General features: G+C 35.0%; 5 protein-coding genes across 5 annotated transcripts; 4 read left to right on the top strand and 1 right to left on the bottom strand.

Moving 5' to 3' along the window:
• Positions 1-19,872: 19,872 nt before the first annotated feature.
• Positions 19,873-43,419, top strand: LOC100924007 (olfactory receptor 1361-like). Its single transcript, XM_031949242.1, has 2 exons — positions 19,873-20,090; positions 42,480-43,419. The coding sequence occupies exons 1-2, from the start codon at positions 19,873-19,875 to the stop codon at positions 43,417-43,419; spliced, it is 1,158 nt and encodes a 385-aa protein (XP_031805102.1).
• A 22,404-nt stretch (positions 43,420-65,823) lies between these two features.
• LOC100924535 (olfactory receptor 1361-like) lies at positions 65,824-66,744 on the top strand. Its single transcript, XM_012540836.1, has one exon. It carries the CDS (start codon positions 65,824-65,826, stop codon positions 66,742-66,744), a length of 921 nt encoding a protein of 306 aa, XP_012396290.1.
• Positions 66,745-74,051: 7,307 nt separating this feature from the next.
• LOC100924274 (olfactory receptor 1N1-like) lies at positions 74,052-75,092 on the top strand. Its single transcript, XM_003759035.1, has one exon. The coding sequence runs from the start codon at positions 74,052-74,054 to the stop codon at positions 75,090-75,092; it is 1,041 nt and encodes a 346-aa protein (XP_003759083.1).
• An 11,376-nt stretch (positions 75,093-86,468) lies between these two features.
• On the bottom strand, positions 86,469-87,395 carry LOC116420962 (olfactory receptor 1361-like). Its single transcript, XM_031949241.1, has one exon. The coding sequence runs from the start codon at positions 87,393-87,395 to the stop codon at positions 86,469-86,471; it is 927 nt and encodes a 308-aa protein (XP_031805101.1).
• A 19,182-nt stretch (positions 87,396-106,577) lies between these two features.
• LOC100931010 (olfactory receptor 1N1-like) lies at positions 106,578-107,525 on the top strand. The gene has a single exon (XM_003758930.1). The coding sequence runs from the start codon at positions 106,578-106,580 to the stop codon at positions 107,523-107,525; it is 948 nt and encodes a 315-aa protein (XP_003758978.1).
• Positions 107,526-110,832: the final 3,307 nt, after the last annotated feature.

Below are 110,832 nucleotides of genomic sequence, written 5' to 3'. Positions count from 1 at the left end.
GCTAGTAAATAATAAATGTCTGAGACTAGATTTGAACTCAAGTCCTCCTGACTTCAGGGCTGGTTCTCTATCCACTGGGCAACCTCGCTGTCCCACTGGAGTGATTTTTTACAGAACTCTATTCACATGATCTGGGGTGATGAAGTAAACTTCCCCCATCAAGAAACAAATCAGATTTAATGGAAATTATTATGTTATGTATAAAGGCTCTAATTTCATTTTTCCAACCTCACCTCCAATGACACTTTGGGTGCCCAGAGCAACACCATCACTTCTCTCCATATTCTAAGCACATCTCCAGGGAGTAAAGATATTTTTCCTTATATCATCACTTTTGCCTCAATCCAGCATGTACCCCCCAATATCACCAATTCTAATTAGTATCTCAACCAGTATTATTTGACCAGTTTATATTTCTTCAATATTATTGATACTCAGTCAACATCAACTTTTGTAAAATGATATTTTGGAGATAGGTGGGTGGTTCATTGGTTAGAATTGAGCTCAGAGTCAGGAATACATGAATTAATATCCAGCCACAACAAGAAAAAAATAAACTGAAAAGAAGCATTTGTAGAATAGTTAAATGTACTCTGAAGTGGAGGCCAAAACTCTCCATTACACATTTCCAGAAGTAGGATCACTAAAATCCATGTGGTTTAATATTGGGCAAAGTGTACTGTACATGCTCCAGGAACTAATTCCTCATTGGTTTGTCATCTGTTATAATTATTTGCAAATATAATGCATAAGATAATAAAATGCAGAGAAATAAATAAACATAGTTATGAATATGAATGGGATTAACTCATAAATTTCAAGAGGTGCTTGAATTGATTAGAAAGCAAAATTCAACAAAAATTGATTACAAGAAAGCCATTTAAACATAAAACCCAACATAGAATTAAAATAAGGGATTGGAACAAAATCTAGTATGTCAGAGTTGAACACAGGATTCTGTTTTACCTCATCACTATTCTATGCCCTTCTGATCAATAAGTGAAGTCATGAATTCCAAGGCCTGTGTTTAAGGAAGGAGTTCCACTCAATACTTCATTCTTCACTTGGCTGTACTACTGAGGAATATCATTGACTTTCTCTACAATGCCCAGGTGCTGGACACTCCTATCACACATTTTCAAGTTTCCTTGTGTGTGTGGTCTTCCCTCATTAGATTATAAAGTTCTTGAGGACAGGAATGTCTTCTTCATATTTGTATCCCCAATGTTTAACAAAGTACCTGGCACATGCTTTAATAAATGCTTGATAATTGTTAGTGACTATTCCAGTATTGAAGAATGAGATGAACTGAATTAGAACACGTTCTACAAAAAAAAATATGAAGAAAATTTTAAAAGTTGTAAGAACTATGATCAATGTAGTGATCATCTGTGATTCCAGAGGAATAATGATAAAACATTATTACAGAAAGATGAGGTATTACTGTGAACAAACCATATTTATGGCCCTAAGATATTGGTATCTGCCCGTTTTCCTACATCACACCATGGTAAATCATAAGTTTATTTTTTCTTTTAGCTTTTTAAACAGACCCAGACTAATTTATATTGTGAGTTTCTTATGGAATGTAGGTCCATATGATAAACTTAAGTAATCAACTCTAAGTGCATAGCCATTTTGGGAGAACTTTACACATGTATGAAACTTATCTGATCCTGTTTTATTTCTTTTTATACTTTGCCCAACTGTCTTATTATGAGTTTGAAATTTCATTAAGATTGCCTTGACTGTTAATTAACAAAAGGAACACAATGAATGTGTTTCACCACATTCAGCAATCCTAAAAATGTTACCCTACAACTTTAGCCCCAGAATACTGAGAGGAGCTGACTTTTGATAACCCAATCTACCTATGGAAGTACCTATTGGATGAGTGAGCCCAAAAAGGATGATATTTTTACTAAAATATGAAATTCCCTGATTAAAAGAACTCCAAATAAAGACAAGAAAAAGAAATTGAACTGGTTTGAAATGAACCATAAAAGATAATAAAACTCATCCATATGCATTCATAAGACAATGATAAGACAAGAAAACTTTTAAATAACAAGTGATACCTATGTTTAAATTATTCTAAAAAATTTCAGAAAGCAAACATTGATATAATTTTAAAAAGACAACTATAGTTCTAATATCTAAACAAAAAAGGAAGAAACAACAAAAAAAGTGAGAGAACTAGAAGTCAATACAATCAATGAACATGAATTCATTTTTAAAAGAAAAATTCTGGCAAAAATACTAATACAATCAATGAACATGAATTCATTTTTAAAAGAAAAATTCTGGCAAAAATACTATAGTAATTTGTCCAAAAATTCAAATTAGATTTATATCAAAGATGTAAGAATGCTTCCATATGAATACAATTAGCATAATCATACTGAAATCCCAAATAGCCAATATCATATATTATATCAAGAGATGTCGTAAAAGCCTTTGACAAAGTGCATATATTTATGCAAAAAATCATCCAAAGGATATACATAGAAAGAACTTTCTTTAGTGTTATGGGCCAGAACTCCAAACTTGAAACAAGGATTCTTACAAGGTATTAAGTGGAACTGATGAGACAGTAGTTATCTAGTTTAGCATGGTACTTAATAGTTCTCTAAGTTCAGTATGATTGATTTAATCTTACAACAAATAATGGTTTCCTAGTGATATAATGATTGGTTTATACTCAGTGTAGAGCATATAAGCTAAGAGCCTCAGCCAAGTTCATAGAGAGGCAGAGAAGACAAGAGACCTGGAGGCAGGAGCTTAAGCTCTCAGAATCAAGGAGAGAGATTCATTCGATCTTCAGTCAGGCTTCTGGGGGACTGAGAGGCTTGGAGAGAGAGCTAGAGAAGACAAGCAGACTGGAGGCTGAAGCACAAGCCCTTGGACTCAGATTCATTTATCTCATCTCATACTGCCTTGGTGACAGGCTCTTCTGAATTCCTCCACTGAGACCAAGGCTGGTGTGAAAGGCTCTCCAGAAAGCTAACTGGTCCCCAGGAAAGGAGAATAGACTTTGAAAGGGATAATAAAGGGATTTGGACTTTAACACCTGGCTATTTTGTGGTGATTACTGAACTGAAATGAAGGCTGCTTCCAAAGATTTCCAGAGACCCCCAGGAAAACTAAACCAAGAACATTATACTTTAGATATGATAAAAATATCAATCTCAATCCAAAAGTTTGCATTATCTGCAGTGGAGAAATATTAGAAACTTTCTTAACAAAGAAATGAATGAAGGAAGCATTCCCTATTTCTTTCCCTTCTATTATTTATATAGTTCTAAAAATACTAGCACTAACAATAAGATATGGTAAAGAAATATAACCAAAGATGAGACAAAATTATCTGCTAAAAGAATTATGTTCATATTATAAAAATTATTCAAGATTGGCACAGAAACCAATTGAATCAATAGCTTCAGTAAAATTTCAGGATGGAAAATAGAATCAGAAATCAATAGTACTTCTATATAGTATAAACAAAATTCAACAGTGAAGAATAGAATGAAATAAGCATTTATCAAATACTTACTATGTGATAAGCACTATGCAAAGCGCTTTGCAAATATTTCAGTTGATTCTCACCATAACTCTGAGAGGTAGGTAGAATTATTAGCTTCATTCTATAGTTGAGATAATTGAAGCAGGAAGAAGTTAAGTGACTTGCTCAGCCTCGTACAACTAATGTCTGAGAATGGATTTGGACACAGATTTTCTTGATTCTCAGCTCAATGTTTTATTCACTGTCTGCCACTGAATAATAGCAAAAAATAGACCTTGAGAATTTCAAAGGGCCAGGGAGAATCTGGGCTTCCCAATTTGCTATTGGCATCCTGGTAACATCAGATAGATCAGCCACAGCTGGCAGCAGTGTCTGCATTAGGAACTGAGAAGAAATTAGATATAATTTGAAAAAGCAGATTCCTAGCTAGGCAAAGCATCCAATAAGGACACTACATCACAACCAAGGGAACTTATTGAGAATCTCAATAAGGGGGAGAAGAACTTCCAACAACCAAAGATTTTGCCATATGTATTTAAACTTGGGCCAAGATTTCTCTAAGCTTAGTATATGCTTAGTATGCTTAGTATATGTTCCAGACTTTGGGGGAAGTGTTGTAAAACAATTCTTCTTACTGAATCTTAGTAAATAAATGTCTTCCTAAAGCTTCATTAATTCTGGCTTATTAATTTATATCAGCTATTAATAATCAATACCCAGGAATATGGACTCATGCTGAAAACATTAGAAACACACATATAACTCTTCTCAGGTGCATCCATGACTCTGATGGGAAGAAGTAGATTTGCTCTGTAAAGCTTATCTTACTAGTTCAAGAGGAGTAGAGCTTATAGGGGCTGCACACAGAAAATCTCCAAAAAGAATCATAAAGAGGTAGTGTCATTTGAAAAGTTAGTTGTTATTTAACTAGCAAATTGTAAAAAATAAATTTAAGTTTCTCATGCAATCATCTTTTTATTGCTCTATTATAGTATAGAAATATTTGTTTTATTTAATAAATTAAAAATAAAATAAATTATAAAAGCAAATATTACATGTTTGATGTATTTTCTATTTAAAAGCAAAGCAAAACACTTAAGTATCTGCAATTCATGTATAATCTTTTGATATACATATAAATATGCTGAATTATTTTTGTATTTGTTAAATTCAAAATTAAAAAAAAAATTTAAAGAAAAAGCCAAGGTTCAGCGCTAGTCTTTTAAAATTTTATTATCATTTTATAATGGGAATGTTGATACATTGACAAGCATAAATATTTTAATATACATGAAAAATAAAAATGTAACTAAAAGTTTTAATTTCTAATTTATTTCCTTTTATTCTATATTGATTTCAACATTTTAGAAATAATCTGGGCCTTAAATATGGATAGTTTAAAATGACAGAGAAAATTGGGAAAGGATGTCCAGAGAAGAGGAACAGTAGTCTAAGAAAAGATTCAAAGTTGAGAATGACATTGGCATGTAAGAGAGAGTCAATGAAATCCACCTTTCTGGAGCAGATAGACTTTAGAATAGTCATGAGAGATAATAAATCCTGGAGGTCCAAAGACATGAAAAGGGGAAGAGAACAAATATACAGGTGAACAATCAGGGTTTAACCCAAGTATATATTCAATTTCCTTATGGGGAAAGAAATAGTACTGGGAAAACATGAAAGCAGTTAGCCAGGCTTGATATCTGGAGATAAAGATGCACTGTATTCCAAGAGGAAGTGGTATTACATGAGGCTGGTCGGGGGAAAGAGGGAATTGAATGACCCCCAAAATTGTCTAAAGCAGATATCTATGAATGCATCCTCTCAGGAAATCCAATGATATCAGTTATAAAATGCCCAGAAGACTGATCTCCTTAGATACCATTGTTTCCTTAGTTGGGGCAAAGAACTCAGGAGGATAAAGGACAGAGAGAGAGAGAGATAGGAAAATTAATCCTTTTTTTTTTTTTAAACTAATGAGGAGTTATAGGGATCAAATCCCAGGGGTTCCCAAATAGAGTAAATGTTTTTATTCTTCTTTGCAGTTCTGGATTCACTATGTGCATAGTATCTGGCAAATGATCACAAGCTGGAACAATTCTTACAAACAGCTTACCTTACTCTGAATGGTACAGTGAATAAGATGCTGGAATTAGTGTCTGAAGGAATTGGGTTCAAATTTAACCTCCAATTCCTATAAGCTGTGGTCCCTGGACAAATCATGTAGCTTCTCTGAGAGAGTAAAATGAGTAGATTGGACTTAATGATATCAAAGGTCCCTTCCATCTCTAAACTTGTGATCTTATGATGCCCTAATTCTTTTACAAATTATTATCAAACAAGGTGAGAAGATTAATGTTGCTGATACTTTGATCCCTAATTGTGTTGTCAGATATTATAATCTAAATGATCAAATGTCTATCCTGTGCAGCTTCTTGTCCATGGAACCTGTTATGTATATTGTACAAGCCCAAATGCTGAAAGTTTCATTATGGAATTAATGCACAGGTAGGTAAAGGAATGAATCTCCTTCTCTTTGTTTCCACAGCCTTCCAATGGATTAAGTCATTGTTGTCTAAACAAGACCAAAGGTACTAGCAATGTGGATCTTATCTCTCAATCAGATTCATAAATAAGAGGTATGGATAGGCTATCCTTTACCCATGGAACTGAGGGTTTACATGACAATTCAGCATTCTTCTTTAGTGTGGAACCTCACACAAGGTCAAGGTCATTTTTATTGTTGATTTATGAACAGTAACAAGACTAGTGGAATTAGATATGTTTTAAAAGTGTAAATGGCACTTTTATCTTGAAGGAGAATTCCTTTTAAATGTCTGGAAAATTTAGTTTTGAAAGGAATTCTTAAAGCAAATAATTAAATCAATCTTATTCTGATTTGTACTTTTGCATGTATTCATTATATTCAGACAATCTTGAAACTGGAAGGCATGTAATCTATCCAGTCACTCATCTCACTCTGAATTCTCCCCATTGTATCCCTTACAAGTGGTAATAATCAATAATAATAATAATAATAACAACAACAACAACAATATCTGTTTTTGTACAGTTCTTTAAAGTTTATGAAGTGATTGACATTCGGTAATGACAAGTTATTATTTCTTTATTACCATTAGAAAAACTGAAGTTTAGAGTTTATATGACTGGCCTGTGGTCATATAGCTAGTGTCAGAGATAGATTCTAATCCATGTGTTTTCTAAGTCCAATTCCAGTCCTTTCTTTTGTTCTTCCTGATGAGATTATATAGTAAGGAGAACATTGAATCTGTGTTGCATGTCAGTCTTGCCTCAGACAATAAATAACTGGATTACTTTGAGGCAAACATTTGACACTTTTTAGCCTATTCACCTCAGGAAGTTGGTATGAGGATTAAATGAGATAATAAATGAAAAACACTTTGCACACCTTGAAGCACTATAAAATAAGTTAATATTAATATTATTTTGCCACACTGCCTTTTATCTAGTCTCTGTACATTTCTAGGTGTGGGGAACAAAGAATGAGAGGGGGCAATTGATTGGTAATCAATCTAGAAAGATAGATTGTAGTTAAGATTGCAAATAACTTTAAATGTCAAAATTTTAAAAGACTTTAAAAGTCAAATTTTTTCTGGAAACAATGGAAGCAATAAGTCACTGACATTTTGTGAGCAGACTATTAATACAGTCAGATTTGTTCATTAAGAATAAAAATTTGTTAGAGAGAATGTTGACCATATGTTATCCTCTTTTTCTTCTTCATCTTTTAATAATTATTTCTGCCAATTTACAGGTATTTTTAATCTCAGACCATTAGTTATGCTTCAGGCTGACACCCCCAAAGGGCTTTATATGGTCTCAGAATGTAACAATCCATGCTTTTGGCTTCAAATAAGTAGATTACAAAGAAAATTCTTATGTCTTTCTTGAGTACAAAGGAAAAAATATGTCAATATTCTGCTCCAAACAACTTTGCTTACATAACTTTAATCTTAATCACAAAGCACTTGAAACCATCAGTTCATTTGATGCATGTGGTTTTATTATATAGGACAAAATAAGTTCTATCCAGTTCAAATACATTATTCTTTCTTCCCCACTCCCACCCCATGACATGATATATTTGAGCAATGTTGTATTTTGTAGCCATAAATAATCTTGGATTTGGGGGAAAGTCTCTATATAGAATCACTGAGGTTGGAAGAATAGAGTTCAGGTAAGGAAACAAAATTGATGAGCAAAGTTTTAACCTCTCTGTTGATATTTATGGGGAGGAGCAGTCATCTAGAAAGAATCCACTATTTTATATGATTCTAGGACCAACAGTTTAGACTTATTTTAGGTAAAATATGGTGATTCTATTTCCCAGGGAATGATTAAATTTCTATCACAGATACTCCAAAGGATTAATTTGAATTCTGTACAAAGAGATTTTAACTTTATTTACCAGGCAGTAGGGAGCTTTTGAGAGTTTTGAGGATTTATTCATATCTATACTTAAGGAAGATAACTTTGGAAGCAGTATGAAGGGTAGATTTATAGAGAGACTATAAAAAGCAGGAGGATTAGTTAAGGAACTTTTCGAATTTTTAAAATAGTTGTTAAAGTACTAGTTTAGTGAAAATTGGAATTGGAAAGAGGGGAAAATTAGACAAAATGTGGAAGAAGAGCTGATAGTTTATGTTGATTGATTGTGTGACAATTTAAGACAGATGAAAAAGTTAGAGATAGGTTTTAAATCCAAGATAATGAAGTTATATTCTTAATGTAGATATCTGACTATATTTATATTCTGCTCACAAAATGTCTGTGATTCATTGTTTCCATAAATTTGTTAAATATGTGGAGTATGGAAACAGAGGAAGGAAGGAAGAGACAGGGAGAAAGAGGGAAGGGAAGAGAGACAGGAAGAGAGGGGGGAAAGGAAGGGGAGTGAGGGAGGGAGAGAGAAGGAAGGAGAGAGAGAGAGAGAAGGGAGAATGCAGGAGGGAAAGAGAGAGGGAGGAGGAAGAAAGAAAGAGAGACTGGGAGGGAAGGAGGGAAGGAGAGGAGAGGGAGAGAGAAGGAGAGAGAGAGAGAAAGAGGGACTGGGAGAAGGGAGAGAGAAGAAGAGAGACTATATGTAATTACTTCTAAGATTCATTCCAATTATATTCTATGAGTTTCCCTTTGAGTATCACATGAAAATTCACCACTTGTAGCAGTTAAAAGCTCATACATTCCTAACAGAAAGGCTGTCACATAACTGAACATAAACTCAAAGTGAGTGTCAGAGCTGAGATGGCACTTGTATGTTCTAATGAAGTAGGATCCATTTAAAGTGTCCAAAGTCTATTGCTGTGAAAATCTGATTTTTACCTATGAGGGAAGTAACATTAGTCTCTTAAAAAACGGATTATCATATCTAATCTATCATCATTACTAATGACTATATTCTATAAATCCAATACTCCAATTCAATAAATATTTATTTTCTATTATGTCAGTGACACTAAATTGTTGAAATACCCTCCCATGAGTAAATAGCTAAAGATGATACGGTCTTCTGTTTTGTTGAGTTAAATAAATAGAATCTTCTGATCAAAAAAACTAAGTGGAAGTGGGGGAACAGATGAAGTAGTTTAAGGAGACACAAGATTTCAGAAAAAAAAAAGCAGTGACTAAGAGATAAATTTTCATGTGATGGGGAAGGATGTGGCAGGGAACAAGCATTTATATAGTTGCTGCAATATGTTAGACACTGTATAAGTGCTTTATAAGTACCTATGGCATTTGATCTTCACGATAACTCTGTAATGTAGGAGCAATTATTACCCCAATTTTACTGATGAGGAAACTGAGGCAAATAAAGATTACATGCCTTGTCCAGTGTCACTCAACTAGTTAGTGTCTGAAGCTGGATTTTAGTTGAGCTCTTCTTAACTCTAGGTTGAATGCTTTATATAATTCTACATTTAGCTATAGGTAGGATAGTGAGAATGTTTAAAATTAAAAATGTTTTCCTCTCCATAGAAAAAATATTTCATCACATATATATTTTACAAATTCTTTTTTCCATAATCTAGAGATATTTTTACTTGAACAATGGGATTTTCTTTTCTATGTTACTATTTTCCTCTTTCTCCTCCAATAATTTTATCTGCCAAGTTATAGCTGTCTTCAGCTATAGACCATTAAGTTCCATTTCAAGATAACTCCAGAGGGCTGAATATGATCTCAGAATGTAACAATCTGTGCTTTTGACTTCAAACAAGTAGGCTATAAAAGTAATTCTTATGTCTTCCAATTGAATAGAAAAATATGTCATTATTGTGCCCCAAACATGCCTATTGATGTTTTTACTCTTGACTAGAAAGCATTCAGATCTGTAAATCCATTTAATGCATCTGGTTGTGTTAAATAGATCCAAATGAGTCCTATTCAGGTCAAATTGATTGTTCTTTCTTTTCTCTCTCCTCTCCAAAGCCTAATACATTTGAGCAATGTTGTATTTCATAACCATAAATAGTCTTGGATTTGGGGAAAAGGAGAGTCTGTGTACAGAGTCACTGAAGTGGAAAAGAACAAGTCCATGTATATAAACTAAGTTGATGAGCAAAGTCTTACCATCTCAACTGATATGTATGAGAGGACAGTCATCTAAAGAGATTCCTACTCATTTCTTGTTACATCAGTATTCCAGAGCTAAGAAGTCAGACTTATTTTAGGTAAAATGTGACAATTCTACTTCTCAGAGGACTGATTGCATTTATAACATGAGTATTCAAAAGAACAAATTTCAATTCTGTACAAAGAGATATCAACTTTATTCCTTTAGCGGTAGGAAGCTTTTAAGGGCTTTGAAAATTTATTTATATTGGTATATAAGGAAGATAATTTAGGAAGCTGTATGAAGAGTAGAGAAATGAGACTATAAGAGGCAGGAAGATTGTTTAAGGGAATTTTGGAGTTTTAAAAGTAATTGGTAACATACTGGGGTAGTAACATTTGGAACTGGAAGGAAGGGAAGGAAATGAGACAAATTATAGAAGGACTTCTGTTAATTCATGATAACTGATTATACGACAGCTTGAGGCAGATGAAACATTTGAAAATAAGAAATTTAAAATATAGGATAGTGAATTTTGTCACAAATGACAGAAATGAAAAAGTCAAAAGATGGAGAAAGTTTTGAAGAAAAGATTATAACTTTGGTTTTGGACACATTGAACAAGAAGTTCCTGTGGATACACATTAAGAAATCAATGTGTTAAAGGCAATTTGAGTTTTATATCTAAACTCAGGAAGAACATCAGGAGTAGAAGTATTGCTCAGAGAATCATCTTTGTATGAATCTTACTTGAAGGAAGTTTTGAGAATGGAGTAGAGAGAAAGCAGAGAGAGACAAGTTCAGAGAAAGAGACAGAGAAACAGAAAAGGAGACAGAGAGAGACAGAGGATACACACAGGGAGACAGAAACAGAGACAAATAAATAGAGACAGAGAGACACAGGGAGATATGGAAAGAAACAGAGACATAAAGAAATGCACAGAAAAAGAGACAGAGAGGAATAAAAACAAAGAGAGAGAGGAAGACAGACAAATACAGAGAGAAACAGGGAGAGGAAGATGGTGAGCAGGAAATGAGAAACAGGGAGAAAGAGAGGGAGAGGGAGAGAGTGGGGGAGACAGAGAGGGAGAGAGTGTGGGAGAAAGAGAGAGAGAGACAGAGAGACAGAGAGAGACAGACAGACAGAGAGAGACACAGAGAAACAGAGAGACACAGAGACACAGAGACAGAGAGACAGAAAGAGACAGAGAGAGACAGACAGACAGACAGACAGAGAGAGAAACATAGAGTGAGAGAGATGGATGGAGGGAGGGAAAGAAGGAGAGAGAGTGACAGGGAGACAGAGAGATAGAGATAGAGGCAGAGTGACAGAGAGAGTCAGAAAGACAAAGACAGAAATAGAGAAATGAATTTGTATCAAGCCTGTTTGAGTCATTAGTAAGGAATTTTAGAAAGAGATTGTGATACTGAATTTCCTTCCTCTTTTGTTGTCCTCATTGCTACCCCAAATCCCAACTATAAACTCTGATTTCAGTGAAGTAAGGGTTTAGGCCATCTATTATTAATTTTTTTTCTTGGTGATGGATCTTATTTTTTAATTTAAAAATTATTTATTTTTAATACACATTGCTTTATGAATCATGTTGGAAAAGAAAAATCAGAGCAAAAAGGAAAAACCAAAGGAGAGATTACAAAAACCCAGAAAAAAGAAATGCACATAGTATGTGTTGGTTTACTTTCAGTCTATGTAGTTGTTTTTCTGGATGTAGATGGAATTTTCTGTCCAAAGTTTATTGGGATTGCTTTGGATCACTGAACCACTGAGAAAAATCAAATCTTTCACAAGTGATCATCACATATTCTTGCTATTATTGTGTACAATGTATTCCTGATTCTGCTTGTTTGCTCAACATCAGTTTGTGTAAATCTTTCCAGGCCTTTCTAAAATCAGCTTGTTCATTGTTTTTATAGAACAATAATATTCCATTATCTTCATATACCACAACATGTTCAGTCATTCCCCAATTGATGAGCATCTACTCATTTTCCAATTCTTTGCTAACACAAAAAGAGCTTCTACAAACATTTTTGCCCATATGGGTTCTTTTTCTTTTTTTATGAACTCTTTAGGACACAGACCCAGTAGAGATACTGGTGGATCAAAGGATGTGCACAGTTGATAACCCTTTGGGCACAATTCCAAATTGTTCTCCAGAAATGATTGGATCAGTACACAACTCCACCAACAATGTATTGCTGTCTCAGTTTTCCCACATCCCCTCCAACATTTATAATTATCTTTTCTTTTCATCTTAAACACTTTGAGAGTTGTGAGCTGGTACCTCAGAGTTGTTTAAATTTGCATTTCTCAAATCAATAGTGATTTAAAGCATTTTTATATGATTATAGATGGCTTTAATTTCATCATATTAAAATTGTCTGTTCATATTCTTTGCCCATTTATCAATTGGGGAATGAATTAAATTATAAATTTGACTTAGTTCTTTATGTATTTTAGAAATGAGACCTTTATCAGAAATACTGGATGTAAAGATTCTTCCCAACTTTGTACTTCCCTTTTAATCTTCTTTCTGTTGGTCATTTGTGCAATTTTATTTTATCTACAATTATTTTAAATGTAATTTCGCTTTCTATCTCTTGCTGATGGACTTTGTCAATAATATACAGAAATGCTGATGATTTGTGTGGGTTAATTTTATATGCTGCAACTTTGCTAAAGCTGTGAATTGTTTTAAGTAGGTTTTGGATGATTTTCTAGAATTCTCTAAAAAATATCATCATATCATCTGCAAAGAGTGATGCTTTTATTTCCTTATTGCCTATTCTAATTCCTTGAATTTCTTTTTCTTTTCTTATTGTTAAAGCCAACATTTTTAGTACAATGTTGAATAGTAGTGGTGATAATGGGCATCCTTATTTCACTTCTGATTTAATTGGGAATGTGTCCAGCTTCTTTCCATTACAAGTAATCCTTACTATTGGTTTTAGATAGATACTGCTTATTATTTTAGGGAAAGCTCCCTTTATCCCTATTTTTTCTAGTGTTTTTAATAGGAATGGTATTATATTTTGTCAAATGTCTTTTCTGAATCTATTGAGATTATCATATGATTTTTGTTATTGACATGGTCAATTATGATAAGTTTTCCTGATATTGAACCAGCCCTGCATTCGTAGCATAAATTCCATTTGGTTATAGTATATAATCTTGCTAATGAGTTTCTGAAATATCTTTGCTAATATTTATTCAAAATTTTTGGATCAATATTCTTTAGGGAGATTGGTCTGTAATTTTCTTTTTTTCTTATCAATTGTTTTTATTTTATTTTTATTTTTAAAGCTTTTTATTTTCAAAACATAAGAATGGATAATTTTTTAACAATGACCCTTGCATGCCTTGTGTTTCATATTTACCCCTCAATTTATCAATTGGAGAATATCTTAAATTCTTATAAGTTTGAGTCAATTCTCTATGTATTTTAGAAATGAGGCTTTTATCAGAACCCTTAAATGTAAAAATGTTTTTCCAATTTATTGTTTCCCTTCTGATCTTGTCTGCATTAGATTTTTTTGTACAGAAACTTTTAAACTTAATATAATCAAAATTATTTATTTGATGTTCAATTCTTTTTCATCTTTTTGTTAAATAACAAAATTTTTTTTTCAAAACATATTTTTTTTGTTGTTGTTGTTTTCAAAACATATGGCAGCTAGATGGTGCTAAGGAGATTTAAACTCCTAATTTCAGATTCACAATCAAATGTTTTTGTTAAACTACATTTGCAGTATGTAGTACCAAGAATGAATTTGAGGCTGATGGAAATAATTAGTAGGGGTAGGAGGTGTAGTGTTATTAGCATGTGTTCTCGGGTAAATGTTGGTTAAGTGGACAGAGCACCAGCCCTAAAGTCAGGAGGACCTGAGTTCAAATCTGATCTCAGACACTTAATACTTGCTAGCTGTGTGATGCTGGGCAAGTCACTTAACCCTAATTACCTCAGGAAAAAAATAAAAATAAATAAAAATATAAAAACATATACATGGATAATTTGACAATATTGACCCTTGCATAGCCTTATGTTTCAGATTTTCTCCTCCTTTCCTAGATGGCAAGCAATCCAATATATGTTAAACATGTTAAAACATATTTTAAATCCAATATGTACAAACATATTTATACAATTCCTTGCTGCACAAGAAAAATCAGATCAAAAAAAGAAAGTAAATGAGTAAGAAAAAAAAGGCAAGGAACAACAACAAAAAGAGTGAGAATGCTATGTTGTGATTCACATTCAGTTCCCACAGTCTTCTCTCTGGGTAGAGAAGCTTCTCTTCATCACAAGATCTTTGGAATTGGCATCAATCATCTCACTGTTGGGAAGTCACATTCCTCAGAATTGACCATGGTATAATATTGATGTTGCCATATATAATGATCTCCTTGTTCTGCTCATTTCACTTAGTATCAGTTCATGTAAGTTTCTCCAGGCTTCTCTAAAATCATCCCCCTGATCATTTCTCATAGAATGATAATATTACATAACATTCATATACCTTAACTTATTATGTCATTCTCCAACTGATAGGCATCCACTCAGTTTCCAGTTTCTTGATACCATAAAAAAGAGCTGCCACAAACAGTTTTGCACATTTGGGTCCCTTTCCCTTCTTTAAGAAAGCACAGTTTGATAACTTTGTGAGTATAGTTTCAAATTGCTCTTCAGAATGGCTGGATCCGTTCACAATTCCACCAACAATATATTAGTGTCCAATTTATCCCACATCCCCTCCAACATTCATCCATGTCTTTTCTTGTCATCTTAGCCAATCTGACAGCTGTGTATTTCTCAGAACTTAATTTGCATTTCTTTGATCAATAGTGATTTGGAGCACCTTTTCATGTGACTAGAAATAGTTTCAATTTCTTCATCTGAAAATTGTCTGTTCATATCCTTTGACTACTTATCAAGTGGAGAATGGCTTGAATTCTTATAAATTTGAGTCAATTTTCTATATATTTTAGAAATGAGGCTTTTTATCAGAACCTTTGAATATAAAAAAATGTTTTCCCAGTTTATTGCTTCCTTTCTAATCTTATCTGCATTAATTTTGTTTGTATAAAAACTTTTTAACTTAATATAATCAAAATTATCTATTTTATGATCAATAATGATCTCTATTTCTTCTTTGGTCACAAATTTCTTCCTCCTCCACAGATCTGAGAGGTAAACTATCCTATATTCTTCTAATTTGTTAATAATATCATTCTTTATGTCTAGATAATGAATCCATTTTGACTTTATCTTGGTATATGGTGTTAGGTATGGGTCAATGCCTAGTTTCTGTCACACTAGTTTCCAATTTTCCCAGCAGTTTTTGTCAAATAGTGAATTCTTATCCCAAAAGCTGGGGTCTTTGTGTTTGTTAAACACTACATTACTATAGTCATTTGCTTTTTTGTCCTGTGAAACTAATCTATTCCATTGATTAACTACTCTATTTCTTAGCCAGTACCAAATGGTTTTGATGACCGTAGTTTTAATATAATTTTAGATCTGGTGGTCTATAATTTTCTTTCTTTGTTTTGGCTCTTCCTGCTTTAGGTATCAGTACCACATTTGAGTCATAGAAGGAATTTGGAAGGACTCCTCCTTTACCTATTTTTTCCAAATAGTTTACATAGTATTGGAATTGATTGTCCATTAAATATTTGGTAGAATTCCCTTCTGAATCCATCTGGTCCTGGAGATTTTTTCTTAGGGAGTTCATTAATGGCTTGTTCAATTTCTTTTTCTAAAATGGTATTATTTAAATAATTTATTTCTTCTTCTGTTAATATGGGCAATTTATAATTTTGTAAATATTCATCCATTTAATTTAGATAGTCAAACTTGTTGCCATACAGTTGGGCAAAATACCGCCTAATTTTTGCTTTAATTTCTTTTTCATTTTTGATGTTGGTGATTTGATTTTGTTCTTTCCTTTTTCTAATCAAATTAGTCAAACGTTTATCTTCTTTGTTAGTTTTTCATAAAACCAATTCTTAGTTTTATTTATTAGTTCAATAGTTTTCTTAGTTTCAATTTTATTAATTTCTCCTTTAAGTTTCAGAATTTCTAATTTGGTATTTAATTGGGGTTTTTAATTTGTTCTTTTTCTAGGTTTTTTAATTGCACACCCAATTCATTGATCTCCTCTTTCTCTATTTTATTCATGTAGCTATTTAGAGATATGAAATTTCCCCTAAGAACTGCTTTGACTGCATCCCATAGGTTTTGGTATGTTGCCTCATTATTGTCATTCTCTTGGATGAAATTATGGATTGTTTCTGTGATTTGTTGTTTGATCCACTCATTTTTTTAGAATTAGATTATATAATCTATCTTTTTTTAGTCTGTCTTTCCCTGGATCTTTATTGAATATAATTTTTATTGCATTATGGTCTGAAAAGGAAGCATTTATTATTTCTGCCTTTCTGCATTTGATTGTGAGGTTTTTTAATACCTTACTACAACTGTCAGTTTTTGTGTAGGTGTCAGGTACTACTGAGAAAAAGGACTATTCATTTCTGTCCCTATTCAGTTTCTCCAGAGGTGTATCATATCTAGATTTTCTATAATTCTATCAACCTACTTTCTTTCTTGTCATTTTTTTTTTTGTGTGTGTGTGTGTGTGTGTGATTAGATATGTCAGATGCTGAGAGGGGAAGGTTGAGGTCCCCCTTGTTAGAACAGTGTTGCTGTCTATTTCATTCTGTAACTGATTTAAAATTTTCTCATGGAATTTCATCTAGCACTTCATGCCTATACATTTAATATACTTATTACTGCATTATTTACAGTGCTCTGTATCGAGATACTTTCCTTTCTTATCTTTTTTAATAAGATCTATTTTTACTTTTGCTTTACCTGAGATTAGAATTGCTACCCCTGATGTTTTTTTACTTCAGCTGAAGCATACCTAATTATGTTCCAGCCTTTTACCTTTACTCTGTATGTCTCTCTGTGTCAAATGTGTTTCTTATATACAACATAGTGTAGGATTCTAAGTAGAATCCTACACTGCTCTTCTATTCTGCTCTTCACTTTCATTTTATGGGAGAGTTCCTTCCATTCTAAGTTATTATTACCAGCTCTGTATTTCTCTCTATCCTATTTTCTTGCTTGTATATACTTTTGTTTTCTTTTTCTACCCTATTCTTAGAGATGATTTTTTTTAATCCATCCTACTTGCTACGATATCTCCTATTACTCCTCCCCTTTCTTTTATTAGTGTTTTTTTAAAACCCAACCCATTCACTACTTTATCTTCTAACACACCTTGCCCACTTCTCTTACCTTTTGCCCTTCTTTCTATCTTGCCCCTCCTTTTTCTTTTCTAATTCTCCTCCTACTTCTTTATAGGGTTAGATTAATTTCTAAGAGCCAAAACCAATGAAATCAAGTTTCAGATAAAATTCAGACCCCCTCCTCTCTTTCCCTTGATTGTAACTGGTATTTTGCACTTCTCCATGTGATCTAATTATCCCATCATATTTCCTCTTTCCTCTTTTTCCAGTACAGATATTCTTCCCCATTTAATGACTTTTTCTTTGATACCATCATATGATCATCATCTCAGAGTCCATTCATAATAACACCCTCAGTCCATGTGAAGCCCCTTTCTGTCTCCTCCAGTGATAGATACATTTGTCAAAAGTTACAAATATTGTTTTCCCAACTAGTGATGTAAACAACTTAACCTTTAAGTAATACACATTTTCCCCCATTCACCTTTCTATACTTCTCTTGAGTCCTTTGTTTGTAGATTAAATTTTGTTTAATTCTGTTTTTTTTCCAACATAAATGATTGAAAGTCTTTTACTTCATTGAAAATCCATTGCCTTCTCTGAAAGATGGTGCTGTCTTGTTGGGTAGTTAATTCTTGGTTGTAACCCTGGTCTTTTGTCTTCCACAATATTGTTTTCCATGTTCTCTCATCTTTTGTTGTAGAAGCTGCCTGATCCTTGGTAATCCTGACTATCGCTCCTTGATATTGAATGTTTTTTGCCAGGGAGCCAAAGTATTTTTCCTTGATATTGAAGTTTTAAAGTTTTACAACAATATTCCTTGAGGTTTTCCTTGTGGGATCTCTTTCTGAATGTGATTAATAGATTCTTTCAATGAATATTTTCCCTTCTGTTTCTAAAAAATTGGGGGAGTTTTCCTTAATGATTTCTTGAAGAATGTTAGCCAGGCTCATTTTTTTGGTCATGGCCTTCAGGTAGATGAAATAAAATTAAAATAATTTTTAAATGGTCTCTTCTGGATTTATTTTCCAGGTTCAGCTGTTTTTTGAATGAGGTATTTTATAATTTCTTCCATTTTTTCATTCTTTTTAGTTTATTTGACTGATTCTTGCTATTTCACAGAGTCATTAGCTTCCATTTGCCCCATTCTAGTTTTTAATTTTCTTCAGTTAGCTTTTGTATCTCTTTTTCCATTTGGTTCTACTTTTGAAGGTGTAGTTTTTTTCAGTGTTTTTTTGTTTGTTTGTTTTGCATTTGGCCAATTTCATTTTTTAAGGAATTTTTTTTTCCCTTTTCCAAGCTGTTGAATCTCTCAACACCTTTAATTTCCTTTCTCATTTTTCTTCTCCCCCTCTTATTTGCCTTTTAAATTCTTTTATGAGCACTTCTAAGAAGACTCTTTGGGCTTGCAACCGATTCATATCACTCTTTCAGATTTATTCTGTGGACATTTTGTCCTCATTTGAGTTGGAGTTTTGGTCTGTCCCGTCACCATAGGTCAAGGTTCTTTTGATTATTCCTCATTTTCTTTCCTTTTCTTTTGGTATTTCCTCCTTTTTTATGGTTGAGCTCTACTCCTGGGGTAAAGAGGATGCTGTTCTAAGCTTCCTGTGCAGCTTTGAACCTTGGCTTTGAGCACAGTGGATCCTTATATTTGCAGGGAGCACTTTTCCTGTTCTTTTCAGGAAATAGCTTGGTTTTTTGAGAGTTTGCATTCTGACCTGGGACTGGAAGCTGTCCCAGTCATTTGCTTCTCTACTGAGCCAGGACTGAGGGTTTTAGTTGCTGATTTGCTGTGATTAAGATCCTCTTAACAACTTTCCTAGAGTTTGAGCTGGGCTGAATACCCTTTTCACACCAGTGATACTGACCTTTCTTGAAATTTTTCCAGTCTACCTTGAGCTGGAGAGTGGTTTCATTCCATCAGACTCTCCTCCAAGAGTTGGTTACATGTGGTTTTTGAGGGAAACTAGGAGAACTTGAGCAACTTCCTGGCTTTCCTCCACCATCTTGGCTCCATCTCTATAAATGACCATCTATTTTAATTTGGATAAAAAAAATGTAAGTTTAGGTGTCAGGACTTGAAGAAGCAAAAGATGAGATCCAGTACTTATTAGCTTTATTGTTGTCAGTAAATCACTTAAAACTCTCTGAAGGTTAATTTCCTCATCTACAAAAATGTGTTAATTATAATTATCTTGAGTACTTCAAGTGTGATTGAAGTGAGGATCATAATATATGATGAATGTGAAGTTCTTTGTATACATATAGGATCTAATCTTCCTACATTCTCTCTGTAGATCCATAATCAAGATGGAAAACAGCAACCTCACCTCAGTAACTGAGTTCATTCTCCTTGGCCTCTCCAGTAGACCTGAGCTCCAAATGTACCTTTTCCTGCTCTTCTTCATTGTCTATCTGATGATATTAATGGGGAACCTACTCATTGTGTTGTTGATACTGATGGATACATGTCTCCACACGCCCATGTATTTCTTCCTTGCTAATTTATCCATTCTAGAACTCTCTTACACAACCTGTGTGATTCCACAGATGCTGGGACACTTCTTGGCAGAAAGGAAGTCTATCTCCTTCTTCCGTTGTGCTGCACAGTTTTATACATTCCTGTTTTTTGGCATTGCAGAGTGCTACATCCTCTCAGTTATGGCCTATGATCGCTATGTAGCCATCAGGGATCCTTTAAGGTACTCAGTCATAATGAATTGGGGTTTCTGTGGAGGGTTGGCTGCTGGATGCTGGGTGGGTGGCTTTATAGCATCCACAGTAGATACAATGGCAACATTCCAACTTTCATTCTGCCGGGAAAATGTTATCAATCATTTCTTATGTGAAATGCCTGCTTTGCTGCACCTCTCCTGTACAGATACATCCCATGTAGAAATGGTCATGAATGTCCTCTGTATATTTACCCTTGTATGTCCTGTCACATTCATCACCTTCTCATATGCTCACATTATTAATGTTGTCCTACACATTCAATCTGCCCAGGGACGCAGAAAAGCCTTTTCCACTTGTTCTTCCCACCTCATAGTTGTCATGGTATTATATGGTACTGTACTCTCACTCTATATCAGACCTCGATCACTCTCTTCCCCAAAATATGATAAAATAATTTCTGTATTTTATGTGGCCTTTACACCTATCTTTAATCCTCTCATCTATAGTCTGAGGAATAAGGAGGTAAAAATGGCCCTAAAAAAACTCCTGGGGAAAACCAGAGACACATAACATCCTCTGGTATTTCTTTTAACTATCTTCTTTCAGTGGCCCATTCTTGAAGCTCTGACCTAGATCATTCCCCTTCTTGCTATATGTGAAAAAACCTACTACCATTGATGGATGCCTTTCCTCACTGCCTTTTCCTTTTTCTCCCTCCCCCAAGCTAGGGCCATGAGAAGTATTTCAGAATGGCCAGGAGTACCTCCATTACTAGGATACTATTATAGAAATCATAGAAATAATAATTCCATGGAAGAAAATAATAATGATGAAATAAGATCCAAATATTTCTGGGATACAGGTAAAGAAGTCCTAAAGGAAAAATTATATTCTTGCAAACATTTCTTAACAATGTAATAAAAGGGAAGATGCATGAACAGAATATATATTTTAAACAGTTTGAAAGCCAGAAAACAAACAATCCTAACATAAGTATAAAATAGGAGATATTAAAAATCAGTGGAGAAACAAACTAGAAATCCAATAGTATCATCTAGGATTGAAGTCCTATAGGAATGAAAAATTAAACTAAAAGCCAGTTCTAAAAGACCAATAAAAATCATAATCATTTAGTCATTTTGATTCAAAGGATGACATTAAATCAAATTAAAACTGATCAAGACAAAATAACAAAAACAGCAAAAAGAAAAAAAAATAATAATTTATAGTTACAGTCTAAGAAACCCAAGGACACAAAAGAAATAGATTATTTTCAAAAATATGAAATATTCAGACTTACAGAAAACCAAGTAAAGATCTTAACCAAGCCTCAGAAAATGAAAAATGAGCTTATTGGAAAGGAACCACTAAAGGGAGAAAAATTCTTAGTACTAATAAATTCAAAAAAGAATTCTAACAAACTTTTAGAGAACAATAGTAATGCTTCACAAATTATTCTCAAACATTAAGAAAAATCTTGTCAGCTTCTTTTTGTAAAGAAAATATAGTCTTGATACTTAAATCAGGGAAGGATAAAGCACAGAAGACAATTATAAAACAATATCATTAAGTAAAATCAATTAAAAAATTCTGAAGAGAATCTTTTTAAACAGACTACAGAGTTTCACCCAAGACATTATTCATCTTGATCAAATTGGGTCTTTATAAGAAATGCAAGGATGATCTAACACTAGAGAAATAATCAGAATAATCAGAATAGTTAATTATATTAAAAAACAAAATGATACCAAACCACATAATCATTTCAATAGATATGGGGTGAAGCATTTAACAATTTAACAATACAACAACATTTAGGCTAACAAACCCTCAAAACTATAACTGTAGAGAGAGAGACCTCCTTAATATCACTAAAATTTTTATATAAAATGAAAAGCACGCATCATTTGCAGTGAGCAAACTAGAATTTTTCCCAATCACCATGAAAATGAAGCGTGGATGCCCACTCTCCCCACCATTATTTCACATAGTTCTGAAAGTGGAGAAAGAGATTAATTGCACATAGATAGGTAAAAGGGACATACATTTTCTTACTTGGTAATAATATGAAAGTTTATTAAGAAAATCCTGAGGAATCAGCCAAGAAACTAATTGAAACAATAGCTTTCACAAAGTTACAGTCTACAGAATAAATCTTCAAAAATATTTCTGTACAATAACAATAAAGTAAAAGGAACAATAAAAAAGAAAATCCCATTCCAAATAAATACAAAATGCATATGATATTATTCTAAGAAAGCACTTAGGACACTTCTATAGATTCAGTTGCAACATATTAATTGAGAAAATAAAGAATAACTTGATTTGCTGGACAAATATTTGGTGATCCCGGGCAAATTTCACCAGAGTAATGAAAATGACTATACAACCAAAATTAATTTATACTTCTACAGCTAAGTCATTCACAGTTGGTGCTATACCAATGCTATACCAATGAAATCATCAAAACTTTCTTTGGGAAAAAGTTCTAGAACATCAAGGGAAATTATAGAAAGAGATAGAAGGGGTGAGAAGGGAGTAACACAGAACTCTAAAGAATAAAGTAGCAGTCATTAAAACCATCTAGTACTATTTAAAAAATAGGAGATTTAGATCTATGCAACTGACAAGAGAAAGGAGAATCAGAAACAATGGAATTAATTAATACAGTGTTTGATAAAGTGGAAAAGAGAAATTACTTGGGGGAAAAAACTTGCTAGATGATTTAAGATGCTGGAAAAAATAGAAAGTAGCATGACAAAACTTCAAGTGCTTTCTTTTTAAAATTATTTCTTGTTTATCTGATATGCAGCTTGCTTTGTTATATATTTGTTTGCTCTCTCTATATATCTATCCTCTATATATTTATATTTGTTTCTTGATATTTTTCAAATCCACAATTACTTTTTTGATTTAAAAAAGAAAGTGAGTTTTATGATTCAAAACTAAAGTAATGACCATCAACAAAGATCTTCTGTCTCTGATCCCACAAAACTTCAGTTCTAGACATATACAGAGAAAAGATAATGAGTGATACAAAAGCTAAAGATCAGATAAATTGTCCCAATTCTTAAGAAGAGAGATGAGTGGGGAAGACACTGTGGGTATCAGAGTAGTGTTTTTTGATCTGGATTGTGAATGATGTATACATTTGAATAAACAGAAGTGAGAAAAAGTCTCTATGCAAGAGGAACATAAGTGAAATAAAAGCTTCAAAGATGGAAGTAGGCTTGGTATGTGTTCTATATAAAGAGACTAACTAATCTGGAGCAGAGATAAAGTCAGAACTGGCATGAGAGAATAAGTACCATAAGTCTTAAACATAGAGGAAAGAGCAGTTGTTGGTATTTATCCTTTGTTTCTGAAGAGGACTATGACATCAGGGAGGTGATTTAAGTGAGGGTGAGCTGTGCAAAGTTATTAGCCTCACTTTCTCCTCCATGGCCATTTGGATCCAATAGCAAAATATAGATCAGAATTACTGGAAATGGTTTAGATGCAGTAGAAGCCCATGAACTTTTTAAACTAAGGTATTTACAATGTAATTGATTCAGTGATTAAAGAATTGAGCTAAAGAATGGCCTCTTTTACCCAGTCACAAAAAATCCAATCTGAGAGGGGAAGACAATCAGGGTTTCTGGTCAAAACCAGCAACAATTCCTGTTTATATTTACTATGAGCCTATCAGGGCCCAAATAATGACCAACTGGAGTTTGGCTTGGTGCCTATTGTTGGTCAATCAATGAGAGCTAGAGAAATTTAATTTTAAGATATGGTTCGGCTAGAAATACACTTGACACTGAAATTCAGGTTTCAAGAAAAATTTATTTCAAAGAGTCCAGAGAAATTGGACATTTCTGGTCAGAAGTGTGTTTTGCCTTTCTTTAGGAATAAGGAGCAATGAACACCAAATTGAGAAGAGCTTTATACAATTAGTCCAGCTGCAGTTCTTCTGTTCAGAAGACTGGTCAACTCTCTTCTGGGTTACAACCTTCCTCATTCATCCCTTACATATTTCTCCTAGGCATGTTCCCCTTCCCTGATCATACATCCCATATTCAAAGATGGCAACTCTCTCCACCTCTGGGGTGATTTGGATAATATGCAATGAGGCTATTAAGCAAGCACAATGAAGAAAAGTCTTCTCCCAATTATTGACTGTGGTTGGTTTAAATCAAATTCTAGCCTACCTCTGTTTGTCTAGACTTTGTGGTTAGACTAGCTCCTTCTTCTGAAAGCTGATTGATCAGTAGTTCTTATTATCCTACATTACTTTGAAACTTGCAACATCTTGTGGAAGCCTAACTTTTGAGTATTTCTCACAGTCCTTAAGAAAGAAATCCAGTCTAAAAATTCCAAGGTGTCTTGTGAGATTTCAGTGTTTAAAAAACAGATTATTATATTCCTTTCAGCAGAGGAAGCACTCTTAGGTAAGGGTATGATACTCTATGTGTACAGAAGAAAGAAAGAGAGGGAAGAGGAGGGAGGATAAAAGAAAGGAAGGAAGGAAGAAAAGAAAGAAGAAAGGAAGGAAGGAAAGAAAGGAAAAAGGAAGGAAGGAAAGGAAAAAAGAGAGAAGGAGGGAAGAAAGGAAAGGAGAGATGAAGGAAGGGAGGGAGGGAGAAAGGGAGAAGCATTTATAGAATTGTCTCTTACATAGCTTTTGTCCCTTGTCAATTCTTTGCATCAACAAAATCATTGTTTACATAATACATCATGTTTACATTGGATACAGTTTATTGTATTCTATCAGAAAGCTAAATTATAATGTTAACCTCTAAGGTTTTTTATAAGAACTTCCATAAGGTCAATCATAAATTCCAAAAATATAAGAGTTCATTATATATTACTCTTTTTCTAATTGGAACATAGGACCCAGGAGGCTAAGGGTCAGAAAAAGTAATTAAATAATTACTCCTCTTTTCTCCAATGAGGAGTCATGGGGATCAAATCTCAGAGGTCCCCAAACTAAGTAAATATTCTTGCATTGAACTAAACTCTTATTGTTTACCTGTAGAAGCAAAAAAGTAAACAAACAAAACAACAACAACAATAACAACAACAACAAACCCAGGCACTATTCCCCACTTCTATCAGCTCCATTAGGGGGCACTCATACCTCATGACTATCTTATTTTAAAACAGATATCTGTAATCTTGACTTCTGGATTTGAATTTATGCTCAACTGAAGCAGAGAAGTAGACATAACAGATAGTTAATATCTGATATTATCCTTGACTAGCAGTATAAGAATTAGGGGAACACAGATAGGAATATTAGAGAGCATTTGGGGATGTCATTAATGAGTCTCTATTCTTGTCTACTCCCAGAATTGACTTCAAAATTAATACAAAAGCATAATCAATAACAGCCTGAGAATTTGGAGTCTGGTGTAGCATGAAGGCAAAAGAGGCAAAAATAGACAAGGGAACATGGGTGGGAGAGAGATTAGCAGTATTTATTAGAGCATCAAATTAGAGCTCCAACATGAGCATTTGTGAAAAAGGTAGTGTGGTATGGTGATCAGAACCCTCTTTAGGAAATCAGGAGACATGGAAACCACTCTTAGATAATTGTGTAATATGTAGCAAATTACTTCCTTTATTTAGTATTCTTTCATATCCTGCCAACCACACAAAGATGGATCAAAGGAGATGATAATTTAGAGCCTAAACTCTGGGTTGACTCAAGCACCATGCCAGGTGGCATTATACAGTTATACAAATATTCTTTTCGTTAAAGTTCTGGAATATAATCCTGTCTGGACTTGAGTTCCTCTACATTCCCCCTTTCCAATGAGTATATATATAGCTTTCAATTTATCAAGGGGAAGGGAAGGAGGAACAGAAGGAATATGTGTGTGTGTGTGTGTGTGTGTGTGTGTGTGTGTGTGTGTGAAGAATACAATATCATTACTTTTAAAAATTTTAAGACTGAGTAAATTTGGTCTTTGGTGAACCATTGACAACTAGCTTAAAAAGTAGCCAAATCCTACCCTTTTTGGTAGTTCCTTGTTCTCCATAAATTACTATGCCAAGAGAGGAGATCTCAAGGCTAAAGTTACTGAAGTTGTGGTCCCTTAATTGCTTTTCCCAGTGTCTTGCTCTACATGACTTGGGTCTTGTCCCTGAACTAATCATTAATCAATATGCATTCATGAAGCACTACTATGTTAAATGTTAGGGATACAAAAAAAAGGCAAAATATAATCTCTGTCCTCAAAAGGAGCTTATAAACCAATAGAAGATATAACACATAAACAAATATATGCAAAGCAAATTCTATACAGGATAAGTTGGAGACAATTTAACAGAAGGAAGACACTGGCATTACAAGGAGCTGGGGAATCTTTCCTGTAGAAGGTAGGATTTTATTAAGATCATTGTGTGTGTGTGTGTGTGTGTGTGTGTGAGAGAGAGAGAGAGAGAGAGAGAGAGAGAGAGAAAGAGAGAGAGAGAGAAAGAGAGAGAGAGAGAGAATATATATATGCAGAACGTAAAGATTCTTAAATTGCAAATTGGGCATTTTCTTTTCAGGTTGTATGTTATTTTAAATTTCCAAGGAAAAAGGATTTTGTAAAGGAACCTCTTTATGATATTTGGTATAATAGATGGAGAAAATTCAAGTGATTATACCATAATTCATAATTTTGGTATGTATTCATTTAAACCTAAAATTTTCAAATTGGTAGCCACTGAACTTTTCTGAGTAGGGTAATGATGGTCATATCTGCACTATAGGCAACACCTTCAGTTTTAGAATCTCAGTCATTAAAAAAGAGTAATAGCTGTAGAATTTGCCTTGTCATGAGGATCAGATCATGTACATTATATTATATATATACATAATTTACATTATATCATTATATATTACATTAAAGAAAGCTCTCTAAATCTGTAAAGACAAAATAAATATCAGTGATTATAACTATCGCATTGACTCTCAATGAGTTTCTGAGCATTTCCATTAATAGAGAGCTTATTTTTTCAAGTAGTAATTCATACCATTTAAGATTTTTCCTTTTGTTTACCTGAAAATAGATTCATCAAACAAACTCTCAGGAAGACTCCTGACCTCTTGAACCACACAGAATAAGGCTATCAAAAGACAATCTTTCAGGCATTTAAAGAAATTGAGCATTCTCTGTCTTTTCTTCTCTAGCAAAATGTTCTTTTCATCTTTATAGGACATAGTTTTTAGATGCTTCATGATACTGGCTTCTTTTCTCTGAAAACAACTCTAGCTTACTAATTAATTTGTACCTCCTTCCCCACATTTGGTGTCCAAATGGAATGCCAAATTTCAGAACAGATTTGGCCAGAATAGCTAATAGGATAGCTCCATTTTCAAATCCCCTGAAGTACACAAGAGATGGAGTTGGCAAGAGCTAGAGAAGAGAGACCTTGTTTTTCTCACTTTTAGCTTTGAGAGAGATGACACAAAGATAACGTGCAAATAAGTCATGAGTTCAACTACATTGTGTGGAATTCACTTAATTGTATTGAATATCTGTTTCCTCCTTCATAAAAGTAGGATAATACAATATTGAACAATATTGAATCATTTTGATTGCCTATTCCAAGCAACAAATTTTACTTTAAGTTATAGGAAGGTAAGTAAATGGGAAGCAATAATATATTGAAAAAAGGATCATAAATTTTATTTAAATACACAGGAGAAAATAAACTGAATGAAATGGGAAAAACAAGTGCGTTGATTTTGCTATCTTGTTATATGTAAATTAAATTTATCTTTAATGCAAAATAATGCAAAAAGCATTATAGAAGATCATGGATTTATCCACAATCCTCTTCTTTATTCTTTATAAATTCCATCTTTTATGTTTGTGGATAATTAAATTCTTAATGAAAACAGAAAAAAAATAAGAGAAAACCAATATTCTTTGCTTTATCTACATAGTTGTAGTGAGAAACAAAAGACAAATAATGTAAAACACTTTGTAACCATAAAACTCCATATTCCCTCAGTAGATGCATAAACAAGATGGAGAACAGCAACCCCATTTCAGTGACTGAGTTCATCCTCCTTGGCCTCTCCAGCCAACCTGAGCTCCAGGTGTACCTCTTCCTCCTCTTCCTGATGATCTACTTGATTAATTTGCTGGGAAACTTGCTCATTGTGTGGTTGAAATTAATGAGCACATTCCTCCATACCCCCATGTACTTCTTCCTCACTAATCTGTCCATAATTAAAATCTGTTATACATCCTGTGTGTTTCCACAGATGGTTGGGCACTTTTTTGTAAAAAAAAAAGATGTCTATCTCCTATTCCTGCTATATCATACAGGTCTATACATTCTTGTCCTTTGGCATTGTAGAATGTTATATCCTCTCATTGATGGCCTATGACCGTTATGCTGCTATCTGGGTCCCCTTGGTGTACTCCATTACAATGAACCGGAGTGTTTGTGTGGCTCTGGTGATTGTATTTTGGATTGGTGGTTTTGTGGCATCCCTGGTGGCTACAGTAGCTACATTCCAACTTTCATTTTGTCAGGATAATGTCATCAACCATTTCTTTTGTGAAATGCCTGCTCTGTTTCATCATTCCTGTACAGACACATCCCAGGTAGAGATTATCTCACAAATATTTGTGTTTTTATCCTTCTGTGCCCTGTCACATTCATCATTTTCTCCTCTACCTACATCATCAACATTGTCCTTCCAATTCGCTCTGCTCAGGGATGCAGAAAAGCCTTCTCCACTTGTTCTTCTCATCTCCTGGTTGTTATCCTATTCTTCGTGACTGTGATATCTCTTTACATGAGGCCCAAATCCCTGTACTCCCTAGAAAGACAAGATCATCACTGTGATTTATGTTGCCTTCAAACCTACTTTGAATCTACTCATCTATAGCTTGAGGAATAAGGAAGCAAAAATAGCACTGAGGAAACTCTTAAGGAAAAGCTAGAGACACATAAAAACATGCCCCACATTTTTTTCAATCTCTTTTAATGTTAGTACTTCTATTGATTATCTCCAATTTATCTTGTATGTAGTTTGCACATAATTGTTTGCTTATCATCTCTCTCTCTTCAGACTGTGAATTTGAGAAAAGGGAACCTTTTTAATTTTTTCTGTAAACACATGTATGTATCCTCCATCCATTAAAAAAGTCAACTCTCAATTGATTCAACCTTACCTGCTAGCTATCATCTTTTATGTCTCTTCATCCTTGTGGTTAACCTTCTTGAGAAATAATATAATGTGGCTACACTGGCTTTTTTTTTTTTTTTTTTTTTTTTTTTGCTGTTCCTCACATATGACACTACATCTCCATATTCTGCATAGTACTAGCTGTCCCCTGTGCCTAGCATCTTCTTTCTCCCCATTCATAACTCATAGATTACCTGAACCCCTTCGAAATTCAGATCAAATCCTACCTTCTACTATATACTTTTCTAGTTTTCTGCTTCTCTTTTCAGTTGATATTCCATTTATACTATTTTTATCTTGTACATGAACATGTACATGTATATCATCTCTCTCATTAGAATTTGAGTTTAAAATTGCCTTTCTTTGTAGCACAGTTGTGATGCCTAATAAGGACTTCAAAATGTATTGACAGATATTGATTATAGTTCTCAATATTTACATTGTTTATTTTTAGTAAAAATTATTTTGTAGCTATATTTATAGAAGTCATGCATGTGTAGGTTAATTTCTAGCTGTCTAAGATACTTTATTGTTATCATAAATGAGATTTCCCTATCTTTTCCTCTTAGTTTTTGTGAAAAAAAATAAGAGGGATCCCGAATTATACTCATATGTAGACTTCAGAATCTTGTAGAAGTATCACATTGTCTGTGGGTCATCAAGACATAAATAAAGAATAATTTAGAGCTATATCCAAAGAGCTATAAAACTGTGCATAATCTTTGCCCCAGCAATACTACTTTAGATCTGATTCCCAAAAAGATCAGAAAAGGAAAATAAAAGACAAATTACCTATATAAAAATATTTATAACTAATTTGTGGTGTCAAAGCATTGGGCATTGATGGAATGTCCATTAATAAAGAAATGGCTTAACAGGTTGTGACAAATGATAGTGTTAGAATATTACTGTGGTAGAAGAAATGATGAGCAGGATCATTTCAGATAACCCTGGACAGACTTAAATAAAATAATACAAAATAAAGTGAGCAGAAGCAGAAGAATATTGCACACAATAACAGCAATGCTGTATGATGATCAGTTGTGAATGACTTAACTATTCTCAGAATACAAAGGTCCAAGACAATTCTGAAGGACTTAAGAGGAAAAAAAATGCTCTCTACTTCCAAAGAGAGGGTGGAGTCTGAATGCAGATCAAAACATATTTCTTTTTTCTATTCTTAATTTTTTTTTCATTTTTAATGTGCTTTCTTTTACAATATGACTAATATAAAGTTATGATTTGCATGACTATTCATGTGTAGCCTATTAATATATAATTGCTCATTGTTTCAAGAAAGCAAAAGAGGAAAGAAGAGGGAGAATTTGGAACTCAAAATTTTTAAAAATTAAAGTTAAAAATTGTTTTTGCATGTAATTGGGAAAAAGATATCAAGGATGGAGTAAGCTTGGAAAACTCTTAAGATGAGTTATTGTTTATACATATTATATAGAGAATATAAATGGAAGATCAGTAGTAAATGTATTACCTCTTCCTGGAAGAACTCAAAAGGGCCAATAATCAAATTTGAGAAACAGAGGACAAACAGAATTAAGAGAAATACAATAAAATTATGAAAAAGACAACTCAGTAAACAGAGGCACCAAAAATATTTAAGAGAATAACATCTTAAAAATTAAAAGAGTATAAATAGCAAAAGAGGCATAAAAATGCATGGAAGAAAACTTCCCCAAATGGAAAATGAGGTACAAAAGCAGACTAAAAAATAATTTCTTAAAATTTAAAATTGGGCAAGTGAAAGTTAATGACTACATTAGACATTAAGGAACAATAAAATAAAAGAATGGAAAAATAAAAGACGAAGTGAAATATCTCATTGGAAAAACAACTGATCTTGAAAACAGATGCAGGCAAGATCATTTAAGCATTATTGGCCTATCAGGAAGTCATGTTTAATAAAAGAGCCTAGACATCATCTTTCTTTTTTTAAAAAATCATTATAACTTTTTTATTGACAGAACCCATGCCAGGATAATTTTTTACAACATTATCTCTTGCACTCACTTCTGTTCTGATTTTTCCTCTCCCTCCTTCCACCCCCTCCCCAAGATGGCAAGCAGCTAGACACAAGCAGCTAGACATCACCTTTCAAGAAATTATCAAGATTGCTGCCCTGATATTCTAGAATCTGAGATTAAAATAGAAATTGAAAGAATCCACTAATCACCACCTGAAAGAATTTCTCAGATGAAAACTCCAAAGAATATTAAAATCAAATCCCACAGCTCCCAGATTAAGGAGAAAAAATTGCAAGCAGCCAAAAACAATTCAATATCATGGAAAAAGAATCAGCATAACAAAATATTTAATAGCTTCCAATTTAAATCATTAGAGGGCTTGAAATATGAAATTCTGGAGAACAAAGAACCTATCCAGAAAAATTTAGTATAGACTTTATAGGGGGAAAATGGATATTTAGTGAAATAAAGGACTTTCAAGAATTCTTGATGAAAAAACCAGAACTGAATGAAAAATTTGATTGTAATATTAAACTCAAGAAAAGCACAAAAAAGATAAATGGGGTGAGAAATATTTGAGGAATTCAATGTTTAAACTGTTTACATTCTGCCTATATAGAAAAATGATACCTGTAACTCCTAAGAACTTTCTCATCATTAGGGCAGTTAGAAGAAATATACATAGAGAACATAAGTGTCTACAATAAAATGATATCTAAAAAAATAAAATTAAGAGGTAAGAAAGTGGGGTGTTCCAGGAGTAAGAAGAGGTAAAAATGAGGTAAATTATGTCCAACAAAAAAGAATTGTGAAAGAGGTTTAGTGGAGGGGAATATGGAGGAGAGTAGCAAACAATATGTGATCCTCATTGGAATTTGCTTCACAAGAAAATAGCATACATACTAAGTTGGATATAGAAATCTACTTTATCCTATAAGGAAGTAGAAGGGGAAAGGCATGAGAAAAAAAAGATGGCATGTTAATAGAACAAAGGATGAATTGGGAAGGTGATAATTGGAAGCAAAATATTTTCTTTTTTTTAATGGTTTGTTGTAATTACTGGGTAAGAAGAACTGATATCTCAGGGAAGTTCTTCTTTTAAAATTTTATTCATTTTAAAATAAGTATAAAATAGGAAAAATATTAACATATGCACAGTAGAACATAAGAGGATTCAAAATATAAAGCAATGTATTTCCATTTTGTATTCAAAGTTGTCCATCTTTTCTTTGCTTTTTTGTAGGTTTTCTTGTGTTCTATGCAATGCCCTTTTTATTGTATTCTTCTTTTCCCTTTCCCCCAAAGAAAACTATAGCTTAGTGTGGTTATACATATATATACATATACACACAAACACATATCTGTAATGTTCTCCGGTTTGGTTTTCCTGGGAGTCTCTGGGTTCTTGGGAGCAGCCTTCATTTCAGTTTTGTAATCGCCACAAAAATAGCCAGGTGTTAAAGTCCAAGTCCTTTATTATCTCCTTCCTGGGGCTGGGCACCTTTCTGGAAATCCTTTCAGACCAGTCTTGCTCTCAGTGCGGAAAGTACAGGAGGCCAGGCTAGCCACCAGGAGCCTGATTGATGGTGAAATGAATTTCTGTCTCCTTGTCTCTGAGAGATTCCAGTGCACTTGTCCTCTGTGGCTCTCAGTCCCTGCTTAAATGCTCCACACTGAGTATAAACGAATCATTATATCTCTAGGAAACCATTACTTGTATAAGATTAAATCAATCATACTGAACTTAGAGAACTATTAATCACCATGCTAAACTAGATAACCACTGTCTCATCAATTCCACTTAGTACCTTGTAAACATCCTTGTTTCAAGTTCAGAGTTCTGGGCCATAACACATACCTATATGAAAATATAGGTAGTCATACACATGTACATTCATATGGGTCTATGTGATACTATATTATGTTTATTTGTCCTCTGTTTTTCTGAAAGTGAATAACATCTTCCTTATAAGTCCAAGTTTTTCCATATTTTTCTAACTCCACCAAGTCATCATTTCCTACACCACAGCCATATTCCAAATATTTTATTTCAGGTATTTTAAGTAGCCTAAAACAATATTTATTAATATGGCTGAGAGTTATTTGATTGTAATTGCAATATTTTATGATGATCAACTATGAATGATTTATTTATTCTCAGCAATACAATGATACAAGATAATTCCAAAGGACTCACGAGGAATGCTATCTACCTGCAGAGAAAGAACTGGTAGAATACCTATGTAGATTAAAGCATGCTTAAAAAAAAAAACAAAAAAAACAAAAAACTATGTTTTCCTTTATAATTTATAACGACTATTTTACAGATATGTTTTCCATAACTACACATACACATAAAATTAATTAAGGAGGAAATGAGAGGAAAGGTGGGAGATAAAGAATAAAAATACCATTAAAATGGAATTTGTGATGGATACCAAAGGCATATAGAATGGGGGGAATATTTGGACAAGATTGGGTTCAGATTTTTTCAAGCAATATAATCTTTAGGGTCATGGTGATTTTTAAAAATTAATGCTTTTTTTTGAAGTTAAACATAAAATTAACAAATATAATGTTAAAGTTTTATGAATAAAAGTTATCCATAAAATGGAAGGCAATGGCAGAATAAGGTAGAAAACAAAATTATGGATAATGAAAAAAATAAAAAATACTAAATATATATGTTTCAAATGGCACACATATATTTAAGGGAAGAGCCAACAATATTATAAGAAAACTTTGATGCTAAGGAAATACTGTAGGTCACTTTACCATTTTTATTTCAGAATTAGATAAATTTAACTATATAAACCAGGAAAAAATTATGGATCTAAATAGAATTTTGGAAAAACTAAATTGAATAGATCCCTACCAATTGTTAACTTAAAATGTTAAATAATATTTTTATAGTGATATTTTACATTTTGTTGAATTCATCATGTGCCAGGGTACAAAAAAACATAATTATAAAAAGGAAAAATATTGAATATATCTTTAATGGGCATTACCAACAAAAATAATAAACAACAAAGAAGTATATGTCTCTGCAAATGTATATTAACAAAAGGTTAAAATATAATTCTGGTAAATTCTATGTTCCTTAGATAAAAAAGAGCCAAGAATTGACCATATAACTTTTGCTTTCCATCTGCTGCTGGGCACAGTATATCCCCTGAGGGAAGGTGTGTGAAGGAAGGCTCAATAAGGGTCCATGCTGGGTATCTTCCATCTGCCTCAAAGTGAAGACTTCCATCTGTTCCAACACAAGGTAACTTCTTTCTGCCTCATGCTGCCAGCCTAATCTTTCTTAGATCTTTGGTGCAAAGAGAAGTAATCTTTATGGAGAAGGATACTTCTTTTTTTGTGTGGACTTCCACCTTCAGCACTCTTGTTCAATTTTTGAACTTCACAGGGAAGTGATGAATTTAAAATGGATTTCCATTTGACCATCTCATTATATCTTTCCTGTTATGCTGGATTTACTTCCTTATTCCTAACCTTTGGAAGAGGAATGCTTCTACTCAATGATGAGCATTCTCACACTTGATCATACTCTTCACATCTCAGTGATTCAGAACCCATATATGTGATCCAAACTCCATTCCTTATCACCTGATTTCTTATCCCATCTACTTTATTTCTCTCATTCCAAAATTTCAAAAAACAAAACAAAACAAAACATCCAACTCCTTACAATGTGTCCTCAGAAGTACCTCTTCTATAAACAATAAATTTCCTTTCATCCAAAAACTTCTCTTTTCCTTCTCCTTCCATCTGCTAGTTTTATTGGAACCTGGATCCCTGCAGATGGCATAGCTCACTTGGCCACCCTTTCCAGTATTGTCTTTACCTTTACTTATTCTCCTTGGCACACTGATTGAGACAGCAAAGTTGGAAACCTTATATTTCTTGTCTCTTCTGATGCCTCTTCCAGGTTTTTTTCCTACTTCTATCATTCAGTAACCACTCTTCCATTGAGCTTCATGCTTTTAATATCTACCAACTAATCAAAATCCTGGAATAATTGTATACAGAAAGCTCACTTCCCTTCCTTCTTCCTTCTTCCATGCATTTAGTGCATAGCTCATTATTTTTCTTTTTATCAGAACAATTAACTACACTAAGAACAAATCACTAGTCTTCAGGATTGTATCAATAATTGAATAAAAATATTCCAATAAAAATCATAGGAATAGCATAGATTTAGTAGATCATTATTATATTTTTATTTTTTCTCTCAATTACATGTCAAGACAACTTTAGCTTCCCTTTCTTCAAGATTTTGAGTTATAATTTTTTTTCTTTCTCTCCCACTGCTTTCCTAAAAAAAGTATACAACAGAATATAACAAGTAACAAAAAATCATCATCATATGAAAGGGGAAAAAACACTGGAAGCTTTCTTAATGAGATCAGGGTGAAACAAGAATTCCCCAATTCCTACAGTTTTTGACCTTATAGCAGAAATGTTAACTATAATTCATGATACATGTCAAAAGAAAATAAAAGAACAACTATTAGTAAAGAGGAAGCACAACTATATCTACAGGTAGATAATATATTGATTTACTTAGAGATCCTATGAATGCTAAATTAAGTAACTGAAATATCCAAGAATTTATTTACAAGCATACAGAAACTAAAATAAACACAACTATGAAACATTGTTTACCGAAATGTCACCACTGTCCCAAAATCCTTAGGTATGGGACTCTTTCCTCATTGGTATATATGAATCCTTTGTCCTACATGGGGGGTGAAGGAGAGTTATCAAGAACAAGAGAGCTCCAGCTATTGTTCAGTCTTCAAGCTTTGAGTTGTTTCAGTTGGATTAGGCTTCCAGCTTGGAGAAAGAAGATGGAAAAGACCAACCCCATTCTTCAAATTTCTAAAGAAAAGATCTTGAGAAGACCCAAGATGAATTGGCTATGAGTTTTCTACACTAGACATTTCAGACAGTTTTCTTTAGCTGAGATTTAAGATTTCCTCTTGGTTGAGCTGAGTTATCTTGCTCCTGGAGGAAGAATTTATTCACCCTCTATTATCTGATGTATATCATCCTATTTATATCTCCTCTGACTTCTATTTTGCTGTGATTTTGAAAAATGAGTTTCTTTGCTATTCTCTATGTAAGTTCACTGTAGAATTGGTATTTTGTGAGAAGAATCAAGCTTTACTTATAGAGTTTAGAGTCCTACCTCCCCTTAATAATGAAACAGCAATTAAAAGTTAGATTAAACATTATCATTTTTCCTAAACTAACAATATTTAAGGGAGCATAAAGATATGATCCTAATCCAATGCCGCCTCTCTCTGAGAAGGACAGATCATCACTAGCCCCAAACTTCTTCTTTCCATTCTGGCAGAAAAGTCTCCCTTGGGGAAAGATACTGAGGAAAGAGGCTAGAAATGTCCACAATGTCTCTGTTGGAGACATATAATGACACCTCATGATACCTGTGAAGAGAATACCATGCTACATATAGGCTCCTTACAACATATGGGACTTCTCTGAACAGAAATAATGGAAGACCTATGTAATACAAGTACTGCCAAGAATAATCTAAAGACTACTGTTTTGCCAATCAAAATATCAAAGAGAACATTTATAAAATTGGACAAAAGTAATAAAATTCAAAGAGAAGTATAAAAGTTTGACAAAAAAGAAGACAAGTAGAAATTATGGAGTATGGCATAAAATTTCAAATTACATCACAAAGTAGTAATTGTCAAATATGATGAAGTAATGGCTTTAAGAAGGAAAACTTAATTAAATCAGCTGATGCTAATTAGATAAATATCTATATTTGTTAGTTGCTGAAATAAAGAAGACAAAAATGCAGCTTTCCTTTCCATTAAGAGAGTACATGTTATAGGGAAGACAATTTCAATTGTATTTTCCTCTACTTCTTACTGTTTTGTGAAGGGATAATGTTTATAATCTACCCTTTTTCTCCATGAAATTTTACAAATGCAGTTAAATTTCAAAGCAATGTTATTTTAATTTTCATTTTTTCCACTTGGAAAAGAAATTATTTGTTGATTATGGTGGTTTTAGTTCCTTCATTGTAGTAAGTTAATTTACACTGGCAAAACTTCCTTAGGAAATTTTAAAAAATTAACAGAATTAGATGAACCAAGTACTGGAATTTGAAAGAAAGAAGAGGGAACAATAAGGAAGTAAACTATAGTGTGAGAATTATGTTGGGGTAAAAGCATGTATGTTCTGCCATGAAATTCTGGACCCCAATAGAGGTTATCTGGGGGTGTCTGATGTTTTCACATTCTTTATAATGAGACTCTGGGGAGGTTAAAGTATGGTAATAGGAAACTCTGGAGATTAAAGGTGGAAAACACAAACAGAGAGGCCCTTGAGAACAGGAGAAGGAACTACAGAGCCCCTCAATCACCACCTGCTTTTACAGCCAAGTCCTTAGAATCCCTTATATATTTGCATTGTGTCTTTTGGCAAGGCATTGTGACATGAAGGTAAGGGAAGTGTCCTGTGCTTTCTTTCATTCCCACTATCCTTATTCTTTCCACTTTATCTCTAACCTCTAATCATTGAAAAGCTGCAGGTTTGGGAAACAGACTTCCCTAGATGGATTGGATCCAAGGTAGGAGTTTCCCTCTGAAAGTTTATGGAAAGTCAGACAATGCTTTGCTAAGGTGAGTGAAGTTTAGGTGCATGAGGCTGAAGAATTGTGGAAGTAGAGGTCTGAGTATTTAGAAATTCTTTCCAAAATTGTTTTAGTTTGGGTGTATCCTACAAGAGGGAAATGTGAAGGGTAGGGTAAGAATTGTCAACCATCTCTAGCAGTGAGATAAAATGATACTTGCTTTGCTTGAAATGTATGTTGGGTTAGAGCAGATTTGGGAATAGACTGGGAGGCTCAACCATAGGGATGAAGTTTACCAGGAGGACACCAGAGCAGGTGAGAGAGACCTGGTAGTGTAGATAAATGACAGTTTTCCTTCTATTATATTAACTTTTTTTTTCACCCATTCCAAAAACAGATACATAAAGTCTGTCAGGCTATTGAAGATATAATGTATCTTTAGGAAGAAATGAGAAGGTGCTTTTCTGATCTATGCATATTTTCATTTCATATTATTCTTATAAACAAAAAATATTCATTTGGTGGCTTAGTCTTCTCTCTTCTAGTAATTAAATTATATATATTTTTAAAAACTATTGATTCTATTATTCATAAAATACTACAATAAGCACTGAAGAAGATACCAAATACCTTTAATAGAGTCATTTAATATAGTTAGCAACTAAAACTGCATCTATGCTCTTTAATTTTGTCAGTTTCAGTGATACTTATAACAGTTCCAATTATACCTTTGAAAGTTGCTGAAATGAAAAAAAAAATCATCAATCTATGACTGTTCTAGTTCTAAGCACTTTCCACTTTGGTAGGCTGGTCCTCATGTAATCCTGGAGTTACTTCATGAAGCTCAAGTGCATCTTGGAATTATATACGGGAAAAACTTGCTTCCAATGATGAACAACCCACCTATTATAGAAAAAAAATTCTCTAATAGTAGGCTTGTGACTTAAAATGCCAGGTCTGGATTAGGAAAGGCCACTCTAGCTTTTGTGACTACTAGAGTTGTGCCTCACTCTGACATCCCTAAGGAAGTGACACAAAGAAATAAAAAGACAGGGTCAGCCACAAATCTTTATGAGAAATAAAATTAGATTAGTCAAATTCAGCTTTTGGTAGACTAAAAAGACTTGATTAGGAAGGGATGTCAGTTAAGTTCCTATGCATAAGGCAAGCAAAAAGGAGTAAGACTCACTATTTCTTCAGTTCCTCTTTTTTTCCCCCCCACTCAGCTTTCTAGCTGCTAGACTGAGAACCCAAGGTAATAAACACACTCTTATACCTATCTACTGGTCTCTTTCATTGTCACCTATCATGGTCTCTTTTACATAACTGAATTTGAGAAAGGGAACTGTCAGATGCTACTGTCCTACTGCTGCTCTATGTATTAGGGGAGAGTATCACCACCTCTTCTTCCTACTCAGAACTCCTGGAAACCCCAGTGATTTAGTCCTTTTTGTGGTTTAGTTTGTTTTCTTTCCTCACTGGGAAGAGATAGAAATCCCAAGATCTTTAAAAACTAAGTCCTCCCTGCCACAAGGTAGCCCAAGATTGAGTATAAAGATTCTTAACACTTAGAAAAATGAAATAAATCTGGAATCTATTCATGAAACCCTTACCTTGGGATAGCCTGTTAGAGTTTCAATTTTATCAGCATAACATTTGTACAACAATGAGGTAGCACAATAAGGTTTTAAAGTAAGTGAGATATATATATATATATATATATATATATATATATACACACACACAAATAATTGTAATCCCAGATGAGTTCAGAGCAGATAAATTCATTATCAGTCAAGGAATAAGGAAGATTTCTTTGTGAAATTGGCTTTTGACATGGAATTTAAATGATGATTAGGAATTCACTAGTGAATAATGGAATAACATTTTAGGGATAAGAAATTTGTGAGCAGAGATACAGAAGTGGAAAATTCCAAGGAATACACAAGCTCTTGTGAATAATCTAATTTGGAGAGAAAAATAATTTATGTCTAGAAAGGTAAGATGAAATCAGACCACCGAAGGGCTTAAATGCTAGACAAATTGATCATAAATGTTTAGAGGGGGAATCCATGAAAAAATTCAGAGTAAAGGAAAATAGGAGATTCTTGATGCAGAGGGAAATATGGTAGCAATATGAAAGAAGAATTGGAGCTCTTATGGGACTTTCATTGACTCAGGGATGATTTTATTTGAGAACTACAGTAAGTAAGAAAGACAAAAAAGAAGCCTGTGACTTAGGCGTATAAAGATGCACCACCCTTAAAATTCCTTTTAAAATTCCTTAAATGATTTGTATTTAAAATGGTGAGTAGGTGGAAACATTATGTAGCATTAAATTAAAAAAAAAATTATAGCTTAAACTCATATCTTAAGTCATATTGACAGGGGTGAACCCTGAAACTGTGTCCCCTTTAATCTGTAAAAGAAGGGTGATTGGGGTTTCAGGCTCTCCCCTGAGAAAAGCACACAATGCCCAGTTATCTGTCCAGAGATGTGGTCGCACCCTCTCTTGAGTTGAAGATTCCTCTGGGACCACTCCCAGTAACTTGAACTCCCAGTTAAGTGATTTTATTCTGTTAGAGATCTGAGTGGCTAGAAACTCCAAGATAATTAACCTCTTTTTCACCTGGAAATCTAGGCCTGGGGGCATTGACAACATTGAAGGAATCTCATTCAATGTTGAATGCAAGCCCCAAACTTAGACTGCTAATAAAAGACAATTCTGAATTCCAAATCTCTGCAGAAGTGTGAAATAGGATTATGCTTTGCCAAGGTTGGCAAAACTGCTTGTCAGAACTCTTGCCCACTGTGAAGATATTTTCTTCTCAACGTTAACCTTTGTTATTTCCTCTGACAGGACCTTGCCATTAAGAAATCTGTCTTCCTTGCAAAGCTGACTTCTCAGGCCAATAAAAATCTCTTTTCTGCCACTCAGACTTTTTGGGTTTGCAAATTATTTTGCATTGGACTTGCACCAACCAGAAGAGATTCCCCACCTCCAATCTCACACCTCTTCACTATCACTAGCACCACATCAAGGCTGTTAAAGGAAGGTTCACAGTAAAAAAATAAAATTTTAGTTATGACTTAAAGAAAGTCAAGGACATCAGCAGGTAAAATAGAGGAGGAAAGCATTGTAGGAATATATGAAAGCCTAGGAAAATGTCAAAGCTAAGAGATGAAATATCTTGTTCATGGAACAGGGGAGAGTAAGGTGTAAGAATGATGAGGTTCATCGATTCCCAGTCAGGGAACCAAATGATGAGGTTCTAGTGGCTGTTGTGATTAGGAACCAAATTATGCAGTTAATGGCAGTCAAAGAGTTATGGAAACTCCTTTTGGGAGAGACAAAACAAAAAGAAGATGGTCATAGGAGGGTATTTTGGTCTGGGAATTCATAGGAATTCTTGATCTAATTGTCCTAGTCCTAATTGCTTTACTTTGCATTAATTTATGAGTCTCTCTCTCTCTATTCATCATATTTATCATTTCTTATAATATAGTAACATTCCCTTATAATTCTGTCTCACTCAAATCCAATTCATTTGCAAGTCAACACATCATCCTCATGATGCCATTGGTTCTCTTTGAGAACAAAGGAGAACAACAATTCTTTTATGTTCATATAGCATAATTTGTTAGTTATTAGTCAACCAATGGATGCTTCTTTTGTTTCTAGTTTTTTCCTACTTCAAAAAGAACAGATCAACTTATACCCAACATTTTTTTGATCTTTGACCTTGTCTTTGTAGATTTTACATATGATATATGAGCACGTACAAACATACATACATAAAATAAAGGAACTTTATATCTCATTGACACTCAACCAGAATCACAAGGAAAATAATTAAAGTATTAATATGACTTTGCAGTTAAATGATTTCTTCAGGTATACACAGTTATGCCTGGGTGACCTAAGTTTCCCATCCTAGCCTTAAAATTGCAAACCTAATGATTTTTTTCTAAGAAGTCATAATTTGTACAGATACTCAGTGAATTTTTATGTATATTCAAAGTCCCAAGAACATGACAGAAAAATTCCCCTTACTTCAGGTGGGGAATCTTGAGATCCTAGAGATCTAAAAGGTCTCTCATTCAAATGAATCCTGAAACCATAGATAATCTGGAGCTCCTGAATTTAAAAAAAAATCTCCCAGAAAGGACTATGAGTATAACTAATAGTGTTGCCCTCATCTTGATTTTTTTACAGGATAATTATTCTAGCGATAGTTTGGGAGTAAGTGGTCAAAATTAATATGTACCAGAGGAAACTGGGATCTTTGAGTTTAATTAGTCAAACTTCTAGAAACGAGCTGGAGCATTAGTATCCATTACAAATGAAGATATAAGGCATTACATTAGGGCCTTTTGGAAATATGAAAAAGTATAGACTTTTTCCTATTATGATTTTATAACATGCATTTTTTCTGTGACTTGATTACACATCAGTGCTCTTTAGAGCTTCTACACTTATTCCACTGATGCTGACATAGTTGGGAAATCTTTGAAATCTCTTTAGGCTTGGAAACATATTTTTTTAAGATATCTTAATGAGCTTAAATATCCATCATTTGGGTAGATTAGCTGTGGGACTGTCTCTCAATCCATCTCTTTGTCTTCCCACTCTAAGACACAACAACAACATAACTGCAGGAAATCAGACCAGCACCTCTGGCTTCCTACTCCTGGCTTTCTCCAGTCACCAAGAACTCCTGTTTCCTCTGTTCCTGGTCCTATACCTGGCAGCCCTCCTGGGGAATGTGCTGATTCTTGTTGCTGTTGGCTCAGACTCACGCCTCCAAACACCTATGTATGTGCTCCTGGTCAACCTGTCTCTGGCAGATCTGTGCTTCACCTCTGCTACAGTACCTAGGCTCCTCTATGCCCTGTTGACAGGAGACCAGACCATAACCCATTCAGCCTGCCTGTCCCAAGTCTTCTTTTTCTTGATGGCAGGCAATGTGGATAGCTATGTGTTAGCTGCCATGGCATGGGACCGCTATGTAGCTATATGCAAACCACTGCACTATGCTACTGTGGTGACCCTGCCACGATGTATGGTGCTCCTAGGGGCTGTGTGGGTGGGCACAGCCCTGCATTCATTACTCCATACAGTTCTTCTTGCTCGTCTTACTTTCTGTAGCAATCGTGTTCTCCCATACTTTTTCTGTGATCTCCATCCTTTAATACATCTTGCCTGCTCTGACACCTCCCTTAACTACATGATGATTTTAGTTGAGGGTGGCTCTGTAATCATTTTACCTGCTATTTGTATTGTGGTTTCTTATGTCTTCATTGGAGCTGCTGTTTGTCAGATTCGAGCCCCTGGGGGTCTCCGCAAGGCATTTTCCACCTGTGGATCCCATCTAACTGTGGTTATACTTTTCTATGGAACTGTGGTGAGTGTCTACCTACAGCCTCCAGGGCAAATGGAAGGTCAAGAGGAACCCCAAGATCTAGTGGCCATAGTCATGTTCTCTGTAGTGTCTCCAACACTAAACCCTTACATCTATAGTTTGCAGAACCGAGAAATCAAAGCAGCCCTTACAAAGCTGTTTATGGGTAATTAGGGTTAGGGTCTTTGTGAATCAGATGGCCAGAGTAGGATCCCTGCTACTGCCAGCCTTCCCTTTTTTTCACTCCTCTATTCATTTCACCAGTGACCAACTATAGGTAAATATACATACGTGTGTGTACCCAATTCAGACATTTTTTTCCGTGGAAGAAATTTTATTTCAGACTTGGAGACTGAATAAGAAAAAAAAAATCAGTATCTTGGAGTATAATTGCTTCTGCTTGTTTCTCTTAAAGATCCTTAAGTTTTAAGTTTCTCCTTCAAACTTTGAACTGTATGTCCTTCTTGTAAACCCTTCTTGGTTTCCATCCATTCTCTAGCTCTCAAAAAAAGTGTTGTCATCTTCATATTTCCTTCTATCTTGGCCTGAAGTGACTCTACAAAGGAATGAACTATATAATGTTTCTAGGTGCAGAAAGAATCCTAACAAATTTCTACCTGATACAAAATTTTCTAATCAAACTAAAAGTTATTTGTGGCCCATTAAACATCTTCATCCTGAATTGCAATTTGAGCGATTTAGGTTTTGATGATGTTTTCTAGGACATGGTGCCCTCACAAATATTAATCCTATTTTATCTCTCAATAATAAGGCAAAGTCATATACACATAAATTCAGGAATGGCATCTTCCATAATCTACTTATATCAGCCTTGAAGAACTAAATAAAGAGTTCCTAAAAAGTTCCTAAAAAGTCTCAACGTAAAATTAGAGACATTTTCTTTTTCATTACTGCTATCTTCTTCCAAATGTCACTATCCTAACTGATAATTTCCCAGCTATTAAATATCCAACAGAATATGTTGTCTAGAATGATATATTAGGTGTTTAGAAGTCTGGAACATCAGACAATACAATCTGATGTTAAATTGTCTAAACTCAAACTCTGGTTAGGTCAACTATTGCCTCCAAAGCATTTTCATTACAAAAATTCTGCAATAAAAGACATGAACAAGATAAAGTAGCCTGAATTCTTTGAGACTCATCAATAATAAACTTATACAAAACTAAACAGGGACAAGATATGTTTTTTACGATTTAAGGTGAAAGTCATAAAATTTTAGAATTGGAAGGGAGTTTAGAGATTACTTAGTGTGTCACTCTCTCATTTTCCTTTTGAGGAAACTCAATTCTGAGCAGCTCTTGAGACTTGCCCAAGGTGGAACAACTAGTTAAATTCTCACCTATGGCTAAAAATGTTTACTCATTCTCAGTTCAAAATCCTGTCCAGCACAGTGCAACATTGCTAAGTATCAATGGATACCTTCCTTCTTCTAGCAGAAAGAAAAAAAAATCTAAGAAATGAATCAATTTTTTCCTAATGATGAAAGAAATTGATATGACCAAGAAATTTAAGTTAGGAACCAAGAATGATCAGATGAAAAGAGCCAAGTTTTAAATTCTCATAAGTTAATGGACCAAGTTTACCAAAAAGTCTTTTCTCTTCTCTTTGTTGGAAAAGAAATATCTTTCTGTCCACTTTCCTGATCTGGGTAAGGTCAAAAGTAATAACTCAAGAATAATGATTCACATAGTGAAACATTTTACCTTTTCAATTGATCAGAGAAACAGAGACTAAAGGTTTTTCTCTAAGAGTAGGGCTGGACCTTGAGCAGTAGTTTTGAAGCATAAAAAAAATTCTTTTAAGAAGAGAATAATAGAGTCATAGCTTCATATCCATTGTGCTCCTTCTTTTAAAAAATAATAATAGAGATCAGGATTGGACCTACAATTTAGTCAGTGTCAGAAACTGCCTGAATGAGGAAACTCCCCCTATTAATGATCTCCACAGCAGAGTCCTGCAGAAATGAGGGCTTCACTGACTTACTCAAAGTCACACTGCCAGAATGTGAAAGAGGAATGAATTGAACAGAGATCTTCCTGGTTCTTATTTATTTATTATTATGAATAACAATACAAATTTTTATTTAAAACTTTACCATTTTGACCATCTCCCTTCAGTACTTCATGATATCAGAGACTGAAACATTCTTACTGTCATATTTTATACTATTTCCTAATCTGGGTTTGCTGAGTTTTTTTGAAAAACTCAGAAATGCATCAAACTGTCAAGAAATTTCTCACATTCACATTATCCCACCTACTAGTATAAGCTGCTGTCAAAGGCAGGCTCTGTCCACTTATTCTGACCAGTAGTATATGTGATAGTTGCTTAACTTGGGTTGTACCTACAATACACTCTCCTTGCACCCAATATAGAATCAACTTTATGGATCTTTGTAAGGGGAATTCCTCTGTCTCTGAGATATGTCACATACCCTGCATGCCACATCAGCTTAGCAGAGCAGGCCCAGGAGTTAAAAAGGGGCTTGTTTTCTGAGGCAGGAGGTTGTGTCTTGCAAGTGTTATAGGAATAGATTTCTTGAGGTGGCGTGGGGTGTGTGTTCTTGCTAGATCTCCTCTTGGGATGCAAAGTTAACTCCACAGGGCTCCCTTCTGTGGCTCCATCTAGGGCAGGGCTGAGTAGGTGGGCAGAAGTAATCCAGGAAGAGAGGAAGCATAAATAGACAGCTCTGAGCAGAATTAGCTTTCTTACTTCTTGCTACCCCCACTGAGAGGATGATTGAATAAAGACAGACTGCACCTTCCTATCCGGTTGTCTCTGTGTTTATCCGGGTGGGTGCTGAACACTGGCATGTATGGCCCTGGCAGCCCAGAGTAGTGTGCCTGGACAGTCCAGCATAGATCTTCACTTGGAGACTTTTTTGAGCTCAGATTCCAAGAGAGGAAATGAGTTTTGGTGTCTGCAGGCTTGAAGCATTTACCGCTTTTTCATTTATTTAGTCATTAGTACCAACTTCTCATGTAATTATGCTTTCTCATTTGATTGGATTTTCTCCATGAAAAAGATAGTCACAGTCAAACATCACCATTCCACCACTCATCCAACAAGTATATATTAAATACCTACAATATTGTACATAAGTGAAACAGCTCCAGGTCACATGGCGCTTACATTTTGTGATTTAATGGAAATAAAATATACAACACAAATAGGTAGCTTGTGTTTACAGAGTAAATAAAACTAATTTATTGAGAGTTAAGTGTCATTCAGTGAGAGGAATCAGAATAGAATGCTGAAGAGGTTGGCACTTTAGCTGAGCTTTGAAGGAACCTAGAAAATCCACAAGGCACACATGAAGACAGAATGAAATTCTTAGCAGAGGAGGACAGTCAATAAAAAAGCTTGAAGACTTGAAATGGATTTCATGCTTTATTTTGTGTATATACTAGTAATATTATATGTATATTCTGATATGTGTATACCAACCATCCTATTGCACAGTGGAAATTCTCAGATGTGAAAAAGACTAAGATTAGTATAATCCTTTCTGGGCCACAAAAATTGTTGCATTAATTTTCTTTAAGCGATTAACTAGAGACTGTCAATTAAACCAGCATGAAACAGTGACAATCAGTCAAACAACATTTATTAAACATCTACTTTATCCAGGCACTGTGATAGCACTAGGAATTTAAAAAAAGAAAAAGAGGCAAGGCAGACTTTGCCATAAGGGAGCTCCCAATCTAAATGGGGAGTCAATAAGTAGACAAATATATATATAAACAAGCTATACATAGGATAAATATGAGAAAAATAAATACAAAGTGCTGGAATTAAAAGAGGTTTAGAAGGGCTGTTTGTAAAAGATGGGCTTAAGTTGATATTTAAAGGAATTCAAGGAGACAATTTGGCAGAGATGAAGAGGGAAAGCATTCTGGGCAGAGGGGTAGGCAAAGAATAGACTTCTTGGTGATGTTGTTCATAATATTTCAATCATTCTCCTCGATAGATTTTACAAACACAATTAAATTTCAAAACATTGTTACTTTAATTATCCTTTTTTTTTCACTTTGAAAAGAAATAGAATATTTATGGAGTAAGGTGGTTTTAGTTTCCTTGTTGTGGTACTTAACTTTAATCAAACTTCCTTAGAAAATTAAAAAAAAATAGAATTAGATTAATCAACTGCTGGACCTTTAAAAGAGTTATAGGGAACAGCAAGGAAGTAAACCATCTATGAATACTGTCTTGAGATATTGAAGGTGGACATAGTGCCATGAAATCCTGGGTACCAACAAGATTACTAGAGGTGTCTGGTGTTTTCACATTCTTTATAATAAGTCCTCTAGGGAGAAAGAGTCATGGTAATAGGAAACTCTGGAGACTGGAGGGACAAAACATAAAGAGGCCCTTGAGTACAAGAGCTACAGAACCGCTTAATCCCCATCCACTTCCAGAGTCAACTTCTAATGCTCTGCAGGTCCCTTAAATATTCCCCTTTTGCCTTTTGGCAGGGTACTATGGCATGAAGGTAGGCAAAGTACCCTGTGCTTTCTTTTATCCCTTCTATTCTCAGCCTCTCTTGATTTCTAACCTCTAATCTTTGAAAAGCTGCTGGTTTGAAGCATACTTCCATACATGGATTGGAACTAAGTCAGGATTGAAAGTTTATGGAAAGGCTGACAATGCTCTAATAAGGTGAGTGAAGTTGAGGTGGTTAAGCCTGGAGGTCAAGGGGAGAACTCTGATGGTATGAAAGTTCTTTTCAAAAGTAATTTGGATTTGGGTCTATTCTACAGAAGGGAAATGTTCAGATTAGGATGAGAATCACAGGCCCTCTCTCACAGTGAGAGAGGTTTGAGGGACCTTTGCTTTGCTTAAAATGTGTGTGGAGTTTGGGGAGAAAGTGTCTTGGAGGCTTAACAATAGGGCTGAAGTAGAGTATTAGTATTAGGAACACTCCACAGGAGGGGAAAGAGATGTGGAAGTCTAAATAAATGACATCTTTCCAACTAAAATTTTAGCCTTCCTGTCCCTCATTCCAAAGACAGTTACACACTGAAGTCTGTTAGGTTACTGAAGGTATATCTTTAGGGAGAAGTGAGAAAGTTCTTTTCTTAATTTCATGCTGTTCTTATAAATAGATAGCATACTTAGTGACTTAGTCTTCTCTCTCCTCTCAATTTAATTAGAATTTCTACTATTTATAATATATTACAATAAGCATTGAAGAGACAAAGTATAGAAAAGATACATTTTACCTAGTAGAGTAGTTTAATATAAATTTTCTTTGATTTTGTCAATATAAGTGCTACTTATAACAAAAACAGTCCCAACTGTATTTTTTAATAAATAGCCTTTGAGAATTTGTTGAACTGAAATAAATCATCCACTCATGACATGTTCCTGTTCTGAGCCTCTCTCAAATTAATTAAACTGGTCCCCATATAATCCTAGGAGTTACTTCATGAAATCCATGTCTCAAGTCACTTGAATTCTAAACTTAAAATTATACTTGGAGAGCACATACTTCCAGTGATAAAGATAGTCTCTAATAGACTAATAATTTGGAATCCACAGTCTTTATGAGGAAAGGCCTCCCTAGCCTTCATAACTATGGAGTTGTGCCTCATTCACAAGGAAATAAAAACTCTCTTTATGAGAGATAAGATTAGATCAGTCAGATATAGTTTTTAGCAGAATTAAAAGTCATGATTAAAAAATAGGTGTCAGTTAAATTCCTTTGCATAAAATAGCAGTAGAGTAGTAAGACCCACTATTTTTTTTCAGTTACTTTCTTTTTCTCCTCAGCTTTCCAGCTTTTAGACTTAGCATCCATGACAATAAACACAGTCTTGTACCTATATACTTGTTCCTTTCATTGTCATCTCTCCTGGTCTCCCATATCTGAGAAAGGGAACTATAAGATGCTCTGTCCTACTGCTGCTCTATATATTGGAGGAAGGGGAGGAAAGATCACCATCTCTTTCCTCTTCTTGCTTAGATTTCTGGAAACCCCACCTATTCAATCCTGATATTGGCTTAGCTTGCTCTCTTCCCTCACTGTGAGGAGGTACAAATCCCAGGATCTTTAAAGATTTAATCCTCCTAGCCAGAGCCTAGCCCAAGGTTAACCAAAAGGATTCTTATGCTCAGAAAAAAGAAATAAATTTAGGGGGGGATACTTAAAAATCTTTTAACCTGTTATGACCTGGTAGAATTTCATTCTGCCAGCATAACCTTTGCACAACAAATAGGCAGTATAGTAAAGTTTTAAATCAAGTGATGTATGCACAAATAATTGTAATCCCAGATAATTTAGAGTCTAGAGAAGGTAAATTTCCTATAAGAGGATCAAAGAAGACATTTTTGTGAAATTGGCTTTTGATTTTATTTTAAATGATGTTTAGAAATTTAATAGTCTGTAATGGAATGACATTTGGAGGATAAGGAATTTTGTGAGCAGAGGCACAGAAGTTGAAAAGTTCAGGCTATATGCAAACTCCTGTGAATACTCCAATTTGGAGAGAAAAAATGGTTTAAATCCTGACAGGTAGAATGAAATCAGAATATAATGTCTTAAATGCCAGAAAAAAAGACCATAAATGTGTATGTTGGGAGCCATGAAAAGATTTGGACTACATGAAAGAAGAGACTCTTGGAAAATACGTCAAAAGCATGAAGGAATACTCACAGAACTTATATTCACTGGGGAACTGAATCTGTTTGGGGACTACAAACTTTAACTAGTATAAAAAAAAGAAAAAAAGAAAGCCTTCAAGGTAGGCATATAAAAATGCACAATCCTTTTAAAATCCCATATATAAAGTGTATTTAAAAGTAGGGGGGACATTATTTACCATTCATTCAAAAAAAATCACCCAAGACTAAGTTCATATTATGTCATATTATAAAGGAATTTTCCTGTTATTTAGTTGATTATTCATGTCCTACTCTTCATAACTCCATTTTCTGGTTTTCATGGCAAAGAAACTAGAGTAATTTGTCATTTCCCCCTCTAGCTCATTTTACAGATGAGAAACTGAGGCAAATAGGACTATTTGACTTGCAAAAGGTCACACATTAGCACAGCTAGTAAGTGTCTTGACTGGAGTTGAATTCAGGTTCTCCTTACTCCCAGGCTAATACCCCATCCACTAAGTCATTTAGCAGTCCCATCATAAAGGAAAGTGTTATCTGTCTTCTGACCCAAAAAGGAAATGTGAGTGGTTCTTACTAATGCTCATAGCACTTAAATATTAACAATATGAGCAAAGTGAACTTGTAGATAAATCAATCAAAAAATATATTTGAATGCCTGCTATGTGCCAGGTACTATGTCAAGTACTTTGGATAGAAAAAGGAAAAAGTCAATCCCTTCCCTTAAGGACCTAATAGGCCACGTGTAGATAATATGCAAAACTATATATTCAAACAAGATATAAGCAGGATAAATGGAAAATTATTTTTTAAAAAAGTAAGGCATTGGAATTAAGAGGAGCTTAGGAAGGCTTCCAGTAAAAAAAATAAATTTTAGTTATGACTTAAAGGACGTCAGGGAGATCAGTAGGTAAAACAAAGAAGGGAAATCATTCCAGGAATGTGGGATACCCCAGCGGGAAAAACATAGCTAAAATATGGGGTATCTTGTTCATGCAACAGCCAGGAGGCCATTGTCACCATATTGAAAAATATTTGTGGGGGAGAGTAGAGTATAAGGAGACTGGAAATGTAGGGATGAGCTAGGTTATGAAATCCTCTGAAATTACATGGTTTAGCCTGCAGTTTTCCTAAATCATTTTAGTGAGCGATGCAGGATAGATTGGTGTAAGGAGAGACTTAAGGCAAGTAGATTTGCCAGTATGCTATTGCAATATTCAAGACATGAGATAATGAGGAGCTTCACTAGAGCAGTAACAGTGTGAGAGATGATGCAAAAGTGAAATTGCTAGGTCTTATCAATGGACTAGATTTGGCCAGTGAGAGATAGTGAAAAAACTACTAGGTTGAAAACCTGAGGACCTGGGAGGGATATGATGCCCTCTATAGTAATAAGGAAGGTAATAAATTTATATTGTATCTAATTTTACATGATAGTATTAATGATTGTGATAATGTATTGATATTTTTCTAATAATAAATTATGGATTTGTGTAGAGGGCTAAAACTCTAAAAAAGTATGCTTGAATCAGACCAACTGAGCACTTAAGGCTAATTACCTATTGGCTGTGAGACAATGACTCTATTAGCATATATTTGGATAAACAGCTCTTCTCACTGTTGGTGCTTACTGAATGTTTGGTTTTAACATAATGATAGGCAAAGATTGGAGGGTGGAGGGAGAGAGGCCAGAGTCACTTGGCTGCAGGATGAGGAGGAGAAATGTTGGTGATTCTGGACTTCAGAATCCAGGATTTTGCTTGTCTGCCTCCTTTACTTTGCCCCTTAAAGACCAAGGACTTTAATTTATCCTGACTCTGTCTGACCCTGAAGTCCTCCAGTGAGCTAGCCCATACTCTACATGTGGTGCTCAGCTTGCGGACTAAGGACCCTAATTTCACTGAAGAAATCCTTGTGACCAGGAAATAGGGTATTTTAATAGACAAACAGGGAACTTACTTTGTTAAGAGCTGAATTAGTAACTTTTGTTTTTTAACTGAAATGGGGCAGATATTACGAAAAGATTCTCCTCCATCCCTAACCCAAGGGAGCTCTAGAGAAAGCATACTTAGGTTGATAAAGAGGCAAGGTTTTCTTGTAACTTCAGAGCAGATTGGTGGACTCTTGGATACATTAGAATATACGTCCCCTTGGTTCTTCAAGGAAGAAGAAATAGAGGCAGAAAATTGGAAACTAGTAGGAGATCAACTATGTAAATATTATAATGATAATTGTCCCAATTCAATTTCTAAGGAAACAGTCTATATATACAACATAATACAATTGGCCTTAAAGAATCTCGCAAGTTCTAGAAAAAAAGAAAAGTTTTAAGAACAGCCAGATAAGGAAGTGTAAGGAGAAAGAGGAAGAGACAGGAGAGGGTAATGGAACTATCACCAGAGAGCATGAGGAGTTAAGTGAACTTAAAGAATGTGATGATAAGGTAACTTGCTAAAGAAAATACTAATGAGGTTTGTAGAAGAATTATACTAGGACTACACAAGGATGTTCCTTTAGAGGATATCATAAGACACTGTGCCACAGTGGGCACAAATACCTTTTATAGCCAGGCTGTGATGCAGACTTCTCAAGATCCAAACATGAGAAGACAAGTTCTCTTTTGGCAAAGGACTTCCAAAGAGACTCATTAATGCTTTCAATGTAGTAAAATAGAGCTTTTGAAAGCTCAATGTTGGCATAAAGACAGAGTGAGAAAACAGGGTAGGAACAAGACCCAAAATCCCATGTTCAAAATGAACAGAAGCTTCCATTGGGCATCAGAATATAGACTGATTCGGGGAAATGGGATGGGGGGCCCAGCCCCCAGGGCCTAAAACAAAAAATACTTGGGACATGATGGCAGGCTATACTACATCCAGAGAGCCTTTAGAAGTGCAGTACTCAGACATGACCAATCAGTTAAGAAGCAATTTGATGGGAGAAAGGGATTACAATTGGGGAGAATAGAGTTGTATGCAGCTGGGACTACTGAGATACCCTCTGGAGAGGTGAAATCTGTTCCTCTCCAGCATATGGATCCCTTGCCTCCAGGCACAGTAAGCTTGACCATTTCACTTCCTGAGAGGATGTACAAAACAGTGTTCATCCATACACCAATGTGGGAAACTAGGGAATGTGTAGATAATATTCCAGTCACTAATACAGGTAGACAATGTGTGACATCAACCAGGAGAAGTATTAGCATCGGGTTTATTGATACAGAATCCTAATAAGCAATCTGGTGATAGTTGCCCAGATTCTGACTCCAAGCAAAAAAATCCAGGAATACACTGGACAGTAGCTGTGACAGATGACTAACCTATTCTCACTATCTATATAAATGGTATACCATTAGAAGGATTGGTATACACAGGTACAGATCATACAGTCATTAGAGGTGCCAACTGGCCCAGTCACTGGCCAAAGATTAAGGCAGACACCTACATGTCTGGCATAGGAGGATCAGTAGCAGCAGAAGTTAGTGCTACCCCTATGAGATGGACATTTGAAGGCGAAACAGGAGTTTTTTTTTACTACTTTTATACTTGAAAAAATCCCCATCAATCTTGGGGAAGAGACATCTTACAACAGTTAGGATTAAAAATGAGTGCTTCAGATTTTTAGGCAGGACTGCTGTTGAAGGCCTGCCTGCACTCTCACCTGTTCCCATTCAATGGAAAACTGATACACCAGTGTGGGTAGAACAGTGACCCTTAGCTAGTGATAAAATTCAGGCCTTATTAGATATAGTACAGGAGCAATTTGACCAAGGACACTTACAACCTTATCTAAGTCCTTGGAATTCTCCTGTATTTGTTGTAAGAAAGAAATCTGGAAAATGGAGTATGATGACTGATTTAAGAAAAGTAAATGAACAGATGGAACTATAGGAACTCTGCATCCTGGACTCCCATCTCCTACTCAGTTGACTAGAAAATGGCCTCTTTGGGTTATAGAAATTAAGGATTGTTTCTATTCTATTCTCTTCTAGATAAGGAGGATATGAGAAGATTTGCCTTTTCAGTGCCCAGTGTTAACTTAACCGAGCCTTATAAAAGATATGACTGGACAGTCTTGCCACAAGGAATGAAAAACAGCCCTACTATGAGTCAAATGTATATTGCTGCTGCTCTTACTCCAGTAAGAAAAGCATTTCCAAAAGTTATGTTATTACATTACATGGATGATATATTGGGATGTGCACCTGAGGAACAAATGTTAGAAGCATGTCTACAATAGACCATAGAAACACTAAGGAACTACAAATTGCATATAGTTCCAGAAAAAAATCCAAAGACATGCTCCTTTTCAATATTTAGGATGTGAAGTATAACCTAAGGTGCTTACAGTACAAAAACTGTCCTTAAGAACAGAGAAGCTAAACACATTAAATGATGTTCAGAAATTGATAGGAGATATCCAATGGATGCATTCAGTGGTAGGCTTGACTACCTATCAATTGCAACCATCATATGACATTATAAGGGGAGACAGTGCTTTAAACTCACCATGCCAGCTTACAAAAGAAGCTCAAGAGGCTCTGAGAAAAGTTGAACTGTCTTTATCCAATGTGGTTGAAAGAGTCACTCAAAAACCCTTGGAAATATCAGTTTTTGCTACAAAAGAGGCACCCACAGCAGTCCTTCATCAAATAGACAGTGTAATAGAGGGGGTGAACCTCTCAGCACAACCAGAACAAAGCCTTACTCCTTACCCAGTTCTTGTGGCTAGAATTTTATTAAAGGCCATTGAGCGAGCAGTATAATTATCTAGTATAAGATCTGACAAGATAGACACCTTTTATACCAATGCACAAATTAATGTATGCTGTGAAGCATCCTAGAGTGGCAAATTTTACTGGCCACAGCTCCAAATTTTACACACGGGTCTCCATTAAAGATAACCAGACTATTACATAATTGGCAATGGATCCTTGAAGGAAAGGTTTCTAAAATTCCTCTTAAAGGACCAACTATCTTTATAGATGCATCCAAACATAATATTTGCGCTGTTACTATAAAAAGAGAGTAGTTAGAACTCCTTTTCAATCCACTCAGCAGAATGAATTGTATGTAATCATTCTAGCTCTTACTTATTAACCAGGAGATAGAAATATACTATCTGATTCAGCCTATTCAGTAGGTTGGTACAAAGAATTGTCACAGCCCAAATAAAATTTGCAGCTTCCAAAATATATCAGCTCTTTAAGGAACTTCAAGAGCAAGTGAAAAAGCTTCCAGGTAAGATTTATATCTTGCATGTTCATTCTCATACTGGACTTCCAGGTCCTATTTTTGATGGTAATTCAATGGCAGATAGCCTTCTAACCATGTTGACCAATACTTCTTTATTTCAGGAAGCCCAAAATCTCATTCTAAATATCATCAGGCTGCTCAAGGTTTACATTTGCAATGTGGGATCACAAGAGAGGAAGTTAGGAGCATAATAAAAGCCTGTACAGCTTGGCTTCCTTTCCATGCTCCTACACTCCCTCCAGGGAAGAACTCTCGTGGTTTGAGACCCAATGAAATTTGGCAAATGGATGTGACCCATTATAAATCTTTTGGTCATCTGTCTTTTATCCATGTTGTAGTAGATACCTTTTCAGGATTTATTTTTGCAAAAACAGCAGCAAAAGAGACAGCTCGAGTGATCACTGAATTCCTTATACAAGCATTTGCAATTATGGATGTACCACAAGCAATAAAAACAGATAATGAACCTGCATATACTTCCAAACATTTTGCACACTTTTGTGCACAGTTTAAGATTTTACACACCACTGGCATACCCTTTAATCCCGGACAGGCAATAGTTGAGAGGAGAAACAGAGACATCAAAACACTCCTCCAAAAACAAAAGAGAGGGGGAGCCACAGGTAACTCTAGAGAACTTCTAAATCTAGCTCTTTATACAATTAAGTAATTGATTTTTGATGAAGATGAACTGGTTCCCGCAGACAGGTTTTATAACCCATCAGAAAGGCAGAGTCCAGTGCGAGCAGCTCCACTATCTTTAGATAATTTGCCAGGTGATGTGGAGAGATCCAGAACGTGGTGAATGGAAGGGACCAGATAGATTAACTTCTTGGGGGAGAGAGTTTGCTTGTATCTCTACAGGTGGAGAAGGAATCAGATGGGTGCTAATAAGTCATATTCACCTTGTCCATCCCAGAGAGACGGAGCAGACCCTTGAAACAAAAGAGAAGACCCAAAAAACATAGGGTGGTTCCATTGCTGACTGTGCCCACCATGGAAAGAGCATGGCAATTATGGCAATTGACTCATGGACATCAAAAATTAGACTGATTTAGGACTTGAAAACCCTCAGGAATTGTTGGATTCCCTGAGACATGATAAGACTGCTGCAGGACTTAAAAATTCTCAGGGAACATTGGATTCCCTGACATGTGAAGCAATGGACAATAGACTGGTTTTGGACTATCTCTTGGTTGCAGAAGGAGGTGTATGTGTGATTGTTATTCACATACCCTCCTTCTAGGACTTCTGGAAATCTTTTACAACACCATATTGATTCATATTGTTTATTATATCACTACTTGCATGTACAATTCATGTTTGTTACACCACATTGAGCCTGCACCAATTGTGGGGAGAGTAATCACTAATAGCCTCTGCGTTATTGCTATGTGCTTGTGTAATACTCCCCAACCCCCAATGCTGATGGGTTTGTGCATACCTGTTTCTAGTAAGACCCTTCAGCCCAGAAACCCACTAACAGTATCTGGCTTAAATCCCCACTTCCCTTTGGTGTTTTTCATCTCTCTTCCTGAGAAGTCAGGGAGGGCGTGATTATCTCCTTTGTAGTGCTTTCACCTCCCTGCCTGAGAAGTTGGGGTGGGGGTGGGGGGAGATAGGCATGATCACCTCCTTTTTGGTGTTTTCACCTCCTTTTCTGAGAAGTCAGGAAGGGCATGATCACCTTTTTGGAGTTCTCACCTCCCTGTTTGAAAATAAAAGAAAGCCGAAGATGTAGAGGGCTGAAACTCAAAAATGTATCCTTGACTCAGACAACTGAGCACTTATGGCTAATTACTTATTTGATGTGAGACAATGACTCTATTAGCACATATTTGGATAAATGGCTCTTCTCACTGTTGGTACTTGCTGAATGTTAAGATAATCATAGGCAAGGGTTGGAGGGCAGAGGGAGAGAGGCCACAGGACTTGGTGGCAGGACGAGGAGGAGAGAGGCTGGTGACTCTGGACTCCAGAATCCAGGATTTTACTTGTCTGCCTCCTTCACTTCTCTATTTAAAGACCAAGGACTTTAATTTATCCTGACTCTGGCTAACCCTAAATCCCTCCAGGGAGTTAGCCCATACTTTGCAGATGTGTAAAAGTATTTCTTAAGAGTATAGCATTTCCTAAGCTCTGAACTAAAAATACAAGATGGATACAATACCTGACTTTAAGGAGGTGACATCCTAATAAAGGAGAGAGAACATAGGAGAGAATGGTGGCCATGGAAAGGTGTTTTGAAGACTTTAAAATCTCTTCAGGGTGTGAAACATCCTTTTGAAAGAACTTAATGAGCTTAAATATCCAGCCTTTGGGTGGATTAGTTGTGGCTCTGTCTCTCAATCCATCTCTTCATTTCTTTAGTCTCAAACTCAACAGCAACAGAATAGCAAGAAATCAGACCAGCACCTCTTACTTCCTCCTCCTGACTTTCTCCAGTCACCAAGAACTCCTGTTCCTTCTGTTCCTGGTCCTATACCTGGCGGTCCTCCTGGAGAATCTGCTGATCCTTGTTCCTATTGGCTCAGACTCATGCCTCCATACATCTATGTATGTGCTCTTGGTCAACCTGTTCCTGGCAGATCTGTGCTTCACCTCTACTACAGTGCCCAGGCTCCTCTATGCCCTGCTGACAGGGGACCAGGCCTTCACCCATTCAGCCTGCCTTTTTCTTGATGGCAGGCAATGTGGATAGCTATGTTTTAGCTGCCATGGCATAGGGCTGATATGTAGCCATATGCAAACCACTGCACTATGCTACTGTGGTGACCCTACCACGATGTATGGTGCTCCTGGGGGCTGTGTGGGTGGGCACAGCCCTACACTCCTTGCTCCACACAGCCCTCATTGCTCATCTTACCTTCTGTCTACTTGCAGCCCCCAAGCCAAGCTAATGACCAAAAGGAAGACCAAAATCTGTAGTGGCTCCAACACTAAACCGCTAAGTCTATAGTCTACAGAATAGAGAAATCAAAGCATCCCTAGCAAAGCTGTTAATGGGTAGATAGTGTTGGCTTAGTCATCAAATGGCCAGAATAGGATCCTTGCTGGAGGTAGCCTCCCCCCCCCCTTTTTTTTTCATTCGTCTATTTATTTCTTCAGTAGTTAGACAACAAAGACTTATACACACATATGCACATACTTAGGTCAAGCTTTTTTTTTTTCTTTTTGCAATGGAAGCAATTTTATTTCAGACTTGAAGACAAAAGGCTAACCAATATCTAGGAGTATAATTTCAGGTATCATACAATAAGAAAATTCAGCTTCTGCTGGCATCTCTCAAAGATACTTAAGTATTGACCGTCTCTTCCTAATCTTGTATAGTATCTCCTTCTTAGCTTCAATAATTCTCTGCCTGAAGTGGCCATCTATAGGAATAGATTGTATAACCTTTCCGTGATCTGAAAAGACCATGCCAGATTTCTACCTGATACAAAGCTATCTAATCAGAACAATAGTTATTTTTCTAATCAGACTAATAAGTTACTTTTGATCCACTAAATATCATCATCCTGAACTTTAATTTGAGACATTTAGATTTTAAGGATATTTTCTAGGATATGGTACTTTACAATTATCTAATCTACTTTCTATTACAGTAGTTAAGAAACATTTATATACACACAGATTCAGGGTGGGCAGTTTCCTGCAACTTAATTATATCAGTCTTGAAGAACTAAATACAGGTTTCTTTAAAGGAAAATTAAAGACATTATCTTTTTTTCATTAATCCCATCCTCTCTATTCCTAATCCCACTATCCTAATTAAAATAATTTCCCAAACAGTGGATGTGTTAGGCAATTTGTAGTATAGAATGATATATTGGGTGTTTAGAAGGTTGAAGAGACTTCAGATGCTAAATCCTGCTTGGGTCAATTATTGCCTCAAAAACATTCTCAACAAATACTCATATAACCTACATTCCATGATACTCCAGTCAAGAGAAACTCATTAACACTTGAGAGTGCTTCTTCATTCTCTCCTAGCTTTGATCTGCAGTTCATACTTCTGCTAGTTCTTCTGGCTATGTCTTTCTTATGTAAAACTATGCAAAGCTTTCCTATTCATTATTACTGAAATTCAAAATTTTAAGCTTGCTCTTCAAGGCTTCCATAACTAATGCCTCTGCATCTCTACCAGAAGAATCATAAGATCATAAAACTAAAAGCAAATGAGAACCTTTCCTGTACTCACAACCCACTTCCCCACCTCTACACCTTGCATCTATTTTGTGTATATCTTTCTATGTGCTTTTTCACCCCCAATAGAATATAACTTCCTTGTTAGCAGAGTTTTTTCATATCTTTCTTTGAATTCTTAATACCAACACAGTGTCTAGTCCATAGTATTTCTCAATAAGAATTTGTTGAATTATAGAATAAATTTTTAATAATTGGCAATTGATACAAACCTAGGTAGGATTTGTTTCTGAGAATTTTGACTTCTTGAAATTGAAGGGGACTGATTGGATGAAGTATTTCTCAGTATCGAGTCACATGATCCCTATTCTCAGAGCTGGGAGATTGGGTTTTGGACTCTGGGTCCTGGAGGGATCTGTGGAGGCAAACAACATTGGTGACCATTGGATAAGGATAGTTACTTCCTTTTAGTTTATCCAGTGAAAAGGCTTGGGTCTTTTCCTATTTAACCAGTTGTTCTGCTTCCAGCTGATTGGGTTCAGGAGCACAAGACTGGAGTTGGGATAGCTCCTAGCTCTTCCTGCAAGGATTAAATAAAAGCTTTTTATTTGTACCTGAACATGTCTCTGATTAGTTAATATGGGAAGGGGGGGGGGTCTAGCACCTGTCCCACACAAAATCCTCTAAGTTTCTATATATCTATCTTACTGCACTTATGTGCAAGATAGGAGAGAAAGAAACTATAAAACTATATCCTTTTCCACAATAGCCCTAAGAAGATAGAAACCCTGTTGAAATGTGAGAGTTGATAAATGGAATTAAGTGAACTACGTATTGGATCTCTGAAAGAAAAAGGAACAATTAAGGAAACCAACCATAGTGTGAAAACTGTCTTAGTGTCATAGGGGGACAGTACATCTTGTCTTGAATTTCTGGGCCCCAATAGAGGATATCTGGGGGTGTCTAGTATTTTCATTTCTTTTATAATGAGATCTCTGGGGACAGAAAAGTATGGTAATGGGAAATTGATGACTGAGGGGAGAAAACACAAACAGAGAAGCCCTAGAGAATAAGAGTAGCTTATCTACTCACCCCTCAATCACTATCCACTTTCAGAGCCAACTCCAAATACACTGCTGCCCCTTATATATTCTCATTCTGCCTTTTGGCAAGGCACTGTGACAAGAAGATAGGGGAAATGTCCTGTGCTTTCTTTCATCCCACTATCCTCATTCTTTCCACTTCATCTCTAACCTCTAATCTTTGAAAAGCTGCAGGATTGGGAACAATATTTTGAAACAAACTTCTCTTTATGGGTTGAAGTCAAGGGAAGAGTCTCCCTCTGACAGTTTATGGAAAGTCAGAAAATGCTAAATTGAGTGACGTTCAGGTGGCTAAGCCTGGAAGACTGGGGAGGGGAGATCTGAGTGTTTGCAAGTTCTTTTCAAAAGTGATTTTGGTTTGGGTGTATCCTACAACAGGGAAATGTGAAGGGTAGGGTAGGAATTGCTAACACTTTTTAGCAATGAGATCAAATGAAATTCCCTTTGTTTGAAATGTGTTGGGATTGAAGAAGGTTTGGCAATATTCTGGAAGGCTCAACCATAAAGCTGAAGCTTACCAGGAAGAAACCAGAGCAGGTGAGAGAGACCTGGTAGTCTAGATAAATGACAATTTTCCTCTGTTGTATTGGCTTTCCTGTCACTCATTCCAAAAACAGAAATATAAAGTCTGTTACACTTTAAAAGTCCCTACCCTTTTCAGTCCCCCAGTTTTCTTACTTCTAAATATTCAGCAGACTTTTACAATCTTCCAGATGTACACATTGTTTCCTCTTCAACCCAGATGAGAGTAAAGTTCCAACAGTACCAATCTTTTACCCCCATTTACTTCTTCTATATTAATTCTTCCTTTCACACCCCATTTTAAATATATAATTGCTTCCTTTTACTTTTTTTTTTCAATTTTGCTTTTTAGAATCATCCAACAATATACAACTCGGTCTCAATCTTTCAAATTACCTTAGTAATGATGACAGTTTTAATAGTACTGATAATATGTTCATATAAATAAATGTATATATAACATTCATGTATGTACATATGTATATATGTAAACTGTTTGACTTTAATAAGTACCTTATAATTAGTCTTTAATGTTTTCCTTATATTTCTTCTGGAGCTTTTATATAAAATTTTTCCATTAAGTTTTGGCCTTTTTTTTACAAGTTCTTGAAAGTCAAATTCAACAATATTCAACAAATATCCTTTTTATATATTCATATATATCTATATTCAAATATATTATTTCATATGTTAAAATATATTTATATATTTTATATATTCAGGATTATACTAAACTTTTAGGGGCAAGTTATGGTTTTGGATGCAATTTGATCTCTTTTGCTCTTCAAAATTTAATAGTCTAAGACTTATAGTCTTTTAGAGTAGAAGCTGCTAAATCTTGTGAAATCTTGACAGTGTTTCTGGAACATTTAAATTGTTGTTGTTTTTTCTTTGTTATTTGCAATATTTTCTCCTTAACCAGGGAGTTCTGAAACTTGGCTATGACATTCTTATAAGTTTTTCTCCTGGGATGTCTTTAAGATGGTAATTTTTCCCCCTAATTCCATTTGATCTTGTTCTAGAACTTCAGGGGAATTTTTCTTTAAAATTTCTTATAATACTGTATGGAGATTCTTTCTTTGATCATAACTTTTATGTATTCTGAAAAATTATATTGTCTCTCCTTGATCTGTTATCCAGATCAATCATTTTTCTAACTAGATGTTTCAGATTCTTTTCTATTCTTTTCTAGTTATATTATACCTTGGTGTCTTAAAACATCATTTAATTCCACTTGCCTAATTCCAGTTTTCAAGAAGTTGTTTTATTTCTTGAGATTTTAGACCTCTTTTTCTAATTGGTTAACTTTCTTTTCCTAATTTTCTTGGATGTATTTTATTTTTCCCTAATTTTTTCTTAATCTCTTTTATTTGATTTTTTAAATCTCTTTTTAATTTCTTTCAAGAACACTTTTTGGACTTGTGACCATTTGATGCTATAAAGTATTACAATAAGTACTAGTGATGATAAATGTAAAGAAGAAATATTTTACCTTTACATTTTGCCTAGCAGGAGTACATTGCATATTTAGAAACTAGAATGTATCAATTCTCTTTAATTTTGTCAATATGAATATTACTTATAACAAAATAATTAAAACTTTACCATTTGGTAGATAGTCTTTGGGAATTGCTGACTCTATGGCTGTCCTTGTTCTGAGCCTCTCCCAACTTAACTAGGCTGGTCTTCATATAATCCTATGTGTTGCTACATAAGGCCCAAGGCTCAAATTCATAGTAATTTGGCTTTTGAAATTATAGTTACAAAAAATATGACCCCAGTGACAATGGTCCGGGTAAAAGAAAAAAGGCTCTTTAACAATAGGATTGGGATTCCTTTCTCCTTTATGACGATTAATGCTTCCAAGACTCTCATGCTCCTAATGAAAGAACACAAAGAAATAAAAGGACAGGGCCAATCCTAGGTGCTTATAAGAGATGATATCAGATCTATTAGATGCAGTTTTTAACAGAATAAAAAGACTTGATTAGGATTGGATGCTAGGGACCAGGAGATCACTATATACTTCAACAACAATACTATATGATGACCAGTTCTGATGGACTTGGCCATCCTCAGCAAGCAGATCAACCAAATCATTTCCAATGGAGCAGTAAGGAACTGAACCAGCTACGCCCAGAGAAAGAACTCTGGGAGATGACTAAAAACCATTACATTGAATTCCCAATCCCTATATTTATGCCCACCTGCATTTTGGATTTCCTTCACAAGCTAATTGTACAATATTTCAGAGTCTGATTCTTTTTGTACAGCAAAATAACAGTTTGGCCATGTATACTTATTGTGTATCTAATTTATGTATTAATATATTTAACATCTACTGGTCATCCTGCCATCTGGGGGAGGGGTGGGGGGTAAGAGGTGAAAAATTGGAACAAGAGGTTTGGCAATTGTTAATGCTGTAAAGTTACCCATACATATAACCTGTAAATAAAAAGCTATTAAATAAAAAAAAAAAGATTGGATGCTAGTTGACACCCTCTTCATTAAGGCAAGGGGATGGAAATGAAGAATACCAGTTCTTTAGTTCCTGTGTCTTTCCCCCTCTAACTTTCTTATTGCTTGAGCAAGCATCTATATTAATAAAGTCTTATACTTTACTACTTGTTCCTTTCATTGTCACCTTTCATGGTCTACTTTGGAGGACTTAGTGTGAGGAAAGGAAATGCCAGATAATACCATCCTGCTGTTTCTTTATGTATTGAGAAAAAATATCACTGTCTCTCTTCACTCCCCATTTAGAACTCCTTGAAACTCCACCCACACATTCAGTCCTAGTCTTAAATTTCTTCTCTTCCATCACTGGTAGAGATCTAAGTCCCAAAGTTTTTAGAGACTTAGTTCACTTTGCCAGAATTCAGTTTTCACCAGAAAGGCTCTTACACTCAACAAAAGAAGCATATACCTGGGATTCTTACTTGAAATCTTTTGAGCTCAATATAACCTATCAACATCAGTTCTGTTAGCATAACCTTTGCTGAACAAAGAGACAACACAGTAGGATTTTAAATCAAGTAGTGTTACACAAATAACTATAATCCCTGATGATTAAGAGGTTGGAGTTAAATAAATTTATTAATGATGAAGGGATTAGGGAAGGCTTCTTTCTGAAGTTGGCTTTTCACCTGAAATTTCACCTGAAATCCCAAATTTATTGAGTAGGAATTAATGAAATGTGATAATATTTTAAGAATAAGGAATTGAGCAAGCAGAGGTTCAATGGTGGAAAAGTTCAGTGTATATGCAGACCCCTTTGAATATTCTAATTTGGAGAGAATAGTGGTTGAAATTTAGAAAAGTAGAATGGAATCAAAATGTAGGAGACTTTAAATGATAGACAAAGGGATTTTAAATCTTTAAATAGGGAGCTATCAAAAAAACTTGGAGCAGAGGAAAACAGGAGAATCTCAAAAAAGAAAAATGTTAGCCATATGAAAGATGAAGTAGAGTTCTCAAGAAGTTTATATTAACTGAGTGATTGGTTATATTTGAATACCCACCTTACACAGGTTGTTGTCCTTTGTACTCAAAGAGAACAAAAATGACATCATTGTCTCAGGGTCAATGTATAATCATTGATTGTAGCTGAACAGAATAATATGAATATTTGGAATGGAAGTGTCTTTAAATTTTAAAATAGTGAAATAGGAAAATGATATGGATGATGTTTTTTGACTTGAGCATAAATTGTATTTGTGAGACAGAATTGAACAAAGTTGTCAACCTCATTTTCTCTTCCAGAGTCACCAGAAGCAGTGGGGAAAAAAAGAAGCGGAAAAAGTCTATGAGATTGGTACATAAAGATATATTATTTAAATGAAATGTAAAAAAAATGTAGGCATTTATTTAAAAACCACCAATTATAGACTAATTTGTATCTTTTTGTAAATACAAAAGTGTTATCTACATTTTGATCCACATAAGAAATATGAGTGGTTTTTTATTGGTGCTGTTATTAGTTAGAAATATTAACAATTTGAATAGTAGTGAACTTGTTGAGTAATCAAAGAATAAATGCTTATTAAATATTTACTATATACTAGATATATGTGTTATGTGCTAGGGACATAAAATGACAGCAAAAGATAGTCCCTGCCCTCAAGGATCTTATTCTAATGAGGGACACAACATGCAAACAAATATAAACAAATTAAACTGTATAGAAAATAATTAGGAAATAATTAACAGAGGAGAACTACTAGAATCAGAGAATGACTGGGGAAGACTTCTAGTAAAAGATGAGATATGAATTGAGACTTTAAGGAAAGATGGACATTTTTCTTTATTTCAAAGAGGGAATCTGCATGTCAGAAACCTAAAAGATATCCTTTCAAGTGAAAATTGTCTTACCCCAGAAGATCTGGGGTTCAAGAATATGAAGGAATAAAGAGAATCTGAAGGAAATGTCTGTTATAGCTAGCAGTGTCAGCCCATTTTTGCCTGTGGTATTTCTTTATAGGTTGACTATTGGTCAAAATTGGTGAATATATTCCAGGAGCAAATGGAAATTAGAATTTAAGCACACTTCTGGAAATGAGTTGGGGTGTGGGTATCCATTCCAGGGAAATTAGTAGGTAATTGTATTAGGCCTTCTGAGAAAAACAAAGAAGTAAAAACTTTTTTTTCTTTATATGATTTAAAAACATATTTTGCATATGATTTGATGACATATCAGTCTTTAGAGATTGCAAACTTATTCAAATCATGCTGCCATAGCTAAGAAATCCTTAAAAATCTCTTCAGGTAGAATATTTCAGGGCTGTGAAATAAGTTTTAGAAAGGTCTTAATGAGGTTAAATATTTAGCGTTTTGGGGATTAATCATGGGACTCTCAATATATCTCTTCACTTCTCCAATTCAGGTTCACACTCAACTTTAACCTAACTATGGGAAATCAGACCAGCACTTCTGAGTTCCTCCTCCTGGCTTTCTCCAATCACCAAGAATACCTGTTCCCTCTGTTCCTGGTCCTATACCTAGCAGCCCTCCTGGGGAATCTGCTGATCCTTGTTGCTGTTGGCTCAGACTCACGCCTCCATACACCCATGTATGTGCTCCTGGTTAACCTATCCCTAGCAGATCTGTGCTTTACCTCTACTACAGTGCCCAGGCTTCTCTATGCCCTGCTGACAGGGGACCAGACCATCACTCATTCAGCCTGCCTGTCCCAAGTCTTCTTTTTCTTGATGGCAGGCAATGTGGATAGCTACGTGTTAGCTGCCATGGCATGGGACCGATATGTAGCCATATGCAAACCACTGCACTATGCTACTGTGGTGACCCTGCCACGATGTATGGTGCTCCTGGGGGCTGTGTGGGTGGGCACAGCCCTGCACTCCTTGCTCCACACAGTCCTCATTGCTGGTCTTACCTTCTGTACCAATCGTGCTCTTCCATATTTCTACTGTGATGTTCATCCTTTGCTACATCTTGCCTGCTCTGACACTTCCCTCAACTACATGACAGCTATAGTTGAAGGTGGTTCTGTAATCATTTTGCCTGCTATTTGCATTATGGCCTCTTATGCCTTCATTGGAGCTGCTGTTTGTCAGATCCGAGCCCCTGGGGGTTTCCGCAAGGCATTTTCCACCTGTGGATCCCATTTAACTGTAGTAATTCTTTTCTATGGCACTGTAGTGGGGGTCTACTTGCAGCCCCCAAGCCAAGTTAAGGACCAAAAGGAAGCCCGAGATCTTGCAGCCACAATCATGTTCTCTGTGGTGGCTCCAACACTAAACCCCTACATCTATAGTCTGCAGAACAGAGAAATTAAAGCAGCTTTGACAAAGTTGTTTATGGAGAGTTAGGGTCTCAGTAAGCAAAAGACCATTGTAAGATCCTGGCTAGAGCGAGGCTCCCCTTTTTTCACTCTCTCTTCCTGAAAGCAATTTTATTTCAGGCTTGGGCACAAAGGGAAAATCAGTATCTACTGACTATATTGCAGGTACTCAGTATAGTAAGAAAATTCAACTTCTACTGTATCCCTTCAAAAATTCTTCAGTTTTGAGTGCCTCTTCCTGACCTTAAATTGTATCACCTTCTTTGCTTCAGTTCTTCTGTAGGCATCTTCTTCTGAAGTTCCCTTATGTAGGAATGAATTGTAAGACGTTTCTAGAGACAGGAAGGATACAAAGATTCCTAATCAGATTAATAGTTTCCTATGACCCACTAAACATCTTCATCCTGAACTGAAACTTGAGAGATGTTTGATATTAAGATTTTAAGAACTCTTTCTAAAACTTTGTACATTCACAGTTATCTATCCTACTTATTTTCTCAACAGCAATTCAATAAGTATATTTACACAGAGACTCAGATTGGGTATATTCAATGTAAACTATACATTGGCCTTGAAAAACTAAATGAAAGAAATTCCTTAAAAGTCTCAAACAAAGAAAATCAGAGTCGTTTTCTTTCATTAATCTCAACCTCTCTATTCCTAGTTCCAGTATAATAATTGGCATAGTTTCCTAGGCATTGAATGATCAAGACAATGTGTAATCAAATTACACATTGGATGTTTAGAAATTTAGGACTTCATTGGTTGAAGAGTCGTCAGCTATTCACTTGTCGAATCTCAGCCTCTGCTGACACTCTGCTTTATCAACTGATGGAAGAAATAAACTTGATTCTCTTGATAAAACCTTTTTCTCCAAGAGTAGGGCCGGACTAACCAGTAGTCTTAAATTTTTTTGAAAAGGAAGCTTTTCTGAAGGAACAGTTTCCCATTTGTTATATCCCCTCTATTTTTAATCATTAACATATGGATTTGACCTGTAATTTAATTGGCATCAGGAACTCCCTGAAGTTTCCACTACCAATGCATATTGGCACTTTCTCTGCAGCTTAGAGTCTTAGAAAATTACCAAGAATAATGAGAAGTTAAGTAGCTTGCCCAAGCCAAGATCACACAGATAGTCTGTGTTGAAGGCAGTTCTTTCTGGTTCATGTTATGCTGTTATTATGAATAATAATACTTTTAAAAGATATTATAATTATTGTCATTCTACTTTAGTACTTCAAAATATCAGGGTCTAAAATACCCTTACATCGTACATACTTTTCAAATCTAGGTCTTCTGACTAGGTCAGAAAATATACCAATCTGTCATAAAATCTCCTAAGTCTCATCATATTATCCCACCCACTGGTATAATCTTTTCAGATGTGTACACCCCAGACCTCTGTCTTTTCACTTTCTTGACTGTATCTAACACAGAAAATCAACTCTGAAGATCTTTAATTGGAGATCTTTTGGGAGTGACACTCCAGACAAGGAAGAGAAACAGGTAATTTCACTGTCTCATTTCAGCGAACTTCAATGAAAAAGGACAATCATCCATATATCCAAAGCTTGGTGATAATAGAATTGCAACACCTATAAACACAAATATCTGGAGGAGCTTTCTGTCTCTAGAGAGTCCTTCAACTTCATTTCTATGTTGAATCTTTCTATTCCAGTGGTAATCACCTTTCGTGAGCATATATCTCCATGTTTTATAACATGACATTTATGGTCCGAGCATCATTGAAGAGGATTTTTTCTATTGTTATATTTTTCAAGGATTTGGATGATTTTAATGGATGTATTAGAGATATACTGTTGTGAAAAACATGACAGAATTTAGCTTTAGCTAATTAAATGTGTTCATAATCAACAAACAATAAGCACAGAGAGATTGTGTATTCTTTATATCTACACTTAATTTTAAAATTTTATTATTGAGTATCACTTGCAAAGCCTGCTTGTTCTCTGGTTAATGATACCACCATCAGGAATGCCTTAGATTCACCTCTATATTACTCTTATAAAAATTTCATTTTGTGATTAGAAAATAGGCATATGGGTATGTAATTATTAACATTTTCTCTGTCACTTTTTTATTATTAAGTTGTGGTGTTTTTCTTCTTTAAATAATAATGGTTCTCTCTGGGAGCAGGTTTCTTGGGGAGGTTTTCTGGAGGCAGCCTTAGTTTCAGTTAAAAATAAATAATCACCCAAATGCAGCCAGGTAATAAAAGATCAGATCTTTTATTGTCTCCAATATAGCCCGGTTAGTTTTCTTAGAGGCCTCTCTCTCTCCTTGGTTCCAAGAGCTCTTGCAGATTGTCCCTTGCTTCTGCCTCTGCTTTCTTCAGCCTCCAGCCAGCACCTCCTTGCCTGGGGCTGGGCAGCTTTCTGGAGAGCCTTTTAGACCAGCTTTGGTCTCAGTGAGGGAAGTGCAGGGGCCCAGCCACCACAGCTGTGTGAGAGGAAGTGAATCTGGTTGAGCCTCCGAGAGTGGGCTTCTGCTGAACTGACTGATGCTCCTCCACTCTGAATCTTTTCAACTGAACTCTCGACCGAGCCTCTGTCCACTTCTTATATATCATCTCCCAAAGGTTAACTCCTCCTCTGAGAGAATGGGATTATGAGTTTCTCCTAGAGTGCTCTCTGGCCCTGAGAGCTTCAGGGGAGGTGTGAATTCAGATATCTCATACTAAACCCTGAAATCTCCCAAACGTGTGAACTCCAATGAGTACTTAAATACTTCTTGCTTCTATGAGCTCTCTAAAGGTGTGAACACAAACATTGTTTCTATCAGTTGTACTTAGTACCTTGTTTCAAGTTCTGGCTCATATCATCTCATAGGATCAGATCAATCATACTGAACCATGCTAAATTAGATAATTATTGTCTCTATCAACTCTAATGACTTAACACTTTGTAAAGATTCCAACATTAAGTTATGATCTTTTTTCCTCAGCCTGGTATCTTCTGCTGATAAACATATGAACTGAATTCATATATTGACATTATTATTAGAAAAACCTTACAATTGATGCATGATTTAGAGGAAAAACTATACAGGCACAGACTGATGAAATTAAATGTCTGTTATATTCTAGACATTTCTTACTATCTATTGATAATCTTTCAACCTCCCTGCTGGAGTGGAAGTTTTACAAACTATTTCTTACCTAAATTCTATCTTCTACAACATTTACAATATGATTGTACATTTAATAAGCTGGATAAATTAATTAGCTCAAAAGCTGCTGCAAGCAATCCTGTAAATTGACAAGTCAATGTAATTTTCCATTTAACAGGTTTTTATTTTCTTAAGATACATATATGTTCTTTATTCATTCTGAATCTTTTAATTTTTCACACAACAAAACAATTATTAGATACAAATTATCCTTAATATTTTTCTGAAATCTAATGCTTTAAGATTTCTAAGAGGCAAGATAACTCAGGGAGAGCTGGTCAGATTTGGAAAGTGGAGATCAGTGTCAGAGAATGACCCAATGTCATTTTTCTTGGTGAAGAAAGATATAAGGAAAAAAGTCTGAATTTCCTCATTGAGTCCTTTAAACAAACAAATATTAACCACAAGCACTTTGTGTGACTTTGTAGTTCTCTATATACTCTATAGGCAGTAGTATAGTGGATAGTATACAAACAAGTCTTGGAGTCAGGAGGATTCAGATTCTAGAATTAAATGATGGCTTTAGATTCTTACTAGCTGTGTGACCCTGGGCAAATGATAACCCTGTTTGCCTTAGTTTCTGCATATATCTAAATCTATACTTCTTTATATCTATATCTACATATATATATCTTTGCCAGAAAACCCCAAATTGGGTCACAAAGAGTTGGACATAATTGAAGATGAATTGAAGATAATTTTCCCACTGTGCCATTCTCTCAATTTTCATATTTCCTCCTTGAATGCAATCCATTTTATCTATCTTATGAATCTTTGTTCAGCTATGGTCTCTGTATTCTGCTATGCAATATTTTAAATGATACTTTGGATCACTCTTAGGCAATCTCCCTTTCTACATTCTAGTTTTTGTATACTTATGGTACAGGTATCATTTCTGCCCTGACTAATTGTTGTTCCATGTTTGCAGAGATGATATCTAATGTTATTTTTGTCTCAGGATTTAAGAATAAATGTTTAAAAGATAGGATCAGAAATATGTTTAGAAAAAAAGGTGGATATAGCAAGAACAGACAACTACAGAGAAACAATTTAAGTGTTTCACTGGTACCTATAGAATATTGAGAGTCAAAAAGGGATTTGTAAGAGAACTTGGACAAGAAAATTACAGGATAATATTAAAAAGTGTAACTTGAATTTGATTTACATTGTGAGATATATTAATAGTGATAAATTGATTGAAAATAGATTCATTTAACTATATTCCCCTAGACTTAGACCTAGACCTAGACTTAAAATCCTAGACGAGGCCTTTTTAAACTTTTCCACTTGCAACTCCTTTTCACTTGAGAAATTTTTTTACACAACCCTAAGTATATAAATATATAAAATAGTTATAAAAATCAAACATTTATGATAACAAATAATAATTTTGCAACCCCTATATTCAGTTACATAACCTCATATGTGAAATTAAAACCCACAGTTTAAGAAGCTTTGATCTATAGCAATGCTTCACACATGATAGATTTTTAATAAATGGTGTTTGAATGAATGAATGAATGAACAGACATTAGGAGTAATTTATGGGACAAGACTTTTTGATGCATTTTAATTTTCTTCTTGTCTATTTACCTTCAGTTATGAAACAAATGGGGGGGAAAGGAGAAATTATGAAATGTCACTGTGTTTTCCCTGGGCTATGAGAGGAGAGGAAACCCTTGTAGAAGGAAATATGATAGCAATCAGTAGAGAGTGGGTCAGTACTTTGGGTCCTAGTTCCAGAAAAAAAAAATGGAGTAACAATGCAGTCAGGCCAAAACTGAAAATTGACTTGGGAGAGAATGTGTGAATATACTGGCATAAAACTCTGGGTGCCAACAGAGAGTTCCTAGAATATATTTGGTGTTCTTGTCTTCTTAAAATGAGGACACCGAGGAGATAAAGATATCATAATGAGATAACCCTGGAGAACAAAGAGAGAAAACATTACCAGAAGGTCTCTGGAGAGGAAGGGACTAATGAGTCCTTTCATCTTTGATTACTGCTAAAGATACTGTACTGGCCCTTTAAATAACTGCATTCTGCCCTACAGTGGAAGATTGTGATAAGAGTGAGAAATGTATGTTGTGCTTCTCTTTATCTCTTTCCTTATACCCCCTTGCTTGAGCCCAAACCTCTTGTCTTTGAAGAGTTGCAACTTTCAGGGCTTTGGACAGTGAAAGGTTTCCCAAGATGAATCAGAACTGGAGTGAGAATCTCTCACTGGAGGTGAATGGAAGGTTAAGGAGCCTCTTACAAAAGTGAGTGGGGTTTATATGCTTTATACTAGAAGAGTCTTTTTCCGAACCTAGACTTGAGCTGGATCCCTGCCTTCTTTCTCCTTATACCAAATCTAGTAATCTAAGAATAGAAGAATTAAAGGGTAGGTAATCACTGTCTCTACATGCATGGTGGCTACTATATATATATGCATGAATGTATATATTGACTTGATTTGGAGTTCTTATATATATTACAGTTATCTTCACTTTTTTTTAACTTGTACATTTGTACATTGACTGTAATTTTCTTATATCTTCTTTTGTTGATGTGTTTAGGTTTTTTTTTTCATTATTAGATCAATTTATTGGAATGGGTCGTGGAACTATTTATGTCATTATTATTTACATATTAATCAATTAATAACAGTTCCTACACATAAATCAGTATTTACACATTGTCTAAAACCTTTCTGATTCTTAACATCCTCTACCTCATTTCAAGCATTCTGACTTTATATCCATATATTGATATTGCTCATGTAGGATTAGTAAAGACTTACATATTTAAATAGCTGATAAATAGATAAATGGAACACTGAATCCAGAACTGAGTACAAACCTAGCGACCTTTCCACTACAGCATCGCTGACAAAATTAGCCAGAGGATTTCACTTTTTAGACAGCTCTAAACCATTTTTCATGTACACTGGTCATCCTCCCCACCTCCTGACTATAGGAGTCTTCCATTTTCTTCCTGAAATTATTGTTGGGTCTGATGAATGTTCATTTTTATATGGCCTGGAAATAGACCACCCCCTAACTCTGGCCACCAATACCAAATCATGCTGCCATGGGTATACCTTCCCCTTCCTAGGTTCTCTTTTTGTGTTGTTCCCTACTCCTTTTAGTATAAATTCCTTTAAACATAGATTTTTATTTTTTTACTTGTATTTGTAATTGTATATCTAACACTTTAAACAACACCTAGAACATCTGTCTCTATCTCTCTGTTTCTGTTTTTTTGTGTGTGTCTGACTGTGTGTGTGTATATATATATATATATATCATCTATCACCCATCTTTCTTTCTAATTAACCACAAATCATACAAGAAGGATTTTTATTCTTTTCTGGAATAGGAACACTAGGGAAGTTTAGAAGCATTAAAGTCAGAAAAGCACTAAGGGAAACTCAAATAAAAAATATGGTACCCTAAAATTTCTGGAGTTCAAGGCTTTAGAAGTATAAAGAATTCTTCAGAAGAACACTTTGAGGTTTGTTTGAGAATGTTTTTCACTTTCTTCCTGGATCAGTGTCTTTATAATTTTACTATTTTAGAAATTATGGAAACATAAGATCATGAAACTATACAGGTTATGGAAGTCACTTATTAGATAGTGTTTCCTTGGTATATTAGGGTAGAGTGGGAACTAGTAGTACATTTGAGTACCACAGAAGACATTAAAGGAGAAAGAAAGACGTATAAAGTACTGTACTTTTTTCTTCTATACTATTACCTTCAATGAACTTACAATATACATTAATTCAATAAACATTTGTTAAATGTCTGCTGTGTGAAAGCTACTGTCATTCTATTTTATATAAATACCCTGGAGAAATTTCTAAAATGACACCTTAGCTGAAAATTCTCTTGATTTCCTCTTTGGAAATGACACTCAGAGCCTGTGCAACATCCTTATGAATGGTTTCAATGATAACAATGGAACTGACTGTGCAAAACATTTTACAACTATTACCTAATTTTTATCCATACAAAATTGCTGCTAGGACAATTTTTGTTCTCATTTTACAGAAGGGAAACTGAATAAGGTTAAAATTATCACTTGGTGCCAAGCCATACAGGTTGTAAGTGTTTGAGGCTAGATTTGAATACAAGTCTTCTTGATGGCCTATTATCTACCATGCCACCAAAGATTTATAGATGGATTAACATTTTTGGAAATAATTGTAGGAGTTTTTCTTACATTACTTCTTCTCCTCCTCAACCCAGGGTCAGATCCAACCGTAATACAACAGTGGGAAGCCATACTAACACCTCTGAGTTCCTTCTTTTGGCCTTTTCCAGTCACCAAGAAACACTGTTGCCATTGTTTCTGGCCCTGTACGTAGCAGCCCTCCTGGGAAATTTGCTTATTCTTGTTGCCATTGGATCAGACTCACATCTCCACACACCTATGTACATTCTTCTGGTCAACCTGTCCCTGGCAGACTTGTTCTTCACTTCTACCACAATTCCCCGACTTCTCCATGCCCTGCTGACGGGGGACAGGACTATCACCCATTCAGGCTGTCTAGCCCAAGTCTTCTTCTTCCTGTTGGCTGGCAATGTGGACAGCTATGTGTTAGCTGCCATGGCATGGGATCGATATATGGCTATATGCCGACCACTTCACTATGCTGCTGTGGTAACCCTGCCATGCTGTGTGAAGCTCCTAGGGGCTGTGTGGACGGGTACAACCCTGCACTCTCTGCTTCACACATTCCTCACGGCTCGCTTGTCCTTCTGTAACAACCATGCCCTTCCACATTTCTACTGTGATGTCTATCCTTTGCTGCAGCTTGCCTGCTCTGATACCTCTCTCAACTTCCTAGTTGCTCTAATTGAAGGGGGATCTACCATACTATTACCAGCTGTCTGCATTATCACTTCCTATGCCTACATTAGCACTGCTGTATATAGGGCCCGAGCAACAGGAGGTGTGCGCAAAGCACTTGCCACATGTGGTTCCCATCTATGTGTGGTTGGACTTTTCTATGGGACACTGGTGGGTGTTTATTTGCAGCCCCCAGGTCAGCTGAATAATTGGGGAAGAGATCAAGATCTGGTGGCCACAATCATGTTTTCTGTGGTGGCTCCAACACTAAATCCTTATATTTATAGCCTGCAGAATCGTGAAATTAAAGCATCATTGGCAAGGATATTTATGGTAAATAGGAACTAGTGTCAAGATAATCCCAGCACATGACCCCTGTTGAAGGACTTAAAGCTCCTTGCTTGAACTTGTAGCCTTATTTACAGGAACATAGAATAAGAGCATTACAATTTGAGGGTAGTAGTTGTTTAATACGAACCATATTTGAAAAAGCCCCCACTACAACATATCCTATAAGGGGCCATCCTGCCTTTGCTTGAAAACTTATAATGAGGGGAAACCCAATACTACTAAATGCAACACATTCCTCATTTGAAACTGGCAAAAGTGTTAGGAAATTTTTCTTTACATGAAACTTATCATCAATTTTTTGTGTTTTCCATTCATTGCTCCTGGTTTCAGTCTCTGAAGGTAAAAAGTGCAAACCTAATTTCTCTTTTGGGGGCAATTATATAACACAGTAGATGGAGTGCCAGGCTGGAGTTGGGAAGATGAGGCTTTTGGAGTTCAAATCCAGTCTCAGGTATGTACTAACTGTGTGATCCTGAACAAGTCATCTTAATCCTGTTCACTTCAGTTTCATTTTCTTTAAAATGAGCAGGAGAGGGGAATAACAAATCATTCCACTGTTTCTGCCAAAGAAAAACCCAAATGAGATTACAAAGGATCAGACACGAATGAAACTAGTGAACAACAACAACAAAAAAAAAATTGAAGACCTCTAACATATCACTTTGAACACCAAAAAAAAAAAAAAATTTGAAGACCGCTAACATATCACCTTTGAGTCTTCTCTTCTCCAGGAAAAACATTCCCAGCTCCTATTCTCCAATCACATGAAGACAGGATCTTCACCATTTTGGTGGTCCTTTTCTAGATGACCACTAACTTATCAATGTCCTTCCTAAAATGTAATGTCCAGAACTGAAAGTAGTTTTCTGGACATGATCCTTCTCAGTCAGAGATGGATGACTATGACTTCATTGTTCCTAGAATCTATGCTCCTATTAGTGAAGGCAAAGACTGCATTGTTTTTGTCTCCCACATTAGACCAGTGATTCATCTCAATTCTTATTTTGTACATTTGTTCTTCTTCTCAGTAGACAAGCAAAAAAAGGCATAAACTTAAACTATGGTTAGAAACTTTTTTCCAATAAAATTTATTTATTTAAGCTTTTTTATTTATAAATAAAGTATAATATAAATATAAAATAAGCATAAATAAGGGAAATAAGGGACAATTCAGATCTGTAATTTCAAGCACTCAGCATGGAAACATATCAGCTTTATGTCATCTAATTCAAAGACTTTTCATACTGTATAACACTACTTTGTCTTGCTTTTAAGACCTCTTCTTGTCCCATGACTTCTCTCTGGCTTTCAATAGTTTTCCCTTCTTTTTTTTTCATAATTTGAATTAATCATGCATGAGGACAAGCCTTGTTATTTTTTTCTGTGATCAATAAGGGCTATGTTTAGTTTCCCAGTCTGTAAAAAATAAACTGCCTTTACATCTGTATATTAACATTTCAGCTTGTCCAGGATCTACTAGAGATTACTACTGATAATACTGAAAGTATTCATGATATTGTATGAAAATATAAAATCATTCATGAAGATTCATATCATAGTAGCATAGATTTAGAGCTGGAATAGACATTAAAAATAATATAGTATGAGTTCATACTTTATAAATGAAGAAATTATGACTCAGAAAATTTAAGTGATTTTCCCAAAGTCAAGGAGCTCATAAATATAAAAGGTAGAAGTGGAACATAGGTCTTCTGGGCCCAAATTTAATGTCATTTTTTTACTATACTTTATTTCCTATTGAAAATATAGGGGTTCTTGTTAGATATATAGTTTTGATCTTATGTATCTCATCTACTTCCTCCTTAAATTTTCTATTTTTACTTCAGGAATGATGATTTATGTCTTTGTATGGTGAATAAAGAGTTAATTTCATGGATTGTGCTAACCAGAACCCCAGTGTATCAATACCAGGAAAAGAAAAGCATAGCCAAAGACCTTCAAAATAAAATTAGAGACAATATAACTGTTATACCTCTGCCCATTCCATTGGGCTATGCCCTGAAGGACTTCCAGATGGCAATGCTGCCATATGCATATTTAAGAGAATTCAACTCATTATTGATTAAGAGAATATTAAATCTATATTTGACTACTTGCCATCTAGGGGAGGGTATGGGGGAAGGGGAGGGAAATAGGAAGACAAGGTTTTGCAAGAGCTAATGTTGAAGAATTGTCCATGCATATGTTTTGAAAAATAAAAAGCTTTAATATAAAAATAATAATCAAATCAAATATATATATATACATATATATATTTTAAAAAGAGAATGTTAAATCTTTGTACTGTAGACCTATCTGAGTAGAAAAGGGAGCTTTTAAGATAATTGTGGGACTACAAAAAAAAATGTTCAAAGGAGGCAAACACAAACTTTTGAATGTCTTCCTACAGTTCTCTGAGTTGCAAAAACAAAAGCTAACTAAAATTATCCAAAATTCCCATGACTTCCAGCAAGTCTAATACCAGAGAATGTCAAAAGCAGACTCCTTCCCTTTGATGAAAAGATTTGTTAATTGTGATATTTTTGTGTGTGACCAGCAAATGGTAGAAAAAAGTTAAACTAGATGTAGTAAGCTACATATTACCTTTCAAATGAGATTAATATGACATTAACCCTTGGCCTCAAAGTATAGTAACCCTAGATTACCAATACTTTAGTTGTGGTGGCTAAATTTAATTCTAGCCCCATAAGTACCCAATCACACTGGTAGTCTTATTATCCAGAAGGTGAAAATGGCCATCTCCCTTAGGGAAGAGTGGGCCAGATTTCAGATCAGATATCTCTCACAAACCAAGCCATTATTCTATTTAATCAACAACTACATATAAACACAATTACATACACAAACATTTGTATGTATATATATATATATATATATATATATATATATATTTACATGTACATATTTTTGACACCACAAATATGAGTGTCACAAAATTAAGAATTGAAAAAGACTCTATACATCATCTAATGCATTCTGTTTTAAATATATTAAGTTTGAGAAGTCTCTGAGATATCCAGTTCCATAATGTCCAATAAGCAATAGTGAGACTGGAGGTCAAGAGAGAGATTAGAGCTGGATAAACAGATCTGAGAATCATCTACATAAAGGTAGTAATTGACTCCACAAGAGCTAATTAGATCATCAAGTAAAATGGTATGGATTAACAAGATCCAAGATAGAGCCTTAGAGGAACTCTGACTGTTAGGGTTTGACTTAAAAAAGGAAAATTGAGATGAAATAAGCAGAGATATAGAAGGAAAACCAGGAGAGAACAATATCATGGAATCAGAGAAAAAGGAGAATCAGAGGGAAGTTCAAAGGCTGCTGAGAATGATGAAGACTTTTAAAAGGCTATTAGATGTAGCAATTAAGAGATCATTAGCAAACTTGGAGAGAAAAGTTTCACTTGAAAATGAAGTTGAAAACCACATTGTAGGAAGGAAAGGAAAGGCACAAATTGCATATGACTTTTGCAAGGAGTTTATCCATGAAGTGGAAGAGTGATATAGGATGGTAACTAATAGGGATGAGCAGATTAAGTGAAAGTTTTTTTTTTTGTTTGTTTGTTCCTAATTTTTGAGGATGGAGGTGATGCAGACATTTTAGTAGATGGTAAAGAAAAAGCCAGTCTGCAGGGGAAAACTGAAAATTATAAGTGAGTAGAGAAACAGAAAGTTATGACCAAAAAGAGAACCTTAATGCAATAATGCAGGAAATAATCCAAGAAAATTGTACAGGAGTGAAAACCATGATGGGAAAATAGAAATAGAAAATATCCACTGATCACCACCTCAAAGAGATCCTTTTGGAAAACACACAAGAATATTACTGTCAAATTTCAAAACCCTCAGATCAAAGAGAAAATTTTGCAAGAAATTTAAAAAAATATATGCTGGAGCTGCAATGAGAATTTTACAAGAATTATCAGCAGCTACAATAAAAGACCACAGGTTCTGGAAACATATCTATCAGTAATCAAAAGAACTAGGCCTGTAGCTACAAATATCATATCCAGCAAAATTTTCTATAATTTTGAATGAGAAAAAATGGACATTCAATGAACTTGCAGATTTTCAGGGCTTCCTATCAGTCAAACCTGAACTAAGCAGAAAATTTAACTAAGAACCAATATTAAAGATCAATTTTGGTCAAAGGATATGAACAGACAATTCTCAGACAAAGAAATTGAAACCATTTCTAGACATATGAAAAGATGCTCCAAGTCGTTATTAATCAAAGAAATGCAAATTAAGACAACTCTGAGATACCACTACACTCTTGTCAGATTGGCTAGAATGACAGGGAAAAATAATGCGGAATTTCGGAGGGGATGTGGGAAAACAGGGACACTAGTACATTGTTGGTGGAATTGTGAATACACCCAGCCATTCTGGAGAGCAATTTGGAACTATGCTCAAAAAGTTATCAAACTGTGCATATTCTTTGATCCAGCAAGTGTTACTACTGGGCTTATATCCCAAAGAAATCTTAAAGAAAGGAAAGGGACCTGTATGTGCACAAATATTTGTGGCAGGTCTCTTTGTAGTGGCCAGAAACTAGAAACTGAGTGGATACCCATCAATTGGAGAATGGCTGAACAAATTGTGGTATATGAATATCATGGAATATTATTGTTCGGTAAGAAATGACCAACAGGATTATTTCAGAAAGGCCTGGAAAGACTTATATGAACTGATGCTGAGTGAAATGAGCAGGACCGGAGATCATTATATACTTCAACAACAATACTATATGATGATCAATTCTCATGGAAGTGGCCATCTCCAGCAGTGAAATGAACCAAATCAGTTCCAATAGAGCAGTAATGAACTGAACCAGCTATGCCCAGCGAAAGAACTCTGGGAGATGACTATAAACCATTACAGAGAATTCCTAATCCCTATATTTTTGTCTGCCTGCATTTTTGATTTCCTTCACAGGCTAATAGTACACTATTTCAAAGTCCAATTCTTTTTGTACAGCAAAATAATTGTTTGGACATGTATGCATATTGTATTTAATTTATACTTTCACATATTTAATATGTATTGGTCAACCTGCCATCTGGGGGAGGGGGTGGGGGGAAGGAGAGGAAAAATTGGAACAAAAGGTTTGACAATTGTCAGTGCTGTAAAATTACCCATGCATATAACTTGTAAATAAAAAACTGTAATAAAATTTTTTTTAAAAATCAAAAAAGATGAATTTTAAGGAATTCAGCATGGACAAATTGCTTAAACATGGATTGTAGAGGGCTGGAACCCTAGAGAAGTATGCTTGAAACAAGGTGTTAACTCAGTGGAATTGATGAGATGATAGTTCTCTAGTTCACATATATACTTAGTACTTAGTATAGTGATGTAATGATTCTCTAAGTTCACACATAATCAGTATGCTGTAATGATGTAATTACAATAAAATATATAAGGGCTAAGAAGGACTGGAAGATAGACATTCTATCTCTGACCAGCCTCATGGTGACTTTCATGCCTCCTCCACTAAGATCAAGACTGGGCCAGAATAAAGAATCTCGACTCTATTCTTGACCATTCTCATGGTGCCTATCCTGCTGAGACCAAGGCCCTTTCAGAAGACTACCAGAAAGCTAACCCAGACATTACAACGGACAAATTGTTTAATGTTATTTTTATATGGGAAATATATAGCATATATTTAAGATTCATATCAGCAATAGGGTAGCTCAAAAGAAAGCTTGGCAGAGTTAAGGTAAAAATAGTAATCATGTTATACAAATGAGGTGTGGAGGAAGAATAAACAGAGGCATTAGAGAGGAGACAAGGGCTCATAGTTCTGAAAACTTATTCACATAAGGAATGGGTTTAATAGTCAATATTACATATATACCATGAAGGGTATATATGAACCCTTTTTTTCACCAAGAGAACATTTTTTTAAACACAACATTCGATGCAATATATGACATCCACATTATTTAGTGTCTAGCTCTCTGAGCACAAATTCTTCTGCTTTTCTTTTATCTTGCTCATATGTGTATGATGAGGATTGAATCCATCAATCTTCATGCTCAAAACCTTTCTAGTGAGGTTATTAAGCTTATGTGACTGACACAACCATTTAGAAGTTGAATGAATGAATGCCATGATGAGAGTTTTTAGTAGTTTTTCACAAAATAAGTCTTGATTGGAACTATGCTCAAAAAGTTATCAAACTGTGCATACCCTTTGATCCAGCAGTGTTACTACTGGGATTATACCCCAAAGAGATTATAAAGAAGGGAAAGGGACCTGTATGTGCACGAATGTTTGTGGCAGCCCTCTTTGTAGTGGCTAAAAACTGGAAACTGAATGGATGTCCATCAGTTGGAGAATGGCTGAATAAACTGTGGTATATGAATATTTTGGAATATTACTATTCTGTAAGAAATGACCAACAGGATGATTTCAGAAAGGCCTGGAGAGACTTACACGAACTGATGCTGAGTGAAATGAGCAGGACCAGGAGATCATTATATACATCAACAACAATACTATATGATGACCAGTTCTGATGGACCTGGCCATCCTCAGCAAGCAGATCAACCAAATCATTTCCAGTGGAGCAGTAATGAACTGAACCAGCTATGCCCAGAGAAAGAACTATGGGAGATGACTAAAAACCATTACATTGAATTCCCAATCCCTATATTTATGCCCACCTGCATTTTTGATTTCCTTCACAAGCTAATTGTACAATATTTCAGAGTCCGATTCTTTTTGTACAGCAAAATAACCTTTTGGTCATGTATACTTATTGTGTATCTAATTTATATTTTAATGTACTTAACATCTACTGGACATCCTGCCATCTGGGGAGGGGTGGGGGTAAGAGGTGAAAATTGGAACAAGAGGTTTGGCAATTGTTAATGATGTAAAGTTACCCATGCATATATCCTGTAAATAAAAGGCTATTAAAAAAAACAAAACCAAAACAAACCAAAACAAAAAAAAACAAAATAAGTCATGAGGGGGGATTACATACCCAATGGAGATCTATAAATGTGTATATATATATATATGTATATATATATTATATATATATATACATATATATGTATATATATATATATATATACACACACACACACACACACAGTGTGTGTGTGTGTGTGTGTGTGTGTGTGTGTTTTTCACCTTGGTGAAAAATGTTTTCTCTTGAAAGCATTCTGCTCATTGTTTCTTATAGCACAATGATATTCCACCATATTCATACATATCACATCTGTCTCACACTTGGTCTTTTATAATATAGTCTGCTGATGTGTTTCCTTGTCTTGTCTCTTCAATTCAATTCACTTTCCATTGAAATGTTAAAGGGATTTTCTTAAAGTTTAGGTATGCTTATGTTACCACCCCATTATTCTATAAAATTCAGAGGGTCCCTTTTTCCTTCAATATCAAATACAAATTCTTTTCTGGCATTTGAAGTCCTTAATAAACCAGTCCTCTCCCCACTTCTCAAATTTTTTTCAGTATTACATCTTATTCACTAACACATACTTCTGAATCTAGTAATAATGTCCTCTAATTTATCTCCCAGCACTGTACCTATTCTTTGCCTACCCCTCTGCCCAGAATGCTTTCCCTCTTCATCTCTGCCAAATTGTTTCCTTGAATTCCTTTAAATATCAACTTAAGCCCATCTTTTACAGGCAGCCCTTCTAAACCTCTTTTAATTCCAGCACTTTGTATTTATTTTTCTCATATTTATCCTATGTATAGCTTGTTTATATATATTTGTCTACTTATTGTCTCCCCATTTAGATTGGGAGCTCCCTTATGGCAGAGTCTGCCTTTTGCCTCTTTTTTTTTTTTTTTTTTTAATTCCTAGTGCTATCACAGTGCCTGGATAAAGTAGATGTTTAATAAATGTTGTTTGACTGATTGTCTCTGTTTCATGCTGGTTTAATTGACAGTCTCTAGTTAATTGCTTAAAGAAAATTTATGCAACAATTTTTGTGACCCAGAAAGGACTATACTAATCTTAGTCTTTTTCACATCTGAGAATTTCCACTGTGCAATAGGATGGTTGGTATACACATATCAGAATATACATATAATATTACTAGTATATACACAAAATAAATCATGAAATCCATCTCAAGTCTTCAAGCTTTTTTATTGACTGTCCTCTGCTAAGAATTTCATTGTCTTTATGTGTGCCTTGTGGATTTTCTAGGTTCCTTCAAAGCTCAGCTAAAGTGCCAACCTCTTCAGAGTTCTATTCTGATTCCTCTCATTAACTCTCAATAAATTAGTTTTATTAACTCTGTAAACACAAGCTACCTATTTGTGTTGTATATTTTATTTCCATTAAATCACAAAATGTAAGCGCCATGTGACCTGGAGCTGTTTCATTTATGTACAATATTGTAGGTATTTAATATATACTTGTTGGATGAGTGGTGGAATGGTGATGTTTGACTGTGACTATCTTTTTCATGGAGAAAATCCAATCAAATGAGAAAGCATAATTACATGAGAAGTTGGTACTAATGACTAAATAAATGAAAAGGTGGTAAATGCTTCAAGCCTGCAGACACCAAAACCCATTTCCTCTCTTGGAATCTGAGCTCAAAAAGGTCTCCAAGTGAAGATCTATGCTGGACTGTCTGGGTAGACTACTCTGGGCTGCCAGGGCCATACATGCCAGTGTTCAGCACCCACCCGGATAAACACAGAGACAACCGCATAGGAAGGTGCAAACAGTCTGTCTTTATTCAATCATCCTCTCAGTGGGGGTAGCAGGAAGTAAGAAAGCTAATTCTGCTCAGAGCTATCTATTTATGCTTCCTCTCTTCCTGGATTACTTCTGCCCACCTACTCAGCCCTGCCCTAGATGGAGCCACAGAAGGGAACCCTGTGGAGTTAACTTTGCATCCCAAGAGGAGATCTAGGAAGAGCACACACCCCTCGCCACCTCAAGAAATCTATTCCTATAACACTTGCAAGACACAACCTCCTGCCTCAGAAAACAAGCCCCTTTTTAACTCCTGGGCCTGCTCTGCTAAGCTGATGTGGCATGCAGGGTATGTGACATATCTCGGAGACAGAGGAATTCCCCTTACAAAGATCCATAAAGTTGATTCTATATTGGGTGCAAGGAGAGTGTATTGTAGGTACAACCCAAGTTAAGCAACTATCACATGAACTACTGGTCAGAATAAGTGGACAGAGCCTGCCTCTGACAGCAGCTTATACTAGTAGGTGGGATAATGTGAATGTGAGAAATTTCATGACAGTTTGATGCATTTCTGAGTTTTTCAAAAAACTCACCAAACCCAGATTAGGAAATAGTATAAAATATGACAGTAAGAATGTTTCAGTCTCTGATACCATGAAGTATTGAAGGGAGATAGTCAAAATGGTAAAGTTTTAAATAAAAATTTGTATTGTTATTCATAATAATAAATAAATAAAAACCAGGAAGCTCTCTGTTCAACTCATTTCTCTGACACATTCTGGCAGTGTGACTTTGAGTAAGTCAGTGAAGCCCTCATTTCTGCAGGACTCTGCTGTGGAGATCATTAATAGGGGGAGTTTCCTCATTCAGGCAGTTTCTGACACTGATTAAATTGTAGGTCCAATCCTTATCTGTATTATTATTTTTTAAAAGAAGGAGCACAATGGATATGAAGCTATGACTCTATTATTCTCTTCTTAAAAGAATTTTTTTTTATGCTTCAAAACTACTACTCAAGGCCCAGACCTACTCTTAAGAGAAAAGCATTTAGTCAAGTAAAACCATTTCTGTTTCTCTGATCAATTGAAAAGGTAAAATGTTTCACTATGTGAATCATAATTCTTGAGTTATTACTTTTGACCTTACCCAGATCAGGAAAGTGGACAGAAAGGTATTTCATTTGCAACAAAGAGAAGAAAAAAGACTTTTTGGTAAACTTGGTCCATTGACTTATGAGAATTTAAAACTTGGCTCTTTTCATCTGATCATTCTTGGTTCCTAAATTTTATTCTCTTAAACTTCTTGGTCACATCAATTTCCTTTCATCATTAGGAAAAAATTGATTCATTTCTTAGATTTTTTTTTCTTTCTGCTAGAAGAAGGAAGGTATCCATTGATACTTAGCAATCTTGCACTGTACTGGACAGGATCTTGAACTGAGAGTGAGTAAACATTTTTAGCCATAGGTGAGAAATTAACTAATTGTGTGACTTTGGGCAAGTCTCAAGAGCTGCTCAAAATTGAGTTTCCTCAAAAATAAAATGAGAGAGTGACACACTAAGTAATCTCTACACTCCCTTCCAATTCTAAAATTTTATGACTTTCACCTTAAATCGTAAAAAACACATCTTATCCCTGTTTAGTTTTGTATAAGTTTATTATTGATGAGTCTCAAAGAATTCAGGCTACTTTATCCTGTTCATGTCTTTTATTGCAGAATTTTTGTAATGAAAATGTTTTGGTAGCAATAGTTGACCTAACCAGGGTTTGAGTTTAGACAATTTAACATCAGACTATATTGTCTGATGTATTAGACTTCTAAACACCTAATATATCATTCTAGACAACATATTCTGTTGGATATTTAGTACCTGGGAAATTATCAATTAGGATGGTGACATATCAATTAGGATAGTGACATTTGGAAGAAGATGGCAGTAATGAAAAAGAAAATGTCTCTGATTTTACTTTGAGACTTTTTAGGAACTCTTTATTTAGTTCTTCAAGGCTGATATAAGTAGATTGTGGAAGATGCCATTCCTGAATTTATGTGTATATGCCTTTGCCTTATTATTGAGAGACAAATTAGGATTAATATTTATGAGGGCACCATGTTCTAGAAAACATTGTCAAAACCTAACTCTCTCAAATTGCAATTGAGGATGAAGATGTTTAATGGGCCACAAGTAACTTTTAGGCTGATTAGAAAATTTTGTATCAGGTAGAAATTTGTTATGATTCTTCTTGCACCTAGAAACATTATATAATTCATTCCTTTATAGGGTCACTTCAGGCTAAGGTAGAAGGAAATAGGAAGATGACATGACTTTCTTTGAGAGCTAGAGAATGGATGGAAATCAAGAAGGGTTTACAAGAAGGACATACAATTCAAAGTTTGGAGGAGAAACTTAAAATTTAAGGATCTTTGAGAGAAACAAGCAGAAGCAATTATAGTACAAGATACTGATTTTTTTCTTATTCAGTTCTCCAAGTCTGAAATAAAATTTCTTCCATTGAAAAAAATGTCTGAATTGGGTACACACATGTATGTAAATTTACCTATAGTTGGTCACTGGTGAAATGAATAGAGGAGTGAAAAACAGTAGCAGGGATCCTACTCTGGCCATCTGATTCACAAAGACCCTAACCCTAACTACCCATAAACAGCTTTGTAAGGGCTGCTTTGATTTCTCGGTTCTGCAAACTATAGATGTAAGGGTTTAGTGTTGGAGACACTACAGAGAACATGACTATGGCCACTAGATCTTGGGGTTCCTCTTGACCTTCCATTTGCCCTGGAGGCTGTAGGTAGACACTCACTACAGTTCCATAGAAAAGTATAACCACAGTTAGATGGGATCCACAGGTGGAAAATGCCTTGCGGAGACCCCCAGGGGCTCGAATCTGACAAACAGCAGCTCCAATGAAGACATAAGAAACCACAATGCAAATAGCAGGCACAATGACTACAGAGCCACCCTCAACTAAAATCATCATGTAGTTGAGGGAGGTGTCAGAGCAGGCAAGATGTATTAAAGGATGGAGATCACAGAAAAAGTATGGGAGAATACGATTGCTACAGAAAGTAAGACGAGCAAGGAGAACTGTATGGAGTAATGAATGCAGGGCTGTGCCCACCCACACAGCCCCTAGGAGCACCATACATCGTGGCAGGGTCACCACAGTAGCATAGTGCAGTGGTTTGCATATGGCTACATATCGGTCCCATGCCATGGCAGCTAACACATAGCTATCCACATTGCCTGCCATCAAGAAAAAGAAGACTTGGGACAGGCAGGCTGAATGGGTTATGGTCTGGTCTCCTGTCAACAGGGCATAGAGGAGCCTAGGTACTGTAGCAGAGGTGAAGCACAGATCTGCCAGAGACAGGTTGACCAGGAGCACATACATAGGTGTTTGGAGGCGTGAGTCTGAGCCAACAGCAACAAGAATCAGCACATTCCCCAGGAGGGCTGCCAGGTATAGGACCAGGAACAGAGGGAACAGGAGTTCTTGGTGACTGGAGAAAGCCAGGAGTAGGAAGTCAGAGGTGCTGGTCTGATTTCCTGCTGTCATGTTGTTGTTGTGTCTGAGAGTGGGAAGATGAAGAGATGGATTGAGAGACAGTCCCACAGCTAATCTACCCAAATGCTGGATAGTTAAGCTCATTAAGATATTTTTAAAAAGCATGTTTCCAAGCCTGAAGTGATTTCGAAGATTTCCCAACTACGTCAGTATCAGTGGAATAAGTGTAGAAGCTCTAAAGTGCACTGATGTGTAATCAAGTCACAGATAAAATGCATGTTATAAAATCATAATAGGAAAAATTCAATACTTTTTCATATTTCCAAAAGGCCCTAATGTAATGCCTTATACCTTCATTTGTAATGGATACTAATGCTCCAACTCATTTCTAGAAGTTTGACTAATTAAACTCAAACCCACTTTCCTATGGTATATATTAACTTTGACCACTTACTCCCAAACTCTCTCTAGAATAATTATCTTGTAAAAAAAATCAAGATGAGGGCAACACTGTTAGCTATACCTCATACTCCTTTCTGGGAGATTTTTTAAAATTCTGGAGCTCCACAAAAAGTTATCAAATTGTGCATACCCTTTGATCCAGCAGTGTTTCTACTGGGCTTATACCCCAAAGAGATACTAAAGAAGGGAAAGGGACCTGTATGTGCCAAAATGTTTGTGGCAACCCTGTTTGTAGTGGCTAGAAGTTGGAAAATGAATGGATGCCCATCAATTGGAGAATGGTTGAGTAAATTGTGATATATGAATGTTATGGAATATTATTATTCTGTAAGAAATGATCTGCAGGATGAATACAGAGAGGATTGGCAAGACTTACATGAACTGATGCTGAGTGAAATGAGCAGAACCAGGAGATCATTATATACCACAACAATGATACTGTATGAGGATGTATTCTGATGGAAGTGGATTTTTTTGACAAAGAGAAGATCTAACTCAGTTTCAACTGATCAAAGATGGACAGAAGCAGCTACAGCCAAAGAAAGAACACTAGGAAATGAATGTAAACTGCTTGCGTTTTTGTTCTTCTTCCCGGATTATTTATACCTTCTAAATCCAGATCTCCCTGAGCAACAAGAGAACTGTTCAGTTCTACACACATATATTGTATCAAAGATCTACTGTAACCTATTTAACATGTATAGGTTTGCTTGCCATCTGGGGAAGGAGGTAGAGGGAGGAGGAGAAAAATCGTAACAGAAGTGAGTGCAAGGGATAATGTTGTAAAAAATTACCCTGGCATGGGTTCTATCAATAAAAAGTTATTTAAAAAAAATTCTGGAGCTCTAGATCATCTATGGTTTCAGGATTCATTTGAATGAGAGACATTTTAGTTCGCTAGGATCTCAAGATTCCCTACCTGAAGTAAGGACAAAGGTCCATTTTCCTGTCATGTTCTTGGGAGTTTGAATATACATAAAAATTCACTGAGTATCTGTATAAATTGTGACTTCTTACAAAAAATCATTATGTTTGCAATTTTAAGGCTAGGATGAGAAACTTAGGTCACCCAGGCATAACTGTACATACCTAAAGAAATCATTTAACTGCAAAGTCATATTAATACTTTCATTATTTTCCTTGTGATTTTGGTTGAGTGTCAATGAGATATAAAGTTCCTTTATTTTATGTATGTATGTTTATATGTGCTCATATATCATATGTAAAATCTACAAAGACAAGGTCAAAGAAAAAAAATGTCAGGTATAAGTTGATCTGTTCTTTTTAAAGTAGAAAAAAACTAGAAACAAAAGAAACATCCATTGATTGACTAATAACTAACAAATTATACTATATGAACATAAAAGAATTGTTGTTCTCCTTTGTTCTCAAAGAGAACCAATGACATCATGAAGATGATGTGTTGACTTGCAAATGAATTGGATTTGAGTGAGGCAGAATTATAAGGGAATATTACTATATTATAAGAAATGATAAATATGATGAATAGAGAGAGACTCATAAATTAATGCAAAGTAAAGCAATTAGAACTAGGATAATTATATCAAGAATTCCTATGAATTTCCAGACCAAAATATCCTCCTATGGCCATCTTCTCCTTTTTGTTTTGTCTTCCCCAAAAGGGGTTTCCACAACTCCTTGACTGCCACTAACTGCATCATTTCGTTCCTAATCACAACAGCCACTAAAACCTCATCATTTGGTTCCCTGACTGGGAATCAATGAACCTCATCATTCTTATACCTTACTCTCCCCTGTTCCATGAACAAGATATTTCATCTCTTAGCTTTGACATTTTCCTAGGCTTTCATATATTCCTACAATGCTTTCCTCCTCTATTTTACCTGCTGATTTCTCTGACTTTCTTTAAGTCATAACTAAAATTTTATTTTTTACTGGGAACCTTCCTTTAACAGCCTTGATGTGGTGCTAGTGGTAGTGAAGAGTTGTGAGATTCGAGGTGAGGAATCTCTTCTGGTTGGTGCAAGTTCAGTGCAAAATAATTTGCAAACCCGAAAAGTCTGAGTGGGAGAAAAGAGATTTTTATTGGCCTGAGAAGTCAGATTTGCAAGGAAGACAGATTTCTTAATGGCAAGGTCCTGTCAGAGGAAATAACAAAGATTAACGTTGAGAAGAAAATATCTTCACAGTGGGCAAGAGTTCTGACAAGCAGTTTTGCCAACCTTGGCAAAGCATAATCCTGTTTTACACTTCTGCAGAGATTTGGAATTCAGAATTGCCTTTTATTAGCAGTCTAAGTTTGGGGCTTGCATTCAACATTGAATGAGATTCCTTCAATGTTGTCAATGCACCCAGGCCTAGATTTCCAGGTGAAAAAGAGGTTAATTATCTTAGAGTTTCTAGCCACTCAGATCTCTAACAGAATAAAATCACTTAACTGGGAGTTCAAGTTACTGGGAGTGGTCCCAGGTGAATCTTCAACTCAAGAGAGGGTGCGACCACATCTCTGGACAGATAACTGGGCATTGTGTGCTTTTCCCAGGGGAGAGCCTGAGACCCCAATCACCCTTCTTTTACAGATTAAAGGGGACACAGTTTCAGGGTTCACCCCTGTCAATATGACTTAAGATATGAGTTTAAGCTACAATGTTTTTTTTTAATTTAATGCTACATAATGTTTCCACCTACTCACCATTTTAAATACAAATCATTTAAGGAATTTTAAAAGTGACTTTAAGAGTGATGTACCTTTATATGCCTAAGTCACAGGCTTCTTTTTTCTTCTTTCTTACTTAGTATAGTTCTCAAACACAATCATCCCTGAGTCAATGTAAGTATCATAAGAGCTCCAATTCTTCTTTCATATTGCTACCATATTTCCCTTTGCATCAAGAATCTCCTGTTTTCCTTTACTAGAAATTTTTTCATGGATTCCTCCCTAAACATTTATGATCCATTTGTCTAGCATTTAAGCCCTTCAGTAGTCTGATTTCATCTTACCTTTCTAGACATAAATTATTTTTCTCTCCAAATTAGATTATTCACAAGAGCTTGTGTATTCCTTGGAATTTTCCACTTCTGTACCTCTGCTCACAAATTTCTTATCCCTAAAACGTCATTCCATTATTAACTAGTGAATTCCTAATCATCATTTAAATTCCATGTCAAAAGCCAATTTCACAAAGAAATCTTGCTTATTCCTTGACTGATAATTAATTTATCTGCTCTGAACTCTTACTCATCTGGGATTGCAATTATTTGTGTGTGTGTGTGTGTGTGTGTGTGTGTGTGTGTGTATGTGTATATATATATATATATATATATATATATATATATATATAACTTGCTTTAAAATATTATTGTGCCGCTTCATTGTTATACAAATGTTATGCTGATAAAATTGAAACTCTAATAGGCTATACCAAGGTTAAAGGGTTTCACGAACAGATTCCAGATTTATTTCATTTTTCTAAGTGTAAGACTCTTTCTAGTCAATCTTGGGCTACCTTGTGGCAGGGAGGACTTAGCCTTTAAAGATCTTGGAATTTCTATCTCTTCCCAGTGAGGGAAGAGAACGAACTAAATCAGGAAAAGGACTGAATGGCTGAGGTTTCCAGGAGTTCTGAGCAGGAAGAAGTAAGAAGTGGTGATACTCTCCCCTAATACATAGAGCAGCAGTAGGACAGTAGCATCTGACAGTTCACTTTCTCAAATTCAGTCATGTAAAAGAGACCATGATAGGTAACAATGAAAGAGACCAGTAGATAGGTATAAGAGTATGTTTATTATCTTGGGTGCTCAGTCTAGCAGCTGGAAAGCTTAGTGGGGGGAAAAAAGAGGAACTGAAGAAATAGTGAGTCTTACTCCTCTTTCCCTGCCTTATGTAGAGGAACTTAACTGGCATCCCTTCCTAATCAAGTCTTTTTAGTCTACCAAAAGCTGAATTTGACTGATCTAATTTTATTTCTCATAAAGATTTGTGGCTGACCCTGTCTTTTTATTTCTTTGTGTCACTTCCTTTGGGGTATCAGAGTGAGGCACAACTCTAGTAGTCACAAAAGCTAGAGTGGCCTTTCCTAATCCAGACCTGGGATTTTAAGTCACAAACATACTATTAGAGAATTTTTTTTCTATAATAGGTGGGATGTTCATCATTGGAAGCAAGTTTTTCCCGTATATAATTCCAAGATGCATTTGGGGCTCATGAAGTAACTCCAGGATTACATGAGGACCAGGCTACCAAAGTGGAAAGAGCTCAGAACTAGAACAGTCATAGATTGATGATTTTTTTTTCATTTCAGCAACTTTCAAAGGTATAATTGGAACTGTTATAAGTATCACTGAAACTGACAAAATTAAAGAGCATAGATGCAGTTTTAGTTGCTAACTATATTAAATGACTCTATTAAAGGTATTTGGTATCTTCTTCAGTGCTTATTGTAGTATTTTATGAATAATAGAATCAATAGTTTTTAAAAATATATAATTTAATTACTAGAAAAGAGAAGACTAAGCCACCAAATGAATATTTTATGTTTATAAGAACAATGTGAAATGAAAATATGCATAGATCAGAAAAGCACCTTCTCATTTCTTCCTAAAGATACATTATATCTTCAATAGCCTGACAGACTTTATGTATCTGTTTTTGGAATGGGTGAAAAAAAAGTTAATACAATAGAAGGAAAACTGTCATTTATCTACACTACCAGGTCTCTCTCACCTGTTCTGGTGTCCTCCTGGTAAGCTTCATCCCTGTGGTTGAGCCTCCCAGTCTATTCCCAAATCTTCTCCAACCCAACATACATTTCAAGCAAAGTAAGTATCATTTGATCTCATTGCTAGAGATGGTTGGCAATTCTTACCCTATCCTCCACATTTCCCTCTTGTAGGATACATCCAAACTAAAATAACTTTTGAAAATAACTTCTAAATACTCAGACCTCTACCCCCACAATTCTTCAGCCTCATGCACCTAAACTTCACTCACCTTAGCAAAGCACTTTCTGACTTTTCATAAACTTTCAGAGGGAAACTCCTACCTTGGCTCCAATCCATCTAGGGAAGTCCGTTTCCCAAACCTTCAGCTTGTCAATGATTACAGGTTAGAGATAAAGTGGAAAGAATGAGGATAGTGGTAATGAAAGAAAGCACAGGACACTTCCCTTACCTTTGCCTTGCCAAAAGACACAATGCAAATTATATAAGGGATTCTAAGGACTTGGCTGTAAAAGCAGGTGGTGATTGAGGGGCTCTGTGGTATCTTCTCTTGTTCTCAAGGGCCTCTCTGTTTGTGTTTTCCACCTTTAATCTCCAGAGTTTCCCATTACCATACTCTAACCTCCCCAGAGTCTCATTATAAAGAATGTGAAAACATCAGACACCCCTAGATAACCTCTATTGGGGTCCAGAATTTCATGGCAGAACATACTTACTTTTACCCCAACATAATTTTCACACTATAGTTTACTTCCTTATTGTTCCCTCTTCTTTCTTTCAAATTCCAGCACTTGGTTCATCTAATTCTGTTAATTTTTAAAAATTTCCTAAGGAAGTTTTGCTACTGTAAATTAATCTACTACAATGAAGAAATTGAAACCACCATAATCAACAAATAATTTCTTTTCCAAGTGGAAAAAATGAAAATTAAAATAACATTGCTTTGAAATTTAACTGCATTTGACAAGATTAGAAGGGAAGCAATAAACTGGGAAAATATTTTTACAATCAAAGGTTCTGATAAAGGCCTCATTTCCAAAATATATAGAGAATTAACTCTAATTTATAAAAAATCAAGCCATTCTCCAATTGAAAAATGGTCAAAGGATATGAACAGACAATTCTCAGATGAAGAAATTGGAACTATTTCTAGTCATATGAAAAGATGCTCCAAGTCATTATTAATCAGAGAAATGCAAATTAAGACAACTCTAAGATACCACTACACACCTGTCAGATTGGCTAAGATGACAGGAAAAAATAATGATGATTGTTGGAGGGGATGCGGGAAAACTGGGACATTGATGCATTGTTGGTGGAGTTGTGAACGAATCCAACCATTTTGGAGAGTAGTTTGGAACTATGCTCAAAAAGTTATCAAACTGTGCATACCCTTTGATCCAGCAGTGTTACTACTGGGATTATATCCCAAAGAGATTATAAAGAAGGGAAAGGGACCTGTATGTGCACGAATGTTTGTGGCAGCCCTTTTTGTAGTGGCTAGAAACTGGAAACTGAATGGATGTCCATCAGTTGGAGAATGGCTGAATAAATTGTGGTATATGAAAATTATGGAATATTACTGTTCTGTAAGAAATGACCAACAGGATGATTTCAGAAAGGCCTGGAGAGACTTACACGAACTGATGCTGAGTGAAATGAGCAGGACCAGGAGATCATTATATACTTCAACAACAATACTAGATGATGACCAGTTCTGATGGATCAGGCCATCCTCAGCAACGAGATCAACCAAATCATTTCTAATGGAGCAGTAATGAACTGAACTAGCTATACCCAGAAAAAGAACTCTGGGAGATGACTAAAAACCATTACATTGTATTCCCAATCCCTATATTTATGCCCACCTGCATTTTTGATTTCCTTCACAAGCTAATTGTACAATAATTCAGAGTCTGATTCTTTTTGTACAGCAAAATAATGTTTTGGTCATGTATACTTATTGTGTATCTAAGTTATATTTTAATATATTTAACATCTACTGGTCATCCTGCCATTTAGGGGAGGGGGTGGGGGGGTAAGAGGTGAAAAATTGGAACAAGAGGTTTGGCAATTGTTAATGCTGTAAAGTTACCCATGTATATATCCTGTAAATAAAAGGCTATTAAATAAAAAAAAAAAGGAAAAAAAAAAAAAGAAATTTAACTGCATTTGTAAAATCTCATGGAGAAAAAGAGTAGATTATGAACATTATCCCTTCACAAAACAGTAAGAAGTAGAGGAAAATACATTTGAAATTGTCTTCCCTGTAACATGTAATCTCTTAATGGAATGGAAGGCTGCATTTTTGTCTTCTTTATTTCAACAACTAACAAATATAGATGTTTATCTAATTAGCATCAGGTGATTTAATTATGTTTTCCTTTTTAAAGCCATTACTACATCATATTTGACAATTACTACTTTGTGATGTAATTTGAAATTTTATGCCATACTCCATAATTTCTACGTCTTCTTTTTTGACAAACTTTTATACTTCTCTTTGAATTTTATTACTTTTGTCCAATTTTATAAATGTTCTCTTTGATATTTTGATTGGCAAAACAGTAGTCTTTAGATTACTCTTGGCAGTACTTGTATTACATAGGTCTTCCATTATTTCTGTTCAGAGAAGTCCCACATGTTAGGGAGCCTATTTGTAGCATGGTATTCTCTTCACAGGTATCATGAGGTGTCATTGTGTGGCTCCAGCAGAGACATTGTAGACATTTCTAGCCTCTTTCCTCACTATCTTTCCCCCAGGGAGACTTTTCTGCCAGAATGGAAAGAAGGAGTTTGGGGCTAGCGACGATCTGCTCTTCTCAGAGAGAGGAGGCATTGGAATAGGATCATATCCTTATGCTCCCTTAAATATTGTTTGTTTAGGAAATATGATAATGTTTAATATAACTTTTAATTGCTGTTTCATTATTAAGGGGAGAGAGGACCCTAAACTCTATAACTAAAGCTTGATTCTTCTCACAAAATACCAATTCCACAGTGAACTTACGTAGAGAATACAAAAGAAACTCATTTTTCAAAATCATAGCAAAATAGAAATCAAAGGAGATATAAATAGGAGGATATACATCAGATAATAGAGGGTGAATAAATTCTCCCTCCAGAAGCAAGATAACTCAAGTCAACCAAGAGGAAATCTTAAATCTTAGCTAAAGGAAAACTGTCTGAAATATCTAGTGTAGAAAACTGGTAGCCAATTCAACTTGGGTCTTCTCAAGATCTTTTCTTTAGCAACTTGAAGAGTGGGGTTGGTCTTTTCCATCTTCTTTCTCCAAGTTGGCAGCCTAATTCAACTGAAACAATTCAAAGCTTGAAGATTGAACAATAACTGGAGCTCTGTTGTTCTTGGTAACTCTCCTTCACCCCCCATGCAGGACAAAGCATTCATATAAACCAATGAGGAAAGAGTCCCACACCTAAGGATTTTGGGACAGTGGTGACATTTCGGTAAACAATGTTTCATAGTTGTGTTTATTTTAGTTTCTGTATGCTTGTAAATAAATTCTTGGATATTTCAGTTACTTAAGTTAGCATTCATAGGATCTCTAAGTAAATCAATATATTTACCTGTAGATATAGTTCTAGATAAAGATATATATATATATATAGTGTAGATATAGTAGCTTCCTCTTTGCTAATAGTTGTTCTTTTATTTTCTTTTGACATGTGTCATGAATTATAGTTAACATTTCTGCTATAATGTCAAAAACTATACGAATTGGGGAATTCTTGTTTCACCCTGATCTCATTAAGAAAGCTTCCAGTGTTTTTTTTCCTTTTCATATAATGATGATTTTTAGTTAGTTGTTATATTCTGTTGTATACTTTTTTTAGGAAAGCGGTGGGAGAGAGAGGAAAAAAATATAACTCAAAATCTTGAAGAAAGGGAAGCTAAAGTTGTCTTGACATATAATTGAGAGAAAAAAATAAAAAAAAATATAACAATGATCTACTAAATCTATGCTATTCCTATGATTTTTATTGGAATATTTTTATTCAGTTATTGATACAATCCTGTAGATTAGTGATTTGTTCTTAGTATGGTTAATTGTTCTGATAAAAAGAAAAATAATGAGCCATGCACTAAATGCATGGAAGAAGGAAGAAGGAAGGGAAGTGAACTTTCTGTATACAATTATTCCAGGATTTTGATTAGTTAGTAGATATTAAAAGCATGAAGCTCAATGGAAGAGTGGTTACTGAATCATAGAAGTAGGAAAAAAACCTGGAAGAGGCATCAGAAGAGACAAGAGAAATAAGGTTTCCAACTCTGCTGTCTCAATCAGTGTGCCAAGGAGAATAAGTAAAGGTAAAGATAATACTGGAAAGGGTGGCCAAGTGAGCTATGTCATCTGCAGGGAGCCAGGTTCCAATAAAACTAGCAGATGGAAGGAGAAGGAAAAGAGAAGTTTTTGGATGAAAGGAAATTTATTGTTTTTAGAAGAAGTACTTCTGAGGACACATTGTAAGGAGTTGGATGTTTTGTTTTGTTTTGTTTTTTGAAATTTTGGAATGAGAGAAATAAAGTAGATGGGATAAGAAATCAGGTGGTAAGGAATGGAGTTTGGATGACATACATGGGTTCTGAATCACTGAGATGTGAAGAGTATGATCAAGTGTGAGAATGTTCATCATTAAGTAGAAGCACTCCTCTTCCAAAGGTTAGGAATAAGCAAGTAAATCCAGCATAACAGGGAAGACATAATGAGATGGTCAAATGGAAGTCCATTTTAAATTCATCACTTCCCTGTGAAGTTCAGAAATTGAACAAGAGTGCTGAATGTGGAAGTTAAGTCCACACACAAAAAGAAATATCATTCTCCATAAAGATCATTTCTCTTTGCACCAAAGATCTAAGAAAGATTAGGCTGGCAGCATGAGGCAGAAAGAAGTTACCTTGGGTTGGAACAGATGGAAGTCTTCACTTTGAGGCAGATGGAAGATACCCAGCATGGACCCTTATTAAAGCCTTCCTTCACACACCTTCCCTCAGGGGATATACTGTGCCCAGTAGCAGATGGAAAGCAAAAGGTATATGGTCAATTCTTGGCTCTTTTTTTTAAATCTAAGGAACATAGAATTTACTAGAATTATATTTTAACCTTTTGTTAATATACATTTGCAGAGACATATACTTCTTTGTTGTTTACTGTTTTTGTTGATAATGCCCATAAAAGATTTATTCAATATTTTTTCTTTTTTATAATTATGATTTTTTGTACCCTGGCACATGATAAATTCAACAAAATGTAAAATATCATTAAAAAAAGTATATTATTTAATATTTTAAGTTAACAATTGGTAGGGATCTATTCAATTTAGTTTTGCCAAAGTTCTATTTAGATTCATAATTTTTTCCTCGTTTATGTAGTTAAATTTATCTAATTCTGAAATAAAAATGGTAAAGTGACTTAAATTATTTCCTTAGCATCAAAGTTTTCTTGTAATATTGTTGGCTCTTCCCTTAAATATCTGTGTGCCATTTGAAACATATATATTTGGTATTTCTTATTTTTTTCATTATCCATAATTTTGTTTTCTACCTTATTCTGCCGTTGCCTTCCATTTTATGGATAACTTTTATTCATAAAACTTTAACATTATATTTGTTCATAAACTTTTAACATTATATTTGTTAATTTCATGTTTACCTTCAAAAAAAGTATTAATTTTTTTAAAATCACCATGACCCTAAAGATTATATTGCTTGAAATAATCTGAACCCAGTTTTGTCCAAATACTCCCCCCATTTTATATGCCTTTGGTATCCATTACAAATTCAATTTTAATGGTATTTTTATTCTTTATCTCCCACCTTTCCTCTCATTTCCTTTTATATGTATGTGTAGTTATAATAGTCATGTTATAAAGGAAAACATAGTTTTTTGTTTTTGTTTTTGTTTTTTAAGCATGCTTAAATCCACATAGGTATTCTACCAGTTCTTTCTCTGCAGGTGGATAGCATTCCTCAGGAGTCCTTTGGAATTATCTTGCGTCATTGTATTGCTGAGAATAAATAAATTATTCATAGTTGATCATCATAAAATATTGCAATTACAATCAAACAACTCTCAGCCATATTAATAAATATTGTTTTAGGCTACTTAAACTACCCCTAATAAAATAGTTGGAATATGGCTGTGGTGTTGGTGGAGTTAGAAAAACATGGAAATATTTGGACTTTATATATAAGGAAGATGTTATTCACTTTCAGAAAAACAGAGGACAAATAAACATAATATAGTATCACATAGACCCATATGAATGTACATGTGTATGACTACCTATATTTTCATATCGGAATGTGTTGTGGGCTAGAACTCTGAACTTGAAACAAGGATGTTTACAAGGTACTAAGTGGAATTGATGAGACAGTGGTTATCTAGTTTAGCATGGTGATTAATAGTTCTCTAAGTTCATTATGATTGATTTAATCTTACAACAAGTAATGTTTTCATAGAGATATAATGATTCGTTTATACTCAGTGTGGAGTATTTAAGCAGGGACTGAGAGCCACAGAGGACAAGTGCACTGGAAGCTCTCAGAGACAAGGAGACAGAAATTCATTTCACCTTCAATCGGCCTCCTGGTGGCTAGCCTGGCCTCCTGTACTTTCTGCACTGAGAGCAAGACCAGTCTGGAAGGCCCAGAAAAGTGCGCAGCCCTGGAAGGAGATAATAAAGGACTTGGACTTTAATAACTGGCTGTTTTTGTGGAGATTATTGAAATGAAACGAGGTCTGTTCCCAAGAACCCAGAGACCCCCAGGAAAAACAAACTGGAGAACATTACAGATATGTATAAAACAATTTTTAACTTTAATTTTTAAAAATTTTGAGTTCCAAATTCTCCCTCTTCTTTCCTCTTTTGCCTTCTTTAAACAATGAGCAATTATATATTAATAGGCTACACATGAATGGTCATACAAATCATAACTTTATATCAGTCACATTGTAAAAGAAAACACATTAAAAATGAAAAAAAATTAAGAATAGAAAAAAAGAAATACGTTTTGATCTGCATTCAGACTCCACCCTCTCTTTGGAGGTAGAGAGCTTTTTTTTTTTCCTCTTAAGTCCTTCAGAATTGTCTTGGATCTTTGTATTCTGAGAATAGTTAAGTCATTCACAACTGATCATCATACAGCATTGCTGTTATTGTGTGCAATATTCTTCTGCTTCTGCTCACTTTATTTTGTATTATTTCATTTAAGTCTGTCCAGGGTTATCTGAAATGATCCTGCTCATCATTTCTTCTACCACAGTAATATTCTAACAATATAATTTGTCACAACATATTAAGCCATTTCTTTATTAATGGACATTCCATCAATGTCCAATGCTTTGACACCACAAAATTAATTATAAATATTTTTAAATAGGTCATTTGTCTTTTATTTTCTTTTTCTGATCTTTTTGGGAATCAGATCTAGTAGTAGTATTGTTGGGGAAAAATTATGTACAATTTTATAGCCCTTTGGATATAGCTCCAAATTATTCTTTATTTATGTCTTGATGACCCACAGACAAGGTGATACTTCTACAAGATTCTAAAGTCTACATATGAGTATAATTCAGGATCCCTCTTATTTATTTTTTTTAGCAAAAACTAAGAGGAAAAGATAGAGAAATCCCATTTATGATAACAATAAAGTATCTTAGATAGCTAGAAATTAACCTACACATGCATGCCTTCTATAAATAAAGCTACAAAATAATTTTCACTAAAAATAAACAATGTAAATATTGAGAACTATAATCAATATCTGTCAATACATTTTAAAGTCCTTATTAGGCATCACAATTGTGCTACAAAGAAAGGCAAAAACATGGTTCCTGATTTTAAGCTCAAATTCTAATGAGAGAGACAATATACACATTATTGTTCATGTCCAAGATAAAAATAGTATAAATGGAATATCAACTGAAAAGAGAAGCAGAAAACTAGAAAGGGTATATAGTAGAAGGTATTTGATCTGAATTTTGAAGGGTTTCAGGTAATCTGAGAGTTATGAATGGGGAGAAAGAAGATGCTAGGCACAGGGGACAGCTAATACTAAGCAGAATATGGAGATGCAGTGTCATATGTGAGGAACAGCAAAAAAAAAAAATCTATTGTAGCCTCATTATATTATTTCTCAAGAAGGTTAACCACACGGATGAAGAGACATAAAAGATGATAGCTAGCAGGTAAGGTTGAATCAATTGAGATTTGACTTTTTTAATGGATGGAGGATACATACATGTGTTTACAGAAAAAAAAATTTAAAAGGGTCGCTTTTCTCAAGTTCATAGTCTAAAGAGAGAGAGATGATAAGCAAACATTTATGTACAAACTACATACAAGATAAATTGGAGATAATCAATAGAAGAAAAGTACTAACATTAAAAGAGATAGGAAAAAAGTGTGCTTTACAAAATAGATTTTAGATATGACTTGAAGGAGATCACAAAAGTTTTGGAGATATAGGGCATATCTTGTGATTTAATTGTGACTTATCTTGTGACTTAATTGAAATCACATTCCTGAATCTATATATCATCTCAATCTCTACCTAATCTATATGCATAATATATAATTTTATGTGCATGTTCTATGTACATATATGCATATGTGTCGGAATAATATATGAATATTATATTTATGTCTTTTATTTATAGATTATTTATATATTGAGGCACAGTAAGTAGCATGATGGGCTGAAGTCAAGAAGGCTCATTTTCCTGAGTTCAAATCCAGCCTCAGACCCTTATTAGCTGTGTGCCACTGAGCAAATCACTAAATCTTATTTGTCTCAGCTTTCTCATCAGTCCAATGAGTTTCAGAAGGAAACAGCAAACTACTCAAAAAGCAAGGAAATACCAAAGGGTTTCATGAAGAGTCAGACATAACTGAAATGAATGAAAAACAAGAAAATCCGCATACTTACATATAATGAATATGTATTATTCATATAGGTATATACACATTTATAAATCTCCATTGTATATGTAATACCCCCCCCCAAGACTTATTTTGTGAAAAAGTACTAAAATCTTTCATCATGGCATTCATTCATTCAACTTCTAAATGGTTGTGTTAGTCACATAAGCTTAATAACCTCACTAGAAAGATTTTGAGCATGAAGATTGATGGATTCAATCCTCATCATGCACATATGAGCAAGATAAAAGAAAAGCAGAAGAATTTGTTCTCAGGGAGCTGGACACTAAATAATGTGGATGTCATATATTGCATTGGATGTTGTGTTTAAAAAAATGTTTTTAGAAATTCCCTTTGCCCATTTTAAAAATTCTTGTTAAGAGGGACATTTCTCTGGAAGTGGGATGAAGGGGGAAGGCTATTTTAGAAATATAGATAATATAACAACCAAAAGTAACAAAAAAAATTAACAATTTTCAAAATCAAATTAAGATCAAGAAATTGTCTACTCAATGACATCATCTAAAATCAACACCAAACAGCTAGAAATGATGAAAGGTAAATTCTATGCAGATTTGATGATTGCAGGATGATCTTTCCTGATCCCTGAAGCTACAAGTGCCCATGCCTGGAATTTAGTTTGCCAATTTTTTATGGCTATTAGTAAAGGTGATGTCTCTCTTGATAGAATTACAGCAGTGACTATTTTATTTTTTATCTTTCTTACCTGAGTCTAGCACAGTCTTGACACATAGTGAGTGGTAAATAAATGATTTATTGAATGTTTTTATCCTATGCTTTCAAATTTCAGGTATAGGGTATAATGAAAGGGATTCTGGGATAGACAGTGTGAAGTAATAACTTGGAATCCCTTAGGATCAAAACAGGAATCTAAGTAGATTCAGAAGATAGATTGTATTCAGAGGCCAATGGATATAATTCTAGGAACGCTGCTTTCTACTGTCTCTTATTATAAATGTTAATGGAATAAGAAGGTAGGGATACCCTCCAGAGAACACCAAATTAACTGCTCTGTGGTGCCTAGAGAATGGACAATGAATTAGATTCCTCCCTGTGAAACTCCATTCTGGGGACACTCCCCTCTGTCTCAGATAGGAAGGATATTGGAAGGGACATAGATGGTCAGGCAATTACTCACCATTTTTTTAATGAATCTTTGGAGAGCATTTTCCCAGAGACTATCAAAGTGCCAATTAAGAAGGCAGGCGCTCTAATCTATTGGGGGCCAGATGCAAATTGGGGGAAAACATTTAGGACACAGACACCTTTTCCTCAATTCATTCTAGCTCAGTGTGGGGCTCTACAGCCCCACATTTATGCTTGCCAAGACTAAGGAGAAAGCTTTTTCCTTCTAAGTCCAGAGACCTACAGCCAAAATATGTTTTATATTTTCCCTGAGTAAAGGGAGTCCCTATATATAGCTCAACCTATCCTTGAATTCCTATCATCTGGAAAAGGGGAGTAGTGGTGGAAGAAATTGTCTTTTCAGTTGCATCTGAAATCAACACAGAACAGCGGGAGGTAATGAATGACAAATACCTGTTTTTTGACTGTCAGATATATATTTTAAGGCGTTTCCAGATTGTAATTTAAGGGGCATAAAGATCACCCAGAAAAAAAAAAACTCTTATGACCAATATAGGTTTATAATTATTTTTTAAGTTATGGTCCTTGTTGCTTGGGGACACCAAGAGACTAACTGCCTTGCCTCAGTGAGTGTGAGAACCACATCTGACTGAGAGCTAGACTCTCTGTTATGCTGCCTCTGGTAAACAAATAGATTACACCAGTAAATACATGGCAAATAGATAAGCAAGATGTAAAAAAGTCCAATATGTCACTGATTGTGACAAAGTACAATTGCAAGGAGTTTCAGAAATTGTATAGGAATTAAGTAGGCAAAAGGGAATTCCTGGCATCAGAAAGAACCTCAGCTATGTGAGATACTAGTAAAGTACAGAATGTACAGAGGAATGACCAATAATCCAGTTTAATATAATGATGATGATGATAAAATATATTGAGCATTTATAAAGCACTTTATAATATCCAAAGCACTTAAAAAATATTATCTACTTTTATCCCAGGAGTAGGTACTATTCTAATGTCCATTTCATAAATGACTAAAGTGAGATGGACAAAGATTACGTGACTTGCTAACACTCAAAGAAATAGTAAATGACTCAGGAAAAATTTGAACTCAGATCTATCTGACTCCAATTCCAGCCATCTGTCCTCAGAATCATATAGTTGCCAGGCAAATCAAATATATCATAGATAAAAACATGAGTTAAAGCTAGAAAGGAAATATTGCAGAGAATGGGGCTTGAATGTTAAACTGAGGAAAGTGAATTTAATCCTTTCTAAATTATGGAGTCATTATTGGATTTTTATTGTAGCAGTGTGGTAATGAAGGGTGGATTAAAGGATAGGGAAAATAAAAAAAGGGGAAGACCCATGAGGAGACTGGAACCAGGATCATTTTAATATGGACCTGTATTCAGAAAGAGAGAGAAGACATCAGGAAGTAGAGACAGAGTTTAGAGATGTGAAAAATGGAATGAATGGTATTCCTCATCAAACTGGTCATGAAATGACAGAATAGAACAAGTAAAAGAAAAAGAAATTTCTAAAATGTGAACATGGGAGACCAGGGAAATGGTGCTGCCACTCAAAAATAGAAGTTATATCAGATGTCACTTGCAAGAAACTGGTGATAATGTCAGCTGCCGTATTCTTAGAAGTAAGTCAAGGTGCAAAAAACACTCAGTACTAGAAACAGATTTGTTATGAGAGAATGAAATTGCCATAGGATAGAGATCTTATTTTTAGGTATTACATTTACTCTCAGCTGAATAACCTACTGTAGTCTAACCAGCATTTTCCTCCTTGATTCAGACACACTGGAGTTTGAATTAAAGTACTAGCCTGAAAAATGTCAGAGCTCAAATCCCCTTGATTCCATCTTCAACACATATTTCTTTAGCAGTCAATCATCACAGAAAACAAGCACTAAATATATGTCACAAATACTTGGCAGAGAGGAGGAGAAAATTCAAGCTGAGGAAATAGCCTGATCAAAAGTATAGAGACAGAATTAAATCTTGTAGAGTTTTGGACTTGACTTTGGTAGAAACCTCCACTGATATTTACCTTTTAGGCAACCATGGGGAAATCCCTTCCCTTTTTGATCTTTGTTATCTGTACACTTTTATCTGTAAAATGGGAACAATAATTCAAGAGGTATTTACCCCCAAAGGTTTAGTATTGGGATCAGGGGAAATGATGTTTTGCAAAATGCTTTGCAAAATTTGTCTTGTTTGTCCAGACCTGTAATTTCATCCCTGTAGGGAACTCTGAGTAAGAAACTCCTTTACCATCATAGATAAAAAATGTTCCACAATTTAGTCTTAGAGTATTACCAGAAGCACTGAAAGGTTAAGGAAGATACCCTGAGTCACACAACCAGAGACAGGAGCAAAATCCCAAATCATGATGATGTTGGATTCTAAAGTGATACAGATATTGTTAATTTAATTTGTTGACTTGTTAATTTAAAATGATTTATAGGGGTAGATAGGTGGCACAGTGGATAGAGCACCAGCCCTGAAGTTAGGAGCACCTGAGTTCAAATCTGGCCTCAGACACTTTATACTTCCTAGCTGTGTGACCCTGGGCAAGTCACTTAACTGCAGTTGCCTCAACAACAACAAGAAAAAAATAAAATATCAATATCCGTTGCATCCATCTCTAATGGTAGTTATTAAAAATATATGAAATAATGCAACATTTATGAAGTACTTAGTATAGTGCCTGATACTTTATAAGGACTATATAAATGTTAGTTCTTCATCTGGTCCTTGTTCTTTATTCTGCTTCTTCTTATGAAGGAAGGTACATGAAATATAGTGAAAACTGTCTGATGTTATAGTCAGGAGGAACTGGATTTAAATCAGGTCTATGAAACATGCTAACTGTGTCACCCTAAGCAAATTGCTTAACCTGAGAGGGCCTGGGGAATTCTCCAAGAAAATAAAATCAAGAAGAGGCATGACTAAACTGAATCCTAATTATGGGTTCTATTTTTTATTTTGTTCACTTCCCTATATTGTAATATTTTCTAATTGACTAAAATACATTTGATAATCATTGGAGCTTTCCTTTTCAGAAAGGGCATCAGGGAGAAAAGGACACAAGTAAAGGAAACAAACATTTATTAAGCACGTACTATATTCTAGATATTGTCAGTGCTTTTAAAATATTATCTCATTTAAAAAATATTATCACATTTTAATTATCACAATAACTCAAGAAAATACCTTCTAAATTATTTGTATATTACAATTGAGGTTATGTGACTCACTGGGTCACACAGATAATATGTCAGATCTTCCTGACTCCTGGCCTGGTGGTCTATCCATTGTGTCATCAATCTCTTTAGGATCAATGTCCCCCATTTTTGTGCTCCACAGGAATAATACTTAATACTGAAAAAATGGAGCAGCTCTGGTATCTTCCTTTGTAAGATAATAATAAAATTATTTATATTCTTACATTATTCTCACCTGTTCACATTGGAGTTAGAATTAGAGAATTTATATAAAAACAGCACTGTTCTACAGACTACTTGAGAAAAGCCTGGTGATCCACAGAGCTCAGTACTATTCCTTATAGTGAAGTTTAGGTACTTAATTTAAAAGATCAGAGAAAGATAGGAATGTAGATAATGAACTTAAGTTTACATTTTTAGTAAAGGAGGTCAGCAGTTAAAGGGAATTGAAATATAAAACATTATGTTAAGGGAAGTAGCAGCTAAGAGAATTTTAAGGCAAAGGGAATTCGGACCATTTGTATAGCTATGGAAAGAATAGCTAGTATTTGGAGAGAAACTGATGATAAAAAGGAAAGAGCTCCAAATGAGCTACCAATAAGCTTCCAAAGGAGATATGAAGAAATGGAATCAAAAGCATAAAGGCATGAATAGATTTTCTGTGGAACCCAATATCCTGATTCTTGGTCTAGTTCTTTCCACTTCACTCTGTAATATACGTGATGTTCTTTATTTTCTTAGGTCTTTTATTTTGTGACTCTTAACATGTCAATGATATGGGACATGGAAATCAGACCAGTGTTTCTGAGTTTCTTCTCCGGGGGCTCTCCCAGCGGCCAGAACAACAACACCTTTTCTTTGGACTGTTTTTGTGCATGTACCTGGTCACCATGGCAGGGAATGTGCTCATCTTCCTTGCCATCATCTCTGAAGCTCGCCTTCACACTCCCATGTATTTCTTCCTGGCAAGTCTCTCCTTTGCTGACATTGGTCTGTCCTCCAGTATTGTCTTGAAGATGCTCCATAATCTCTATACTCAGCATCATACCATTTCCTATACAGGATGCCTGACACAGCTGTATTTCTTTCTTTCATTTGGAGACATGGACAGCTTTCTGCTTGCTGTGATGGCCTATGATCGCTATATGGCCATTTGTCACCCACTGCACTATGCCACAGCCATGAGACCCCAGTTCTGTGTCCTTCTGGTGAGTGTGTGCTGGGTGATCACTAATCTCCATGCTCTGTTACACACTTTGCTTATGGCAAAACTGTCCTTCTGTGTGGTGGGGGAAATATCCCACTTTTTTTGTGACATCAGTCCCTTATTGAAAGTATCCTGCTCTTCCACCCATATAAATGAATTAATGGTTTTTGTTGCAGGTGGTCCTGTTATGACAGTTCCCTTCCTATGCACTCTGATCTCTTATATTTGCATTGTCTCTGCCATCCTCAGGATGCCATCCTCAGGGGGTGGTAGGAGAAAGGCTTTCTCTACTTGTGGCTCTCATCTCTCTGTAGTCTGTATGTTTTATGGTACAATTTTTAGTGTGTATCTCTGTCCTTCCTCTACTTTTTCCACGAAAAATATTATAGCCTCTGTAGTATACACAGTAGTAACTCCAATGCTCAATCCTTTCATCTATAGCCTGAGAAATCAAGACATGAAGGTGGCCCTAGGGAGTCTTCTTAGAGGCAAGATATTTACCTTTCCATCACATTGATCCTTTATCCCTCTATGCTGAGCCTTCTCTTAATCTCTTCTTTTCAACTCTGAATTGAAAAGGAAATAAATTATTTTTCATTACTTTGATTTTTTTTTTTAGTTTGATTAGAAGATTAAGTAACCCTTTTTAGGAAAAACTAGCTCTAACATGTAGGCCATAAATAACAGACAACTTCTTAAGTCTGGATTACCGATAGATTTAGTAAATGGATATTTGAGAAGATTTTATGGTTTAGTAGCAGATAATTTAGAATAAATTGTAGTAAACAATCATGGGATTGCTTTTTCAAAAAACAAAGTTTTCTTTTAGGGAAGAATGGCATTATTGACTAGAGGTTAAGTTCCCATTTCTGGCTGTTGAAAAACTTAGCCAGAGGATAAGTTCTTTTTCATTCTTAGTGGACAAGGTCCTTTTTTTCCCTGGAGCTATAATGTAAATTCTGTACTGGACTCTACAAAGGAAGGTGAATGAGTCATTTCTAACCACCCACTACAAATTCCTCTTCCAGTACACTTTTCAGTAACAAAATGGAAACGACTTCTGTAGTAGAATTAATAAAGTCTAGGAGAAGCTAACAAGTCAGATGACCTGCCTTGTGCAATTAAATTATGTTCAAAACAAGTTTCTTTCATTTTTTGCATGTGAAAATGAAGTCTAAATCAGTACTTATCTCTGAAGTCAGAGTAATTAGGTTGACCTGGTTTGGTATGCAAATTCTAGCTTTGCAAATTAAATCAAAGATGTCTTCATAACTTTGTCTTCACTTTCTATTTTGTTTCAAATAATCAATTTTAAAAGAACTTGCTCTGTTTGGAAAAAAAAAATCACCAATGGATAAAGCAAAACCTAGAGGGAAGTCTTTAAAAAATTGCCCCAAGACTTTGTCCTTAGACTGAATTTTCAGCCTTTTTAACAGGGACTCGAATTGTTAATTGATGCCATGTTGATCACATTTGTAGATGGTATGATACTAGAAAGGATACTTGAGATGACAACTGACATTCCCAAAGAAATCAAGAGATTAGAATTATAGCCTTTCTCATTAAACCACAAAATTGTAGAGCTAGTAAAGACTTAGAACCTAAAGTATATTTGACCAAGAATCCTCTATAAATAAAACATTTCCAAGTTCAGCCTCTCAGAATCTAAATTGGCTTCTTTGGAACTTCTACCTCTTGCTTTGTTGGGACCACTATGATGCCTCTCTTATCCTTCTAAATCTTCTCAGCTACAAGCAAATGAACATAATTTCTTTAACTGGTTCACATATGACACATGATCCAGTCATCTGGCTCTTCCTGTTATTCTCTTCTGCCCATTTACCAACATGTCAATTTTCTTTTCTCCCTAAAATATGGTGAACAGAGCAAAAGACACAATTCCAGTGGAGATGTCACTGAGTCAGAGTATAGCTATTACTGCTTTTCTTGTGGGCTTCCTCTTCAATGCAATTCATGACATCATTAGGTTTTTTGTTTTTTAATTCACTCATATTGAACTTACAGTACAATAAAATGAGTTATTTTTCACAAGACAGGTCATATTTAATAAATAGAAATGTAAACTCTAGCTCTTGCATTAAAGAAAATCAATAGCATCAGTTCTATAAACCTTTTCATAGCCTTTGAAGTATTCATTTTTCTCATTTCTTATAGTACTGTACTACTTCTTTACATTCATTTATCACAAATGATTCTTCAATATTTCTCCTTAGTTTCAGGGGTTTTTTTCCAATTCCAAAAGTAAAAGTGAAGCTATCAGAGATAGAAGAAAAATGTGTACTCATATCAATATTACAACAATAAGCAATTTTGAAGACTTTATGTGAACTAATGCTGAGTAAAAGAGAAAAATCAGGAAAATAATTTATGAAAAAACAACTATAAGAAAACTTAAGAACCATGAAAAATAGAATGACCATTCATCATTCCAGAGAGCTAATTATGATGATAAAACATTCTATCACTAATAGAAAGGTATGGATTAATAAGACAGATATATCTTTGTATTAACTACTGATAGAATGTTTTTCTTGACTTTTCATGTTTGTTTTAATAAGTTTAAATTTCTTTTTAATTGTAGTAGAGCTGAGAAGAAAAAATTGATTTCTGTTCATTTTTTAAAAATAGAAGATGTGGAGTAGTTCTCCAGATATATATTCCTGTGTGTACTTTCAGTTGCTAAATTATTAATTACTTTTTAGCTGGTTATGAAAGACTTTTAGAAAAATGAGAGTTATATAGAAATATTTATAATATGAATATACATTTATACAAATTAAATAGTCAAAAACAAAGAACATAAGTGCAAGGCAGAGGATTTGTTTCTAAACAGCAATTCATGTGAAAAATACCAGCTGGGATTAGGGGATTATAAAGGCAGGCAAGAAAATCAATTTCATCTTGGACTTCATTATTAGAAATAATAAGTTTAACACTTTGCCTTGATCAAAATATAATGCATGATTATTGTTAATTTCTGTTAGTCACATTTTAGGAAGGCTAGTGACCAGTGACATGTGACTATATCCAGAGGAGAAGACCATTAAAGGAAAAAAAATGATGGAAGATGAGACTCGGTGAAAAAAAATTCTCTGTATGTTTATTCTATTGAAAAAAATCCTTTCAGCTAATATGATACCGGTTTTCAAAATTTTGAAAGATTTGTAGAGTAAAAGATTCATTTGGCTTGGCCTTAGAGGATAAAACTTGAAGCAATGAGCTGAATTTATACAGAGGCAAGTTTTAACTGAGGAGGAACTTTCTAAAATTCAGAGCTGACAAAAGTAGGTAAATGCTGCTTCAGAAGATAGTGAGTTCTCCAAACTGGAAACCTCAAAGCAGAGACCAAATGGCCTTTGTTGGGAATTTTGAAAGAATATCTGTTCACCAAGTATAGGTTAGATTAGGAAGGAAATTAGGAAGGAACATCCTACATTGGAAATCTAATTTTATAGCTCAAAATAACAAAATGAAAGATTTTTGATCTGAGAATGGTGGTCAATATGCATTTTAATTTTCCAAATGAGGAAATAACCCTAGAGAGGTATATGACTTAATAAAGATAAATCATATGAGGATTGTTACCAACATCCCACTTAATGTTTAGAAGTCTTTATGTTTTCCTTAAATTACACCTTTAAAACTTTTAAGTTGTACATCTTTAAAACTTTTAAGTTGAGGGTAGAGGGTTTGTGTGGGGCTGGGATAAGGGTAGCAACAGATTAATTCTAGTGCCATGCCATTAAATGAACAAGGCCTCCTTCCTCTCTGACATGTAATAGACTTGTATCTTTTCCTTACAA

Source organism: Sarcophilus harrisii, chromosome 2 (assembly GCF_902635505.1).
Source record: "Sarcophilus harrisii chromosome 2, mSarHar1.11, whole genome shotgun sequence".
Classification (NCBI taxonomy): domain Eukaryota; kingdom Metazoa; phylum Chordata; class Mammalia; order Dasyuromorphia; family Dasyuridae; genus Sarcophilus; species Sarcophilus harrisii.
The sequence above is the reverse complement of the archived record's forward strand: the minus strand, read 5'-3'. Positions and strand labels throughout refer to the sequence as shown.

Bases quoted from the DNA above. Each gene is read 5' to 3' on its own strand.
- LOC100924007 (XM_031949242.1), top strand. From the start codon at position 19,873: ATGTATTTCTTCCTTGCTAATTTATCCATTCTAGAACTCTCTTACACA. The intron at 20,091-42,479 runs GTACTCAGTCAT...TCCCACTCTAAG, and splicing joins GCCATCAGGGATCCTTTAAG to ACACAACAACAACATAACTG.
- LOC100924535 (XM_012540836.1), top strand. From the start codon at position 65,824: ATGGGAAATCAGACCAGCACTTCTGAGTTCCTCCTCCTGGCTTTCTCC.
- LOC100924274 (XM_003759035.1), top strand. From the start codon at position 74,052: ATGCCACCAAAGATTTATAGATGGATTAACATTTTTGGAAATAATTGT.
- LOC116420962 (XM_031949241.1), bottom strand. From the start codon at position 87,395: ATGACAGCAGGAAATCAGACCAGCACCTCTGACTTCCTACTCCTGGCT.
- LOC100931010 (XM_003758930.1), top strand. From the start codon at position 106,578: ATGGGACATGGAAATCAGACCAGTGTTTCTGAGTTTCTTCTCCGGGGG.